This window comes from Brachyistius frenatus, unplaced genomic scaffold, assembly GCF_029030835.1.
Source record: "Brachyistius frenatus isolate BFR_SWC_R1_liver_20210118 unplaced genomic scaffold, ASM2903083v1 Contig_5, whole genome shotgun sequence".
Taxonomy (NCBI): domain Eukaryota; kingdom Metazoa; phylum Chordata; class Actinopteri; family Embiotocidae; genus Brachyistius; species Brachyistius frenatus.
Genome location: NW_027210604.1, coordinates 1,994,062 through 2,117,532, shown reverse-complemented (window position 1 = coordinate 2,117,532; position 123,471 = coordinate 1,994,062). Strand labels below are relative to the sequence as shown.

The following is a 123,471-nucleotide window of genomic DNA, read 5'->3' as shown; positions in this document are numbered from 1 at the left end:
TGGGTGGACTCCAACTGTGGAAACCACGTCAGCTGTACAACCACTTGAGAGGAGTTTCCACTCAGAGCATCTATCCACCTGCTGGGAACTACAAAAAGCTCGGTCCATTTTTAGAGCCCCCGCCAGTCTAAAAATGAACTGTTACTACCTCCTCTCGGCTGGAGGGTAAAACAACTTCCTTGTGTTTGTTGGGGAGGTAAAATCGAGAGTCCAAACACTGCCGTTGTTTGGTTGCCACATCTCTGACTTTGGCAACTGTAGTCATTAACATAATTATACTCGTGATTGTAAAAGACTACAATGACGATGAGAGGAGGAACAGGTTGGAGAGGGAAAGTAAAAAAAAAAAAAAGAGGAATATAAAGGAATAAAAAAACAGATGATTAGAAGATGGTTGAGGGGATAATGTGCTCCTCAATTCTTAGTTAAATATGTTTTCTTGTAAATGAACAAAAGTTGTGTTTACGTTAGCAATGTCACGATACCAGGATTTGGTAGTTGGCCCATTGAAATCCCATGATTCTCCACCAAAAACAGTGAGTCAATATTGGACTCTCTATTTTTGCATCAGGGACTCAATTGTTTATCATTTTACAATGCAACAAAATTTGTTAAATAAATTTTTTTTTACCGCCGCTTCTCCCGATTTTGACACATAAAAATGCTCCATTTTAATTCTGCTTGTTTTTGGATCAGCGTTTGATACTGTTGATCACAAAGTTCTGTTAGATTGTCTTGAAAAGTGGGTTGGACTCAGAGATACTGTCTCAGACCGGTTTAGATCTCACTTGTCAATCAGATCATACACAATATTCGTTGGTGGCGCCTCCTCTTCAGTGACTCATCTCTCCTGTGGTGTTCCCCAAGGCTCCGTCCTCGGTCCCTTGTCGTTGTCCATCTACAGGCTTTCATTGGGACATTTTATCTCCAAAGACAATATTAATTTTCATGCAGATGACATACAGATCTACGTCCCATTAAGTCCTTTTTGACATTTTTCTAATTCATCATTTCACCTCCTTTATCTGAATGTTATTTTAAATTTTTCTATGTGAAGCACTTTGCAACCTTTTTGAAAAGTACCTTATAACTAAAGTTATTAATATTCTTATTTGTAGTAATAATGAGATATTAGTATGTTTTTGTTTTCAAGCGAGACGTTTCTTTATTGCACACTCTCCCCTGGTACCAGCACTAATGACCCGCCGTCCCTTCCTTCCCCAGCAGCTGCTGCAAAGCCTCATGGGAACTGAGAAGGGCCTGTCGGTCGTGATCAAACAGGAGATAAGGGTGACTCATTATTTGTACAGGCTCCATTAATGAAATAATCTCCAGAGAATTCTAATAAAGGGCATTTCCTCACTCTGAATATCCAGTAAGGAAACAGGCACTCATTGACATCCAGTAAATATTTCAAAGCCATGCCTCACGCTCCATTCAGTGGTAATAATGATTATTATACACTGACTTATGACTTAAGTAGTAAGCTTTAATAATACACTGACAAGTCTATTAAGTGCAGCAGCTTCTTCGTGTCTGGAGCCACTTGTCCGACCCATGAGAATTTTTTTTTATAGAAAAACCAAAGGATTTTTCACGTGTTCCCTAACTTACACCGATTTTGTCAAGCAAAAAGCCTCGAAATATGTTGTTGATCAAATTATGACGAAAAGTAGGTCTTTGACAAACACTTGTTTTAATAAATAGCCTACCCAAATCTTTTTCTTGGTCATTAATTTGATAGCTATTATTGAAAAGCCTATAATGGACTTCTTTTGTTTTAGATGGTGCTGGAAATGTCATATTTGGTCCTGATTTTACAAATATCTGTTTTAGGGAAAACCTGAATAACGTAAAAGAGACAAACTGACAGCTTCAGTAAAAAAAAAGGGGCAAACTCTACTCCCTCTTAAAGGGCCAGTACACATAGAGCTTTCTTCTTTTTTTTTTTTATTTTCCTACCGATAACTTGGGGACATCATATTTCTTTAACTCCAAACTGGTTCCTCTATTAGTATTAAACTCCATTTTTAGTTTATTGAATGTATTTATATCAGGGACCATTTAAAAATAATCTCAAAACAAGAAAAGATGCAAAGACTTAGCTACAAATTAACTTCCATACACAGTATTCGGAGACTTTCTATTACTGATCTGTGGAGTTTTCCTTTTAAAGGATACTTATTCATATTTGCCTCAACCTGGTGATTTTCCATAAATGTGTCTCTTCTTAGTTCAGACTTGCCGCTTCCATTTCTGAGACTCGCAAATCAGGTCAAGTGGTGCGAACCTCTTATAAGAGGCATGAATCATTTGAAACGCTTATCTTTGAGGGTCACTGACAGTAAGTGATGTTGCATATTTTTATCTGTGCACGGCAGCTGTATACTTACACTGGGAAACTGAGCGTTTATCGCTGCAACTCATAAGAGAGGCGCAAACTTGTGATGATAATATTCAAGGAGTGTTCTCTTCACAACCTGGACTTAAAGCTCAAATTATTGTCCTCGTTGATCCAAAAAAATGCCCACATGGAGCGTAAAATTCGCAGCTCTGCTTGAAATGTTTTGTTTTCGTCGAGCCCCGTCTCCATGTTCAGACATTCTTTATTTGACTTTTTAGAGTAAATTCAGTCATGTTGAAAAGTAACCTGCATGTTGTTGTTTTTTTCCAAAATGGAAACAAACCATCCTTCAGACAGTAAAACTCCCACCACTGACTCCTCTGAAGCTTTGATATGCCCACTTATTCTTCTATCAAAGGTTGCGAGGAAGGAGAAAAATCCAACTTCTGTTCAAAGAGTTCAAAGGAGAACATGAAGGAGACTTGTGAGTCATCAGCCTCAAATACTTCTGTTTCCCAGCTGTCCTCAATACTGAGCGGTCAGGTTTCCCTGCCGAGGGCTGGAAACAGGAAAGAGACTTGAGGAAACAAGCAATCATCTCTTTGGCATCTCATCGGCATGTTAATGAGCCAGCCTCGTCGCCGAAATGTCAAATTTCAAGAAAAGAAACTGGAATAACTAAGAAAAGGAGGCTGTGAATGTCAAATCAAGAATCGTGTACTTTTACTTTTAGTGTACGTACTACAGCTACCTTTACAAAGCATGTACTATTGCATGTAGTATGTGTACGATTGAGACGTACCGCTTCATTATATAAAAGCATCTTGAACTCGGACCCTCTCGGTCGTATCTGCCGCGATCCGCAGAGCGAAATTTGAAGTAAAAAGAAAATATGGAACGGGTATCCTTCTTTTTAATGGCTATTCTTCTCCTTCCTGTCCCGAGGTTGCAAATAGTCGGAGCGTCAGCGCCACCAAATCTCTGCGACTCGACATCCGGAGCACCATGCTCGGCTTGATGTCGCAGGACATCCCGGTACTTTTGGCATACTGCATTTAACATACTATGTTTTGGGACATGCTGGATCTTTTTCTGGCCCACTAAATAGTCTGCTAGTATTGGATATTGGAACGCACATTACGTAACGTTTTCCGGGCAGCAGCAACAGCGCCCTCTGTGGCCACGAATGGTCATTTTCACAAAAACATAAGGGTGACGCGACGGTGGGTTATGAAAAGGAACATTTCCATATTCTTATGTTTATGCTTTATTCTCATATGTATGCCTTAATAAGTGTGTGTGCTTGTGCTTTGGGAAATAATGTTACCTTCTTAAGATAAACAGCCGCCACAGACACAAGGACACATTCTTGGAGAGACATTTTGTTAAAAAGTTGTTGCATATCTTGTTCATCTGAAGGACAATCGCAGTATTTTCCACAGTTAGTCATTGAGGCCAGCTCGCCTCTGACTTTGCCTGAGCACTGATACTTTAGTAGGAGGGAATCAAATGGGACAGAGAGTTTTTCATTCCCTGTCTGTGACATTTTTGGTCCCACTTGCAAGTGAAATAAAAGACAAGAAAGACAACTTCTCGATTTCCTCAACTGTTGCCTCTCGGCTTACGCCGAGAGCTGTCGCCACGGTGATTCCCTGCCTCATCGCACGGTGGTGCAGTGGTTAGCACTGTCGCCTCACAGCAAAAAGGTTCTGGGTTCGAATCCGGTCCTGGGCCTTTCTGTGCGGAGTTTGCATGTTCTCCCTGTGCTTGCGTGGGTTCTCTCCGGGTTCTCCGGCTTCCTCCCATCATCCAAAAACATGCACTTCAGGTCTAACAAAATCAAATGACAGGTCATCATTGTAAATGAGAATTGGTTCTCAATTGATTCTACCTGGTTAAATAAAGGTCATATATTGTTTTATTGCTGTCGTGTTGCAGGAGGACCCCTGCTGGAACGACGGGCCATCGAACTGCACGCCGTCACTGCTGGGTAGAAAATAAAAAAAACGTATTAAGGTAGTAAGGCCATGAGAGTGGTATCCCTTTTTCAACAACTCAGATAATTTAAACATACTAGGAGACTCATCTGGCTGAGTAGACGTCCTATGGGACCACAAATCTCCTGCCAGGTCTGGGAGGGCCGGGACGAGAAGAGGTAATAATTGGAGGGTGTGTGTGTGTGTGTGTGTGTGTGTGTGTGTGTGTGTGTGTGTGTGTGTGTGTGTGTGTGTGTGTGTGTGTGTGTGTGTGTGTATGTGTGTGTGTGTGTGTGTGTTCAAAGAGACGAACAGACTAATCTTTATGACAGAGGAACTGATGAAGACAACAGACTCAGTGTTCATCTCAACAGACTCTAGAAATGACCAGCTGGAAAAAAGTCACCAATCAAGTATTTGTGTGTGTGTGTGTGTGTGTGTGTGTGTGTGTGTGTGTGTGTGTGTGTGTGTGTGTGTGTGTGTGTGTGTGTGTGTGTGTGTGTCATCACCGTGACCGCAGGTTTTCTCACGTCTGCTGCTCTGATTGGAGGACTCTTGAACTTGATTCTGATTGGCTCTTTCCTAAAACTCCTCACTGAAAACTGAACAACCCGAGCGAGAGGACGGTGTTGACGTCAGAGACTCACCGTGAACATTTATCAGCTCCTCTTGAGCTCCACTTTAAAACCAAGTCGACATCTGCAACTGATTTTGTGTTTTACATCAAAGCAACAGGCTGGAGTAGCAATTTGAAATGAATAATTGAAAAGCTCAACGGGCCTGGCATGCTAAAGGCAAGGATGTCTCCTTTCTTGCTCAACGGGTGGGACATCTAACGCAAACGGCATCATTCACCGGGGACGCAACGTGCACGAGGTGATTTGAATTCAGTCTAATGAGGAAGTTTGGAAGTCAAATCAGCTGCAGCGCGACTGAGGCGAGGTCGTAAAGCCCGCCGACGTCGAGTTTAAACACAGCCGGAAACAAAACAGGACTATGTCGTCACCTCTGGACACTATAACGCCTCACATGTACGTAATGTTGAGCTACTAACGCTTTACTGAAGAAGACTTGTCATTTAGAAAAGATGGTTGTGCGTGTGTGTGTCACATGAGGAGGACATAAATAATGAATCTCAGGTGGTAAACCGTCATCTGATATCAACTCACCAGTTTGTAACTTAATGAGCTGACTAGATATTTCTATTTATAGTGGCATTGGACTTCATTAAGGCAAAATAAATAAATAAATCAATCAAACTCTGACGACACTGGATGCTATATTTCCAATACAACGTTTTTTTTTTTGTTGAAACGGCCATGTCGTCATAAGGGATTTCCGCTGTTAACTCGAAGTCGTGGCGTGATGCCACTTTTCTTCGCAGGAGGCGTGAGATTTATCACCGCGGTCTCATTACGCTACGTTCACGGCAAACACAATCTCACACAGGGGGGGCAAGACGAGAGCCACGAGTCTCCCCCGGCCCTCGTTCCTCCTCCGCTCTTCATTATGTAATACCCAACAGGGTAAATGTTCCTCGGATGAGGGCGGAGAATGAGTCTTTATGAATTTGGTGATCTGCTGGCTTCACATTTCAGTCTATTGGAGGTTGTTGTTGTTGTTTTTTGGAGCCAGCTCCTAGTGGTATTTGCACTTTGAGGCACCTCTCCCTTGGCTTCATTTGTACGCGTAAGTCTATGTGTTGAACAGGTTTTCAGGACTGATCCCTGTGACCATTTTTTTTTTTTTTTTACAAGAAACAGAAGTCTGCAGTAAAACACTCCCGTGAAATGTAAATATGACCCCGACATTTCACACTTTCTCATTCCCTGCCTTTTCACAGCGCTTGTCTTCCTTTTGCCGAGTCGTGCCGTCCTCGGAAACCACCCCTGCTGGCACGGTTGATTTGTATTCCCACCATCCAGAGAGACAGGCAGACGGGGCCGAGTGTCACGAAACGCTCCTTCTGCTGTTCCAGTGATGAGAGGAGGGGAGGGACTGAATGAAGGAGAGCAGAGAGAGAGAGAGAGGGAGAGAGGGAGGAGGAGCCAGGATGTCAAGGTGAACAGATAAACCGCTTTTTTTTTTTTTTTTTTTTTATTACCCTTGAAGTCCAAAACACGACGCGCAGCTCCGGGCAGCGCGGCGCAGGGAGGAGAGAGAGAGAGATCGGGGAGATCTCGCATCCTCAACCGGGAGATAATCTGACTTGGAGCCGGTGGACGGTTCACACGGACGGGCGACAGACGCAGGAAAGTGCTTTTGCGTTGTGATTTTTTTTTTTTTTTTTTTTTTTTACCCACAGATTGTGGGCATAAACTTAAATGGCACGGAGTGAGTTGAGTGCGTCATTTCAGCGGAAACGGCAGAGGAATTAAAGGTGAGTTGTGTTTTATTTATTTTATTTTATTTTTTACCCAAAATATGATCCTCACGCAACCGACCTGTGGAAATAATGTGGAGTTTATTGTCCTTCGGGGGTATTTTTTAATTGCTCAGCTTTCACCTTATCCTGATATCTCCACCACGTACAGAAAGATGATTTATTATTTGATTGTTGCGGGATCTCCAGAGAATCGCTCGTCTTGATCTTCAGGGTCAGGGTGACAAACCTTCCTGCTGTTTCTCTCGCGGAGGAAATTAAAGAAGAGACCTTTTCAAAAGCAGCAGTGCGTCTGAGCGGTTGCGTAAGGTGGAAATTGAGCAGCATGTTTTGGATGACTTGATACATACGATTTTAGTTAAAGATCAGACACGCTTGAGTACACTTCTATTTTTTTTTTTTTTTAATAATAACCAAATATCAGCCATAGATATAGTTTGACGCACTTTTTGGGGACAGCTGCGCAAAGTTGAATTCTCTATTGCAACACGCGGCAATAAATCGCACCTACAGGGGACATACTGGGGCCCCCAAAGACCCCCTCAAGAAGTTCCCATATAGGAGGATTTACAGCTGAAATGGGGTCAGTGAGTTCTTTATAAATGACAAAGGAGTAATTAACTTTCCTTAGAGGACACATCAAATTAATAATAGTCTTAAAATCTTCATCACATCAGTTCAGGAGGTCATTTTCAAGGAAACTGGAGAAAGTGAACTCAAGTTAAATCAACGCTTTAGAGGTTTTATTTATAGTTTTTGGGTGCGACCTAACCGGAATGGACTCCCGATTTTTAAACGTTAGGTATTTCCTCCCTACTTTGAATTTGAGACATTTTACTAAGATTAAGGGCGTTTAAGCAGGCCAGTACTTCATTTAATAGCACTTTATATGTTAGCAGTTGGTTAACATGGGGTGCTGCCTCCTTTCAGTTAACCAGAGAAGTAAGGCTGTGTAAACCTGCCCCCCTTCTGCCAGTAAGAGGAATTACAAAAACACTGTGGACATGTTTACCCTGTTAGCACTTCTGCGGCTGTAAAACGATGGATAAATTGAATCGAATCTACTATAAAGTATAGAAAAGCCGCACAATTAAATGATTTTATCGCAGGCGGCTAATAATGACTTCACTCAGTGGTTCGTGACATCGTTTTGAAGCCACCAGCTGAACATTTCGTCCGCCAACATCTTGTTTTTTTGCTACTATAAGTGCCCGCCCACATATAGGAGAAATCTGACTGCACCCCAGGAATGTCAATTAATTAGACGCCCCCCCCCCAAAACATACCTCTTTTTGAGGCATAATATCTAGTTAATAGCGGAACTAGTGTTGAATGGACCACCAGAACACTGATCAGAAGGAGTGGATTTAGCAAACGACACCATAATGACCTACGGAAAACAATGACTGACTTTGTAATTCATGAGAGTAGTTGATTTGGAGTCTATGGAGTAAGAGTTTTTTTTTTTTTTATTTTTTTTAAGCCTACCCCTAGTGGCCCTCCATGGTACTGCACTTTAAGGCCCTTGTGCATTGGCTTGGTCCGCGGTTCCCACTGAGCATGCTCAGTTTACATTTATCCAGCCATTGCGGGAATGTCACACCGGACAACAGATGTAAAACCATTCAGCACATAATGAGCTGGGTTGAGGTCATGCGACTGAGGTCATATGACTTCTCTGCATGTTGAGCCTGATTTATGAATATTTTCACGTGATACTTCGAGGTGTTTCATTGCTGTTTCATATCCTGGAGTTCACTAGTTGTTAGTAGTGAACTCCAACAAGTTGTCCTGACATTTAGTGACGATGGGGGATCTCCCATGATGCAGTACCTCTAGTCTCTTTCACTCTCCATGCATTTATATGCCACCACCTCTGATTACTGGCCCTACCAACCTGCCACATGTTTAGTGTCTATTGTATTTCTACGCTCTTCTTTTCTCTCTCTGCTCTCCGCTCACCCCAACCATCTGAGTCTGGTCCTGTCGGAGGTTTCCTCCTGTTTAAAGCCAGTTTTTCCTTCCCATTTCTGTCATATGTGTCAAGGACCTTTCTATGTTAAGTGCCCTGAGATGACATTTGTTTTATGATTTGCTGCTCTAATTGTGAAACTGAATTGAATTGAAATCCATGTATAATAGAGGTCAACAGTGTTCGTCCAAAAAGGAAGGGACAAATTTTCAAAATGCTACTAAAGCAGAAGGTCAGAACTTTTAACCTCACAGTCAGTCAGAGCTTCATTTCAGCCCTTTGAAACTCGACAGCACTCGTGTTTCTCAAAGGTCACCGAGCTTACAGAGTATAAAATAACAAAAGGACACCAGCGGTTTAGTTTCTTTTGAAAAATAATTAAAAAAAATAACAAAAATTTAGATTTTAAGATTTGTATCTGACACATGGATCCAGTTATCGTGAGGGATTTAGCTCTGAGTGGAAAGTGACGACAGATCTGCTGCCACGGCCTGCAGAGCGTCCTTGAAGCAAAACCCTGAATCCTCACATGTTCAACAGACCAATTCAACCTGAACCTGGAAAACTTCAGGTCTGAGGAGGACATTTCCATGTTAACAAGTTATCTGTAAAGCTTTTATAAACGTCAAAAATACCTCTGTGCACTTCGAAAAGGTTACAACCAATATAATTTTAATAGAATATGGCCTAATCTGGTTTATATAAGCGCAATAGCTATAGCAGTGACAGAAAAATGACATCATCGGTAGAGACCGTAAACAGTCTAGTAACCAACGACCTGTTTGCTTTTTATGCTGCTGTCATGGCCGTAGATATAAAATTGCTGAAATCGTGTTTTCAGCTTGTTTTCGTTCGTTCCATTCGCCTGAACGCAATATCTCAGGAACGACTCGAGGGAAGCTCTTCAAACTCGGAACAAACGTTCACTTGGTCCGAAGGATGGACTGTGTAGAGTTTAGGAGTCAAAGGTCAAAGGTTAAGGCCAGTGTAACCTCAAATCCGTCCCATGCCTCCGTCCCCTTGTGAATGTGATATCTCGACATCCTCTGGAACGGATTTCTCCAAATTTGGCACAAACACTCTGTCGGACTTAACGATCAACTGAGTAGATTTCAGAAGTCAAAGGTTGCTGCCAACTGAAGTGTGGTGGAAATTCTGTCCTGCCGTTCCCCCGATGAGAATTGAAAGAGCTGTCTTTGTTGATTTTTATTCTTTAAAGAAGGTCTCAGTCATACAGGATACGAGAGCAACCTGCAGAGAATGAGGCCCGGAGTGCTGGATGAAGGACACATTCATAGAGTGTGATATGATGCTGAAGTAGGAAACAGGAAGTTCATGTTGTACTTGTGACATAAAAGTAAAAATTGCCAAACAGGAAGATGCGCACAGCAAACAAGGCCCTGCAAGGTAATGTGAGACACTGTGTGCAGGACATTACCACGTAAGGTCAGAAAGAGAAGTCTGTGTGTTAGACATGACTATATAGGGTAATATGAGAAATTGCTATTACACTAGTCTGTCCCATTCTTGTGAACGCAATGCCACGACTCGGAAACACACGGTTGTACATATATCTTCTGTGCTGTCGGGTTAAAGATGCGCGCGAAGCCGCCGCATGTTCTTTGAAGCGTTGTCTACTGTCATGGCCGCGACATCCATCGGTACACTTCTGTGTTTGTACACACACTTGTGTAGTGCGTGGATTTCAGGAGGTTAGCCTCGTCTCAAGTCGCACGCCGCCGTTGTGCGCAATGCCCGTGACGTTACGATTCAAAAATCGTCTAAATCCTCGCTACATGTCTGGACAGACACGGGTGTCAACTGCAGCTGAAACGGTTGGCGAAGGCGAACAAAAGCAAGACAGTAATTCCGGTTTCTGTCCTTTAAATGTTGCGTCGCAAATTACGTCACACCTTCCACAGATTTAGTATTTTACCCTTTCGCATTATATTCTTCCTCTTCAGTTTTGAGTGCTAATATCCTCCTGTGGTGTTCAATTCTGTCATCAAATCAGAGATCAATTGTGGCTAAAATGAGAGGTATAAGGACATAAATACAGCGAGTGTAAACTGCAGATGCGTGTTGTTGCGCGCGTGGGTGTTTCAGGTTAAGGTCTGAGTGTGTATCGGCGAACGCGCCGGCTTGATGACGGGAGCGTGGGGAGTAAACAAAAGCCCGGTTCCACATCAGCGCTCGCAGATTGAAATATCAGCGGCTGTGCGACCTCACGAAGGCCCCTCTGCCGATGAATCACCTCAGCTGAACAATTTTAAATTACGATAGACACAGGGGTGTGACTCCCAAAGGTGATACGGAGGTAGAAGATGAAAAACCGGACACGGCTCCACTCAACGCTATAAATGTATCTCGAATACAGAGCAAGTGTCCGTCTCAGGGAGGACAAACACTCCTCGAACTGTAGCTCATCGTTTATTCGGTTTTGTTTTATGGAAATGAAGGACAGAAGACAGTTTGGTTGTTTAAAAGTGGCTTAAAATATCATATTTTCAGTCCGATTCCACTCTCGAGATGATAATCGGGACCGAAGGGAAGGAAACGATACACCGATATTCTCATCTCGTATGTCATTTGTTTCTTGTCATCTTTGTCCTGCACTGAGTGTATAAAATTATCTGTCAGCACAAATCTTCATATCGCAGCTCTGAGGAGTCAGATCTCACCAGATGGAGGTCTGCCGTCCAATTAACGTCTATCTGTTTGGGGGTCGTTGACGTGAAACCCGGCACAATCTTCTGTTCTCCCAATTCAACATTTGTAAGGAACAAAATGTCCAGAGGAGTGTCTGCATCATTGTCGGGAACGACATGTTTACATGTTCTTGTCGTTGCAGTGAGTGAAAAATCACAAAATACAGTTTCGCAGTTTTCATCAGCGGCAGAAATCCCACTGAAACAAATTAAATAACAAAACCCAGCTGATGTTTGCGTGCGGTTATTCCGCTGCAGTTTCAGCACGTAATTATTAATGTATTCTTTTTTCTGCCACCTAATATATTTCTATACTATAACTAAAATCGAATATCTGCTCTCGGGCCGATACTGAATGTTAGATGATAAAATGCTGGATTCTGATTGGTCGGAAGGTGGATTTTAGTTTTGGAATCTATAAATAGTAAAGAAATTTAATCTTACACCAATAATGTAGGTGTTTGTTTGCAATTCTAAATGAATGAATTAAACTGCATTTAAAGGCAGCCACAGCCGAGCCTCACCTTAAGAGCTTGGAGCTAGAGTTATTCGTGTAACCACCACAATTATGAATATCTTGGCTGAGCCTTGCAACCCCTTCCTGTTTTGCAAGATGTTGCCGAGCAAAGCATGTCAGAAATTTGCAGGAACTATATTTGATGCTGAAGAAGGGCAAATTGTGTAAAGATAACCCTTCCTGGTACAGGTGGGCGGGCATAGTGTCCTCGGGTTTCTTAATGAGATCCACCCCTCCCCCTTCCCGTATCTCGTCCAAACATGGACACTTCTGCCTCCGAAAAAAACAGGATGGCAAGGGCCAAAATGCCAGATTGGAAACCTGGAAAGTGGCAGTTCACGGGTGGGTTGCTGCTTGGTAACTTCAGAGGAACAAAGTCTGCAGAAGGAGGAGGTTGGGGTAGATGGATGGGTCAGACGAGGCCGCATTAATCTTCCTTTAAACCGGATGGCCTTTATGACTGACCTCGACCATCAAATTACATTATTTTGGTTAATTTGAAGCACGTGTGTCTTTCACTTGACTGTTGTGGATCTTTTTAGTGTTACGGCGTTGTAGAGGCAATAGCTGAAATAATGAATTGCTTTAATCCTGTTTCTTCGCTTGTTTCCTGTAAATCTGTCTCTTTCGCTTCATTATTACCACTGTGAAAATTTCCTGCGTGAGCTGCTCTGTGAAGTGTGAAACCGATACTCACCCCCCAAGGTTGGCATCATAATCCTGCCCGAACAGCTGAGATTTACAACTGCCTCGGCCTCCGCGCTGTTTTTCCTGCTCCGAGTCCTCACTGTGTCGAAAACATTTTCTGAATTTGTCCTGACGATGGTCTCGTCTCCTCCTGTGTCTTTGTAGAGCAGCGTGAGGCCGGGGAGTCACACTGGGATCTGACGGGGAAGAATTCAGCGTCCCGTTGGCGTAGACGGACCCCCGACTCCGGCCCCCCGCCGCCCCGAAGGGACCAGCTGTTTGGCTTCACGTGGACCAACACCTCCACGGTTTTTGCCGCTTCTGACTGGATGTCACCTCAGTTCATCGAGAGGCTTTTATTCCTTCCAGCTCCAACTTCTTTTTCATTTACTTCCTCACATTCCTCTAACCCATGCGTCAAAAATAAGATGATGATGCATTGAGGCTTTATTCTCCTTTAGAAATGAGAGAAAAGCTTTCAGTCACCACAGAAAACTGAGTGGCTGGATTATTGAAAGAAGTCCGGCGGAGCCTTTCGGACAATTTAAATGGATGATTGCCAAAGCCAAAGCACCGGGGAAGATGCCGAGTTCATCTGTAGTCCTGTGGAATAACAGTGTGTGTCTGTCAGTGTGCGACTGTGTGGGATTCACACACATTTCCATCTAAATGAGGTGAATTTCAAGCTGCGGAGGAGCTGGCTTCTAAAACATCTGGACGGACAGAGAAGACCAGCAAACCAAGATAGTTTTTAAGGTTCCTGATTCAATTACGGGATTTTTTTTTTTTTTTTAACATTCAGGAACGTTAAATTATATAATCAGACTATTTTTGTATTTTAAGATGAAATGTTCACATTCAGTGTTTAAAAAAATACAAATATTTCCATTGAATGTTTTAGGGTGTTTGCTGCTGCAGCTTTAGCACCCTAAATTTCCCATTTCCACACACCGACTTTGGACAGAAGCCAAATATTTACGCCAGATTTCTTCTGTCTTGCCTTCATTTATCTCTAAGTGGATCTAATTTAATTAGAACGCTAATGCGTGCAATACGTTTTATTGAGGATACTGTTTGATGACTGCCGGCTCCTCGTAAACACAACATTCAGACATGTGACTGCTGTGTTGCAGAAAAGCTTTCAGTAAATGTTACTGGATTTCTTTTCCTGAGCATTTTTTTTTTCTTCTTTTTACTGAAGTCAAAGTGTTCAACTTCTTCAAACAGCTCTGAGGACCTCGATGCTCTCCGTAATTCAACAAGAAAGCAGGAGCCATTTTAATACCTGTTTGAATTTTGAATTGAAGGAACTTATAATGACAAAAGTTCACCAGTATTGAAGTCATTTTTTTGGTCATTTTGATTTTCATTTTTTTTTTTTATTTTTTTTTTTTTAGCTCTCTCTTTGGATTACATCCCAGACAATTGCATTTTTCTTGTTTTGCTACTCGCCACATTTTGACCACCAAACGAGGTAAATGTTCCACCGTTTGTGAGACAATTCCCTAAAGTCGGCAACGTTCGACCGCAACACACGAGAACCTCACGTTGTCCCATCCTGCCTCTCTGAAATCACCTCTTCCTGCCTCGGTGGGGGGTGGGAGGGAGAGGGTGGGAGGGGGAGGAACTCGCTGCCCACCCCGTCACCCGCCATGGTGATGTCGCAGGGCACCTACACCTTCCTGGCCTGTTTCGCCGGCTTCTGGTTGGTCTGGGCCCTCATCGTCATGCTCTGCTGTTTCTGCAGCTTCTTGCAGCGCCGGCTGAAGCGCCGGCGCGAGGAGAGGCTGAGAGAGCAATGTCTGCGCACCGTGGAGATGGAGCCGCTCGGCTGTCACCCCGCCGGGTACCCGCCTCCCCCTCCGCCGCCTCAGCAGCAGCAGCAGCAGCAGCTGCCCCGGGAGCCGCCGCAGTTCTGCCCTCCTCAGACTCTGTCGCCGTCTCTTCCTCTGCAGGTTCCTCATCCTCTGCCACAAGCAACCTGGATCAGCATGCCAGGTAAGCTTCCGGGAAACTTTTGTTGTTGTTGTTGTTGTTGTTGTTGTTGTTGTTTGTCTATCGTTATGATTCTATTGATTTTTCTTCCTTCAGAGGTCACTCAAGTTTTTCAAGCTTTCTGTAGAACCTCTCGATGTGTTTTTCGTTGTTTGTATTTATGGGTTTCTTGCCTGGCTGTTTCCTTTATATACAGGTGTTGAGTTTCGGTTAATTGGGATGGCAAGCACTGCATTTCCATATTTTTTTGTCTGGATGAACGAACTGAATTTTTTTTTTAACATTTGAACCTGGTTGGGTTGAGGGGTGGACAGTCCTGCGTCCTGAGGTTTGGGAAGGTAGCGAAGAAGGAGGTAAAGAAACTTCTGCATTGAGGAGGAGTTTGAACGTTACACAACGCTGCAAGATTTGAGTCTCATTTTGTTCACGTACCTTTCTGAGCAAAAGAGCACCGGGCCCGCTCGCGAGAGTGATGGTAAGAACACCTAAAGCAATTTATGCTTCATTACCCCCTTCAAAATATGAAGTCACAATCGTTGAGCCTTTCGCTTTCCGCTGTGGCGATTGTGTCGATTCTACTTTTGGTGTTTTGTTTGCCGCATTTGTCATCACGGCAGAAATAAGAAACTAACCGGTTTAAGTGTTCAAATATATGCGGAATTTTTACTGACAATAAGAACTTACACGCGGCCAAAGTATCAAACAAACTGCGGCTCCGAGTCTCTCCAAACAGCAGGACTAAAATAAAATGACGGCTGACGGGATAATTAGCGCTGCGACTGCAAAGTGCCGGGCCCCTAAAACCCGGTACGGGGTCTCCTCAGTCGTACGCGAGCTGCCAGTTAAGCACCTGAGGAAAGTGTCGAGGGCCTCGAACGTGCACAAGGGTTGGCAGGACATCACTCGCCGCTCCGCCGCCGAAGCGTAAAATTCCCGACAAACGTCAAACCCGGCACGTCTCGGTTTCTCTTCATTTACGAGCCGTGTTTCGCAGATGAAGACGCACAATTCAAACTCGGCGTCTGCATTTCGACTGAATAACACAGCAAAGAGGGAGAAAATGGGAGTTCATGAGCCGGTTTGGATGCAGACAGCGACGCGGAGGACACCGGGAGGATAACATTATGCACTGCGGCATATTTAATTTTATTTATTATTTTTTTTTTTAAGCTCTTCAGTTCCCAGCTTCCGCCTCCCCGCCTGCCGGGCGTCGCTCCCCCCGCCGGGCGTCGTAGCGACAGCTGCCGCAGAGGCGTGGGCGGTGGCCGCGGAGGCCGAGCGTCGACGGGGGGGAAGCGTCGACGGGGTCCGGGGCCTCGCTGAGAAAAAAAACAACAGAAAGACGGGAAGACGGAGACAATCGGAGGTTTGAGGGTCGGCACAGCTCGTGTATGGGTGTCAAGCGAGCATTAATGATTCCTGCTGGCCATTAAGCGCTCCCTTCCGCACTCGACCGTCAGGGCTTCATCAACCTCCTCGGGGGGGGGGGGCACCCGAGCAAAGAAATTGTTGTCGGTGCCTAATTAACCGTCAACGCTCATGCCGGTTTCATTATTTCCCAAAATAACCCTGACGACCGAGCGTCGCTCTCAGGGGAGCTCAACTTATTTGTTGATTAGTGTGTTACTCGAGTTTGAACATAATCGTTGCTCGCCGCGCTTACTCCCCCAAAAGTCGGACCGAAAAAAAAGGGAAATTTTAAACCTTTTTCACGGCGGACATTTTGACTTGTCACAGGAGGTAATTAATGTATGTTAATGATGGCTCGGTTCCATTTGGAGTCTCAGCAAACCGTGACACTGAACCAACCAGGCGGCAACCAGCTGTGACGTCACTCATTGGTTTGTGAACTGCCGAGTTCAGCACTTTGGCCGTCGCCGTCATGTTTTTGTGGAGCCGGAAGTGACCATATTTGGACGAGCTGGGGGAGGAGCGAGCGGTGGAGCTGACTCAATCTGATTGGAAATCCTAGGACGCTACGCCCCGCCCACCTATAGTGGAAACCTGACTGCACCACAGGCCTGTCAATCAAACAGACACTTCCCCCCCCCACTCAAATATACCGCTTTTAAAGGCCTGATATTTGATCAATGATGTGATTATTTTCAGATGCCCCGCAAGAAAAATAGTAAAAGGAGTGAGTTTAGCAAATGACACCATTGTGAGTTGTGGGAAAAATATATTGAGTTTAATGAGAGAAGTTGAATGGGAGTCTATGGAGCCAGAGGCTTTTTTTTTTTTGGAGCCAACCCCAGAGTGGCCCTCGCTGGTATTGCAGTCTAAGGCGCTTCTGCAGTGGTATCACTTTTCAAACCCGGAAGCTACGCCCGCATTTATATCCAGTCTATGAAACCAACACACTTAAAACAGGACCTCCTCTCAATGAAATGCAGCCATCATTAACACACCAGCGCTTTCAAAACGCCTGCCGTGAAAAAGGTCGTAAAATGTGCAAGAAAAAGGAAAACAAATGCAAAGAGCAGTTAGATTAAAAGAGTAATTACAAAGCGGTGAGGAGGGAGAAATAGGATAATCAAAACGAAGAGGGGTCAAGGAGAGCGAGGTTATTGGTGGAGCTGAAGGCGAGAACGAGTAAAAGAGCATCAGCTGCTGTCGAAGATGGTTAACGGGCAGAGACGGACAGGACGGGATGAAACAAAAGGTTGCTGGAGTCTCGGTCACGAAGCAGACTGATGGAGAGGTTTAGTATCCAGGCAGCAGCAGAGCGAAAAGAAGAAGCAGGTGCCGACCAGCTGAGCGCAACAACGGAGGACGGACAGAGAAGCTGAGAGCCGTCCCAGTCGTGTATACCAGCAGGCGGGGAGCGACGCTTATAGCAGCTCCACCGTGAGGTTTTAGAGTCGAGTGGGAATCCTGCAGCTCGAAGAAACGTTTTTTTTTTTTTTTTTTTTTTGCCTCTTTAAGCGAGTAATTTTGGCCCATTTACAGCTGTTTATCAGCAAATAAGTAAAACACCACCTGCTCGGCACTAAACAGCAGACAGAGAACGTTCGACACGAGCTGGCAAAGAAAGTGGTGCGTGTAGCAGCCACTGATATTTCAAACCAGAACTGAAGGGAGAGTAAATACTGGACGATAATTTCTGGCGTCGCCTTTATCTGAGAAACTCTCTGCCGACTGTACGTAGATCACCGTCTCCAGGCGGCAGAGCTGCAGCAGGCCAAAGGTCAATAACATCCCTAAGTTTGTGTAAAATATAAACTCGTTATATGATTGTATTTAGCCTTCTTGCTTGGGACACCACAGGCCTGTCACTCAAACAGACCCCCCCCAAAAAAAACAGCTTTGTAAAGCTTATTTTCTAAATTTACGAGGGATTATTTTCAGATGGTCCGCCAGAAAACGAAATGGAGACATTTTATTGACTTCGAATTTGATGGGACGAGTTGAATGGGAGTCTACGGAGCCGACCTCTAGAGGCACTCGGTGGGATTGCAGCTTAAGACACTTCTGCATGAAACTCATTTTTCAGAGCCGGAAGCTAAGAACACTTTTATATACAGTCTGTTGATATTATCAACATTTATTTTTTATTTTTTTTATCTTACAACAGTTAATGCACAACGACACAACGCCATTTTGTTGTTGGTGCGCAGTACGGAACGAAAACTAACCTTGCCAGAGCTGCTTTTGTGTCGTTTGGTCTTACAGTCTATACTTAAAGTGGAAATGTGCACAGTTTTTTATTTATTTATTTATAGAGAATGCTCATTTTGAATCCTAATTTCTATGTTAAATCACACGTAATAAGGCGGTAAAAATACACCGGCAGAGTCTGGCTTCAGAAAGACAGATTTCAGGCATCATTACATTTACATTACATTTCATTTTAGCTGACGCTTTTATCCAAAGCGACTTACAATAAGTGCATTTCAACCAGGAGGGTACAAAACCCAGAGCATCACTCGGCTGTCATCCCACACAGCCAGCGTGAGCTTCACTTGACAGGCTTTTGTACCGAAGTCCTGACCCACACAGGATGTTCACACCGGGAGCAGCGCTGACGAGTCGCTCGGTGCAGATCAGCGCTGGGTGATGATTCCTCCTATGCAGTCATCTGCAGCCACAGAATTTACAACCGGAAAAGGATGTCTTTTTTTTTTGTTGGTGTTTTTTTTTTTTTTGTCCCGCTCCTGGTTTCACCTCGCCTCGCTTCTTAAAGCGTCGAGTAGTTTTTTTTTTCTGGCACAACTTCAGTGTCATTAATAGAAAAATAAAATCACACGTCGACTTGAGACGTCCCGGTCGGCCCGCAAAGAGGGAAACGATCGATGTGATGAGTTGTTAATCGTGTTCATGCTGCGTGACCACGGGGGAGGCGAGATAGCCTTCATATATATTTACAGTGCGTCCCTCTGATGTTTTTCCTTCTCGGAATCGAGGCAAGACACAAAACAGGGAGATGAGAAGACGGTTGAGATGAGAAATTGATGGTGTCGGGAGAAGAAACTAGAAAGGAGATTGAAGTTAAGATGAGGAGGCGGTGAGGTGAGATGACCGGAGAGGATGAGACGTAAGGTGAAATGAGATTAAGATACTGGAGGTGAGAGTTGCGTACGTCGAACATCTTAAGTTTGTGAAAAAAAAATTCTGGGGCAGTCGCTTCGCGAGGAACGTGCGTTTTTCACGGTCATGTTGGAGAACCCCGTTGCCATGGCCGCCACAGGTTGGGTCATTTGCCGATTTCCAGAGTTTGGTACAAAAATCGCGGTCCGCCGCTCGCAAAAACGTGCGTATCTCGGAAACTGATGACGATCAAGCCAAGAAATTTGTACCGGTTCCTCGTTAGGGTTGAATCTTCCTCCTGCTCTGTGCACGAGCAGCTGCAGTCTCGGAATTGATTGCTTTACCCTCGTACGTACCGACATCTCCGTGTGTGGTTCTTCATCCTCGCGTGAGTGGCTGCAGCGTCGAACCGAAACCCTCTCCTGATCGTCCCGGTGGAAACATCAGCCCCGCGTGTTTGTGCCGACGTTGTCTCCGTGTAGTGGATGTTTATTTGAAGCCGTCCCGGCAGCTGCTCGTATTGTTTACAGCCGAAGAGATCGACGCGGGAGTTAGCGAAGAGCTTGATCAACAGTAAGGGTCTGATCCTGTCGGTATCTGTACAGCTTGATGGAGGAGTGATGGATTGTGGCCAAGTACACACACATATACACACATATACACACACACACACACACTCGCACAAAGGCACACATTTGCACCCATAAATACATTCAGCTCCATGGTAACAGTTCAACAAACAGCTGTTGATTTCCAACACTGTGATGTGTGTTGTTGTGGCTGTAAACGGGTTCGATGTGAGGAATGCCAGGTGGGTTGTTTTAGTGGTGTAATCGTCGCAATTAATCCTGAAAGCACGGGTCATCTTTCAAACACGACGACATACCTGGGGTTGCTAGCGACATGCAAATACATATTTGTCTTTTTTTTTTACAAATTTTACAACCATTAATATATGTTAGAAACAAGTTGTTGTTGTTTTTTTCTAACTGGATGAATATTTCTCAGGTCAGACCACAGACTATATAAGAGTGGACGTAGCTTCTGACCAGGCCAATGCGGAAGTCCCTGAAACTGCAATACCACCAAGTGCCGCTAGAGGTTGGCTCCAAAAAGCGCTGGTTTCCATAGACCCCCATTCAACTAGTCACATCAAATTGTCAGTCCAAAAAAAATTTCCACACGTTTTCTGTTTGTCATTCGCTAAATTCACTCTTCCAGATTAGTGTTCTGGAGGTCCATCTGAAAATAATCCCTCATTAATAATAAATCAAGCCTCAAAAAGCATTGACAGGCCTGTGGTGCAGTCAGGTTACAGCTATCGGTGGGCGGGACGTAGTATCGTCTGGCCCTCGGTCCTCCCCCATCTCGCCCAAGTACGGTCACTACCGGCTCCAATGTTATCTGGTTACAGGGCTGCAGGTATTTTTCTAATGACTGCATACTTTTTGAAACTTTGCTTTTTGTTTTAGTATTCAGGCTGATAAAGTTTCAGAAACCCCTGAAGGGATCCAGGTTCTCTGGAAAAACTCTTATCACTTCGAGTTCATTCCCGTTTGTCAATTCAAAAACAGGAAAGTAAACTTATCGTTTCTTGCAAGAAGTTGCAAACCTTCTTTTTTGTTGTTGTTCCGGACAGAGAGCGTGCAGTGAGCTGAGAAGACGTGCTGCTGTTCACAGTCAGGAAGCAGAAGGAGAGCTTGTGCAACATTTCGACAGATATTGATCAGGACTCTGGGCAGATTCATCAGCGTGGAAATAGAAACTAGCTTCAGTTGTTCCAAGAAGATGCTTAAAAATGAATGTTCGTATCCTCAGGTGATTTTTTTTTTTTTTTTTAATCTTACATTATGCTCACGGGCAAGAGGTATTTCAGAAATATTGCTTTATGCTTTTTACCTGAATGGTATTTTTGTGCTTCGTTCCTTTGCAGCGCAACGAAAACATTCGGCTGCTTTTTGGTTTTTAGTGTCACCCAGAAAAATAAAAGTCAAGCTAATTTGAGGTAGCAGATGCCCGAAAAAACAAACACAAAAACAACTTGGCACTTTGTTTTCTGTTGTTTCACGACAGGAAACGTCATCTGCTAAAACAAAAAGAAAACGTCTCTTCTCTCTCGCCGCTCGTTCGGCGGCCTCAGCGGCTTGAAATCCCTCCCAGTGAGTCTGTCGACTGCGGTTCACGTCGCGGCGCCGCTTAAAAGCAGCTGGCGAACCCGCGCAGGTTTATGCTCATGCCGTGTCTAAAATGTCTGCATCAGTCTGAACATTTCACTGCAGACATTTTTCAGTGGCTTGCGAAATATAATCGGACCGGAGCTGCGTAGTCCTTCGGCGTAATTAACAGCAGGTGTGAAAGATCCCGCGGGCAGAAAGCAGGCGAGAAATCCGCTGCTGCTCGTTTTCAAACGTTCAAAAACGGGCAGGGAACAAACAACAAAAAAAAAGATCTCGCGCAACGTGCAGATTTTAGCAACGTTGCGATCGAACTTGCGTCTGTTGTGAGATGCACAAAAAAAACAACAACAAAAAAACACGTCGTGCATGAAAGGAAATCGACAGAAGAAAAATAAGGCGTTTTCACACGAAGTCATCAAACTGCAATCATGTGCAGAGAACCGCAGGAAAAGCTTCACATTCACACTGAGAGCTCTGCAGGCAAAACTGATTGCCAGACATGTTTCTGCTAAAAACCCGAGCAGGGATCTGATTGCTAAAAGTTTGTGTTTCGGATTATATTTGCGCTTCGAGTCGGACCGGGATGATTGCGAGGACTCACACAGGGAGACAAAAACACGTTGAGGCGAGGTGTTTAAGGGGTTTTAATTCTTGGACGCTATAACCAGAGCTGCGCAGTTACTCGCTATTTATTTTTTTTATTCATAATATAACGTTAAAAGCAGTAAATGGACACTCGTCGTTACTTTGCACTACGTCGTGTTGCGTCATTTTGATTCTAACTTTGTTTTTGTTTTTTGTATTGTGGGACTGTTGGCATATTTCCTTTGACTGTGGGACTATTCCAGGGAAGCACATAACAAACAGGGAGTCAGTTCGGATCGCTGTACGACACAGATATTACATGGGAGCACCGAAAAGCACTCAGACCAACTACTCGATGTGACTTCAGAGAAGGCTGACGTGAGGAATGAATCAGTGCACCACAAAGGTTGTTTTTTTTTGTGGGCGGTGTGGGGAAGGTTAGTTTTGAAGTGTAATAGTTTACAGAAATATGGCTACTTTCATTTCATTAATAAAGTCATGTAGAATTTACCTTTAATTGCTTTTTGAACTTTTTTTTTTTTTTTTAAACTGGGTAATAAAGCTGAAAAGTCCTAAAAACTAAATGTAAACTAGGGCGTGTGAACTTCACTACTCAACACTGATTGCTGTTCATTTTTAGTTGAAGGTTCTAATTAATCTGAGTTAAGATGGTAATGTTTTGATTTTTAAAGATAAATCTGTTTTGTTTTTTTCAGTTACTGTAACCGGTCACGATTGCATTTATTTGATCATTTATTTACACGTGACTTATTACATGCCAAAATGAATCCCCGACATCGATCGTGGGTTTGTTGTTTCACACCGTGCCGCAGTGCAGTTTCTCTGCTAGAAATGACTCTCTGAAAAGTCTTCTCTGGGAGGCAGAAAGACGGAAAACAAGTGAACCTGAAATAGGAGTGAGTGATATAAGAGAGAGAGAGAGAGAGAGAGATTTGGTGAAACACAAAGAGGAAGAGAAAGTTCAGGTCAGATGCTCTGTGATGGTTTTTGTTGCTGTGGTTGTCACATGTATCGCAGCAGACAGGTGTCAATTACAGTTGTTTGGGTTGTGACCTGAAAATGAGCTGTGTGTGTGTGTGTGTGTGTGTGTGTGTGTGTGTGTGTGTGTGTGTGTGTGTGTGTGTGTGTGTGTGTGTGTGTGTGTGTGTGTGTGTGTGTGTGTGTGTGTGTGTGTGTGTGTGTGTGTGTGTGTGTGTGTGTGTGTGTGTTTCTCTTCAGCACTCACATATTTTATCGTGGCTGTATTCTAGTGTATCAGGCTGCATCATGCCGGAAGAACGACAAATGAATTCTACCTTCAGAATGCCGTTCCGTTTTTTTGGGCCTCATTTAGAAAACACTCCTCCGGGTTTTGTTTTGAGGCTCGGGGTTAAAGGGCTAACGGGATGTTTCAGTTGCAGTACCGCTGTTGGCCTCTTGGAATAATTTGTTAATTGTTTTGCATTCCCGTGCATGTTGTGATTAATCCCTTCTCTTTCTTTTCAGACACGGATATATTTGGGAAGCCGCCTTGTTACGAGGAGGCGGTCCTGATGGAGGATCCTCCCCCGCCCTACAGCGAGGTCTTGGCCGACCCGCGGGGGGGGACCTACCTGAAGCCCGCCCCGCTCAGAGCCCCTCCGCCGCCTCCGAGGGAAAACCACAATCCCGCTGTGGTGTTCACGTCTGAGACCAGCAAGCCTCCCGCGGTGACTATGTTCCCCGACCGGGGTTACTCCTCCCTCATACGCTTGCCTTCGTCTCAGCGCTGGGACTCCCTGGGCCATCTCCTGTCCAACATGGATCTGAACCACAACAACCTCAGCCCGCCGGGGGACCGCTCCCTTCAGGCTGCTGCCGCGATGGCCACCATGCCCCGCAGGGAGCACAGGACTCATCGGGAAGGACTCGGGCTACGAGGTGGTATGCGAGGACTTCAAGGAGGACTGCAAGGACTTCAAGGGGGCATGCAAGGACTTCAAGGGGGCATGCAAGGACTTCAAGGGGGGATACAGGGGTTCCAAGGAGGGTTGCAGGGGCTTCAGGGGGTCCATGGTCTGAGGGGTATGGAGCCCAGCTGCGGCATGCCAACAGCCTTCCCCTTGTTGGGTCGGAGCACTGCCGTCTAGGCCCGGATCCTTACAGGAGTCCAACCAACCGAAAGGTTGGTCATTCGACGAGCCTTTTTGAAGAGCCGGAGATTTATGAACAGACTTCGTGTCTGTGTGCCTCCACTGTTGCTCGGTTTTTACCGCGGTAACGCCGGTAGAAGTAGAGATTTAATTCCCCAAAAGAGCTAAAGAAGGGTTAAAGTGCTGCAAAGGCATCAGGAGTTCAGTTCCCCCGTGCAGCTCTGTGGGCGAAGGGTGGCTGTGACCCTGCTGGGACTGTGTGTGGGTAAAGGAAGAAATTGCACACTGTTTCCAACCAGTGTTGTTGAGTCACAGAGGTATTCTGGTGTCATATGGAAGCTAATTGAGTCAAAGCTCTTTTGAACAGCAGAGGAGGAGAAAGAAGACGCCGTAACGAGGTGGAGGACGAGCGAGCAGCGAACACAGCTGTTTCTCCGCCTTTCATCCCCACTTCCTCGCCTTTATTTCCATCTCCAACTCCCCCTTTTTTGTGTCGCCCTCTCATTCATCCCCGATCTCCACTTCTCCCCGCGCGCCTGAGCAACCTATTGTACCAGTCTGCTGTTGCCATGGCTCCCGGGTGCTGTCTGTTGCCCACGACGACCTCTCCTCTTTTATCTGCTCAGATTTTTTTTTTTGAAGACTCTGTTCACAGCTTGTCTCCTCTCAAGGACTGTGAGCTTTAACACTTGGGGAAGAACATTCGGTGACCTTCGGTGGGACCGGACCACCGTGTCTGTGACATTAGAGCCGAAGGCCCGTTTTTTTTACAATGACTGCCGAAATGATTCTAAAGGTAGAGCACGAGATAGCCACAGAACCAAGTGAAATTGGATTTTTAACATGCTGCTTTGTTGTTTTCGGTGTCGTCTTCGCTACAAACTGTCGGTCGGGGCCCTTCTGGTGGTCACAGGATGACGTCAGATGGATCTCTGCGTTGTAAAAAGACGTTTTTCATGTACAAAGTTATTATCATTCTTTTAAAGATTTGTGACGAACTCTTGTGAAATAAAAAAAACATCCTCATCTGCAAGGCTTCTTCCATTGATTTACGGAGTGAATGGAGGTAAATTCGAAATCATTGTTTAGCGTAGAACAGGCGGCACCCAGCAGCGACGTCACCCGCCGGTTTTTGAGCGGCCGTCATGAAGTCTCGGTTTCGCCATCTTGCTCATCCCCGGGCGGTTTTTGAGCAGGAAGTGACCATATTTGGATGAGCTGGGGGAGGACCGAGCGGTGATCTGACTCCGGCGATCTGAAATCCGGCAATACTGCGTCCCGCCCACCGATAGCAGTAACCTGACTGCACCACAGGCCTGTCAATCAAACAGACACGACCGCTCCCCCCAAAACACGTCTTTTTGAAGCTTATTTTCTAATTAACGAGGGAATATTTTCAAATGGACGTCCAGAAAACTAATAAGGAGTGACTTTATCTAACGACACCGAGATAACTGGTGAAGACATTTTATCGACTGAGAATATTATGAGACTAGTTGAATGGGAGTCTATGGAGCCGGAGCCCTTTTTGGAGCCCACCTCTAGTGGCACTCGGTGGTATTGCAGCTTAAGACACTTCTGCATAGGCCTCATTTTTCAGAGCCGAAGTTTTTCAGAGTTTTCGGTTAAATTATTCATCCGATTATCTCTGTATGTTTTCTTTTGCTACTGTCAGCGATAAATTGATTCCCGATGTCTGCATCTGCCCATCAGGATGTTTAAAAAAAAAAAGAAGTAAGGTGTGAATCTGACTCCCTCAGTTTCCTCAGAATAATCTTACCGACCTTCACTTTTTTTCTTAGCAGTTCTGTTTAAATCCCTCCTCCGTTTTCCATCTGCACCAGTCCTTCTGTCACGTCCTTGTCTCCTTCTGCCGTGACACCCGGGCCTTTCACATGCTCTTATCCCAACATTGCTATTTCTTTGGTGTCAGACAAGGAGATGAAATCCGCTGCTCCGGCAAAGCCATCATCACTAGCAACAGATTTCATGTCCCCCAAATCACTTCTGTGACTCCCTCTGTGCTCCCAACGAGTCTCTCGTTTCTCCTCATCTCAACCTGTCGTGCCGTAGAGGAGCAGATTTGTTTTCCACGAGACTTCCAAAGAGACAGAAATGAAAAGGTATCGAGCTCACGTGTTTTTCAAGTCTTCTATTATTTTGAGCGTAATATCATTATCAGGCACCAACACAAGCTGCTGCATAACCAAGAAAATGCTGGACGCTTTCAAATGGCTGCAATTTCCAAAGCAATATTTGAAACGAGTGAGATTTTCCTCATTCCCGTCACGTTCGGTGTTACATTAAATTTCACAGCGTGTCACAACGGGAGCTTCTCTTGCAGCAGTGCCTGACAAAGGTGCCGAGCAGTTCATGTTTGATGAAAAATCAAACACTCGACTTTTAAGACTCAACAGTTTCCAGCTGTTTGTAGGCGTGCCGGTAATTTTACTTTTCTATAGCTGAATGTAAAATAAAAGTGCACACCCGCAAACCAAAATTACGCACTGTTTGCAAATTGGCAGTTGATGCACTTAGGAGCATTTTTTTAATGAGTCCACGGCATTTACGCTGCGTCCCATCAATCCCACAAAAATACACTGCGTCACATATAATAGATATAAATATTAGCGGAGCGACTCGACAGCTGGCAGCGATGACGCAGAACGATGAGACGTGTTTAAAAATCACTGTTTGTTTACTGTTTCGGTACAGCCTCAGAAATGAGTCTAAATATCTAAAGGTGCAGAGATTTCAACATGAGTGACCGCTGTTGAGAAGGTTTATTTCTGCATTTGCAAAACGTGGAGTGTTACAAGATTTTTTTTTTTTTTTTTTTTTGCGCTTTGGACGTATGATGGGCCGGGTCACGCCTTCAAACACGACTGTCTGTCGCTGAGCTTAGACCAAAACTAGTTTAGATTATTGGTCGACCAACAGCTGCGATAGTCTTTTAACATTTAACAAGTTCTCCGATCCATACGACTGCACAGGTCGTTTGTTCCTACCCTCAAAAATGACCCACAGGGGTGTGTCCCAAATCGGTACCACCTGTTGGTATCACCACACCCAGCTGGTTGCTGGTTGGTCCGTCCTTTAGAGAGGCGGAGCGAAGCTTCATATGAACTTGTTAGGGTTCGGGAAAGATAACAAGTCCGGCTTAAAATGATGACTGTTCAAGTTACTACTTCCTACCTTCATCATCATGGCAACAGTAAGCGCCGTATTATCAAAAAAACTGTTCCGACTCGCGGTTGGAAACGGGAAGTTATCGACAGTCTCCCGCACCCAACTCGCCTCCTCGAAACGAGGAATATCTCGCGTTGTATTGACATCAATCATCCGAAGTGCGTCACTCGAGGTTGCTGTTGTTTATGCGATACCACAAGAGGTCGCTTAACTTCAAACATAACCGACCCAGTTGTTTGCACAAAAGGCGAAGGGGACGGACTCCTTTATATTAACAGTGTCCGACTTTCACCTTTTTTTTTTTCTGCCGAGTTCAGCCAGACTTAAGGTTTACTTGCGGTCATTAAGACTCGAGAAGCTGGAGGCCGACGGGAGAATCAGCTTCATCACTGCCTTGTTTTGTAGGTGATGATTACAGCAGTGCCTTCAGGCTGATGATTCACAAACATGACATGTTCACACCTTCAGAGAAATATTTCTTGGCCTCGAAGAAACTGAGAAAAATCGATTGCGCAACCGAACACAAGCATCTCAGCGTTCAGACGTGCATTTCACCACGGAGGCAAACACCTTGATGATGAGTATGATTCACCCTGTGAGGTTATATAAAGAGAAATAAAGAAAGAGAGAGAATTAGAGGCCATTCAGTACTGTTTCCACAAGTACGAATGGGCTCTCGAGTATTAAAAGATCTCTGGAGAGAGAACGAGTCAGAACCCTCAACACTTTTCAGTATCCACAGCATGACGTCTTCGCAGCTCATTTTGTTCTCTATTTTTATAACTGACGTCACATTTTGTTCCAATGTCTCCCTGATTTTTTTTTTAAAAAAAAAACATCATCCACCAACCGCTCCACCCGTTGAGCACGTTGTTATCATTTCATCTATTTTTTTTGGGAGAATACGCAGATTCATTTCTCATCAAATTAAAAGGACTTTGACGTCAGTGAAGATGCATTCGTAAAGATACTCAATCAGAAAAAGTCATTGATGTTACTTCTTCTTAAAGGCATTTCTAAAGTCTCCACATCGACGTATGATCAAAAGGCGGAGAATTCACATCTGAATGAACTCTAATGTAATACTGAATTTTTAATCTTTCACTTCGCTGCCTCTTTACTACACGATGTGACGGCCCAGACCGACCAGTCAGGGTTTAAAGTTAGACGTCCTCAATCATTTCACCGAAGTAAAGGACTGTTCTGTACATTTTAACTTTAAACTTGGTCATTATTGGGTCATCGATACCTTTTCTACTTAGTGTGAATGACATAGAGCAAAAAAAAATGTTTTATCGTTTCAAACTTTCTGTTTAAACTTTTCATGCCCGTGGAGGTCAATTGAATTGCAAAGTGTGCGGTGTGAAGCGTTGTCGTTGACGTGGTGCCATTTATTTACTATTTCTATTTATTTACTCAAAAAGGTCACGACAGCGAAATGATGTTTCCTCGGCAAACACAGAACTCCTCCTGCTGCCGCTCGGTGACATTTTTCCACCCCGAGACAGAAGCAGCGGTACAAAAAAAAACAAAAAAAAAAACATTCAAACCTGATTCAACCCTCTGCCATCGAGCCTGGGATGGCATCTGTGAGAGTATGTGTTGCCTGGCAACCTGCTTGGCCTTGTTTACATGTAGTAAAGAGAGAACATCAGCCTGTCGCCACGGCAACGACTGAGCAGTGGCTGCCTCCTCTCTCCCCTGCTGCTCCCCCTCGCCAATTAGACCGACTGCTCGGCGACTGTGGCGCTGCTACGAGGCCCCGCCCACTGTTACATTACCGCTGCACAACAGGAAGTGAATAAAATAAAAAATAAAAAATAAAAAAAAATACATTTTCAACTTGTAAAGGCTTTTTAGTTTCATCACTAATCTTCTGGCAGCGATGACCGGTTGCCAACCGGAAGGATCAAACATCAAGTCTGCAAAAAAGTGATTCCTGATGCTCAAAGACAAAAAGTGGCTTTGCTTTTTCTGATCAAAAAATATAAACAGATGACAGATTCTTTGAATCTATGGATATTTTTGATTTCAACATTTTTTTATCACCAAGAATTTTCTTTTTGCACCAGAGGGTTTTTGTTTTTCACCGTCGCCACTTCACACGGCAACCAAACGCGATGTCCCTCACCCGTTCGTGATCTGCTGTCCTCAAAGCCTCAATTTCGTATTTTTGACTGTCGCCATCTTGCTATTTTGGAGCCCAGAAGTGACCATATTTGGTCACTGGCCCACCCATCTATAGTATAGCGGAAACCTGACTGCAGCACAGGCCTGTCAATCAAACAGACCCACCCCCCCAGACATATCTGTCTTTGTCATCTAATTAATGACGGGATTATTTTCAGAAGGACTAATAAGAACCAGTGACTTTAGCTAATGACACCATAATGACTTTATTAAACAAAAGGTGTTGACTTTGTATTTCACGAGAAAAGTTGAATGGGCGGCCCCTAGTGGCCATCAGTGGTATTGCAGTTTAGGGCACTTCCTAAATTCCTAAAATGACCTGAAGCTCCTGACTTGTGTCTGCAGGACTTTATGTTGCACCGCTGCCTTTTAACTTCTTTCTACCGGTAAACCTAAAAACTGAGACGTCTTCAGATCAGCATGGCCGCTGCCTCGTTTCGTCTCGTTATGAGCCGACACCGCTGTGATAATAAACTTAGTATTATGGATTTTTTTATTTTATTTTTTTTGGGGGGGGGGACCAGTATTTGGACAGAAAAACAAGCTTTTTCAAAGGCAGCGCTGCGGGAGAAGAAGATTGACGATGGAAATAAATTGCCGCAGCCTTAATTATCATCACAAAACAGTTTACCGCAGCAGGCAGGCAAACGTTGCTCATGTGGAGCATTTAATAACAAAAGAGCTCCGCAGAAAGAAGAGACAATAAGAGAGAAGACAATATATGAAAACAAGCAGGAAGTGAGAAACCTGTCATAAAAACAAAGGAAACGTTTTGGGTTTTTTTGGAACGATTTTAATGCAAATGTTCAAATCTTTAATCCTTAAAAAAAAAAAAAAAAAAAAAGACCTCTGGAGAGAGAAACCATCTCCTCCAGATGTAGCTGCTGAGTTTTTTTTAAGTGTCCAAATGTTTCACATTCCTGAATCGATTGTCGTGAAGTCAGTGGAGCTGCTGCTGTTTTACCCGAAAGCTCTGAGAAAAACTGTGACAACCGGAGAAAGCAGTTCTGCAGCAGGGTGAAGGGCAGCTGGCTTGTTTTCACATTTAACGCGTGAAATAGGTTTGTTTTTTTTTCGTTTTAAAGGCGACATCCAACTAATTCAGGTGTTGATCAGAGGATAAGTTCTTCTTTTAGCATTTAATAATCGTGACCAAATGTTAAATACATAAATGTGGATTTGCTAAAAAAAAAAAAAAAAAAAAAAAAAAAAAAAAAATCCTCCACAGTGTGGAAAGCACTTAAAAATGAACTCTGACTCCGCAGCAAATGTAGAAGAAAAGTTCAGCAAACCCTGAAAATGATTTAATTGAACCTCTTTGTTTGTACTCTTTAGCTGTTGTTGTTGTTGTTTTTTTTAATTTAAACTTTGGTTTGGTATATATTGACATCCATTTGTGAAATATATATATCCTATTGCATTTTAGGAGGTGTGACCCTGATGCAGCTGAGACTGCCATCTTTCTGTACTGTTTTTTTGTTGTTGTCTGTTTGAAATAAATAAATACAGACTATTTTACTTGTTTAAGGTTTAGGATTAACAACCGTAGCTGGAAAGGGTTTGAGGGAGAGGCTGCACTTATTTAAGTTGGTTCTTGTTTCAGGGCGGTGATGTAGAAAACACTCCTTCATGTTTGTGTGACCAAGGAAAGATTTTTTTTACATTTATTTGGAGGTTTTCATGGAGTGTTACAATAACCCCCTCCGTCCCCCTGCTGGTCATGATGTGAACTTCATCCTCGACTCATGAAGTCTTAAAACCAAAATCCTCTGAGCCTTTGTGGGTCTGAGTGGCTTCCTTTCTATTTGTTGATTTAAACCAGCTCATTAAGCTTCTCTGTTTGTCGATTACGTTTTTGTTGTTGTTGTTGTTGTTGTTGTTGTTGTTTTGTAATGAACGGAATGTTTTTGCTGCAACTACTTAACTCTGAATTTGTTGGGACCTCATATGAGGCCTTTTTTTTTTTTTTGAAGTAGAAAGGTGGAAAGCTTGTGATGTACTTTTTGACCGAGAGTGACCTCTAGAGGTTTAAATCAGGAGCTGCAGGTGTTGACTGTGTGTTTCTGTGTGTTTCAGCATTTGATGTTTGTTACTGTATGATTTTTCCTCAACAGATGTTATCACTAATGACGCGCTAATTTCTCGCCTATTATTGTGACATACTTGATACGTTCTTATAGATTAAAAAAAAAACATCGTATTTTCTCTATTTCCATGTTGATTTGGTGCCTATTTGTGTTTATGTCAGTTTATGTATATCTTGTTTGTATATTTATTTATTAAACCGTTTAGACTTTGTACATTTTGAAAGAATAAGAGGATTTATTTATTTATTTATTTTAATTAGTAAAAAAAAAAAGTGGAATCAGAAAGGAGGGGGGGGGGGAAGGAGGTGGCTTCTAGTCACATGACCGGAAACGAAACACCCACGTGCTTCCTGTTTCTGGTCGGCACGTTGCGTCTCTCCTCTTCCTTCTTTTTTTTTTTGAGCTCTCCATCAAAAACGCACAAAAAAACCCCGAATACAGAGAAAAATCCGCAAACATGCCGAAAGCCAAGAAGTCGAGCAAGAGGCAGAAGTTCGATTACAACAAAGACCGGAAGAAGCTGAAGAAGCAGTTCCTGAAGAAGTGCAAGCCGCGGATTGAGAAGTGAGTCCGGGCCGTCGAGCGCGTTTGCTGTAACGTTAGCTGTCAGTGTACGTGGTGACGTCATGTTTGTTTCAGAAACACGCGTCCTGCACGCGCGGAAGTATTTTCAACTCTTTGCAAAAAAAAAAAGACATAATGTGTATAATTTTTTTGTAGATCTCGTATGTTCTCGCATCTTTGTTCTTCACTGTCAAAATAATACACGATGTGTCTTTTTACTGCGTGCTGGCAAACGTGTTCTTTTATATATATATAAAAAAAATAATAATTAAAATCAAAATAGTTGATACTTCTTATCTAAAAGGAAGTTTTTAAGTTAAGTTCAATAGGAGTCGAGGTGGTGACCAAACCACACTTTCAGTGTCTTGTTTATTTATGTTATTTTAATGACGTCATCTTCTCAGTGAACAGATTCGAAACGCGTGGGACGAGAGGAAGTCCATGGCCAGGAACCTGCAGGAGATGGGTTTGGCTCTGGACCCCAACCGCACGCTGCCCATAAAGAAGCACAAGGTAAGTAAGTGGCTGCTCCGGGTTTAATTTTGCCCAAACACACACACACACACACACACTTCACACATTTAGACGAAGGCAGCGTCCTAAATTCACAGCAGCGTCTTAATCCTGAAACGATTCAGATTCAATTTTATTTCAGTTTCCAATTTTTTTTTTTTTTTTGTTGCATCTCGCTTCGACGAGCTGTAATCAGATTTGACTTTTACCGCCGATTCATCGGAATCAACAGGACTGAGCGGTTGTTGTAATTTGTTGTTTTAATTTATTTTTTAAGTTCAAAAGTAAGAAAGAATAGTTTTCACTCTCGGAAACACGCCGCAGAATTTTTTTTTATTCTATTGACTTACGTGGCTGGACACAGACAAAGACGTTTAAGGGTGGGGAGGGGGGGGAAAGAAAAACACGTTACACCTCGGGTGTTTCCACTTGCCCGGTGTAAACAGTCCAGACGACACTGACGTTAAGATGGAGACCAACTTGTGGAAAAACCTCGACAAGTGTAGAAATAGAAAAACAGTTTAAGAAGCAGGGAAAACCTGCCGTTTGGAGGGATTTAGTGGCTGTTTATATGCAAGATGGGTCACGGGTTTTCTAATACACGTCAAGTTCTATATAATAGATGTTTATAGGACTATTGTGTTATTAATAACGGTGCTATAATTGCTTTATTATCAATAAAGGTTACAAAACAAATGCAGCTCTTGGAGAAACCTGATCACATCCTGCAGTTTTTGGTTTGTGCCAGGAGGGGGCGACAGAGAGTCGAGACGGATGCTCGAAACCGCTTCGTCTCGCGTCAAACTGGTTTCCTTTCCCCCCGGGTTGACTTGTCTTGACGTCAGAGAAGCAACTAAAAGTTGTTTTTCATTTTCTGCTTTTCAACCTACCCGTGTTTAACCACTCTCTGCAGCTGTAAGTCTCTTCTTCACCCCGAGGGGTAATCGGCGATCGTCCTGTCCTCCGCGGCTGCGGCTTGTTTTCCAGGAGCCCCTGACAGCGTTTCATTTCATTAACTTGTGACAGAGCGCGCCACATAAATGATTCATTTCTTCTGGGCTCCGGAGGGAGGACACTGAAACTCTCTCATCTCCCGAAACGACCGATGAACCCTCGCCTCCCCCTCCCTCGCCTCCCCGGCACTTCGTTTTACACCCGTCATGCCACATTAAAGGAGAAGACGGACGATCTGTTGATCCTCCTCAGACCCGATCGATTAACCACGAATCCCCCGCGAACGACCGCGTTTGTTCCTCACTCCCTTTTTTTTTGTTGTTTTTGTTTTTTGACATTTTTATTCACAGCTCCTCGGTAAAGACAGAGAGGCCAAAGCTCCCGTCGCCATCGTCACCAAACCCTACGTCCTCGACCGTAAGTCATCCTGTAAATTCTTGTTTGCTTTCCTCTTCTTTCTTTTTTTTTTTTTTTATTCCTCGGGATGTTCGCAAAAGTGGTAGAAAACAGCCGCGAGCTGAAACGGCGCACGGGCTCGATCATTTCTGTGTTCGCTGTCAGACCGAAAACAAATATGTAAAATTATTCATGGAGGGAGCCGCTGCATTAATGTCTGTTTGTGCTCGTCTAGATATTTGTGTCACCTCAATACTTTCTGACTTCCCCTACTCTCTCTTTTGGCTTTAAGCAAACTGGTCCCTCCCGGAGGTCTTTTAAAGCGCCTTCAATAAAATACAAACAAAAGGTTCTGAGATTGTTGCACACAACTGGATTGAAAACGAGTTCGTTTCAGGTTAAATGTCTGAAGTGAAGCTTTTTCTCTCTGTGTGTGTGTGTGTGTGTGTGTTTCACACCACTGAATTAGACCTTCTTTTGTGTTGTTGGGCGAAGAAACTACAGAATACGAGAATTCAAATGGAAAATTAGAAGTGTGTTGTTGTTTTTGTTGTTGTTGGTTTTAAACAGAGATGGAGGAGGAAGCCAGCCTCCCGGAGAAAGACTGCAAGACGTTATCATCCGACTTGATCGAGTACGTTCAGTACATGATCCGGGAACACAAAGACGACTGCAAGGTGAGATTTTAAAAAAACCGCGGCGGCTCGAAACGGACCCCGGGGGTCCTTGAAACGATTCGCTGATAAAACGCCGAAACTCGTCGCACTTCCTCACGAAAGGGGGATCGCTTCCCTCGGTTCTGCACACGTCGCGGTGCTTCCGACGGTTCACGCGCAACAGGGACCGCCGGGGAACTTTCGACGGACCCCGCGTCACCTGTTAAACATTCTCCGGCTCCCCGATGGCGCATTCAGGGACATCCGCGATGCGAGGGAGGGAGGGACGGACGCGTTCTCGGCGTCCCCTGCTGAACGCGTCCCGCCGCCGCGGAGGAAACTGCAATCGTCTCCCGAGTGTTTTTACCCTGAACGAAAACTCGGCCCTCTGTCGGGTTTCTTTTGAAGAGTTTGGAACAAAGGTTTGACTCCAGATTGAAGGGACACGCGTAACTGTTTTATCAAAAAATTTTTTTTTATTGCTCAGCGCGACGAGTGGCAGAAATTTAAATTGGCTTTTTATTAGAAAAGAGCCTCGTTCAAATGGATTTTCAACAGTTGCCTTGAATGGGACCGTGAGCTCTGCCCAAGTCTGAATCCGTCAATAAGAGAGGACGTTGCGTGAGTGCGGGTACATTTTTTATTATTTTTTTTAATACAATGACAAAAGCCTTCAACAGAAAAAGAAAACATCCTTGACTTTAACCGCCTGGAAAATTTCATTTCATATCGTTTGGTGATCCGACACGGTGCGAATAAGCAGGTGTTCTAAAACTCGAGGATTTTCACGGCGGTTCAGACCTGAAGGAGTTGAGATTTAGCATTTTTTTTTTTTTTAGCTTCCTGTCGGGCTGCTTACGGCGAACCGGAATCGGTCGCTCTCTTTTGCTTTCGACCGACCCTGAGCAAGACCTGTTCGTGTCTGTCCCCCCCCCTCTTCCTCCTCCCTGCAGGCGATGGCCAGAGACGAGAAGAACTACTACCAGGACACGCCCAAGCAGATCAGGAGGAAAATCAACGAGTACAAGCGCTGCCACCGGCAGCACTACGACGCCTTCATGGGCTCGCTCGCCGCTCCGCAGCCGGCGGTCCAGTAGGAGGATCGTCGGCCCGGTTAAAAAAAAAAAAAAAAAAAAAAGTGACTCTCGGACGTTAAGACTGTTGACAGAAGTCCAAGTGTTCGGACAGCAGACGATAATAAGAGCCGTCCGGGAGCACCGAGGGGGACCGGCACCGTCTGCGTGTCGCGTTTGGGGACGTTTTATCCTCTTTTCTTTCTAAACCATTTTGTTACAGGAATATTTGTTCTGAAAGTCGGAACGTGACCCAGACGTGGTTTTAAAAGCGTCGTTTCAGCCCCTCGGAGCTCATTTGGCAGCCGTCTTGTTGTTGTTGTTGTTGTTTTTCTTTTTCTTTCCCCCTCTCCAGGATGAAAAGTATTTCCACATTTCCTGCATCATCACCACACGGTTACACTGTTTGAACCCCCCCCCCCCCCCCAAAAAAAAAAAAAAAAAACAGATTTGTTCTGGAATAAAACAGGAAATAAATAAGATGTATAGATCAACTAATCAGCGATCGCCCTCCAGGCGTCTTTTGGGTTTTTAAAGCCTCTGGAATTTGTGTGTTTTAGGAGCATGTGAGACAGACCGCCGCAAAAGAACACCCGCTTCATATCCAGAAATTAAACCAAAAAAAGTTATTAATGATCGATTTAGTACCCGAATCCGACACAGAACGATGGAACTCAACATGAACTGATTGGGCTGGTTGTTTTTTTCTGGACGTGAATTGGGTGTAAAATAAAATAATGTTCAGGTAGAGAAATAATAACAGCCCAGTGCTGATCTCGATCCAGAGCCTCGAAGACGCCGAACACCATCACGACTTAATTATTGCCTTAAATCGTGACATTATCCAGCTTTGTGAGCTTTGTTTTGAAAACATGTTTGAATTTGTAGGGAAAAAAAACCCTGTTAATAACCCGGTTTGTCCCAATAAATTCTGACCTACGGGATGAGAATAACATCTTCAAGATGTTTGTTTTTTACTCCTTCATTAAGATAACAGAATGAAAATGTTGTACTTTTAAGTTTTTAAGACGGGAAGATGGTCGCGGTCTCGCATAACCTTTCAGAAGTTGAACCGGGCCGAGATGTATATTTTTTTTCCATCAGTAAAAATGTGCTTTAGTGCGATGACGTTTATCATGCTGAAGTTTTCCCCCCCAAAAAAAGAAAATGCTTCAGCGTCTGTGAACGACGTGAAGGAGGGCAATCCAATCCGTGCCGAGACAAACCGAGGGGACGGTGAAGACGATTGACCGCGAAGACGAACGGCGAAGTTCTCCGAAAATAACAGATTAGCACCGTGGCGCCTTTTTTTTTCTTCTTCTTTTTTTTCCCCCGAAGTAAACAAATGCGAGCGCGAGATCATGGAGGAGAGAGAAAATGAAGGTTTGAATGATCTTGTCTGTGCCCGTCAAGTGTTTTCCTGTTATCGTCGGCGAGTCCCGTAAAGAGACCGCCACGTACGCTTTTGTGCTTTCAGAGCAGTTTTAAATCGGGACGCTCCGCTACCGTTGGGTCCAAACGGGGACAACGTTGGCAGCGGTTGCTTTTAAGGCCTCCGGGAGATGCTGCGTTAAATAAAGACGCGCGTCGCTCGAGGAGGAGGATTTCTAATTGAATCTACAACAGTAAAGATGGTAGAAGCGGCTTAAACGATAGAAAACACTCCACAGTTAGACGCTTCGTTATTGTTACGTACGATCTGTTTACTAAAAAAAAAAAAAAAAAAAAAAAAAAAAAAATGCGTTCGTCACCGCCGTCTGTACAACATGTTTGAACACCGAGTGACTTTTTTGTTTTTCCTCGTGTCAGCTGAACCGAGTTCGTTCTCGTGGCTGCAGGGTAACAAAAACAAGAAGCAGCAGCCGTGACTGAAATGTTTTTTTCACACCTCTGTTCTGCTGCGTAACGTTTTATTTTCGGTTAGTTATTCAGAAAGAAAGAAAGAAAAAAAAAACCCCGCTCTAAAACCACAGCTGGGACCGAAACATTGATTAGTCCCGGTCAGGAGACTGATTGGATTTGTTAAAGAACCAACAACCAAGGAAGTCAGTAGGATTCATCCTCAGGGAACGATCGACGTTTATAGAAACGGAGCAAAGTGTTTCCTGGGATGTCGTCATGTCATGCCGCTTACCGTCTTATAACTCCTGAATGTTTGGTACCAAATGTTTATCCACGACGTAACTGAAAACTTCGACCCTTTGTAGTTTGAGTCATCCTCTGCAGATGTTAAATATCTGTTCCAGATTTGGTGGAAATCTCGTCTGAGACTTGTTAAGATATTTTAATCGTAACCAAAACTTTTCGTTGGTTAAAACCAAATGAAAAGTCAGTGGATCCTCGACGTCCGTACAGATTCTGGTGGTTGACCGTCGCTTTAACTGGGCTTCAACTAAAAGGCTTGTTAAAAGCACGGCCGGGAATCGGTCTTTCTCCAGGTGACCTCCCGAGTCTCTGTAATCCCCCGACCCAAATACATAAATCAAGTTTCTAATTTAAGAATCCTGCTTATTGGAGACAGCCGAGTGTGTTAATCCACGTAATCACACTAAATGTACCAAAATTTAGTGGAAATCCAGTCGACAGCTGGACCGTTTCATTCACGGCTCCTCGTCTGGGAACCATGGAACTGAAAAGAGAACAACTTTGAGGCTTTGATTTGGTTCATCCTCTGGAGACGTTGAATATCCGTGCCAGGTTTCATGGTAGTAAATCCAAAGGTTGTCAAGATACTTCAGTCAGAACCACGACTGTCACGGGCCGGAGCCAAACGAAAAGTCGAGAGGATCATCAAAGTGGTCGGGATGCGTCCTCTGGGGACCGCGAACGTCACTGCAAATTTATCAGCTCAGATGCTTTTAAAAGGTGAGATGATTGTTTATGACAGTCTCAGAAGTTTTGTCATGTAATATCACATTTTCTTTCTTTCTTTCTTTGTTGTTGTTGTTTCAGATCATCAGCTGCACAACCGTTTGACCTACAATCTGCCGTGTTGACCTTGTCCGCTCCCGTCAATCGTTCACAGCCTCGTTCCGCTCAACAACTCGAAGTTCCTGTCGAGTCACGTGTTCGAGTTCGAATATCGAGAATTGCCCTTCGTCACGTTTAGGAGGAAACTCTTGATCAGCTGAGATCACCGACTACAGGTGTGTGATGTCAAATCGCTTGAAATCTTACGCCACAAAAACACGAATGAGCTTCCCATGAAGCGTGCAAATCTACAAACTTAGTATAAAAGAGTCTGGACAAAGACAATATTACTGTTTGCTTTTAATTGTGAAAAATCTTTTGGTTAACTATTGAATAAACCTATTAAATTTGGTTTCAGACATGTACAGTGATCAGGTTTTTTTGTGTTTTTTCAAGGATCCCGGTACTCAATCTACTCTTTCAGGTCAAAATTCAACCCTACCTACAATATTGATGACATTTGTACGATAAGTGAACCTGTTGTACAATTAACAACTGTAAAACCCCCAAAATGTAATATCTATATTTTGTCATAGTTTTTTTTTTTTTTTTTTTTCCTCAATTAAAGTTAAATGTCATCGAGCTGATTTGGAAATTAGCCTACTTGTTCGGACAGTCGATGAAACGCCGTCCCAGATCTCCAACCTTGGCCGTTAGGACCCTTCAAGCCTTGCAATTTAATCTCGTAATACTCCCTTGTTGTGGCTTTAACGTCTCGTATTTCCAAAATATTAACGTCAGGTGAGAGAATTTTTCTTCACCCACGAGGGACCCTGAAATGTAATCCGCCAACGTGTGAAAATGGGAGTTGGATGGGTTTCACTTAACATCATGAAACTCCCGGCATCGTGACTCATTCATTCGTCTGCTGCGATATCATCCAGCTTTACGAGCTGACCGGCTTTCATTCGGGGCGGTTTGCCCGTCAGTTTTTATGCCAACTGAGTCATAAGTCAAGCCAGAGTGACGCCTCAGCTTAGAAAAAACAAAAACAAGAAGAAGAGACAACTTCCTGTTCTACCAGTTGGGGAACTTTGCCCGACAAAACAAGGTCAGGCAGCTATGGAGGCACGTACCGTAGGTCTCATCTGTCAGTGTTTGCGCCGACTTGTTTGGTCAGCAGACATAAGAGGACAATTTGTTCTTCTCTGCAATGCAGACAGGCTGTTTGTTAGGTCACACAGGTCCATCCGCAGGTAGAGTATGTCTCTACGGGAAGCCGTTTTCATATTCAATACTCAAGCTCAGCAGAATATTTTATTTAAGATTATCTATAATGTCGTTCTGACCAGTCACAACGACAGTCTGAGATATCTCTTAATTCATTTTCTGCTCGTCAAACCGAACAATTCAGACTTCCACAACGCCGTTCTTCTTTCTTTTTTTTTTTTACGATTGCGCGCAGAAGGCTACAACTTCATTTTGCCTCGTCAAAACCGGAAGTGAAGGTGATCTGTAACGACCTTTTGACAAGTTGAAATACCGGTTTCAGAAATCTAGGAATAAAGTGTGAATGGTGATCGGTCTACCAGCTATCTGAAGCCATCGCTGAGTAAATATACAGCCAGGAAATGAGGTAATTGTGAAACAGGAGACTTTGTTTTTATTATTTTAAGAAAAAAAACAAAAACATTCAGACTCATTAACCCAATTTGCCATTTAAGAAAATTGCAGCTTCAGTTTTTTAAAAGAGAGCTACAAAAACATGAAGACATGCATGAATTTATATTTTGACAGTACACAAACGGAAAAGCAGTTCACTGGTTATTAAGACTTACAACGATCCACTGAAATCTTGCCAAAAGAGAAAGCAACTTTTCTGCAGAACATCAAAACGAACACGACTTCAAATTGTTAAAAAAAAAAAAAAGAAAAGAGAATTGTGCGTCGTAAACAAACATCGCTGCACACACACAGCAACGAAAACAATCAGGATCGAGCTATTTCCAGTTTACCTGTACATGTAGCTTTAAAAAGTCAAAGACTTAAGTGCATTTATACATTCAAGGACGAATACTTTCACACTCAGCAGTAAATCTGACTGCTGAACTAAAAATTACACCTTATATCCTACTTGTCTGATTCTAGGAGTTGAACTTTAAAGAAACCTCGCTAAGACTTCGCGCAGTAGGTTTTTTTCCTTTTTTTTTTTTTTTTCAAATTGGACTTTATGATGAAATCATTTTTATTTTATTGTGTTCTTTTGCCGTGGTATCAAATTTTGTGTCAAGAATATCCGCATTTGAGTTGGACTTTACAGATTACCGACATTCTTGGTATCGTGACATCCCAATTGCTGAAATGAACTTCCGATATTTGAGGTTTGAGAATTGAATACGAACACCGTTCAGCATTCAATTCTAACAATATCTTCGTATGAATTCATATGGAGAGTTCTCCTTTTCGTATACAGTAGTCGAGTGCACTCCAACAAAAACTATACATTTGTGCTTTTTAAATATCTAAGTCTCCGGTAGAAAAAAAATGAGAGGGGAGCCGGTATTAAGAAATAGAACAATATCACAGCTTTTGTTTTATATATATATATATTAAACAGATTTATTGACTATAAGAAAATTTCATTTACGCTAGCCTTATTCTTTAAGTACTGAATTATTCTTGATGAATTAAGCAACATTTTGATATTGTGGCCGCCTGCAGTACGACTAATTTGACAAATTTGATATACTCTTGGGTGATTTAATTTGACTGTAAAGGCCTAACCATGCCTGGTATTTTACATGCTATCCTACGAGAGGCTGTTTTACCTGCAAGTACAGCTGGCAGATAAATGCAGTGGAGTAATAGTATGAAATAACATCAATATTTGCGTACGCCCTCGAATTTATTCTTAAATACAGCAGTTTTAGATTAAAGTTTAAGTTGAGTTGATTAAATGAACATTCTACCACCGTTAAAATTGAAGGTTTCTTCACTGTAAGAACATTTTGACCTTGCGTGACTTCGATTAGTTCTGTTCGTGTCGATGTTATCCCGGGACGAAGTTTGAGAACGTGTATCGTGGTGACTCAAAACATAACCAAACAGGAAGTGTTTTCACCCCCAAAAGAAAAGAAAAAAAAAAAAACTAAAAATAACACACTGCTTTTTAAAATGTCGCCAGGCTCCCTTTAAAACCTGTCTGTGCATCTACAAACCTGACATGTTACAGTGCACATTTTATGTACAGTATAAACTACATGCTTAAATTAACCTGTAACAGGCTTGACATTTAAACAAAGGTCTGAGTCACTGGCAGGAGGTATCACTGAGTCACAGACTCCGTGAACGAGCCCTCATGCTGCTGTCCCGCCTTCCGTCCTGCTCGTCCTCCTCGCTCTGCGCCTCCTCGTCTCCGGTGAGTAAGACGAGACGAGACGGATGAAAAACAGTTAAAAAAAAAAAAAAAAAAACAAATTGCGATGAGCTTGAAGAGGCCGCCTTCAAAAGTGGCTATTTCTAAAACAAACGGACGTACTTTGAAAAGGATGATGAAGAAGAGGAGGTACTAAAACAAAACACGGTGCACTCCATTTTGGCTATTTTTTTTTTTTTTTTTTTTTTTGTCGTCTCCTCTGCCCTCGTTCCCGCTGTCTTCGTCATCTCCTCCTCCTCTGCCTCAAATAAGCCAGAGCCTGGATGAGATGAAGAGGAGGATGTAGTTAAGCCATCCCTTTGCTTCCATCCCTCCTCCTCCTCCTCACCTGCTCTGTAGCGGACTCGAGATCAGACGAGCTGGAGCAGGAGGTCCTGGACGGTGTCCAGACCCTGGCAGGACTCCCTCAGCGCTCCATCAGAGTCCAGCTGAGCAGCCAAGAGGAACAGCTTCCTATCCTCAGTCAAAGAGCCCAGAGACAAAGCCTCACGGAGATCCGACACGCTCACAGCGTTGGGCTTATCCTGTGGAGAGCATGAAACTGGTCAAGACAGCAAGAAATGGGTTTTTTAATTTTTAAAACGTACTGTTTTGCCAAAATATGGCCGTCCGTGCAAGTTTCGACCGAGACTGCACAAACGGTTTAAACTCCAGCTTTAGCACTGATTTGATCATTTGCTTATCCCACAAATTTGGTTAAGGAGCGAATTTTTCGTTTTCGGCGTCACAGCGACCACGTTTGAATTCCAAGCGCGTCCCAACTGCGAAAATACGAATTTGACGCTTACTTTTGTCGTACGTGACGTGACAGAAATACGGATTCCCGTACAACTTTCCCATCAATAGGTAAAAAAAAAAAAAAAAAAAAAAAAGGTTTGAAAGGGCCGCGGTAGATATTCCATTTGATGATCCAACGTTCCTTATTTATTCTGCAGATGAAAGTGGAGTGCGTTAATTTGACACCTGTAGAGCCCCCCTTGATGTTTTAAAGCGTGACGTTCCGCACGAGCCCCGCCGGACCCGCCGCCGCCGCCGCCGCCCCCGCAGCGTTGCAAAAAGACGTTTGTGCGCTTCGCCTGAACTGAAGCGATACTTTCTCGCTGAATGTCGCCGAGTAACCCGCAGTACCGAGAGGATGAAAGCTGCAGCGCTCCGACATGAGCTGTGACAAAAAAATTCTTCACTTCCCTCGAAGGGGTCATGCATAATTCCACGAGTGCCGCTCGGTGGGAAGAAATATGAGGCGGTGGAGGAGGGAGGATGGAGGATGGAGGGCGGGGGGGGGGGTAGAAATGTTTATTTCATCAGGGTCTGATGAATCATCTCTCCTGGGTAAATGAAAGGGGTACGACGTGTACCTGCCGGCTTGTGCTCTCGTTCTTGAAAGTGTTAACCCCGGCGTGGTTGGCTTTTAGGTGTGTATTTAGTCATGAGGATAAAAGAACTAATTAGGAATATATATATATATATATATTTTTTTTTTTCCCTCTTATTCCTCCTGTTTCCACTTTCACTAATATTATGTTCTAATACGCTCACAGGAAGCGCTTTAAGGTCGAACTTCACCTTGACCGTGTTGCTTTACGTGTTTGCTGTACATTTTTAAACGCGCGCGGCGTTTTCCTGCTGTTCGGGACAGCCGCCGGCTTTACATTCGTTTCCTTCGATTTTATATAAACTCGATTTGGTTGTGAAAACCGTCCGGTAGTTGTTTTGTGTGTTTTCCTACCGAACGGAAATGAATGGAAATGAATTTGTTGCCGAGAGTGGTGAGGAAACAATAGTCCAAATATCTTGCACAACAGCAACGTTTGCAAAATGCTGTTGTGTTAAGTACTTTTGAATTTTTTTTTTTCAAATTGCTATTTTGGGCTTTATAGAAGTACTTTACATGTTTGTTGTACATTATTAAATGCAGGTTGTTCAGTCTTGGCCTTTTAGATTATTTTTTTTTTTTTACTGTTCCAGGCAGTCATAGATGTCCATTGATTTCCATGTAATGTATAATTCAAATATGAAAACTCGATCACGATGCGTAATCCATCAACATGAACACGAAGCGTACTTTTCACGTAGTGCGGAAATTAATGGGAGTCAACGGTTGCCTGGAGTCACGGAAAACGTTGGTTCAAAAATGTAAAGCAAAAGCAAGGTTTGCAAAATGACTTGAAAATGATTTGTTTTTCGGCTTCATTTGAATTAACTGGGTTAATTAACATGTCGTTCACCTGCTTGTTTCCCAGGACGACCACGGGGAGCTGGGGCTCCACCCTCAGGAGGCGGTGCAGTTCAGCCTTGGCCAATGGGAGGCGGCTCCTGTCAGAGGAGTCCACCACGTACACCAGAACGTGAGTCCGCCTCATGTATTCCAACCAGTACCGCCGCAGGTCCTCGCCGCCGCCGACTGCAGCAAAGAAAGGAGCTTAATGAGAAAGGTAAGAAACCCGGCAGGACTTCTGGAGGTTTTCGAAGATGTACGCCGTTACCAAACAGACTATCCTGACGTGGCTTCTGCTGACGGCACTCGCTCGGCTCGACTCGCTTTTGGTGCCAGCTACTTTTCTGGATTTCGATTTCCACTGCAGGTAGCGCCCCCCCCCCCCCTCCATTTTATTTCGGAGGACGTTGGGGGGCAGCGAGACAAAAGACTGTTTTGACCTCAGAGTGGTTTTGTGGCGCGCCGTTAATCAAGCAGCGCGGTGGAAACGGTTGAAATCGTAGCTTGGCCGGCCGTATCTGACACGTTTCCTTGGAAAATCGACGGCGGTGCTGCCAAGAGTTACCCACAACTTCTGCGCGATCGGAAAACACAAAAAAAAGTAAAGTAAGAGTCGCGGAAAACGGGCTCAAGAACAGCTCGTCTTCAGATATGATACGAAACTAGTTTGTTCGAAGCAGCACCCGACCTTAAGGTTTCGTCTGCAGAGGCTACGGCTCCTGTTGGTGAAACAGACATCGTCCTCAGCGGGAGTTTCTATAATCTATATAAACGGGTCTATTTAACTAAAACAGCCCAAGGCTCTATTTGCCCAAAATATCAGTTTTATTCTAGAGGTGTGAACCGGCAGAAAGAACGCTGCATGCAGAGATAAAAAAAATAAAAATAAAAAAAAAGGGATGTTCTTCTATTGATGCAAACAAAGAAACTGTCGCTGCAAGGTCAGCGCCACAAAAAACAGCCAGGCATCCCTTAGTGACCGCCTTGCTCAAGGGCATTTCAGCGTGGCGGATGTTTCCTGTTCGTATCGTTTGTGCGGCAGCGATGGAAGAAAAAAAAAGCTTTTCGGTTAAACAATTACACGGACAGATCGATGGGCGTAATTAAATAAGATGTTGACGGTCCTGCTTTAAACGAACGGGCGGTAGATTCATTTCATTTCAGCGCCCGCACCGAGTGGAATCACTTATCTGCTTTTCACTGAGGGATGAAACCGCCTAAGACGGCACTTGGGCATTATTTATATCCACATTTCCCTCCTGGGCAAATTGGTCGAATTAATTTTGTACCGTCTTGTTGCCTCCAGACATGATATGTCAGCGAGGCTCAGAGCAAAATATAACTCTGCAGCTCCTCTCTTGTTTTCTTTTTGTTACAATTTCTTCTGTGAAGTTTTTTCTGTTTCAGGTTCTTTTGCGGAGCTCAGAGGCTCATTATCCTTCCGTTTCAGGAAAAAAATCCATTAGTATATGGAGGTGCTTTAGACTTACTTTGTTTTTCTTCGCTTCTTAAAAAGTGCTTTTCCTTTTTCCTTTCATGTCCCCCGGCATTATTCCTTCGGAGGAACCGTGAGAGTGTAAATGAGGACGAATCTCATCTTGGCTTTCAGAGAAAAAAAAAAAAAAAAAAACCTGTCTCCGTGTGAAGGGTTCTTGAATTTGTTGGGCTACGAAAAACTCCGGCAACTACTCAATCACGATGTTTTAAACATGAAGGCGCGAGGGACGAGAGGCGGTGGATCGACTGTCGTACAAAATGCTTTGATGAGTTAAAGTCTAGCCTCTAAGAGAAACGTTTATCAAAGGATTCTGCAGCACCCTGAGTGCCAACGCTGCAACATTTGGTTGGGAAATCCGTTCCCCGCTTCGGCGGAGGGAGGAGGTTTCGCGGTAGGTGGAGGGCGTCGACTCCCCCGCAATCCGGCCGCGAACCCGCACGCCGGCGTTGCGTGACTCGGGTTGGGTGGGTGGGTGGGGTGGGGGGGTCCTTCGCCGCCTCAGAAGTCAGCGCGGCAAGAAGAGAATTCATCAGTGCTCCGCTTAATGGAGAATGTTGCTAGGAAACTGGGTCGTGATGGACCTTAAGCTGATGTGATGTGGCAGCAGTAAATACCTGCGTACCCGACGCGGGCGCCCGAGGGCGGACCGTCGGCGCTCGCTGGTGTGTGCGGCTTTCGTGTTTTACAGTTGGAGGGATCTCGGCGGCACACTCGTCCTGCTGCTCCACGGGCCGCCTCGTTAGACACCCCCCCCCCCCCCCCCCCCACACACACACCCTCCACACACACACACGTGTACACGCACGACACACTCAGATGAGTCATAGGGGTGTGGATGATGTGGGTGTGTGTATATATATAAGCTGTCTCCTTGCAGCAGCTAGAGTGTGTGTGTGCGTGTGTGTGTGTGTGTGTGTGTGTGTGTGTGTGTGTGTGTGTGTGTGTGTGTGGGGTTATACCAGCTTTTACAGCCGCAGTTCAAACTTTGACCCTGTCAGATTTGTCTTTCATAACACAACCCTACTCGTAGGTAGCGGTTTGCATCTTAAACGGTAGTTGCGTGATCTCACATGTTTACTGTCGATCAAGAAAGGGGGGTGGGAGGGAGGTGTGTGTGTGTGTGGGGGGGGGAGGAGGGGTGATTTAGTGCAACCTACCTGAACTGTGGCGCCATGGCAACGCGCCTACTCAAGCTCCTCACCTGCCAAACAGCCCCGCGCGCTGCGTTTGGCTCCCTGCGACTTTCCTCTCGTTTCTCCCAAAATTCAACGTGTATCAGCAGTCACAAAATGCGAGTCAGCTCAGGCGTTGACGTCGGTCGAGCGACGTAACTTTGAGCGCTCCCTGGCGGAGGCGGCTTCCTCCGGCTCTCTGCGACATCGCCGCGTTGCACGACGGGAACCGGTCCCCGGACTTTTTGATTCGCGAGACGCGAGCACGGACGCGACGGTGAAAAGTACACTTGAAAATTGTCAAGCCCGCCTGAGGACAAGAAAATGCTCTGATATTTAAGTGTGGTGTTGATGGACTGGCGTCCCCCACTGCGACGCCCGCAAGCAGCTGCACACAGCTGGGGACAAAGGAGGAGGTGTTGACGCTGCTGTGACAGCTCCACAAAGATGTAATGAATCTTTTGAACACGATTTTTCGGACTGTCGGTTCTAAAATGTGTTTCACGTTTAATAACTGCTTGTTTTGTGTTTTTTTTATGGGTGGGCTGCGGTGTACAATCAGCAGCTTATTTTCTATTTGTCTGTCTGATTTTCTTTGCTTCCTAAGCTGGTAAACATCGAGTGGATCTGGAAACAACCTATTTGTTCAGAGAAACATCAAATCGGGGAAATTCAGACGAAAGTGAGCTGCTCCTTTGTAAAACACGGGGAAACTGCAAATAATGAAGTACTGAGTATGTTGTCAGCGTTAGTGTGCGCCGTAGTCTGGACAAAGAGACACAGACAGGTCTGTTTCTTTGTTTCTCAAGTCGAGTGGAGAGCAGACTGGACCAGACTACCCAAGAGGAAAGCTTGAGAATTGTAAAGCCCAGCCACGCTCTCGGTTCCCGTTCAATCCAAATCGAATGTGTTTCAAGAACCCCAAAACTACTTTTTCTGTCTGATCTAATCTGAACCCTTTCATGTGGAGCCTGAAAGCTTTTCGCTGGCTTCTCCCGGTGGACTTCATAAAGAGAACTCGCTCGGCCCGTGTGCGCCGCTCAGCTCCCGACCCGTCAACGTGCCCCCGCGTCAACGTCGCCGAGACAAAGACTCCGACATCCACCGCGCCGTCCTCCTATTCTGACCGAGCGGGTGGCGACGGCCGCTCCTCCGGCTTTCGGAGATGAGAAAAGGATTAGCTGGCGCCCACCGATCTCCGCGGTCGGATCATGAATAAATCTGCCGCCGAGCGCGACGCGTTCCTCTGAAGAACAGAAAGTAATTCTGAGGCCGACTGCAGCCGAGCGTTTCACCGAGAGAAGTCGGTTGTGTTGTTTTCAGTCGGGCGACGTGGCCTTTTCGGCGGAACCCCTGCATTTTGCGGGATCCGCGAGTCTGTCTGTAAATACGACGCCGTCGAACCGGACACATCCCCTTCATCCTCCCTTTTTGAGCACTTCCCGTTTCCGTTCGTGTGAAATTGTAATTGAGTTTCGAGCTTCTCGGGTTGGAGAGTCGCCGTCCGTGACACCTCGACAGCGAACGGAAGCTGCGAGACGGGTCATTCGGCCGCTGAACTGATCAGAACAATACAGCAAGAGCCAGAGATTGCCTTGCGATTGCATCTGTGCTGGCAGTGATGGATGCTGCAAGCTTTCAGGGAAGAGATGCGAGGAAAAGCACGCGGGCTGCGAACAGCCAGGCTACGAACGGGATCGAATCTCCCCTCGCGTACAAGTCGAGCTTTACTTACTCGCCGACACGTACGTAAAGTAGCAATCGTCAATACGTCGGTAGTAACGGCGTGTCAAATCAGAAAGTCAAATACGTTTTGAATTTGGTGCGTTTCCCATCAACCAGTTTTTATGCAAATTTCAAATTTTCTCATAAAAACGTTCAAAATTTGGAAGACGGTTTCGACTTTTGTCGCATTAAACAAACACATTTGAATCAGCTGACCTGCATTTTCTTTCTCATTCTTTGCATTTCTTTCTCTTTGAAATCCAGTCAAATTTGCGCCACATTCGGGTTGAAACAACAGAGAGTAAACAGCTGAACCTGCAGCTTCGTGGGCTTTTATCGGAAGTTATTTCAGCTAATTGTTTAACTGTCGGGATCTGCAATCTTTACGGTTATGGTTCAGTCTCAAAACTCTCGTAACAGTCAGCAGCTGATTTCAGTTTTTCCAGAGTTTAAAGCGCCAGACGGAGACCTTCCGCTGTTCACAGTACAAGCTTAATGCGCGACAACCGTTGGCCAATGAAACGTGTTGCCGTTTAATGTTGCGCTGCAACAAAAGGTGATGCAGATTCAACTTTTTTTTTTTAGCTTTTGTGACCTAATGCTATGACGCTAATGCCAGTTTGCTGACATTGACAATTAAATAGATTATATCATAGCGACACAAAGAAATGGCAGATTTTGAGGCCATTTCATCCACTAACGTCCCAAAATCTTCAATTTAGTCTTTCAGTGATATTTCATAAGAAAAACTCGATTTTTCAAAAAGTTCTGCATCTCTGCGGAGATCGACGAACCACGCTGAACAGAGGGTTTTAAAAACTCTCCCCAATTTCCCCGTTTCCTGACGTTTGATGAAACGTAAACGCCCGCTCGACTCCACGCCGAGCCTCCAGGGTTTGATGACGAGGGATAAAAAGGAGTCTTACTCTCCAGAAAGTCGAGCTGACAGGCGGGGGCGTTCAGGCTCATGAAGTTGAAGCCGCGGGTGGGCCGGCACCGGCTCCGGCTCCTCTTGGCCGCTGGCTCCCCGGGGTTCAAACCCTGCAGCATGCTGCTCTTTCCCGCTCCGTCCAGGCCGAGAACCAGGACCTGACGCTTCCCACGCTCCTCCTCCTCCTGCGGGCGGAGCACAGGCACTTTCAGAAATGGAGACTTGAGGCAAAAAAACAAAACAAAACAGAAAAAGAGTTAGTCAACACGGTGTGAAGGGTATTTGCTGAGTTTTGAGGATTAGTGAGGGTTTTGAAAGAGCAGCCGGTTTGTCTTTGGTTTTACGGATACTTAATAGCTTACGCTGAGACGCGATGTGGGCTGAACAAACACCAGCTGAGTCCGAGCACATTGGTAACCGCCACGCACAGTAGATGGCTTACCGGGACGCCTACTGGAAGCCGTGCAGGGCGTCTTTAGGTCCAGTAGTGGTACTGAAATGAGCTACATTTATACGCAGTCAAGATTTTACTGTTGACTTTTAAGACACTTTGTAGAGACTCTCTTCCTCCTACCTAGCTGACCTGATTGCTCCTTACAAGCCTGCCCGTGACGAAAGCATTTTTCCGTCTATACTATACCATGCTATACAAATAAAGTTTATTATTATTATTATTATACCACATCATGTTTTCATGTATACGGGCATCAAAACATGAAGCAACCGTTCTACAGCAAACAGGGAAAATCATTTCTTTGCAGAGGGACATCGTAGCGTTGACCTATTTGAGTTTAGCATGACCTTTCATCTGGGGACGCCGTAATTTCACTTTGTCCAAATTGGATTCTCAAGAAAACAGCAGGGCCTGAAGCAAGAACCGTGACATCATCAGTGGGCGTGTCTTATTCAGAGCGACATCCACGGCAGACTCGTGTAACTCTGCTGATCTGAAGTAAATATTTACCGCGGCGTTGTATAAGTTTGCAGGTGAACAACACCATGACCTATATTCAGCGTAACAAAAAAAGAAGAAAAAAAAATAATCCCTCTGTTGTCATGGTGATACAGCAGTTCTGCAACAGTAAAAACTGAGAAATACAAGCAGGTTCATTGGCCGGTTTCCATGGATGCACCGTGGATCTTCAACCAGAACTTTTCTTTTGGGAAATCAGTTATCAGAGACGATAATTTTTAGGACCGGCAAACATCCAACACGAGACAAATAATCAATTACTCGATTATTCGATCATGAGCAAAATTAATCCACAGGCTTTTTGCTAATTGTTGACCAAATAAAACTGTTGAACGTTTTCTTTTTAGAGAAGATCTGCTGCTTTTCTTCTTTACATATATATATCACTGTAAATTCAATATATCTTTGAATTTTTTAGAAACTAACCTTGGCTTCAGGGATTCTGTAGCTCCACTATTTTCTAATATATTATAGATTAAACCATAAATTAATCAATCGAAATCAATGCCGTTGCAGCATGCATCTGAACTCGATATACGTCTCAAAATACCGCATCAGACATTTTAATGTTTGATCTCGTGGCTGTGCAAAAGACACTTAATAATGTTCAGGAATATGAATCAGCATCGGCAAACCTCTAGAGGTGAAACTCGTGATATTACACTTTAATAATAGACGTCCGCTGGCGACGACCCTGCTCTTTACTACCGAGCCTCCTGCATCTGGAAGGAAGACAAGCGGCTGACTTTTAGAAAAGGTCAGCAGCCGGATTCAAACCTCGGTGCTCTCGGAGAACGCCGAGGCGCCACAATCCCTCCGAGATCCCGCACACGTCAGTCTTCTCCTTTTTAAAAGTCACACAAGGTTAGTCTTTATTCATGCCGTGTGCTGGAGTGCGGCTTCTGCGGAGGTTAATTACCAATTCGGATCAGCCCTTTCAGAGCCGAGATACATCAGCTTCCATATTAAAAAAAAAAAAAAAAAAAACGTCACCTCACTTTGTTGATGGATGATCAAGTCTTAATAGCCTCAGACTTTTACATTATTTTCAATATTGCTCCTCCAGAAGCTGATTCCTTGGCAGATAACGCTCGACCGCGAGTCCCCTGTAAACAGCCGCGGAAAGAGATCAGACGAAAGGCTTTAAGGATATTTTTGATGATTTGCATTTCTTCTCCCACGTTTCTGGCAGTAATCAGCGCCTGGTGCTACTGGGTGAACACATCAGAGAAGATAAACATGGCTGCTTTGACAGTTCAGAAGCTCCACGCCGTGTGTTTCTGGCTTACTTGTTACCCGCTCGGGAGGCGAACCTCAAACCCTGACAGTGCAGAAGCCTCGCCGTAGCTGCTGAGACTGCAGAGCCGCTTTCCCTATCTGCGTGGACTTTGCGCACAGCGATCAATTCTTGCACACTTACCAGCCGTCTGATTGAATGCCTCAGGATTACACAGCACAAGTTTATCTCAGGCTTTTTCACCGAACAGAACGTCCCACACCGATTGTTACTTCTTATCTCGTGCTCCCTTTGTCACCTTTCTGTTTTCTGTTGAACTCCCTCCTGCGGGGTCAGACAATATTCAGTATTGATACAACATTGATTTCAAAAGCTTTATCTTCTCAACAAAGAGAAGAAAGAAAGAAAGAAAGAAAGAAAGAAAGAAAGAAAGAAAGACAAAAAAAAAAAAAGAGCAGCTGAGCTACAGAGCTGCGCTGCTGGATCTGACGGGGATTTAACAACTTGCTCAAGGACACTCCAGCGAAGCAGATGCCGGCTCACCTGCATCCCCGGATAGAGAGAAACTCTGATCCTCTAACACCGTCACACCTCATCAGCCGTTCGCGAGATATTTTGTGATTAAATTCGAATTTTCTCTGTACGAACTTCCTCTCTCCGCCTGGTCTGCCTCGACTTCAGGCTGTGATTTACTGCAGCCGGGCTTACAGCCGCCAGGGCGACAACAGCGACAGAATAGCTGCGATCAAGTGTCAACTGAGCGATCAAACAGGCGGCGAATTCGTCCCTCTTCCTTCTTTTCGAGAGTAAGGTGAGAAGGTGAGATATCTTATCTGAAGCACGGCGCTAAAATCAAGATGTGATTGGCCTCGCTTCGCATTAAACTCTCCAAAACTGCTCCCGAGTGCCCCTATGACCTCCTCTGAAGCCCACTAATTAAGTCACTGAACAATTTCCAGACATACAGCGGCGTCTACATCAGCGCTTCTGGTTTTTTTGTCCCCGTCTCTGTACGAAGAAACTGGTACCGACGTCCTCCGAGAGGCTGCAACACCATCGTGGAACCTGTTCAACTGGAAATAGTTCTGACACAAAACTGCCTCTAAAAAAACCCAACAACAAACTCTCATTTGTACGATAGGAATTAAAACACATCGGAGCTTTAGAGGCGTTTGGTGATGTCAGCGACGCCATCAGGGTTATCTCGGCTCCGAGAAAAACCGTCGTCGCTGAAGTGTCGGTTATGATTCGATAGAATGTCGAAGAGGTCTTTGTTTCAGGCGAGGCGGCCCGCCACTTTATTGGGAAAGCCCGCTTATTATTCACGAGGTCAGCACGATCAACCGACCAACGTGTCTGCCGAGATGGATCAGGAGCTTTTAGTTCATGTTCAAATCGAACACCGGGATGGTGGGAAACACGACTCGGGTAGCTAAACACTCGCAGCCACCCAGAGGCGGATGGACGGCAGGAGGCCGCCTCGGACAGAAGCCCGAGGCCGCAGTGGACGCGGTTTCACCGAAACTGGACAGCTTGAAGATGGAAAAAAGACGTCTGGTCGGTTGATTTTCATTTCTACCGAGGCTGCGGATCGGCGGATCGGAATCGGCGTCCTCGGTCCACGGAGACAACCCGCCTGCCGTCGACAGTCCGAGCTGCCGCCGCTGCTGCTGCTTGTGATAGTTTGAGGATCGTTTTCTTGGACCCGTTGACACCAGCAATCGCGTCGTGAATGCCACGGCCGGTCTGAGTGTTGACGTGCAGCCCTTTACGGCCCGAGGTTTACCATTTTCTAAAGGCCCCTCGCAGCGGCATTAAGAACCGTGTCACAAGGCAAACACGAGCCATGCCAGTGAGTTCAGAGGACGTCAGCGGGCCTCCCGCATCAGCAGGTTCTGAGTCCAGTCCGACGCCTCCGGGATGCGGTCGAAGAAGAGAGTTGGAGACGTGACGTGGTGAATCGTGTCGACGCGAAGCAGAATTTCAGGTTTCATCTGAACGAGGCCCGGCCCACGTTGTCAGTGTGCTGTTCCTAATAAAGCGCTCGCTGAACGCACGCGAAGAGGAATCCTTAAAAAAAAAAAATACAGCGAACATACGAACAGTATAAAAACTGTTTGCTGTAATGCAAAAAGAGGATTCTGACTTTTATCTACACGGATATGATCCTCTGCAGTCGTGCGGCAGGAATAACAAAAATCACAATCGAGCCGGGAGATGTGATCGCTGCGTTCTGGCTCTGGCAGCCAAAAACATTCACATCCAGTCTGCGGCGAGCCGCCGGCAGATACTGGCAACGTTATCTTGGGAAGACGGGGCTGAGCCAGATGAAGCAGGCTCAAGCCTTTTATAGACTGCTGCTGTTTGTGTCGAGGAAACAAGATTAGAGCCACGCAAACAGATTTCGTGAAGAGATTCGGGCTGCGGCTGCAGTGCTCATTCATTAACACCCTCGGTCGCCCGGCTGCTTCGTTTCTGCCCCTTTCTGTCCGTCTGCAGGAAAATGAGACGGAAATCCTCCCCGAGCAGAAGGTCAGAAACACAGTCTGTGCATGTTCTGTCTTTCAGCAACCAGACCTTAAATATTCCGTCAATCAATGGATCGGGGTCAACAAAAACACGACTCCGGAGATATTTTCGTGATTAATGAATCACTTTAGTCCTCTATTTACACGTTTCCAACTTCTCACACGAGGGTTTGATGCGAGTCACGCTTTGCTGCGACTAGCCCTTTTTGTTTTTTTCTTTTTTCTTTCATCGATTTGAGCAAAAGATGAATCATTCCACTCAGAAAGCATTCAGCAAATTCATCATCCCTGACATTTGTTTTGGAAAAAAAAAACAAAACTGAATTTCACTCAGTTCCAGCTTCAATGTGCGATTTGCTGCTTGTTTTTGACTTCTGCTTACATGAAAAAACGAGATGTTAAGCTCGACAGTGCACACAGTTGAGCTTCTGACTGTCTAAACTCTCCTTCTTCTTCTTCTTCATCTAATAAGTAGAAACGAAAAACAAGCGACCGCTCTGTTTAGGATCATCAAAACCTGACTTTGAGTTCGTAACTCAAGCTGATGGAGTGACTGCGTCCTGTGTCTGTGGGAGAACTCCAGCTGCCGTTTCCAGATGTGCGAACTGCTGTTTTTAAACCTCCAGTCGGATATTTTAACCGTCGCTATCTTCTTTTTTTTTTTTTTTTTTTTAAGTGACCATATTTGGACGAGCTGGCGGAGGAGCAACGGGTGACTCTGACTGAGAGCACGAGGACACTACGCCCCGCCCACCTATACCGGAAACCTGACCGCACCCCAGGCGTGACAATCAAACCAGGAATGCCCCTAAAACATAGCGCTCTTTGAGACCTAATATCTGATTAATTTTGGAATTATTTTCAGAAGGTCCACCAGAAAACTGATCAGAAGGACTGAATTTAGCAAATGACACCAAAACGACTTTACTGACTTCGTATTTCATGGGAGAATTTGACACTTTTTGAATGGGAGTCTGTTGGAGCCAACCCCCAGTGGCTGTCAGTGGTACTGCACTTTAAGGCACTTCAGCCTCCGCTTTACTTTTCATACCCGGGTGACTACACCCCTTTTCATACACAGTCTACGGCATCAAGAAGTCCGTTGAGACTTGGTGAGTCATTTACGGATATATTTTGTGTTTGAGCCGACGATCAAGGACAATTTATGGACGACCAAAAGCCAGAATACAAACAGAGTCGGGGAGCATTTGGAACAAAGGAAAAAAAAACCCCAGCTCAAACTTATCTGAGCAGCTCAAGGACAAGCTTTCAGATCTATACACAGAATTCAAGGTGAGAGTTTCTGTTGTTCAATTTGTATTAACTGACTTCCTGAACAGAGGTCTGCAGCTGTCTCCACGGCGACTTTATTCAGAACAGCTAGCAACCATGACAACGTACACACCCTTTATATGGCGACACATAATCAGGCAATAACAAATCGACAGTAGTCTGTAGTAATAGTAGCATTATTTTGGTATCAAACACGTTGCATTGTCTCCTTTTTACCATTTAAGTCTTTATCAAGTCACCATCGTCATCATCGGTGACATCATCACAATAACCACCATCATCATCATCATCATCATCACACCATTTCCCCCCCCCCAAATCTTCATATTCTTCTCGCCCAATGTAATCGATTTTCTTCGTCATCAATGATGACATCGTCACCGCCGTCATCTTTACGGTCACCGTTATCACTGTAAAAACTATCTTCATCAATTGTGACATCTCCGTCATCATCATCATCTTAATCATCATCACCGTTACAGTCCTCATCAGTGACATCATCATCATAAAGACCATCTTCTCCTCATCTTCATCTCTACAGTATATTTCATCATCGCCCCCAAAAGCATGATTTTCTTCATCACATCATCCCCATCACCAAAGACATGAGGATCTTCATCACCGCTGATATCTCCACTATCACCGTTGTCATCATTAATATGAATAATGCATTTTCATGTATTCTCATCCTCTTCTTCACCACTTGCATCCAAACTGTCTTCCTCATCACCAAGAATACAATAATGTATTCATCCTCTTCATCATCCTTACTATTCACACCTTTTTGACCAGTGTCACCATCATCTTCATCATCATCACCATTATGACAGTCAGCAGCAGTGGCATCCTCCTCCTCCTCTTCTTCATCATCATCATTCTCACATTCACATCCTCTTGGTTTCAAATATCTCCTTTAAAAGCATCACAGTCATCTTCATCACGACCACTTCTGCCACTGACATGCATTCACCAGACATCATCATCATCATCATCATCATCATAGTCTCAATTACATTCATCAGAATTCTGCAGTGTTTCCTTCCCTCAGTCTGTCAGATGTGGTAACAGTCTCTTCATAACCGGCTTCCCGGTAAGTTAAGCAGTTGAGTAGAAAATAAAATAAAATAAAATAAATAATAAAAAAGAGAGGGGTTTAAAATAGAAACAAGCTCACCTCCTTGATCGTGCAGTATTCCGTTTGCGGAGACCATATTCGCCTCTTGTAGAAGTAGTTCAAGGCGATGAAGAGCGCGGAGCCCAGGGCAGCCACGGCGGCGGACAGGGCGATGGAGATGTGCCGGAGGAGAACCATATGTGGAGCGCACCGGTTCGGCGACTGGAACCGGGAGGGAACGTGAGCGGGAGTCGCTGCTTCCTGGACACCGACAGCGCTCAGACTGGCTGCCGCTCGCTTCCTGCCTCTTGCTGCTCTGGAGGTGCTGCTACATGTGACCGAGCACTCAGCTTGTTTTTGTTTCGGGACGCAAAAGAATGAAAAAAAAAAAAAAAAATGCTGCGTTCACGGACGGCTTGTAAACTTTGCTCCTTCCTCTGGAGAAACTACTTTTCGCGCAGTCAGGCACGTCAAAACGGTCAAGATACAGCGATTCGATTAAACGAGCAATTCTTTTGAGAACCGATTAATCGTTTCAGTCATTTTTTTTTTTAAGCTGAAGTAAAACATTTGTCTGGTCCTTTCCACTAAAATGGAATAATTTGACGTTTTCTTTGCCTTTTTTTTTTTTTCATTTAATTTTTCACGTTTTTTAGGTTTTAGAAAAACTGAATCACCTTGATGTGGAAAATGTACTCAGACAATTCATAAAATCTATGTATTGTAATCAATAAAATAATCAGCAGATTCACTAAAAGTGCATTTTAATGATCTAGAATTTTGTTAATAAAATCTGTATATATGTATATATATATATTCTGCAGATTACTAGCTAATTAAATGACATTTTTTAATGAAATCTTCAACTGCAGCAAAATGTACTTAAGTTTTGGTTGTTAATGCCCCCTACTTAGTAGGCTATAATCTACAAAACTGCACATGGTAAATTATGGTAAATTTAAGCAGATTATTTTTGTATGCAGTCTTGTTTTGCAAAGTGATTATATGAAATAATTTATAGTAAGATGATTGAAAACCTAATGTCCCTAAAATCTGACCTTCAACAAAAAGATCAATCGAGAAATCAAGTAATAGTACATTGTTATTATTGTCCTTTTTACAACAGTCGTGGATATTTTTGATGCAATGAAATTTGCAATTAAAACATTCAACTACTACCAGCAAAGTCAATTTTTACAGTCTTTTTTTTTACTATATACTATAATCTACAAAAATGCACAATGTTTGGTTTAAGAACTTCATGGAAAGAATCTTACAGAGGAAAGTTTTGTTATACAAATATTTGTGTTGGTGAGTAAAAGTATAATTTCCTAATGAAAGTAAGGTAAAATACATATAAAAAAAAATGGTACTTTACCAAAATGATTAATAGACTAAATAATTCTTAGATAGACACGATGTTTGCTCATTGTCTTATGCCTTTAAAAGACTGTTTTAAATTCTCCTATTTTCCTCAGATCTCAGTGTAACTCTCCTGAGGCGTCGGTGGATTGGCTCACTGAGCAGCATGGGATCCCCTGACACTCCAGTCCTCCCAGTCTCTCCAGAGGGCTTTGACTGTTGCTGTAAAAGTACCACATTGAGCAGAGACAGCATCTTCCACGGCATGTTGCACAAAAAGTGAAGCCTCTAAAGAGATAATGAGGGAGAAGCAGTGCAAGCTGTCACTCGGTGACGTCAAGAAAACCTAATTAGTTCTTGTTCTTCTCCCCCCAACTCCAATCGCCAGTTTAACTGGCATTCGGAGATTTGGACATTAATGTGACACAGGAAGGTTCCAGTTTTATTAAATGATGCAAGCAGAACATTATTTAAATACAAATACTGCTGTTGACTTCTCGGTGCAGAATTCAGGCTCCTAATAAAGTTGAATAAGAAAAGAGTGAAGCATCATAGATGTTCTATTGTAGAAAATAAATGACAGCGGCGTGCAATATTCTCCACAAAAAAAAAAGAGCCTAATCTATGGCTATCAACGATTCAGTATTTTGTAATAACTAATAACATGCCCTAATCTATTAAATCTGTTATGTCATCATGTTCCTAGGTCTGTGTCTGCTCACTCTCCCACTTTTAGGGCTCAGGCGATGTGATCACGAATTTCCGACAGGACTTGAAAGCATCAGAGGTATGCACATCGCCCAGACGTCACAGACACAAGAATGTATGAATATGAGCAGAAACACAAAAGGTGTGTGTATTTGTTTGAGGTAAAATATGGGTCCAATTCAGGGTGTTGTTGACCGCACAGTTTTATTTGATGACGGAAACATGATGATTTATGCAGACCGAGATCAGGTGCTCCATCTAGACTCAAGTGTTACACAGTTCCTCTGGCTTCACAGCTCAGCAAAACTCCACAAAATGTTGTCTTAAAAGGGAAATTGTAAAAATGTTATCAGTTGTCCCTAATTATTGCATTTGACCACAAATCAATACGGAGAGCACTGTTTTTATTTGTTTTTATTTCAACCACTTCAAGCACTCGAAGAAATACATATTTACTTTGTTGGCATTTATTTATAAGGAAAACAAACATAGATCTGTTGGGACTCACCCCTCCAAGTTTCAACAAAACCCAACCGGTGGCAAGTGAGAATAAATTCTGTAAAACTGACCTTAAATCAGTAAAAAAAAAGAAAAAAGAAAAGAGAATCCATTCAGCAGTTCAGGACTTTGACCTCCAGAGGGGGCTGCGGTTTTACAAATTTGTTTACGGGCCAGTGAATACAAAACTGGAAAGCACTACCGATTGTTTATGAGAAATCAAACAAAGTGAATTAAATAGAAACCAGAACAGTAAAACTTTCAAAACTCCCCACTTATCACAAAATAAAGGTTGCAATAACAATAAAAAATAACCAATAAAAGATGAATGACTAAGCACAAGTAGGCTACAAAACTGTGACTTTATTTTATTATTGTCATCAATAGGCAGAGTAACTACAGCCAATTAAAAGAGCCAAACACAATTCTAACCATTAATATACAAAACATAGCACTTATAAGATTTTATTTGATTCCTTTTTTTTTTTTAAATCATAAAAAACAACTATCTATAAAAATATATATATATTTTTACATCATTTAAATATGTACAAAGCATTATATTTAACGGTATAGCTGCAGCGATGAGTTGATTTATTGCAGCCTAATCATTTTAAGGCATTTCCCAAACAAAATGTCAAATATTTGATGGATTTTAGATTTGAAAACCTGAAAGGTCTGACTTTTACATCACAGAGGGAAAAAAAAAAAAAAAAAAATCACTCTGATGTGTTTTTTTAGTTCCTTTTTTTAATTTTTTTAGAGCAAACAGCTAATTGATTGAACAATTAATCAGAAGATACATTTGTGATGATTGTCTTTGTTAAAAAAGATCATATCATATCATAGAAGAAATCATTCAACACCACGTTTCTCATAATAGGCTAATTAACTTAAAAAAGTAAGTTCATTACATTTTGAAACCTATTTAATGACTTTCAATTCGATCAAAATCACACAGGCTATACAGATATATATATAAAAAAAAAATCAAATATGTTTGATAAGAGTCTCTCAGTTAGATGCACTGAATGTTCTTGTTCATATGTCACAGTTTACGAAAAGGCTCGTCGTGAATTCGCGTTTGACCGGAAGTCTTATTTTGTCGGCTGAATTTGTCAATAACTGTTTTATTTTGAAACCGGAAGCGGTGTCGGCGACCGTTATTAACCGTACGTGACTTGACAAGCGGTCGACAGAAGTCACCGGGACTGAGAGACTTTGCCGCCGCCGCCGCCGCTCCTCCTCTCCGGTCCGCGTTTGAACGGAGACTCGAAGAAGCCAACGGCTGAAGTTTAGTCGCGGATTTACCGGATGTTCACGGATTCGCTCGTTACTTTCTTCCCTTCGGCGGCGTTTCACGGTGTTCGTCCGCCTCCCTCCCCTCCTCCACCACCACCGCCACCCTCCCCTCCTCCACCACCACCGCCACCACCACCACCACCTCCTCCTCCAACCCTCTCCTCCCACCAACCCCCGCGGCCGGCGGCTAGCATCGGTTACCGCTGCTAAACATGGTGGCCTGTAGGCAAAAGGAGAAGAGTCGAGCCGAGTCTGGGGGGTTTTAGAGCTTCTTTTTTTTATTTATTTATTTATTTTTTTACACACGGACACATTGAAGTCTTCGTTTCAGATTTTATTTGGGAGGTTTGTGGACGAGGACGCGAGGAAGAGGACCACCACCACCACCACCACCAGCACCACCACCACCACCAGCAGCAGCATCGGATCCGTGGACTGTGGATAACCGTAGTTTCACCTCAGAAAGTTGTCACCAGCCCGCCTCAAAGTTTTTTTTATTTTTAATTTTTTAATTTTTGGGAGGGGGGTGGGGGGGGGAAAGGAAAGTTGCAAAACATGCTGGAAAAACACGTCGAAATTGCACGTGCACGTTTAGTTTGACCACCTGCTGTGTCGATATCACGGATGGCGTGACGCTCACGTAGAGATGAATCGGTGCACAAGTGCAGCCTGCTGGAGCTACTTTATCCTCTGAGGTAGTTTCTTTTTACACCCCCTCCACCCTCCTTCCTCCCCCTCCTCCTCCTCCTCCTGCCCTCCCACTTTGAGGTTTGATTCATCGCTAATCTGTGGATTATTATGGATTACTATTATGGCCTAATCCAAAACGCGCCCGACCGGGAATTTTAGGAATAACTTCTGCTTTTGGTTGCTGGTGCTGCTCCTGCTGCTCCTGCTGCTCCTGCTGCTGATGATGATGCTGATGATGATGATGATGACAGAGAAAAGCGATGGTTTCCCTTCGTTATGATTTTGAGTAGAGAGGAGTTAATTACATGGAGACTCGCCTGACATGCCAAGGAAGGAGTTGCCACTACCTGAAGGTTGGGAGGAAGCCACAGACTTTGATGGCAAAGTTTACTACATCGACCACGTCAACCAGTGCACCAGCTGGATCGACCCCAGAGACAGGTAGGACACGTGGGGAGACAGGTGTTTGTTGACCTTTTTTGACCTTTTGGCAGGTTGTCCATCCACAGTCAAACCACATATCGAATACGGCGTGTGCATATCGGTGTAACGACTTGAATTCATGTCAGGTTATTTACAACATAATATGACAAATAATAATAATAATAATAATAATAATTTAAAAAATGTGTTACAGCATTTCTTTTTACTGACATCGGGCATAATATTCTCAATTTCGAGCGAATTTGTGTGCCGTTTACATCTTTACTCGCCTCATTTTTCACTGCGCGCCCTGAGCGGTGCATTATTTTGAACCTACCCGGAGATGTTGTCCCGTGTTGATGTTGCAAGTCAAGTCGCTCCTTTGTGATCAGCTGCCGGTCCGTAAATCCCAGTTAGATCGCGTCAAAAGAAGACGGAGAAGGAATAAATCAGCGCCTCCAAAGTGTGCGACCAAAAGGTCGTCAGTAAAAAACAAAAAAAACCGAGCAAATAAAAATAGAACAAAATGTACATACATGAAGTAACATGTGCCAAAATATAACAGTCAAGTGTTCGTAATGGCACAAGGTGACTCGGACACCATAGTGAAATAGAAACCTGCATGTGCAATGGGATGTCAACAATTTGTTGTTTTGGTCCAAATTCTTGGGAAAAAAACCCTTTTTTTTTGTCTTAAAGTAGTCATTGGAGTTAAATCTGCAGAATGCCTGGAAAGGAAAAAGGAAAGGAAACCAATGGCTGCCCTGAAGTGTCACACACACACACACACACACACACACACCACGGTCAAATGAATGGAAGTCAATACCTGGACAGTTCAACCTCATCGCAAAGAAATGATGGCAGCCAATGGCGACCTGACTCCTGAATGGAAGTCAATCGCTGCCTGGAAGTTTCAACATCCCAGTCATCAATTTTCTACATTTTTCATGCTTTCTCTCGACTTTCCCCGGTACTTTTGAGGTGGAGAAGGAAAAACGATCTGCCGAAAGTCCACTTAGCTCGTCTGGAGCTTTCAATCATTCTTTAATTTTTACTTCAAGAACCCAATTTAAGGAAATTATTTTTGTTTTTTGCTGTTCGGATGCTTTCGCTTAAAAGCGCTGTGCTCTGAGAGAGTTTGAGCTGGCAGAATATCTGTCATTTAAATACCTTCCCGGTTGGTCGGGCGGCGCGTTGTATATTTTGTGGGAAAAGGCGATATCTCGGTCACTAGGAAGGAGGTGTAACGCATTTTTTTAAAAAAACATTTTTAGAAAGCAGAAGGCTTCATTTTGATTTGAGTTATTTCCTTTCTTTGCTCCGTTGCACCCATCCTGCTCATTTACATTCCTGTAATTAGAAATCAGGTCTGGAGATGTGAGTTACCTTTTTTTTTTTTTTTCTTTCCTCTTTCCTCTCTTACAGAAATCCATCAGTGTAATAGGCTTAACGTGCCGAGCATGACACAGCCCCGCTTGTACAGAACAACACGGTGCAGAGGGGAGGGCAGATTTTCATGGCGACTCGTTTTTCATCTTTACCGGTTACTTAAGACCCCTCGGACTTTGACACCAAATCCCTTTAATGGCTTATGTCTGGAATTCTTAAATCTTACAGTTTTTTTTTTTTTTTCCTTCTCTCCCGTTTGATGGTTTATTGTGAGAGAGGGCGAAAAAAAAACCACACAGATTCTTTTCTTATTGCGTTAGGCTGAATTTGTCTGCAGCATTTTTTTAAACGCGTTTTAACTTGTGGTCGATGATGTCGTCCAGCTAACACGACACACAGACAGTAGTTAAATGGCATTATTATCAACAGTAGCGCTTTCATAGGAAGTGGACTTGGACATGTTCTTTACTGACTTTACTTTTACTTTTTGAAAAAAAATAGATTCATCCCTGCACCAATTTTTTTTGAAGGGGGTTAATAACTTTGGGAAAACGGTTTTGGTAAAGAACAGCTGATTTAAAAAAATATTTTTTTTGTGTGTGTGTGTGTGTTTTTATTTATTTGTGTAATTGCCCAGATTTGTGCACATGATAAAGAAACCTATTTACAATTTTATTTTTCAAACCCTCCGGCAGGTTGTGGGGCTCAGAGGGGTTCATCCAATATTTGCGGGAAAATTCCCATGATTCCTCTGCAATAAAGTCACTCAACAGAAGCTCGGCTGAAGGCATTACGTAAAGGAAACGTTCTTTTGTCAACAACAATAACTCCTCATTTACAGTCACCACCAAGACCCTTCAACCTCTCCTCATCATCAGACATGCCGGTAGACTGGGGGGGGGGGGACACAAACTAAACCGACGGGGGTTTGTGGGAAATGTGGTCTTATGAAGAGCGTGAAGCGACCAAATTTAATGAAATTTTAAATAAGTTTTAGACAAGAATTTTGAGTTTGATGTGGATAAATGTGGATAAATGTGGAATTTATCCTGCAAACAAACACGTCTTGTTCAATACAGTTCAAGATTTGGTTGCAGCCTTCCGGTTATTTGGGCTGTTGGGGAGACCACGCACACGCACACACACACGCACACACACACACACACACACACACACACACACACACACACACACACACACACACACACACACACACACACACACGTCGTTGGTGTAGTTCCAGTCTAAAAGATGGCAGGTGGATTGTAGACTTGCTCCTCTGAGCGAAGCCCCTCCGGTCGCTTTGCACTTCAGACTTCTCGAAAGGCGCAGGGGAGGGAAGGGGGGAAAAAAAACCTTCGCAAACAAAGTCCCGAACAAAACAACACACACGCACACATTCCTGAAACACACGACGTGAAGGACCGAGCAGACTCGCCAACCAAAGGCCCGATTCATCTGAAATCCCTTTCACTGCCTGCCAAGGTGCACCGGGTCAAAGTGCAGCGTGAGGCCCTGCAAACTGTTAACTGGGATGTGAACAGAGGCTGCTGCCGCCGCATCGCTGTTTTTAATACATAACCGAACCTTTACTCATCCGCAGCAGCTCACCAAGCAGCATTAAGTTCTTGTTCATGCAGTGAAATAGATTCGTTCACATTACGTCTGCTCTGATTCCTATTCGTAACCTTTAACCCCCTACTCCTCCCCCCCCATAACTCCATATCGCAGTCTTTCTTCTTTAGCTGCAGGTGAGCGTTTTTCAGGACTGTTATTAGGACCTTTTTTAAAAAAAAAAAAAAAAAAAAACGTTTTATTATTATTTCATCCATTCATACGACTTTGCTTTTTAAGTCATTTTGGTTTTATTGCGTTTTTCCCTCTAAAGCGCTGTTGCTCATTTTGTTTGATTGCGTGAGCAGGAGACGAACGAAGTATCTATCCATCTATGATGTGTTTCTGATCAGGTTTTTCCACCAAAAAAAAAAAAAAGTTAATTTATCTAATTAAAATGACATCTTGCTCCCTTATTGTGAATTACAGACTATTATGTTGTTGTTTTTTTTCCCACAAATCTCAGTGAAACCTGTTGCTGCACCTGCTCGTGTTGTGGTGCAGCATCTCTAGCACCATCAGTGAAATCCCTGGAAGGCACAGTGTTTCTTAGTTTATGAATTATAGATGCTCAAGAACATTACGGGGCCGTCCTGAAATTTTGGGGGTATAAACCACCAAAATGACCTCTTTTTCCTTCGCCCTCAAACTTCACGGCGGATCGAAATAAAACCAGTGAGAATTTCAGGAATTCATTAATCAGATTAAGAGATTTCTCAAGAATTTTGTTTAATTTTTTTTTTATTATGGCTGCAGCCTTCTTTCTGTCGCATCACGAAGTAACTTTCTGTTCAGTTACTTTACTGCTTTTAAACGAGCGAAGCACCCGGAGCGATGACACTACGCTCTGATCGGCTGGTCGATCACAGTCGCAAACATTCGTTGGCATTTCCGGTGACTTCTCTGGCCGGGCAAGAACGGGAAGTACAGATGGTTCAGATTGCTGAAATATTTCCTGCCGTCAAACTGTACTTAGTGGAACAATGAGCGCTGTTGACGAGGCAAACGTGTTCGACCGGTTATTAGTCACAGGTGGAGGGAAAGCACACAGGAATGTCGGGACTTCACCGTCACCGCATGTGTTTTTGGGTTCTTCGGGGATCATCGTTCGCGGTTTAATGACTACCCAGATGACACGTCAGCTGATCGCTTAAGCCGTTCGCTTTAGATTCAAGTTAGAGATCAACCTCTCCCGCGGGAGGGAGAAGAAAAAAAAAACCACCAAAAAATGTGTGAGGAAACGTAAAAGAAATTCAAGGGACGAGACGGTTTTGAAATTCACTCGCTGCGGTCATGTGAACACCCGTCCATTAGAGTCCGGCGTTTCAGGAATGAAGACGGACCGCTAACCTCGATCCGAACACCGGCGGCTCTGCGTGCGTGTTTTGTCTTTTAAACTCGGCATTTGGAGGAAGTGCGACCGCTAATATCTAATTTACCTGCGGGATTTCTTTTATGAAGACCCGCTTTTTGCCCATAAAAAAAAAAAAAAAAAAGAAATCTTCAGAACAAAATATCTGCTCTGCGCTATAAAAAAAAAAAAAAAGAAAAGACAGAAAGAAAAGGAGCTCCTTTTTAATTCACGATTGCGAAGTTAAAGGACTAAAATGACAAAAAACTAAAAAAAAAAATGGGACAAAACAAGGATAAAAAGTCAAATCTGAGGATGTTTCCTAGGGAAAAGAAAAAGAAAAAGAAAACGCGCCTATAAAGCGCTTATAAATTCTCCCAGGTGCGATCTCACCCGTCCGACCTCGCGGCGGCGCATCGAACGCGTGACGTCGGGTGAAAGGAATGTTATCTGCCAGATAACACGCTGCCGTCGGGTACGAGGAGGGTAATGTGCAGAAAAGGCTGAGGCAGGTTGTCTTTTTATTCAAAGTTTATGATAAATTCCTCTTTCTTTTTTTTTTTTTTTTTTAAATTCGGAGGCCTTGTCAGTTTCAGCCTTTCCGGACGACGGCGGCGGCGAGAGGGCAGCGGGGTGGGGTGGGGGGGGCTGGGGGGCTTTTTGCGTACGTGCGATTGTTTTTTTTTTTTACCGTTTGGACCTTGAGCGGGCACGGACGTTCATTTTTCCAAGCCTCGTAACTCCGCCCGAGGAATTTATACGCTCTGAATGAACGTTCCCCCGCGTCGCCGTCTGACTCACCGTTCAGCTATGCAGCTCGCCTCCCTGGGTGTTTGCACTCGGCCGCACGCTTTGTCAGTTTGCATCAGAGCGCCGGGGCTGTTTACCTCGGTATGTGAAACCTTGGAAGGGGGTGGGGGGGTTGTTGAGACTCCACTTGGACTGGTATCAGCTTTTCAAAAGGCCGATAATGACACCGCTCTTCATATCTGGGATACAAATTAAAGACGCCAAAAACAACAACAACAACAACAACAACAGCATCACATCAAATTCTGTTTTGTTTTCCTGCTCGGCCACAAGCGGCTTTTCGCGTGGCGCTGAAACTCTCCGTCCAATCGCGTGCTTATTCCATCGGCGGGTCGAGCAGATATTTGTTTTTTTTTTGCGGGGTTAAGCGGTTCCACCAGGCCGCGTTCATCCACAGCGGGACGAGACGAATCCTCGCCGCGTCCTTTTTCATTTTAAAATCCACAACCGCCTCATAAATGTGGCTCCGGATAAGATAGGAAACTAAATGAAAAACACTGTTGAGCCAAAACAACAACAACAACAACAACAACGCGTTCTACACGAGCGGTAAATTACTGCTCGTGGAAAAAGTCATTGGGTTTGAACGCTGGAAGAGAAGTCGACCACCTGATGACAGTTTTAACTCCCGAGCGCTGCTGAGGTGGATCTTTTCACCGGTAACAGTCGACTAACCCGCAGACAAATTAACCCGAAACCTAAAGACAAGCGTATTTGTAGTTAGTAACACTGACTGATGTCATTGTACATAAATGCAGCGCGATCATGTTTTTAAATTTTTAAAAATTTTTTTTTTAAATCAGGCAGCAAGAGGCTCATTTTGTGGTCCGTGACTTCCGATTAGTACATAAACATCCTGATTTTGGATATTTAACGCCACAGCCGATAAACTGTCTCCTCTTCTTCTTCCTCTAAGGGTGTCGATGTGTGATTCAACTATGATTAGGCTTAAACCGTAGTAGCATATTAATTCATTTAAAATTGATATTTTCAGTTCTTATCAGTTAGTAGTCTTGTAAAAATACAATTGCCTTTGCCGGATTTAGCAAAACAATAAATCGCCAACAATTCTTTACCTTTTTTTTTTTTTTTTTTTAATTTTTTTTTTTTATAGTTTCTCGTTTATCAAGCAAACAGTGTGTTTCATGAGTGTAAACTGAATATCTCCGTTTGTTGACAGATTCAGTGACTAAAAGATGTCGCAACGGGCAATTACGATGGAAGTTTAAAACTTGAATCGCATCGATAAAGAGATTGATCAACAAGAGATTAAAAGAAGTGCCAAAACCAAAAATAAATAATAATGTAGGATGTCCGGTTTACGGCTGATGTATTTGTTTACTGTTACTGGTGGTGTTTTTTTTGTTTTTTTTTGTCCCACATTATCTGCTCCCGCAGCCGCCGCAGGCACTTTGAGCACTAACGCGGTGAAGCATGTGAGAAGCACTACAAGTGGCTATTGAATGACGGCCGGTGAAATGGAGGCCGGGCCGCCGCTGCCAGCTGGTCCTTCGCCCCGAGGGGGTGAAACTGTGACGGGGTTTAGGTCAGCGACTCCCCTCGGCCCGGCGATCAGAGGACAGGATTTAGAGGGAGAGGGCGAGAGAGAGAGAGAGGGAGTGAGAGAGAGTGAGAGTGTGAGTGAGAGTGAGAGAGAGATAATGGGATGTGAAACACCCAGCCGGCCAACCGGGCGGCCTTTTTCTGGTCTAGGCGGTTGGCAGCAGCCTCCCTGTCTTCCCGAGCTAAATTTAGAGCAGGGGAGCTGAGGGAGGGGCGGGGGGGAAGGATGGGTCTTATCCAGGACCCCCCCCCCCCTTTTTTTTGTTGTTGTTGTCATCATTCATCTGCTGAAAAAGGATTCAGTTTCTCCCTTCAGCAGTCCAGTCGCTGCTGTTTGTCTGCAGTCGCGAAACACGAGCGGAGAAGAAAAAGCCAGAGATGAGTTTCGATTTTTTTCCTCCTCGTCGTCGCTCACGAGGGAATCGGCCGAGAGGTCGATGGGGATGTTGAACAGAGCTCAGCAGGATCTGTCCATCTGATCGTGTTTGTTATCTGTTTGTCGATTGGTACTGATTGCCGGTGACAACCGGGTATTGTTGTAAAAACATTTTACTCGTAGCAAAACAACGCTTGTGTAATTGTCCTCTATAAAAATGAAGGGCAGGACCGGAGCTGCTCGTGTTCAGCTTCTCACTCATAGTTTGTATAAGCTGTGACACGTGGTTCAGCTTAGCTATGAAACAATAGGTAATGCTGAGTCCAGCCAAAGATGTTTGATTGGAGACAAATGCCATCCTGTAACACGTCGATATCTAAATAGGACGTATGCAGATTTCCAGGTCTGCATTTTTGTTTTCTGGCACTGCTGGTGTACCGCAAGGCTGATTTATAGTTGTTTAAAAAAAAAATCCTTATTGGTTATATGCAGTTCAGCGTTTATCTGAAAGGAGCTTCCGTCTCTTTAAATCCAACCCCTGTTCTGAATGGAGGCTACGAAAACAAAATAAACAAACAAACAACAGATTTTTTTTTTCTCTCAACCTTAGCAACAACTTTAGGAGTTTGTGTAAATGCTCGACATTGACAGGCGTTGGTGAAGTAGACAATAACATTTGCATTGGCATCTGATTGCCGCGACTTCCTGTATCCATTTCAAACTAAAAAGCTGACCGTACAAATTAAAAGCCCTCTTGCCTTTTTTTTATACATTTGACCGGGTCTTGTTCTTACAGTGCAACATGTTGTTTCATGACTTTTTTGAAGATGGGTTAATGAATATTAGGTCCAATGTAATCACTTCCAATGAAAGCCAAAGGTTTTAGCTCTCAAATGCTTTTTATTTCAAGTTTTTCAAAGGCTTAGAAATTACGATTTCAGTAAACGTTTGTGGAAACATTTGTTATGGCAATACAGTTTTACAAATATCAGGGCTGGTCAAATAATCAAATGAAATTTCTCACTGACAAATACCACTTTAAAATTGGCCCGGTTTTTAACCGCCGTCCTGTCGTTTCATTTAAAAAAATATATATATCTATATATATATATTTCAGTAAATGCATTACAGGAGTCTGAGCCAGAGAATATGACCTAAAAATGCCATTCAGAGAGGTGGCTATCGGTCCGGGGTGGGAAGAAAGCTCTGGTTCATTTCGGCGTGGCGGCTGCAGTGCGGTCGGTGTCCGGTCGCCGTGAGTCTGAGGGTTGCCCCGGAAACCTCTAGGCGATACGTCAGCGCTGCCTGAGGAATGCCACGGGCCGGTTTCCTCCTATTGTAGGCAGCTAGAGCCGCATCCCCCCCTCCCCCACACACACACACGAGCACACACACACACACACACACACACACACACACACACACACACACACACACACACACACACACACACACACACACACACACACACACACACACACCCCTTTCTCCTGTTCCCCCCTCGGAGGTGAATAAAGGACTCAATGAAACAGCAGACTCTCCTCCTCCACTCTCTCTCACACACACACACACACACACACACACACACACACACACACACACACACACACACACACACACACACACACACACACACACACACACACACACACACACACACACACTCTCAGCAGACCTCCTCCTAAAAATGCTTTCAGAAAGCGAGCCGCGATCAACCTGATAAAAAAAATATTGCAATTCTTTGGTTGTTCAGACCTGCGTGGGTCCGAGGTTTTAATGTGGGCCGGACAGAGTTCGGCTTCGATAAAGATTGTGAAATGAACCATTTTACAACTTTTAGCTTTGTATGAAGCTGCATCCAACTATTATTTTCATGATTTATTGCTCTGTTAAACAACAACAACAACAACAACAACAACAAAAGGCCATCACGGTTTCCTGAAGCCCAAAGTTGACATATTCAACAGTCCAAAGATAATTTTCACATGAAGCAATTATTTTTGCATAAATAAACAAAGGAAACAAGCAGGAATTGGTCGATTTCTGGGATTTGCCACACAAAGGGGAAGGAATGTCTTTCCAAAATGTCTCCGATCAGCATCTGTCTTCTGATGACTTTTGTTTTTTTTTTCTGTTTGAGGATTCAGCTCCAAACTCCACACCGTATTTACAGACCGGATATTCTTCCAAGTCGAGCAGCCGTTTAAAGATTTGTGAAGGTTTTGAGTGACCGACCCGGACGATCGACCCGATCTAACGGAACCTGACTGTGTGTGTTGTGTTTGAAAGACACAACACACACAGCATCCTTCATCAGCATCCTCACGTCTCCGTGACGGAGATGATGTTTGTTTGTTTGTTTGTTTGTTGATCTGTTTTTCTGACCCCGTCTCCTTCAGGCAGACGAAGCCTCTGACGTTCGCTGACTGTATCGGAGATGAGCTGCCGGTCGGCTGGGAGGAGGCGTACGACCCCGTGGTCGGATCGTACTATGTCGACCACAACACCAGTGAGTTTCGCCTCCGGCTGCTGCTCTCCTCGTCTTTCACTCCCTTCGACCGTCCTGTTCGTTAACGCCGGACGTGTTTCTCGATCCTCTCTCCTCTTCCTCCTCCTCTCTCCTCCTCTTCCTCCTCCTCCAGAGAGCACCCAGCTGGAGGACCCGCGGGCCCAGTGGCAGCGGGAGCAGGAGGCCATGCTGCGGGACTACCTGGCCGTGGCCCGCGACGCCCTCAGCGCCCAGAAGGAGATCTACCAGGTGAAGGAGCAGCGTCTCCGCCTGGCGCAGCAGGAGTACCGGCAGCTCAACGACGCGTGGCGGGACAAGTCCACGTCGCAGACCAGCTGTGAGTGCCGAGGAAGATGCCCGAGGAAAAGCTTTTTAGGCGTTGTTTTGGAAGTAAAAGGCGTTTCGGTCATTTTGTGTGTGAACAGAGACGAGCGTCTCTTTCATTTCTCGGATATTTGTTCTTCCAATAAATCAGTTTGTTTTCAGAAAGACGCACACGAGGGGATAAAAAAAAAAAAAAAAAAAAGGGGACGGTGATAGTTTCTCTCATGATGCTTTACTTTTTCTTTGAAGTCCCACCTGATAAAACAACAAGTGAACGTTTCTCCCGACATTTCTTTTATTTAACAGCTTCACACACATTTCAGTCTGATCTCTCGGGTGTAATGCAAAAAAACAAAAAAAAACAGGAGAGAGCTGTGAGGGCCAGTTCTTTAACACGTCTCTTTTTTTGTTCTTTTTCTTTTGTCTTATTTTCCCTGCAGTGAATTCCAGATCGTCCTCGTCCAGCAAATACGACCCAGAAATCCTCAAAGCAGAAATAGCCACAGCGAAAAGTCGGGTAAGACAACGTCCCTCCTGATTTGAAACTCCAGAACAAAAATCCTCAGTTAGTAAAAAGTCCACTCGATGAATCCTTTATTTCTGATAATATGTCCCGATTTTTTTCACATAAACTCCTCGAATGCTAGAAAGTGTGTGTTCAAAATAGTCCAAACAGAACTGTAGATGTTATTTTTCTTGAAATTATTTCCAGCCCTAACGGTTGTGTCTCTTGGTCTCAGGTGAACAAGCTGAAGCGCGACCTGGCCTGTATGAAGCAGGAGCTGCAGTACAAAGAACAAGGCTTCGAGACACTCAAAGAGTGAGTGACTACCTGACGTCTTCACGCACACGCCTCCTGCTTCTACCTCGTCTTTAGAGGAGTGTGCGTGAGTGAGTGAGTGAGTGTGTGTGTGTGTGTGTGTGTGTGTGTGTGTGTGTGGTCCGCTTGTGTCCTCTCTCAAGGGCACACGGTGTGACAGGTGTGGATGTTGACAGCTGAGTTGATTTGGGACTCGATCCTGACGTTCGAGGCTACCACCACCACCACCACCACCACCACCACCAGCCTGCCTCATTTGATTTGATGAGCCGAGCGAGGCAGTCAGATCCTGACCTAAATAGCAAGTGTGTGTGAGAGAGAGAGAGAGAGAGAGAGAGAGAGAGACACCTTCCTTCGGTCTTTGCCGTGTCATATTCTGACTGTAACACACCTCTTGACTGAAGCCGACTGCCGAGACTCCGTTAGAGTTTACGTTGCTTGACGGGTAGAAGACCGCTCTGATTATTTGTCTCAGCTCTGAGGTGGAGACAAACAGTCCGCGTCAAACCTTTTGGATTCATCTTGACAGCAGCTGCCTCAACAGAAGCCGGGCAGGATATACGCTACCCCCCTCCCCCCACCCACCCATCGTACATAAGCTTTTACTCTCGTTACATCCAATAATAGGGCGCCACTGTGCAGAGGAAGGAAAGGAGGGATTTTAAACATAAAATAAATATGACTAAATACGTTTTCAACTTCGACCCACAGCCACAGCTTAATTGTCAGAAAGCGAAATAATACACCTTCACCTGGTTAACAAGTCGCATCTTTAGAATAGAATCACCGCCGAATGCGGAAAATGAGCTGAAAAACTCCCGACTTGGTTCAGCCTGAAGCCCTCTTACTTCACATGCCGTGTTGCTTGTTAAAAATGTCTGCGCACCGAAACCTGTTCTCCGGTTGGTCCCCGTGTTGGTTTATTTTCGGACACTCGGGCACTTTCACAATTCCCAACAGCCCGAACGCGCGATTAAGACCCAGTGAAGACGAGGGGACTGAACGGGGGACACGGATGTCCCCCTCCGATCGTCACTTTCGTTGCTCGCTGGCAGGAAAAAGGGAGTAAAAGAGGAGATTCAGTCACACGAGAAGCCAAACTTTCTTCTCCGCTCACACATTTAAAGGAGGGAATCTTCAGGCCGTCTCCCGTCATTCGTTTGTCACGCTCTTATCTTTTATCAGCCACCTGCTGCAGAAGAGATAAAGCAGCTGAGACTTTGTGTTGTTTGAATTTGCCCCCCTCCCACCCCTCCCAGCATGTGTTTAAAAAAAAAAAAAAGCAGGTGAAACAGCTGCTTATCACCTTCAGCATTATCACACCTCATTAATCGCTGCGTAAACGTAGAGCAGACAGGAAACGGCACTTCTGCCCGGCCCACTTCTGCACCTCCGAAATAAGGAGCGAGCGCCTTCGAATGTCAGAAAACGCAGCGGCGAGAGCCGTCGGTTCGGGAACGTCGGCGGACGGACGCTGGATCGAACAGGAATGTCCGGGTCTGGGTTCTCGTGCCTCTCGCGGGAGGATTAAAGAGTAGCCGAAGGCAGAGCGGTCGGACGGCATTCCTCCGCGGCTCTTGCTCTCTCCTGTTTCAGTCGTTGGACGGCGTTCGAAAACAGCCGATCGACTGTTTGCAGAAACAGGAATAGGAACAGGCCCACAATAAGAATGTCCCCCCCTTGGTTTGGATGCATACAGCATAAAGTGCTCAATGTAGAAGGCCGGGAGTGAAATCCGAGTGATCACAAGATGATTAAATATACAGGAATTCAGGAAGAAGAAAAAAGTCCCCCTCCACCCCCAAAAACCCATAAATTGAATAAAAATAATGAAAGCAGTGATGAAAGCCTGCGAGTAGAAACGGATGTATATTTGGATTTATGAATTAAAAAGCGTGGAGGTTTTAAAGGTGCGGACATTTGAGAGGCGGGGAACTGTAGGATCAAGCGGTTGTGGAAGCTCGAACTTCTGGCCCACCGGTTCTTTACGATAGACTAAGTTGGGATCAAAAAAAAGTTCACTAACTCGCAGAGAATCGAGTTTTCTCTTCAGGTCTCCCATCACCCGCGGATGTTTTTTTTTTCTTCGTCCTGCTAAAAGCCCAGCTGGTCCTGACAGTAAAAGAAAGACTCCTTCGTTTTAAAATGTCAAATAAACCGTGTAACGGCAGTCTGTTCAACGTTTTTTTAAATTTTTTTTTTTTTTTTTAGCTTTGGTCAGCTTTCTGTCGCCTCTCTTGTGCTCGTTGGGATTTTTTTAATTTATTTTTTGATCATGGAAAGGCTTTCGCTCGGCGTGAGTCCATGTTCCAGAGGGACTTTGAGAGGATTACTTGTTCCCTCTGCCTGTTACAGACAAGTGGCTCCCCCCCCCCACCTCCCTCCTCCCTCTCCCCACCTTCCCTCCCTCACTTCCTCATTCTCTCTCTCTGTACCTTGTTGTCTCTCTCAGTCTCGGCCCTCCCCTGGTCCCTCTCTGAGGAATGTGGAAGGACCAGTTGTTGGGATGCATGCATGACTTGCTGATGACAGGGTTTTACACAAGCTGGATGTTTTTTTTTTGGTTTTTTTCCTGCAGCTGGATCTGCCCACAAGTTTGAGAAATGTCCCACGTGTCAGCTGGAAGCAGACATTCAATGGCGTATGGAGCAGTACGCCCACACTGAGATTTCGTAATGTGTGAAAGAAAAACAAAAAAAAGCCCGCGTTACCTGCATTTTACTGCTTTTTTTTGTTTTTTTTTTGTTACGTCGTTTTTCAAACGGAGCAATTATTACTGACAATTATTTACTCTTTCTCGATGAATCGATTCATCATTGAAGCGCCACGTAGAAACGGGACGGGCAGCCCCCCGGTTTCATGAACACCTACGCTGTTTACTATACGTACCTATATAACAACAGATGTTTTTGCACCAAATTTTGATTTGCGTTGCTTTTAGTTCCCGTTTTCCTTTTTCTGTGAAAATAAGAGAAGCAGTTGCTTGTTTTTTTTTGGTTGGGCTTATTAACTCCTTATCATTTAAATGTTATTTAGCTTTTAGTTTAAAAAAAAGACTTTTTTTTTTTGTAATTATAAAGTGTATTGGGAACCGACTGTTTGGTGATTTTACACTTGAAATAAACTCATTGATTATTTTGATTTGTTGACTAAAGCCAAGCAGAAACTAAACAGATTTAACTCCATTTTAGAGCAGCATCAGTCGACTGATTTATTTTTTTTTCTTTCATTTTTCAGAGTCAATTTCTGACAGATTGGACCTTCCTTCATGTCCAGTTTGAGTTTCTGATTCATTCCCAAACCAATATATCGTTGAGAATCTTTAAGACTACCGTTTGAGAACTACCAGTTCACATGAACATCTTTTTTTCAGTTAACGGCTCGATACAAAACCTGAGCTTCTGTGTCAGAAGCCCGATTAGGAAAACAAGAGTCAAACTATTAATGACCCGAACACCGACTCTTAGTGTTTGAGAGTTTTGTGTTTGTATTGTATTTGTAACTCAAAAAGAGGTTCAGTGCTCGGCCTTTTCACACAGAGCAGTTTAATGGAAGTCAATGAGTGACGCTGCTGTTAATATCTTTGCCCTTCTTTCTTATAATGCCGTTGAAGCCTGTTGATTGACGGCCAGTCAAAGGCTGCGGTTACACTGTTACACTGACCTCCCATCTCCTGTCTCCCTCTCTCTGCGCCTCCCCCACCCCCACCCCCTCTCCTCCCAACCTCCAGGATCGACCAGAAGGTCTCCAACAGCCCGTACGGCTTCAAGCTGCAGGAGGCGCAGGCCATCCTCAACGAGGTCCGCTCCATCCGGGACGCCATCAGCTCCGGGGAGAAGGAGAAACAGGAACTCATGCAGGTAACGCTGAATTCATCGGGAAGTAGCGAGGTGTGATGCCACCGATTCATTTGCATCAGAGCCGGTTTAAAGCGTGTTGAGTTTGAAGCTTCCTTTTAACATTAATCATGACGTAAATGAAATGGGAAACCACTTCACAGCTCCGTTGAAGCGGTTCCGGTAATCGAACAAACACTTCTAATTCCTCACCTCATTTATCTTAAATCCGCAACATGAGATTAGTCAAAATTTTGTTACGCGTGTAGAAGTTGAGCTTTGTCTAAAGGCCGCTGGAGGCCGGATGTTCGATCATCTCGAGTGTCCGCTCCTCCACCAAACAAAAGGAGCAGGAAAAAGGAGACGGATTATCCAGATACCGACATCCGATCTGCAGAGCCACGTGGAATATGTCAGAAATCGCAGCTCGGCTGCAAACAAAAAACAAAACAAGAACAGTTTTATCCTCTGATCAAAGATGGAGTTTGTAGCTCTTGTCCTTTAGTTGAAGGAGAGATTCAACAGCTCCTCCCTCTGCTGCTTTATTTTGAAAGGTCAGATTGTTGTGGACGTAAACAGAGGATCACAACATCGATCCTGGAAAGGACATGTCTGGTCCTGAACCCCTTTTTAAAAGAATATATTTCCCTCTACGTGGGTCCACCTTATATCCCAGGAATAAAACCGTCTCTAAAATAGAGGGACTGAAAACTGTGAGACGGAAGGATTTCTGAAGAGCCGGAGGAGTGTTAGCAGGTAGATGAAGACTCGGGGGAGTCGGTACCGCTGTTTTAACACTTTTACATTCTAATTGCTGCCGTGTGGAAAAAAAGAAAAAGAGAGCAAGAGATATTAAAAGAGATTCATTGACTGAGCTGCAGGGAAGCAGGTGGTGTTTTTAGTGATGAGTTCAGGCCGGAGGAGCTGCGACGATCACTTTGAGACAGGAACGTGGAAACTATTTGGCAGCTGCGTATGTTAATACGGTGGAGTTTCATTTCTTTTGTAACTCGTGCGGTTTAACTTTTCAATACGTATTTTTCAGTAAGTGTTTTCGATCGACTGGTTGGAGCGCTTGTTTCGACGCAGCTGACGTCTCGAATGGAAGTACAGCAGAATTGTTGTCATTCAGAAGTGAGATCGGAAAGGTCTGCTTTCAGATGACGTCTTTTAGTGAGATTAATCGTGCTGAGCAGCTCGTGAGGTGGTGCTGATGTTTATGATGATATCTCATCTCAATCACAAATGAATTTCACGCTTCGGAGACACGAGCTCCGTCAAGAATACAGCCAGAGTTTAAAGATGGCAGAGAAGTTTTTTTGTTTTTTTTAACAAATGGAGGCTGGGATGTCGGTTGCAGATTAATAATCCAGTCTTTTCTTCTTTTTTTTTTATCTCATAGTTTATCTTTGTTTTTGCATAAATGGCACGCTCTCTTCCTCTCCTCCTAAGATTCGGTCTATATCTCCCCCCGCTCTCCTTTATTCTCCCACCATCCTTTATCACACGTGTCAGCATTGCAGTGCAAACTCACCCTTGTTTCCATGAGGGCTGCAGAGTGTATTAAAGTTGCATGATGGGAGTTCGAGTCTGCTCACAGGTGTATGTGAGGTGAGTGAAGATGAACTGGAAATCTTTCATATCTATATATATATACATCTATATGTATAGATATCTTTATATCTATACATATAGATGTATATCTATATAGATGTATATCTATATATATATATATATCTATATATATATATATATATATGCAGGCAACAATTTTTTTTAGAACATCTTTCAATAACGCTCCCCCACATGTGTATAGATCTGAAATATGAGGTCAGATCTGGCTGCAGATTTGGAGGTGGAGGGAGGAAAGTGTGTTCAATAAAACATAATCTGCACCGTGGACTCGTCGCTCCCACCTTCCCCCCCTTCCTCACCCGTCCTCCCCCTCACCATCTGCAGCTGACAGCTCAGTCTGCAAGTCTACGAGGCTGTCTGTTTTCGCGTGTGTGTGTGTGCGTGTGTGTGTGTGTGTGTGTGTGTTCATGTGGATATGCATACGTACGTATCTGCATGTTAAACAAGCCGTTTGCACCTTTTGAAAAGCATCAACGCTTTAAAGTCGCCGACAGCTGCAGAAACAGAGAGAGAGAGAGAGAGGTGAAGCGAAGCGACACGACTGACAGCCGCAGTTCGAAAAAGAGTTCAAACATTCCGGTTTAGCTTTGTCTTGTATAGTCATAACATAAATATCTTTATTGGTATGTTTTGGTAAACAAAGCACCTGTCGACCTTAGTCAGCAGTTTTTAATGCAGTAAAAATCACAAATCTGCAGACATCATGTGATGAATCATGTCAACATGGAGCTGCATCTCCAGGTTCTTTTTGTTTTAGCGGATTAAGACTTAAGTGAAACAAAACTACACTGAGGCTGGTAGAGTTCGATGTATCGTGAGAATTATTGCTTATCAAGTGACAACACGGAAAATCTGGGAGTTGGTTTCCATGGAAACACCTTTATATAACAGAATTAACCACACCTGTGGTGGTCTGATCTGTTGGGCTTCAAAACCACTTTATTTTTGATTTCATTTATCCAGACACAACAGTTGACCTCTCATTTGACCCTCTTCCACAGAGTAGAGATACAAAATTAAAAAAAAACCTTTTATAAATGCTTTCATCCCCAATACAGACACTTTATTATTTATTACCATTATTTCCAGAACTTAGAGATGCAAGATAAACAATAAAGTGTTTATGTTTCCTTATAAGTTTATTCAAACCTTAATTACACCTTGATCGCACTGTTGTAGGATTATGTAGGGAGGCCCCACCCAGAGTTAGAGACTTCAAAGGGAATGTTTTTTTTTAACTAATGTGTGTATTTGATGTAAAAAGAAAGAAAAAAAATAAATAATGGTTATCTGTAGCTGCCATGTGTTGCTTTACGCTAAAATGAAGCTAAATCAGAGTCCACGCAGGCAGGACGGCGCATCATCGGCGTCCTGTAACGCTGCCGTCATTCGACAGGCGGTGTGTTATTTATTTATTTATTATTAATTTTTTTTACGCCTCATCTGAAAAGCCGAGATAAGAGCGCATTCCAGCGGCGGCTTCAAAAAGCGCCGCGTCCGTAAAGATGAAAGGAGGATCGCTGTAACTTCAGGGGACAAAACACGCACAGGAAGTCGTCTTTGGCATTTTACACTTTAGTTTCTACACACGCCCGCGGCAACTTTTCTCTGAATGACTGCGCGCGGTCGTCGGAGCTCAGCCGCACTTTACGGGTGATTCCCGACAGCTTCAGCTGATCAAATACAAGGCCGGAGTGCAAAGGTCAACGGTGCAACTGTAAAAAGTCATTTAAGGCCTGTTGTGATTTCCGAGTTCATTCTTTTGTCTCTGTTTGATTTGGAGGATAATTGTGCTCTAAATTTAGTTTGTGAGCTTCGCTCTATTTTCAGACAGTATTTGTTCACATTTTTGCCAAATCGGCTCCATTTGAAACGATGCTGAATCGGCTCCTGCTGGCAGAACTTGAATGGAAGTTCAGACAAGCCTCACTGGGAAAACTTGCAACGGGGGATCGTTTTTATCACACAGCACTAATTTCGGATTTTTGGATGTTTATTGATCATCCGATCACCGATCGGCCAGTTTACATCTTATTTATCCGTGTAACTTTTTTTTTTTTTTTACATTCGTTTTGTACTCTTGTTGTGTTGCTCGACGTATGTCGTTGCCCTCGCTGCTGCTGTAACTTAGGATTCACCCTCCTACCTGGCTCCGCCACCGTCTCGCACTCGATTCCCTTCTGCGCGACTTTCTTTGTGCGGTTTCCTGCCGCGGTGTGTCCCAGTTTTCGTTGTCTTTTTTTTTTTTCTTCCTCCGCTGCAGATCTTTTCATGTCGCGACTCCTGTAAATCTGCAGCAGCTCCTTGTGTCTGCGTGTCTCCTCCGTTCGTACAGAAACTGGCGGTGTTGAAGGACGGCTTCCGGCTGGACTCGGGCTCCCAGCAGGAGCTGTGGGGCAGCAGCCCCTCGCTCGCCAACTCCGAGCTGTCCATCCCGCGGCTCTACTCCGACGCCGGCTCCCAGACCGACATCCCCGCCGAGGTGAGTCCTGCTCGGGTTCCGGTAGCGCTAAATTCAGCTTAGTCAAACAGGTGTAAAAAAAAAAAAAAGAATTACAAAACAGCGAGAGCATTAAATAGTTTAACCACGTCTGAGCTGACGAAGACAGAGAGAACCGGTCGACCTTTTAAAAGGACGAGTACAAAGCAGAACTGTTGAAACTGCTGAGCCTTGAACTCCATCTATTGTTTAATCAGATATCATCTGATTTAAGTCCTAATTTTGCCAACTCTGCACTTATGTTGGAAAAATCTTTAAACTGCTGAAAGTTTTTGGAGAAAAGCCATTAAGTCTTTTTACGAGTCATTTATTGTCATTTATTTTCAGATTAATGTCAGAAAATGTGACAAAGAAGCTTCCGGAGCTCAGGATCACATCTTCATATTACCTTTATGCAATATATACAATGATAAAATCAGGAAAAACAGCAGATATTCACTCGGTGAATCCAAACGGCTTCTATTTCAGTCCATTACGCAACAAACGGGTCGTTTAACCAAATACTTCAGAGAGCAGAGTTTTCAGTGGGTTTTGTCAATGAATGATGAGTTGTTGTTTTCTTTTGATCTGATCAGTTCATGACGAGCACCAACAAACTGGCAGAGAAGGTTCGTCTGAGCCTGAAGTACGAGGAGGCCAAGAGAAGGTAGGCGGCACTTTGCGTGTTTTACTTTTTCGCGTTTGCTGTCGTTTATTGGAATGTTTATTTTTTTTCATCATTTGAAGATGTGCAAAAATGTGATTGGATGGTGTCAGCAACCAAGTCTGAAACGAAGGCATCCAGAAGTAGAAAAACTACTGAAGACATTTTGGCGAGTGTAGGATGTTCGCATCCGAGTGGCCTTTCGTGATGATTCACGTCCTGAATTCTTCTCGCAGGATCGCCACCATCGAGGTGCAGATCGCCAAACTGGACAGCGAGGCGTGGCCGGGGCTGCTGGACCCGGAGCGAGACCGCCTCATCCTCATCAACGAGAAGGAGGAGCTGCTGAAGGAGCTGCAGTACGTCAGCCCCCGCAAGCGCCTGGAGCCCAACGACGCCGAGAAGCTGGAGACCGAGAAGAAACGTCTGGAGAGAGACCTGCAGGCCGCCAGGGACAACCAGAGCAAGGCCCTGACCGAGAGGTGAGCGGGGGACTCCGGAGGGCCCGGAACGACCTGGCCATCGCCACCCATATGAACCGGGTTGACAAAATGTTAGGAACGTCCTCTCGTACCAACCCAGAGCAGTTCAACAGCAACACAAATTGAGCGTCCAAATGGACCATTTAAAGGGATCAACGTCTCTCGGTCAGTCTAAATAACAGCTGGAACAATTAGCGTCCCGACGAAGCGACGATTTAAAGCTCTTGTTTTATACTTGATGCTTCACTTTCCAGTGGTTTTAGTGATGTGGCTGATTGGTGGATTTCAAAGGCAACAGCTCTTTAAACAGCAGTTTGAGCGTAATATTGTAATACCGTCTTCGTACCGAACATCGCGGGGTGATACGACCCGCTGGCGACACTTAAATACTCGCAAAACCCTTTTTTTTTCCTGTGTGCGTTCGCAGCACCAATACGAACGCTTGCGTGACGTGAGCCATCCGGGGGGGGCGTATAACGATAACGGCCCACTTTTCCCGGTGTTGTTGAATTCTTTCGCGCGAACAATAACGGGATAGTTTGAATAGCTCAAAGTGGGGTTGTAGGCGGTACCGGGCCTCACAGAGAGGGACGTAACGGCCCGTCAGAAAGAGCTGTCTGATGGCATCACGGTCACGATGGGGCCTCTTGTACTCGGAAGGTATATACTGTACCTCGAAGCAGGAGCTAGAAGACAAAGTTCTAGTTCTCACTTCTTGTGGCGTGGACACACGAAAGATATGACGCGCTTCATCTCACAGTTCTTGGAACTGTGAAAAAGTTCCCGCAGTGCGAAAGCGCCAATTCTACACCGATCAGCTGCTTAAAAGCAGCTCGTTCGCTCGGCTCGCGTCGGGACTGAAATAAAAGTGTCAGAAAAGCATCGCTGACGTGAGCCGACATCCAATAAGCGGTTCCACCTGGACCTGCAGCTCTCAGTCTAATGTTGGACCGATCGTCACGGAGAAGGTCGCGGCAGGCGATGATACGTCTGACCTTTCACGGACGTCAACCCTCCAGGATGATTATTAAGACCTAAAGATGGACGAGTCGCTCTTCATCTCTTCTTATCCTCTTTTTTTTTTCTTTTTTTTTCTTTCCCGTTTCCAGCCTTTTACAAGCCTCCATGTTCTGTTTGTTAAATCTCTCCAGTTTACGACCATTTTCCCATTTCCTGAATACCAGCTGGCAAAAATGCAGAACCACCGACATCCTGCATTCCCCCCCCCCTCCCCAACACACCTCCTCCTCCTCCTCCTCCTCTTCCTCCTCCACTCTCTCTAACAGGACTGCCGTTGTTCCCCCGTTCAGGTCAGACTACCTGAGCTCAGTCTCTCTTTGTGTCTCGTCTCCTGTTCCTGTAACCCAAGAGGGCTGCAGAGCCAGATCACAAAAAGAACCTCTTGTAGTCCACCTACACACACACACACACACACACACACACACACACACACACACACACACACACACACACACACACACACACACACACACACTGTATATTCCGCAGGTTCTGAAAATGTCAGATTCTTTTATTGACTTAAAATGAAACTGAAACCAGAACCGGTCGGACTAGTGTGGACCGGGTTCGTCGTAGGTGGATTCTTATCCGTCGCGGAGGCAGCTGATCGTCCCAAATTCATTCCGCATCAAAACAACGAGCTCGAACGTGAAAGAATTATATTTATCTACGAGGAGGAACCAGAAGGAGATGGTGTAAGATAGGGGTGTCACAATATACTGGTGTAGAAAACAACCAGGATATATATATATACATATATATATAAAAAAAAGTTATTATTGAAATTATGTTAATAATACACATAATCTAGTACCAGTAACTGTCAGATTTATACTCCAACATGGTAGTTGGAGCGCGCAGGAACTGCAGTATCCAGCAGCTGCTACCACAGCGCGTCCTGTGTGGCCACTAAGACACTCGACCCACGCCCGAAAAGAGTTCGCTCATCAGCGTGGGAGTTTTCCTCCTCGTGATAATCGTGTGACTCGTCAGTGCTCGTCTGACCTCCACAGACATCGTGGAGTCAAGTCTGGTTTACAGGAAGAGACAAAAAAAAAATCCACTGGAGAAGAACTGCTGCTGTTTTAAAGACACCAAGTATTATGAATAAATAATATTTTTTATTTTTCTTTGAAGTAAATTCATTAACTACTCTTGGCATTATTTTCTGAAAGCATCATCACTTTAGTGCCTCAATGCCACATCTTGATATTAGCTGTTGGCACAGTTTTAGCTGCTTCAGCAATAATAATAATAATAATAATAATAATAATAATAATAATACATTTTATTTGTAAAGTGCTTTTTTTACAGGATAAAATGATCAAGACAACATAATAAAAATATAAATCACACAACAATCACATTAAAATCCGCTGATAACAGTAAAAAAAACAAAACATTAAAAGCAGCTTTAAAAAAAGGTGTTTTTTCAAAGTATTGACATTTGATCCACTCTGGGAAAATACAGACACATATACAATATAGAGGAAACACACACACACACACACACACACACACACACACACACACACACACACACACACACACACACACACACACACACACACACACACACACACACACACACACACACACACACACACACACACACACACAACAGCAGCAGCAGCAGTGTGTAACCTGATCAAAGGCTTCCCCTCTTTGGCCTGTTTCCACTCAAACCATAGATCATATTAGCAGCTGTTAATGGACCGGTTTCCTCCAAACAAAGCTCAAACAAACAAGATGACACCTCCGTCACCTGAACACAAAGCGGCATCACAACACGCCAACACATCGCCGCTGTCCTGGCAGAGTTGTTAACTTCACCTGCAACTTTAGCAGAGGATTATGTTCAGTGTCTTTCTTTCTTCCAGAAGCAGCCGTTTGGCGTTTCTTTTCTTCTTCTTTTTTTTGAAAAAAAAAAAAAAAAAAAAACCTTTAAAATTGAACCTTTTTTTCATATCTCTTCAGGCTTCGACTCCACTGCAAGAGGAACAAGCTGGTCAGAGAGCTGGAGGAGATGGTTCGACTCGCCACGTCGCTGCACTCTCAGCTCAAAAGGTTCGTTCGGCTGATTTCTGTATCAAATCAAAGGATGAATAAGGTCTCATTATTTTATGATTTTTTTTTAAATTTTTTTATCAGTGATAATGATTTTCTCAATGCTTTCGTTTCCTGACATGTCAAACTTTTTTTTTTTTTTTTAAATAATGAGGACAATTTTACTGTAACTGATAGAAACGATGGATAAATCTACAAAAAAAAGATTCAAGTCATAATAAATCTGAGGACATTATTAGTTTCCCAGGTTAGTCTTTACCATCAACAATTGCAGTTAGGATTTATTTTACCCTGAAGATACTGTTGCTTTCTTTAACAAAAAAAAAAAAATTAAATTAAATAAAATTTTAAAAAAAGCCTTGCTGGGAATGAAGGTTGTGTTGGAGAAACTGCGCCACATTCGGGGTAGTTTGCACCGAATGTTTTCCCTCGGCGTCGACAGTCTGACACCTGGAGGACGAATGTTACGGTCCGACAGCCCCCCACGAATGTCAAAGAAGAAGAAAAAAAACAAAAAACAAAACACTTGGTCGAGCTCCTGCCCCGACGTCTGGTCTCAAACCACCTCCCCCGGCTCATTACTGCATCACTGCTGTAGACTTCCTGAAGCATTTTGAAGGGTCTTTTTTTTTGTTGTTGTTTTTTTTGGCAGATTTCCTGAGTTTGATACCAAATTTGAAGAGCGCATCCCGCTCCAAGTTTCAGGTCGAAGGTGAAATCACAAATGTGGTCAGAAAAACGTGTATCTCAGGCGCTGATGTTGACGAAGTCGAGGTACCGTTGAACACTTATTCACGGAGGTGCTTTGAATGCGTCGTGCGCATCGCTGTGCTGCACCCCTTTATTGCGCGACAATCTGAACTTTGGATCACGCCGTGCAGACATAATAAGAAGGTAAAACGACGATGTTCAAATAGTTCACAGAGGCAAAGCACAAGTTTCATTTTTTAGTTGTGAAGAAAATAAAATGTGGGAGTGACAGTTTCAACTGGTCCTAATTAACTAATTTAATGAAGCCAGCGTTTAGGTATTTTTATACAGCCGTTTATTTCATTTATCATTTATTTGGTTCAACAGATCTCTCCGAAGGTCGCTGAGCATCAGATCATTTTTGCTTCAAAGCGAACAAAGCGGAGCTTTGAAGTGAAGGCGGAGGTCGAGAAAATTTGGCACCATCGCAATATTTAACCTTTAATGATCAAACGTTTGCCAGAGATGAAAGCCGGTTCGCTCTCCTCGCCTTTTTTTTTTTTTTTTTTTCATATCAGCTACCATCTCCGCGCAAATCGAATTTTCCGCACGCATTTACCAACATCCTCGAGAATTAGGTTTTTCATAGATGCTGCTGGAGGATTTTTAATTTTTTTTTTTTAAAGCTGGCGATCCGAAAGGCCGACAACGAACGGCGCCCGTCTCTCTCCGTCTCTCTCCGTCTCCTGAGTTTCGTCTGTGTTCTCGTCTCGCGGCTCCGACGGACGTCAAACGACTTCCCGCAGGACAGGAAGTGTTCGCCTCCGCGCTAACGAGCCGTCACACTTTTAATTAGTCCGGTCGTCAGGAGGGTGTGAGGAGGACAGACAGAAGAAAATGACTCGGCTATTCTCCTCAGTACCAGAACTGGACCCACAAATCCAATATTTAATGTCTGTATTTAAATAGTGATGAATTTGATTTGATCTTCAGTCACTTCAGAAAGTATTTAGTCTTTTTTTTTTTTTTACTGTTTTAATGCTGTAAACTTTTGCAATTTTTGTTTATTTTTTTCAAGTTTATGAAATTTTTTAAAGCTGAAATCTCTCATTTACAGAAAAAAATAATAATATAGCCAGTGAATAAAAAAAAATTAAAAAAAATTAAAAGTATTTTTATTTTATTGTTCACTGGATTATTATCATTGCAGAAATTATTTGGGAAGAAATCGGAGCCTTTGTAGTGTTGCATTTTGACAACATTGTGCTTCATTAATAAACAATGGCCCACCATATATTTTAAATAATAAATTACCACATCATTTGTACATAAAAAGTACCAGAATCAGAAATATTTGACAGAATCACAGAGGATGAACAGGCGAATATGATTTTCTTGTTTTTTTTTAACCAATATTTTGAGTCGGTGAAATATTGACAAATGATCAGAGGGTGAGAAAAGATGAGAGGAAAGAAAACCGGGAACGCGCGTTTGTTCACGTTTCCCTGCAGTGACGCCAACGACATCTCGTCCGACGCAGCAGCCGTCTTCTCCCAAACCTCCGCTGTCCTCTTTTCTTTCCCTTCCCTCATTTCTCTTTTAATAGAATATTCTTTTGATAAAATGTATGAGATTTTAAAATGGGATTTATGCAAAGCGACTCGCAGCGGAAACAAACCGGTTACAAATCATGTTTGAACACTCGCGGGGAATCTTCAGAGACAGAAAGGAGGCGAAGGGTTCGTCTTTCAAGAAAGTACATCTGAAGTCTTGTTTAAAGATGTTCCAGCTCTCGTAAGGAAGGAATCAACACGGGCTCTGAGAGGTCGCGGTTTACAAGCAACCAGCTGTCAATACGTGTCCCGTCTTTCTTGATCTTCTAGTTTTGTAGCTCAAGCAGAATTTACTTCATACTTTTACAATGTTGTTTTCTTTTTATGTTGACTTTTAAAAGTGTTTTTTTTTTCGCTCCCTGCACGGAGATCCGTGTTGGATTTGATAAACTCCGAGATCAGTGTGCATCTATCTTGTCAGATCCTTCTGGTTTATGTGTAACTGTCTGACTCAACTCCCTTCGGTGTTTAGCCTTAATTAACATGTTCGTGTGGTGGTTTTTATATGCTGGAAATGATCACAAGCGACGCGAGCAGTCAACACCGTGGATGAATATTTCCACTTTAGCACTGCAGTGACAGTCTTGACGGTCTGGAGGGGTGGGTGGAGATAGAGGCGGAGATAGGGGCGGGAACTGCTTGTATGCATAAATCGACACGTACTAATCATAGTGCATGAAATTGGACGTGTAGTCTCTGCGTCTGAAAAGTGAAGCTGAAGTGGAATTGCCTTAAAGTGCAATTTCAACGAGGTCCACAAGAGGCTGGCTCCAAAAAAAAACCTCTCGCTTCAATAGAGTCCCATTGGAAAAGTCATTTTCTCTCATAAAATGTAAATGTGGTCCCTTTGAAATTAAGTAAGATATTAGGCCGTAAAGAGAGGTGTCTTTAGTGGTTTGGGGGCGTGTCTGGTTTGATTGACAGCCCTGGGGTTCACTAAGTGTTTTGAAGCTTATTTTCTAATAATAAAGGGATTCTTTTCAGATGGACCGCCAGAAAACCAATCAGCAGTTGTTTAGCCAACAACACTGAAAAAAATGTATTGACTTAGAATTTTAGTGAGAGAAGTTGAATGGGAGTCTATGGAGCCCGGCGCTTTTTGGAGCCGACCTCTAGTGGCATTCGGTAGTATTGCACCTTAAGGCACTTCTGCATCGGCCTCATTTTTCAGACCCGGAATTTACTACCAATTTTATATAAAGTCAGTGGATCCACCACTCGCTCCTCCCCAACTCATCCGCACATGGTCACATCTGGCTGAAATGCCAGCATCGAGGATGGTTGATGTCACAGCGGGTTGCCGCGGGTTACCGAATGAAGGCAAAGGTGTAAAGTTACATCTAAGTCACCTCAAAGTCACGAGGAGATTATTTCTTGGAAAATGTTGCAATTTTGATGAACAGAGATGACTTTTTAGAGGTTTAACGAACGCCAGTGGAGGAACTTTAAATAGCACCTGGTGACACCAGATAATTAAAGCCCCCCTCCGTTTTTGTGTCCCTCTCTCCTCCAGCCTGTCGGCCAGCACCCTGTCCTGCTCGTCCGGCAGCAGTCGAGGCTCCCTGACGTCCAGCCGCGGCTCGCTGGCCACCACCTCCAGCCTGGGCTCCACCTCATCCCTCAGCTTCACCGACATCTACCTGGAGCAGCCCGAACTGGCCGACCCGGACTTCCAGAACAAGCTGGACAGCCTGCTGCAGGAGGGCGGCCAGGGAGGCTACCGCCCCTCCAGCTCCATCACCACCATCCACGAACACGAAGTGGTGACGGGCTGCGGCGGGACGGACGCCGGGAGGCCGCAGGACAAAGCGGGAGGGGAGGGAGGAGATGTCGGGTGCTCGGCCGGAGGAGGCGCCGGCGGCGGCGTTGGAGTGGAGTCGGGGTCGTCCAGGATCCAGGCCCTCAGACTGTCAGAGACCCCCCGCTCTATGAGCTCTTTGTCTCCGCGCTCGTCTCTGTCCTCGCTGTCTCCGCCGTGCTCGCCGCTGGTCACAGACACTAGTTTCCTGTCCGGGGAGACGTTCGCGGGCCAGACGGGGCCCGGCGGCTTGGGCCTGGACCTGGAGCTCCACAGCAGGCTGGCAGAGCTGGAGCTCAGCCTGGACTCCGAGGAGCAGCGGCAGGAGGAGCACGGGGGTCCCGGCGGGCTGGAGCAGAAGGAGAACCACGGCAGCACGCTGGGCGAGGAGGTCAAAGGTAAACCCGAACCTGCGTGCTGTCTTTTCCTTCGAATATATTTCAACCTTGTGTCATTTGGCTGAAAGTCTGACTCGGATCTTCGGCAGGAGCGTCCCCACTGAAGTCAAATCTATGAAACGATGCACTGAATTCAAAGGCTGCACGGTAGAAATAAACTTTAAAATGAAAACAAATCACCAAAGAAGTTCATTAAGTAAAGAAAATACATCCGCGTGCAGGTAAAATACCAGAATAGATCCAATCAAACGTACATCCAGCGACTTTCAGCGAACAAATACATTTTTTTTAATTGACATTAAACCTGCCAGAACCTCTGAGTCTCTTATCCTCGCAGCGATCGTGTCGCATCTCGACGGCAGTGAAAACAGTTTTAACGACTCGGGAGAAAACGATGATCCCAGTTAATAACGCTGGAACGATAAACGTGATGAACTACATGCAATTAAACGAGCCGCGGTGGAAGAGAGCGAGCGAGCAGACGGGACAGAAAACACTCCGGCGTTATTGGAAAGAGGGACGCCAGGAATCCTCCGGGCTCACTCAGCATGTGTGATGAGAAATTTAACACGGCGAGTGAAACCTGACTGCTGGTGGAGGCAACGGGGAGGGAGGGGCGGCGGGGAGGGAGGGTGGGTGGGTGGGGGGGGGGTAGGGTTGCAGTCGCTAGCTCAGCTGTGTGTGTGTTTGCTGTGTGATGCTGTGTTTAGGTTGTATTTCTGGGTGATTCGACGGGTTTTAATTTTACCCATCCCGTCCCGTGAAAGAATTTTCTCTCTTTTTTTTTTTTTTTTATGTCACAGTCAACAGATTAATCTTGAGATTTTTTTTTTTTTTTCCAACTGTTGCTTCGACAAAGAGACGCATTAAAAGCAGCCGAATCGGCCGTCACAAGTTCCTCTCCGCAATGTACCTCTGGACTTACAGATACAAATATCACCGGATTAGTTTGATACTGAAGAAAACCTAAAAAAAAAAAAAAAAAAAAAAATATTCCCAGGCAGTCGTACGGTTGCATATTTGATGCAGCGAGTTATTCGTTTTGCCCTCGGTAGGAACTAAACCCGAGTTGTAGTGAGAGTCAGCTGGAGTTTGAACCTGGCTCTGAGACCTCTGCAGGTGAACGTGACTCCTCGTGGAGCCGTAGGTGAAAGGTGGAGGCGGTGTTTGGTTTCCTGTTTGCTCTCCATCTCTGCTGCCAGGGCTCGAACCGTGCACACCCGTTGACCTGTTTGTCGGGTCCAGATGGACTCGGTTGGGGGGAGGGGGGGGGGGCAGCGGACAGCGCGTAGTAGTTATAGGCTGATGTTAGTGTCAGTGAATCCCAGGAAAAGATAAAAGATAACAGTTTGTCGATCGGTACGTTTGGGCTTCCCTCTCCGGTCTGCGGCTCTTCGGCTTTTAAAAAGTAATGAAGGAACGCGCCATCCAGTTGTATTAGTTTCTGGACAAACGGTGGATTGTTCAGTGGCTGTGAAGAAAACGCAGTACCTATTGTTTTTGTGGGGTTTGTGGACAATAAGAAAAACATCGAATATGACCAGACTTATCAATAAATCAAAAGACGACCCGAGGGGAAAAAAAATTACGAATGGAATGAAATTAATTTCGTCACATCCTCACCTTGCGTTTTTGTCTTCAGACTCGGCTCCCCAGCTGCGAGGGACGGGGGCGGGGCCAAAGAAGATGGGCGTGACCTCGGCGGTGTCTGACGAGTCGGTGGCCGGCGATAGCGGAGTATACGAACCGTCAGAGCGCAGGTACGATTCATTTATTCATAACATCCAGGACGGTGAAGTCTGCCCTGTACATCATTGACCTTTTCTAGGTTTGTTTATTTTGTATTTTTTACTTCTGATATATTTTACATTTTATTGATTTTGCAGTTTTTACCCAGAATTTGTATCTTTTTTTTTTTTTTTTATCAACACCATTTTAAGAGCATGCCACATATTGCTTAAAAAAAAGAATTCTATTTTCAGGAAACAAAAACTTCCTGTCATTTAAAACCAAAAAAACACCAATATTTGCATGCTTAAACGCTCTGCTTTGATCATCGTACTTGAATTATGCAGTGAATGTCAACTGTAAGGTCTCTTCTTTTGTTAAAATATAGCAACTTTGTAAAAGTCAGAACCCACCCGCTAATTATCATATATCAAATATTGCAGTTTAAAATGGAAATGAAAACTTTTAGAAACATTTAAATTCTCAGATCAGCCTGTGTGTGTGTGTGTGTGTGTGTGTGTGTGTGTGTGTGTGTGTGTGCGTGTGCGTGTGCGTGCGTGTGCGTGTGCGTGTATATGTGTGTGTTTCTCCCCCAGGCCGGGCCTCCCTGCCGACCTCCTCCTCGGGTCGTACGAGGAGAAGTTGGCGCCGGGCTGCTCTCAGGTGCAGCTCGGCTTCCGCTACGAGGCCAGAGACCAGCGCTTCACCGTCTACGTCATGCAGCTGTCCAACTGCAGCGCCCTCTGTCTGCCGGCTGACCAGAAAATGTACGCGGTCTTACTCGTGTGGGCAAAATGTGCCTGTGAGAAATAGTCCGCCCGCGTTTGTGCGTGCGACGGAAGGAGGTGAAGAGTTCACAGCGTTTTGCTCTTCCCGCAGGTACGTGCGCGTGGTGGCGCTGCCCTGCGTGGAGGCGACGCGCTGCCTCTTCCGGACGCGCGGCTCGCTGCCTCAGGACGTCGTGGAGTTCAACGAGGTGTTCGGCATGCAGATATCCCAGGGTGCACTGCGGCAGAAGACGCTGAGGGTCGACGTCTGCAACACCAGCAAGTCGGGCCACGAGGAGTGTCTGGTTCGTAGACGTTTGTGGTTACCTCGTGGGACCTTTTTAAAGATACAAAGGAAACGAATCTCCTCTCAGAATGGGTCTTTTGCAGAAACTGATGCTCAACAATGTTTAAAATCGTGTACGGTCGAGGGTTTAAAAGGTTTTTGAGGAATCCCCTTAAAATTTAAAAGGGCTTCACACACACACACAAAAAAAAAGAAGACAAAAGACATCTCTCTTTTGTTTCCACTACTTGAATGTGTTTTCATTGATGGAACGGATCCCAGTTTTGTGCGTTTTTCTTCTGTATCACAGCACATTAACAGTCTCGGGTGCGTTAATTATCCATCGCGACAAAAATGATAAACAGTGGACGAGCCTTCGAACTGTTTTTGTCTCCTGAGGTATTCTTTTAACACCCCTCTCCTACCCTTCATCATCCTCCTCCTCCTCCTCTCCCTCCAGGCGGGAGCCCAGATCAGCTTGGCCGACGTCAGCTGTTCGGAGGAGAGACGCACCAAGTGGTACAACCTGCTGAGCCGCGCCTACATGCCCGAGATCAACAACAAGGACAAAGAGAGCAGAACAGTGGGCGTCTCTGACGGGGTATATTCATAATGATAACAACAATAATAATAATAATAATAACAATAATAATAATAATAATAATAGTCCGACCGGCAGTCACATACTTGCTGTGGCATCTTTAACACAGTATCACACGCCATTTAACAAAAAGCGTTGGCACAAGAAGCACAGACGACCACACTGTTGATTTACATGATAGATAGTCGCTGATAAAATAATTGGTTTGTTCCTCTTTTCTTTTTCTTTTTCTTTTTTTTGGTGTTGTGTGTTTCAGACTCGTGTTTCCAGCGGCGACAGAGGCGGAGCTCCCGAAGACGATGAGTGGTGAGCGTCGGCATCTCTCAGCCTTCATTTGTTCTCCTTCATTTGCTCCTTCTTTCTTACGGAGTGGAGCATTAATTATTTACTTTATTTCTCGATATGAGCATTTGAATACACGAGCGACAATGCATCAAAATGAACAGTGGAATAATGTCATATATGGTGATATATCAGTCCTTTTACTTTTGATACAACAGGTAAATGCGTCTGATGATACGTCTGCGCTTTCACTGGATAAATGTATTTTTATGTGTAACAGAATCTTTTTAAATTGCTGTTTTGACATTTTTCCTTCAGGATGAGTGTTTGCTCCTTCTTTCATGTTATTTTTGTACTACAGAGGACGTGTACTGTTAAAAAAAACACCTCATATTTGTTCAGTTAAAGATGTTAATAAGGGCAGTCAGTCAACACTTGAGTGTTTGCGCGGCTACAAACACAGAAAGAAGGCGACCCGGCCGTTTCGCTGTGTAAATAACCCCGCCTGAATTTAAGAAGGCACTTGCACGATGAGCTTCAGACCGTTAATTTAGATTGTTCAAATGTAGTCTTCAAAACTTTCAGTTTAGAAATAGAAGCCAAAACTTATCGAGTGTTTAAGCACAAGCAGTCGTAGTGAGGAAGAGCAGGAACCAGCGCAGTTCACACGCTTTGGATACGAACACGCAAAGATCCCTGTGAAACGGGTCGATACTCAGCCACACGTCGTCTTGGCAACGGTAGAGGAGGGGAAGTAAGTAATACGTGTTTCCCGTGTTGATTGTCAGGCGTGGCGACCCTCTAGAGGCAGACATATTTGATGACGAAGAAGGAAATGACGTGGAGGGGGCGGGGCCTCTGGAGGAAGAGGACGAGTTTTATCCTGACAGCAGCCAGTGGGAAGCAGAAGAAGAGGAGGAGGAGGAGGAGGAGGAGGATGAAGAGAAGGTGACCAAACCCCCTCCGACAGCAGCAGTCATCACAGAGAAGGTAATTTCTGTTTATTTACAGCGTGTAGTTCCTTTTTGTTGTGTTTAGGACCTCCACTCTCACATTTCTTAAAGGGTTCAAGTTTATCTCATTTGTTTGGTTTTTGCCACTAAAACACATTTCAAAGCCGAAAGCTGCTGAAACTTCTGTTGTGCGTCTCCGCCGTCGTCGCGTTTCCAGGTGAACAAGGAGACGAGCACGGACGGCCGGTCGTCGTCCCATCACTGCTCGGTGGTTCGGCCCAAAGAGCGCCGGCCGGACGTCCACCAGCAGAACCCCTTCATGAGGGGCAACACCATCATCCGCTCCAAGACCTTCTCCCCGGGACCTCAGAGCCAGTACATCTGCCGGGTAACGGAAAACCTCACCGAACGGCGGGACGGGGGTGTAAAGCGCGCGGCGGGCTTTCATTCAACTAACGAAATGTCGTCTCTCCAGATTAACCGCAGCGACAGCGACAGCTCCACCCTCTCCAAGAAGTCTCCGTTCGTCAGGAACGCCTCGGAGAGACGCAGCGTGCGCATGAAGAAGGTACCGACGACCTCGTCGCTCCCGTTGACGCGCCGGACCGCCGAGTGTTTCTGTCTGTAGGAAGAATTTCCCTCGTCGACATTCCGCGGTTACTTTCTGAACACGGCAAAGTTAGGAAAATGAAAACACGCAGATCAGTTACCAAAGTCCGTCTGTTATCATTTATATGATCGAACCACACGCTTCACACACGGGCCTTTTTTTTTTTTTTTTTTTTTCTTTTCTTCTTCTTAGTCTTATACTTGTTTCAGAACAGCTTTTTATTTTTATAGTTTAAGTCGGAGGTTTTCCAAACTTTTCACACCGTGCACCACTTTGTCCCTCCGTCGACACCCACAGCGTTCTTCGTTAGAATAAAATTCGCTGATTTAACCGTTGAAAGGCTAAAAAAAACACCGGCAACATAAGGCGACCGTTTTCAAATCAAATAGTTTGTTTACATCTGTTGCTCAACTGTCGACTCTTCTTCATCACTCAAAGATCCGTCGGGTGCGTCCAATCCAGTCCAGTCCAGTCCAGTCCAGCGCCGTCCCTTTTCTCCAGACTGTTTTTTAAAATTTTTATTATCCGTAATGAACCTAGTGGTTTGTGGCAGCGTCTGACCCCCCCCACCCCTCCCTGTCCTCCCCTTCAGCCCCCGGGGCAGGCGAAAGGTCTGGACGGTCTGCTGCGGACCTCCCTGGACCTGGAGCTGGACCTGCAGGTGTCCCGGACGCGGCAGTCCCGGCTGGCGCAGGAGCTGCGGGTGCTGCGGGAGCTCAAGGCGCAGCTGGAGAAGGCGAGGCAGCAGGGCCAGAGAGAGCTGCCCGCCTGGGTCCAAGAGGACGAACGCTTCCGCCTGCTCCTCAGGCAGGCCGAGAAACAGGTGAACGGAAACCCGGTCCGCTCTCGACCATCCAAACATTCCACTTTCGGGGTTCCCCGGGTTGTCGTTTTTTGTGGCGAAACACGGCAGCGGCATGAAAATGGCTAAAATCCTTCGTCTCCGTGCTCTCGGTCCCGTTCAGACCCGCGAGGAGCAGCTGCAGGAGAAGCGGGTGGAGAAGATGATGCGCGCCGCAGCCAAGGACGTCCACAAGATCAGAGGACAGAGCCGCAAAGAGGTCCCCGAGGTCCAGACCTTCAGGTGGGACGTCGGGTTTCAGTCAGAGGACATGTTGTCGGAAAAGTTCTTGTTGCTGTTGTCTGTGCGAGACGTCGGTTGATATTTCTCGACACGTCTGTCCGTTAAACATGAAGCTGCAGCCAGCAGTTGGTTATTTAGACTGAAAACACCCCGAATCCATCCAAAAGGAAAACAGACTCCACCTGTTTCTTGCCTTTGAGCAGCCCGACGGCCAGCGGAGACCCCAGGACATCCCTGGTCCCGGCCAAGAAATAGTCAGGCCCCAAAACCCTTTGGTCACTTTTATGCTTCAGTTTTTTTGTGCGGATTAAATAAACGACACATAATCGTGTCAATTGGAGTTTTAAAAGTGCTTCAAGAGCAGGTTTTCTTTCCTTAAGACATAAACAGCCGAGTTTGTTTCCCCCCTACTTTTCGTGTTAAGCTAAGCTGACTAGCACTTTTCCAGAAAGCAAATTATGTCCCAACTATTCAATTAATGAATGTAACGTCATTAATTAATGTATTACGACTGTTTGCTGTGTGATTTCAGGGAAAAGATGGCGTTCTTCACACGAGCGAAGACCTGCATCCCCGACCTGCCGGCCGACGACGTGTAGAGAAGCATTTCAAAGTATTTTCCCTCCCGAGTCTTAACCTGCTGTTTCCACACGAATGAAGCGAACGTTTGGCGGTGTTATGAAGAATTTATAAAAAAAAAAAACCACAAAAAAAACCACGTAGGAAAAAAAAAAAAAAAAAACATTCAGCAAAGTGAAGAAACACATTTTTAAGAAGCTCAGCATTTCTAATGTGGATAGTCTTTGTAAATTAGTGGTAGCACTGCTAGAGCTTGTTTTTTTTTTATTATTTCACTCTCTTGTGTTTTTGTTTCTGTTACTAACTGGCTGTTTTTAGGCTCTTAGGTATTTAAAATCATTCCAGCACAAAATCATACAGTCACACATGTGCGTACAAAGACTTTTGTACTAAAATGACACAGAATATGTTTATTGAAAGCACAAAGTAAAATAAATAAAAAAATGGTACTAAAAGACAAATCAAAGCTGAAGCAAAATGAATATGTACACGTAATAGATATTTAATACTGACCTTTAAGTAATGTTTTTTTTTTTTTTAGCAAATTTTATACGCAGACAAACATTCGAGCACAAACAGTTTTTATTTTAATTTTAAATTGTATTTGTTTTTAAATATAATTTTCTCTACAGACATCTTTTAAAACACTTTTCATATATGTAAATATGATCTGTGACCAGCAGACAATTTGTTATAATCCTTAAGATTTTTGTACTTCAAACCTCCTCCGTTTTGGAGGAGGAGAAATTTCAAAGTAAAATTCAGGTTTAACTCTTTCATAAAATAATCAGAACAGCTGAGCCTGAGCTGCAGAGGAGACGGTAACTACAACACTGAAGCTAAAAATCTGTAGTTTTCAGTCATTTAGTTTCAGTTCACTTTTAGATTCTGGGTCAGGATTAATTCAGCAGCTCTTAATTTGAAGGTTTCCACTCTGGCAGGACTTCTGTTGGTATTCTTTTGGTATCTGGTAAACGATCAGCTTTCGAAAGATACACTTTTTTTTCTTAACTTTTCACTTCTCCTGCAGTTACCGCTCTCTGCCTTTGTGGGGGCTGTATTGCGAAATGATCCTGGAGATTGGTTTGTTTCTGTATTGGGAAACATCACTGACATCAGAAAAATAAATCTTGAAAACCTAAGAGGGGGGGAATTGGTAATAAATTCATAATTAATCCTCTCAGCTCACAGTTGATTCAGGCTGTGGGAGTAAAACGCACCTGCTGTTACTGCCACTGCCCACAGGTGTCGCCAAATCAACCCGGACGGAAATCTTAAGGATTATAGCTTTCACATCTTCATATTAAACACCAACAGGAGCCGTATTTTTTTTTTAAATGTAAAATAAGCGGGGTGATCCCGACTGAGGCTCGTCTGATGAGTGTGTAATACCGACAGCACAGGTGTTGGTACATCAGCATGGAAAACTGGAGAGTGTCTTTGCTTTACAAACATTAAGATGAAAATGAGCTTCTTTTCTTTTTTTTTTTTTTTTTTTAAGCAGCTAGGTCTAAAGTTAAAAAGTCATCATAATTGTCTCTCACCCGTTAAACACACATTCAGCAAGGCGTAGAAACGGCACTAACTCACTAACACTCAGGTAGTTGATCGGATAGTCTGCACTTTAAGAAACTCGAGGTTTTTGAAAAACACACCCGAAAGAAAAAAGAAACTTGATGTGGGTTTTTGGAAAGGAAAAAAAAAAGTAAATACCCAGAAACCTTTGCCTCACGCTGGAACAATTGTTGATTGTTGAAACACACGATGATTGTCGAAACACACACAGGAAGTGAAGATCAAATGTATTTTTGACGACTGTGAATTTCGTACTGATTGTAGACTGGAAGTGACTTTAAAAAAAAAAAAACACACAAAAGAAACTGACCAGTCAGCCAATAGTCAGCACTTCTCTCTGGTTTCTGCCCTGATAAAAAGTACATTTGGTCAGTTTTTACATCTTCACTCTGTAACTGGATATTTTGAACACATCTCCGAGTCGCTCTCATGTCTCTCATAACTGGACGTTCGCCTGTTAAATCTGCTTTAAGTTAAATCACGTTAGCTTGGTGTCCCAGCAAAACTCAACATGTCACCTTTTAATTGCTCTTCGACCGCTCACAGTTTTACATTCACTGTTGTTTCAGTGTTTGCGCGTCACAGCTCTGCCGAGAGCTTCGGTTTTGGTTTTATATATAGGCCTCCAAAAACCTGGCAGACAGACACAATCATTTACCAGCTGGTGAAAATAGTGGACAAATTTGCCAGCTAAAGAGCCGTATTGAAGTTGGTGAAGACCCAAAAACGGCGCTAAAAACAAGTGAATATCGGACCAATACCGCTATAAATTAAAAAAAAAAAAAAATGTTGTATCTCTAACAGCTGGATGTAAAAAAAAAACACGATAATATGTTCATTTGGTGTTTATTGCCCCCAAGAGGCCAAAATAATCAGTTATTGTAGGTGAAATCCTTCCATTAGTACCATCACTGCTGGTTTTCTGAGCAGAAAAGAGGTTCAAGAAATAAAAAAATGTCCCTCTGAGGGATTAATAAAATAAACATCTATCTATCTATCTATCTATCTATCTATCTATCTATCTATCTATCTATCTATCTATCTATCTATCTATCTATCTATCTATCTATCTATCTATCTATCTATCTATCTAATTTAAGTAAGTTTAGAGAATCAGTGTAACGGAAATAAATGATTTGTGAATTCACAAATACCTTTTGGTAATAGCAAACAATTACTTATCATAGCTCAGTAAGGAAGGAAACATTTCTTAGTATATGTTATCGATTTATATTCTAAAATAAGGCTGCCCTGTAAATGATATTTTTATGACCAGAGAGCATTTTTGCGGCAGAATGAGACAAAATATTTTCCTCAGGAGATGGTGGAGACCAAAAACAGAGCAAAAAAAGGGTGAAAATTGGATTCATTTAGATTCACGTCAAATAATTCCAATATATTAGGTCAAAGAAATAAAGGGTTGCAAAAATATGGATTTCTTTACATTTTTATATACATATATATATATACTACCTTGTACACATACTGATGAATAATTGTGGTGCTGCTTCATCTGACTTCCCTTTTTGCTCGGTCACCAAGCTCAACGTGAATATTCTTGGTACGTTTTATGTTTTTCATTCCCGGTGTCAACAAAGAACGCAGCTGATGAAAACCCGGCTGCTGCTGTCATTCCACATGTTTCTCATCTTTTTACTGTTTGTTAAAAAAAAAAAAAAATCAGCAGCTCATAAAAAAAGTCCTGAGCTATTTTTGTTGTTGTTGTTGTTGTTGTGGTTGATTTTCACCCGTTTTCCTTGTCAGCTGTCTCCACTTCCTGTTCTTTTTTTTTTTTTTTTTCCCCCCCACGTCAGTCACCAATCATTTACTGATCTCCAAAATTCTAATCAGTCTTATTTTCTGATAAATAAATTCTGTGATTGTTTTTAATACATATAGAAATAAATAAAAAATATTCGCACTACATGCAGGTATAGCGGTAGGAATATTTTTGCACAAGTGTCCATAAGAATAGTAAATATCGCACAAATATGTAATCAGACGCTAACGGCTCGTTATCCCTCAAAAGACTTGATGGTAACTGAATCAGATGCTGTGAGGCTGCGTTCACACTGCAGGAACCAAATGTTTGTCAGTCAGTCTGTCTGATGTCGGTCTGAACGGTCGGGGACCCGAACAAAAGACCAAAGATTTACCGCCCGACGCTCACGCTGAAACAAGAGCCCTGGTCGCCGAGTGGTCTGGAAAAAACAAAAACAAAAAAAAACTCAAACTGTCCGCTCGAGTGTTTTGTTTTCTTAAGGTTTTTAATTGAGGTTTTTCTGAGCTAATTTTGAACATTGTAGTTGACTGACCCGAACACCAGGGGCCAGCCTTTCGACGCTCACGTTTAAAATGTTTTCACGGCTTTTGTCTTCTATAATTAAGAAGTCGTCGTACCGTGACAAAGAGAACATGAACGGGCCTGAACACGTCGCTTTTTCCTCCACTTTCAGCTGCTCCATCGTTACAGCAAACCAGATGGATGTAAAAAAAAAAAAAAAAAGTTTAGTGAATCCTGAATCCGACTGTTCAGACTGAGGTCAGATAAACACAAACAAACAAACAAACAAACAGACGTAAGATCAACACATGTTGGAGTCCTGCAGTGTGACAACCGCAGCAGGAACACTGTGAAATGAATGAAAGCCTTTGGAGCTACGTGAGAGAGAGAGTGTGCCTTTTGGAGAGCAACATGTAAACTACTCTTTTTTGTTGTTGTTGTTGTTGTTGTTTATTATTATTATTATTATTATATATTTTTTTTGTCTTAAATGTCCGAACTCGGCCGCCATCGCCTGATGTGAGAAAAGCTGTAGAGAAACATTCATTTTCTGAATGTGAGCAGTTTTTGTTTTCCTCCACTATAGAGCGAGTAGATTAATGAAATAGGACTCCGTCTGATTAACCTCTAAAAATCAAAACGACTCATTTACATATAACAAGATCTGGATGAAAGAAAGTAGGTTTTTGCTACGTTAAATCATTCAGAGAGAAAAAAACAACTGATTATTGTTCATCACGTAGGTTGTGAAATAATTATTGTTTTTTTTTTAAGTTAAGTGCATTTCCTTTTTTCCTCGTTTGATTATTATTATTTTATTTTTTCTAATGAATCTGTTTGTATTACGACTGGTGATGAACCTGGTGATGTGTATGCAGGCGGCTATGAGAAACATACAGCATGTATTTATTGCACTTTTTGTGATTTGGGTGTGCTTTTTCCTGTTTTCTTTTTTTTTTTTTTTTCCCCCTTTTTATCGCGAGAGTCCCGAAAAGCTGTGAATTTTATTCTCAGACACTGTACTGTCGACCAGAGTTGTAAATATTTCACCAGCACACATACACACAAAAAAAAAGCAAACAAACAATATGTTTTGTAGTTTCACAACAAATAAAAAAAAAAAAAAAAGTTCTTCTCTCCTACTTGTGTTTCGCGTGTTTGTTTTTCGGCTTCGTTATCGCACTGAAATCTCTCGACGTTCATTTCCGACTGTGGCGGAGAGTTGGTAAAAATGTTGATAACCTCAACGTCGGTCACCTTCAGGGAGTACGTTTGCCCCGGGTTTTACCTCTCGGGTGACAAACACTGAGCTCTTGGTTGTCGGTGAAGTTTAAAGGTCTTGTGTCAAAGTCCTTTTTCCATTTCAGATACTGTTTCCTCCCACGGTCTCAGTGCTTGGGGTCCATTAATTAATAATTGCTTTTGTCTCGACTTCTGCCCTCTCAGAAATGGATTTTTTTTTCCCAGCAGTTGCTGGTTATTTTGGCCATATGTGAGATTGTTAGAGAAAAGTAGTCAACGTTTTTCATTTTGTCGTGGAAGTTTTTGATGACACAATGTAGTGAATAGATTTACCGTTTAAATGGTACACTGTAAATGTAGTGCCTAATAGAGTTAATAGCAAATGAGTTCAGACGCAGCATGTGCATTTCTGAAGGAAGGCAATACCTGTAGACAAGGTTGAGGGCAGAAAACGCCTTTTTGCGTATTTCTCAGATAAGAAAAGTATATATTTTCACGTTTTTCAGATAAGAAAAGTATATATTCTATTTAGGTACAGCTAATATTCTTATTATATTGCAGAAGCAGCGACAACATATAGGTTCTACATCAAAATAAAATATACCTATTCCGATTATAACACCTGCAGATCAAGCTGGAGAATTTTCAAAATAAGGTACAAGAGCACATTTTCAAAATAACAGAAACATTTGTATTTTTTTTATTTAGCAAATGTTTAACTGGTAAAGTAGCTCAAAAATGGACATAAGTACCTCAACATCCTGCGGTAAAATTAGTACTTTTGGAATCCATCCTATTAAAGTTATTCGTGATTCATATCCCGATGCAGTAGGTGGCGCTCTGCACCTTTTTTTTTTTAACAACCCGACGAAGAAGTCGGTTATGACGTTTGTCAGCACCGGAAATAGAAAGTTGTGAAGTTCTTGCTCCTCTCGCAGTTTTGTTTCATCAGCCACGAGATTTCGTTTTCTCCGGCTGACAGAAGAGTTTCTCTTCAGCGTTTAGAAAGATGGGAGACCCGGTAAACGAGTACACAGCCCGGCTACAGCAGCAGGTCAGCCGCCGATGCGTTGGGGAGGAGAAGGTGTGGGGGGGGTAAATGAGCTAACCTGAGCTAAGAGGCTACATGCGTGTCAGCACCGGCGACGCTGCGCCGTACTCAGTGCAACCAACTGCCAATTTAACGCTGTTTCACTTGTAATTAATAAGAGCTTTATGGCCAAACAAAACAAATGATTTATGTCGAATAGTCTGGTCCCGCCGTCCAATTCGGCTCCTGTTTTACACACTAAACACGCTTGTGTTACTGGTAAATTGAGCTGTCAGGAGGGCGCAGTGCTTTTTTTTTTGGGGGGGGGGGGGGGGATGTGATCTGAAGAGCACGGTGCTGTTTGTATATTTAGTCTCGTTATTTTGTGCCGAACTTACCAGAACTACTCGTTTTATTGTTCCGTATCGGTCCCGTAGAAGATGCGTGATTGGCAGACTACCTGAGTGTTAAATGGGACGATTTTTGAATGGAGTTTTGCACGAGGGGAATTTTCTCCACAGAAAAAAAAAAAAACCTTTGTGGTGACGTTAAAGCACCGGGACAAAAACAAGTGGAATATAAATGAAAGGTATCGGGGGTGATATTAAAGTTGTCTTGAGTGGTCAGTGGTTAATAAAATGCTCTTTGGAGACCTCTACTGGTCTTAAAAGGGATCCTACATATGTAAAATAAAAACTAGACCACTTAAAGTCCAGTTTGATTGTAACGGGTGTAAATTTCAGAAATCTGTGGTTATTTTATTATCATGTTGTTGAAATGTGATTGACAAATAAACTTATTGAAACGATTAATAGCTACACTTTCATTATTTGCTATAGGCAGGTGATTTTTTTTTTTTTTATTACGTATGGGTGGAGCTGATAAGTTATATAAGTAAGAGAACGAGCATTGGTGTTGTTTCATTTTCACTTAATGTGGAAAGTTGTCAAGGTTTCATGCCAAAGAGCCGACCTACTGTCATTTAGAGTTATCGTTTGTAAGTGTTCTTCGATTTTGGATCATTGCTGGAAAACAATCCTGTGAAGTAAATATTCAATACGCATCTGAGATCCTGTGAGTATGTGGAATCATTCATTGTATGTTGGATGTTGAGGTTATGATTTAAGCCTGTAAGCCTCAGACTAATCCCAACAACCTAAGTGAAAGTTTTTTTTTAGTTTTTTTTTTTTTAGCTCGAAATCAGTTGAAAAAGTTGCTGCTCCAAGCTGTTTCGGTAGGACTCTTAAGCTGCAACAAAATGCTATATGTATGTTGTTTTTTTAATGTCCTTAAAACATTGAATATTCTTCTCCCATAAAATGTTAAGAGTCCAAAGTGTGATACTCAGTTTGCTCGTTTTGTTTGACAAATTTTGCCCCAAAAAATGTCCAAAATGTTGAATCAGCTGTTTTTGTTTTTTGTTTTTTTTGTGTCAAACTACAAAATATATAAATTGAAATTCTAATTGACCTGAAAGTCATTAAAGTAACAAAATCTAATAACGTTATTGGAAAGTTGAAAGTGCATTTAAATATTTGCTGGTGACCTTGAGGAAAACGCTTTCAGTTTTGTTCTCATTTACAGAGTCCTATAAACATTTAATTTATTATCAGATTTCCTCTTTGCAACCTCCCTTTGCAGTTCGGTTTTAGAAAATAGCAGTGCAATTTCCGCTGGTGTAAAAGTGATGATTTACTTTTAAGTGTTTTGATAAGAATCAATAAACAGTTATGGAATGTTAGTCATTAAATTAAGCAAGACATTTAATATTCCTCTGAATGGTACCTATGAAATGGCTTCATTATGCATGAAATGTACCACAAGGCTCTATACTTGGTCCTCTTGTATTTTGTTTATTTATATTTTTAAAAAGTGACGGTGGATGGGCCAAAGTTGATTCGTACATTTTCCGCTGCTCCAGCCTGAACCTTTTTTGAGCCTTTTTTTTTTTTTTTTTTTTCTTTTCCAGGAACGGGAAATTCGAAGTCTGTCGGCAGAGATCGAGAGTCTGAAAAACCCACAGAACCTGAGTCCATCTCCACATCTGGACGAGCTGCGGGAGGAGAACGCCAAGCTTAAGTACCGCCTCAACATCCTCAAGAGGGTGAGTGACAGCAGGGGGCGCTCTCTCTGCTGCGCCGATTTGACTCGGTAAAATTAGGTTGCTTAAAAGAGATCGAATTTATTGATGTAAAGCTGTTCAGGCAGGTCGCAGATTGAAGAAGGTGGATGGCAAAAGGTTTTATTGACGTTCTCTTGAGCCTGTTTAAGTAATAGTTGTGCTCGTATATTATTTAGTTGTACTAAGATAACTCCTCCTCCACGACTGGAACCGGGTATTATGTGAAAAATACGAAAAACAGTGAAGGAAGACTCTAAGTGCAACTTCAATACGAATGTGTCTTTACGTCAAAAAGACAAAACCTCCAAAAGCAGCATACAAGTTCTAGTAAATTTAAGTTCAAACCAGAAAAACGCAAGAACAAATAAGTAGAGGAGAGTAAAGGAGTATAAAAAAAAAGCAACCAAACTTTTTCTTGTACAATCAAATGTCATGAGATTTATTGTCTTGCGTGTCCCTTAGAGTTTGCAGGAGGAGAGAATTCCCTGCAGCAAAGCCATGACGAACATCAACCAGCAGCTCCAGGAGATCTTCGGCGAGGCCATCCGGGCTTCCTGCCCCGAGCTGGACAACCCTCCGCAGGCCGTCACGCCCAACCAGCAGGCCAAGTTTGGAGACTATCAGTGCAACAGCGCCATGGGCATGGCCCAGGTTAGACCGTCTGTCTGTGGCTCCCAGAAAATCAATACAACTGCGGTCATTTTAACTTTGTCAATCACAAACATACTGATTAGAAGAATCTATTTTTGTTGTCGTTTTATATTCGACGCGTCTAGATTTTAGGTCAGTACGACGCTGTAACGAGGATTGTTACGAGGAAACTGTGCAGAACTCAGAAAAGTCAACGTTGAGAGTTTCTTTTTTGTGTCCCGCCAGACGGGCACTCGCCGCGTCGGCTTTTCCGCGTCACCGTTGGCTTCGCCCGTCAGCCACAAATCTGCACGTCTGCATTTTAAACGAGAAGTGGAGGCGCCGGCTCGGCGGCCGCGGTACGATACCGCCGCCGTGAAACTGCGATTACGGCCGCGGGCTCGGGGACGACGCAGCTGTCACTGTGGCTGCGCTTCGGCCGTTGGGATCGTGGCTCGGACACATTTGTTTTTGTGGCGGTTTTGGCGCCGCGGCCGCAGCTCACCGTCGCCGGCCGGATCCTGTCGGTCCAATCGGCCTTTTGAAATGAGTAACGGGCGCCGGAAGCGTAAAGTGCCGCATCGTTTCTCCGTTCTGTCGCGTTCTGCATCTTTTACCGGCAGCGTGTTGGAACGAGACCGGACCGACACGCTCAGCCGTTCACGTGTGATGTAACGGAAAACAAATTATTAGTGTGAGCCTTTGGGGGCTCTGTAGAAAACTGCAAAAAAAAGATCTGTAAAATATGCCAAATAAAAATATATAATACATTAAAAAAAATTATTGAAAAAAAATGAAATCAAAAATATATAATAGACACATAGCAAAATGTAAGTGTAAAATTCTCTTCTATCTTTTGTTTATTTTTCTTATTTTATCTGCACGTATCTTTCTAATTGCGATTCCTTAATTATTTGTTCTTTCTCTATATTGTTCCCAAAAAATTATCCAATTTTTACTTTTCACTGCAGACTCAGAAGATAATCTGTTATTTGTTTGCACAAGTTATGACAAACAGGGTTATAAAACTACATATAAATATCTGTAACCCGGCTAAAAACGGCTTTATGGGGTTACATGTCTGGAACGTCGGGACATTTCATTATTTGTATTGAAAACTGTCGATGTCATAAAACAAAGAAAAAGGAAAAGTCGGGTTTTGGGATTCTAGTCGTAAAAGCTTTTCATCTTCATTCCTTAATGTGGTTTAATATCTCATTTTAACAACATTTTTACAGTTTGCTGAGTTGATTCAGAGGATTTTCCGTGCTGCATTTTGCGATGTTTAATCTAATCTGTCGTGTTACATTTAAAAAGTAGCCCGCAGCAATGTGCTGATGTGAGACACCCGGCGCGGCAGATGGAAAAAAAAAAAAAAAGTTCGGTTCATTGTTCAATATTTTAAACCGAAACTGTCTCTTGCCGTCGCGCTGCAGATGCTGAAGGCAAAGGGGATGAAAGTGAACCCGAGAGAAATCGCCGAGAAGATCATCCAAAACCTTCCCGACAACGAACTCATCCAGAAAACTGAAATCGCGGGACCAGGTAGAAACCCAACTTATCTGACACCGACTGAGTTTGATTAGCTTTTTATTCATGTAATAATAATAATAATTTTGAGTTTTGGTCACCTTAGAAATATTTGTCTTTTTATTTGGGTAATTAAACCCACCGTACAGATCCAGCACAGGAAATACCAAAATTAAAACGTCACCGAATAAAAAGTTGACCGACTAAATCGACGTGGTTTTGTGGTTTGATGTGATTGATTGACACCCGTCACTCCCTGCGACGTCTGTCCTGTCGTCAGGGTTCATCAACATCCACCTGAAGAGGCCGTTCGTATCCAAACTGTTGAGCAACCTGTTGATCAACGGAGTGCAACCAACGCCGCTGGCGTCCAGGAAGAAGGTTTGTCCACACGGTGTACCCCCCTCCTTTCCCCTCCCCTCGTTACTATGACAACAAGCTTGTTTTATAGGCTTCTTCAGCATTGTATCTGGATTTATTTATAGTAACAGCAGAGTTGAAACCTGTGATTTTTTTTTTTTTTTTTTTTGCCGATATTTGACATTTCCCCAAATTCAAAAGTAAAGTTTTTCACTTCCTATTTAATTCTCTTTAAAGGAGAAAAAAGCTGCACAGTAATAAGCAATAAACCTTTGGTAAATACAATAGAAATAACAAAGCATATATATATATATATATATATATATTTTAAAAAAGGTTGTTAATCTCCTGGTTTCATTTGATTTTAGAATAAGTTTAGTTTGTTTTTTCTTTATTATTTCGTGTTTACTACTGATTAGTTGTATTTTTGTGTTGGTCTGTTTGCTCAGGTGGTGGTGGACTTCTCCTCTCCCAACATCGCCAAAGAGATGCACGTCGGTCACCTTCGCTCCACCATCATCGGGGAAAGCATGTGTCGGCTGTTCGAGTTTCTCGGCTACGACGTTCTCAGGTGAGCTCGGTCGCTGCTCTCCCAACGCGGCGCCAGAGGCCTCGTTTGTGCTATTTATTTATTTATTTATTTTTTATGGTTACGATGCTGCTTTTCACCACTCGCAGGCTGAACCACGTGGGAGACTGGGGGACCCAGTTCGGGATGCTGATCGCCCACCTGCAGGACAGGTTTCCGAACTACCTGACCGTCTCCCCTCCCATCGGTGACCTGCAGGCCTTCTACAAGGTCAGCTGACGCTCCGTGAGACTCGTTACGAAAGACTTGAACTAAAGTTTAGGGGTAAAAGGAAAAGTCACAGCAGCTTCAGAACCAATCGGCTCACGCGTGTCAGCTTTTGGAGACGTCCCGGATGGATGGATGGATGGATGACTGGATGGATGACTGGATGACTTACTTACTTACTTTATTAATCCCACAAGGGGACATTTTGTCGCTATAGCAGCATTATAGGTACAATCAAAGCGAAGAGGTGTTGCGGGATGTTGGAGAAATTCAATGAACAACGAGGAACAGTGGCTGTGAATAAAAACTCCCCCGTGTTTATACATAGAATAAAGGAAAGTGGAAATGCTCCACAAGTTGACAAACTTATAAAACAGACATGGTCTTTCATTGTTTTAATAGAAGTTTTGATTTTTCGACATTCCTGAAGCTTCTCAATGAGGGAACTGAAGTCACGTTCAAGAAGCTACAGCGTGTCTGGTTTTTGTTGTTGTTGTTTATTTTAAAGGTCAAAGGTTACAGACGTGGACGTGAGATACTTGTATTAATGTGCTATGAGGTGTTTCCTCCATGTATTGTCTGTTTTACGGGGAGGTTACATTTACAGTTGCCTGCAGTAGTCGTAGCTGAGAGGCAAAACAGTCCATAAATAATGAAATAAGAGGGAGCAGCTGGGCTCTATTGGTCGACCGTGATATCAATATTTATATATCGTATAAACTCACAGAACATTATCTGCTGTTGTCTTCCTCCCTTTTCTCTCCACACATTACTTTTATTGTCTCTGGTCTTCTAACCTGTCGTCTCTTTTCCTCCTCCTCCCTCTCCTCTCCTCTCCTCCTCTTCCTCCTCCTCCTCTCCCTCCAACAGGAGTCGAAGAAGCGTTTTGACGAGGATGAGAGTTTTAAGAAGCGGGGGTACCAGTGTGTCATCCGGCTGCAGAGCAAAGAGCCGGAGTTCATCAAAGCCTGGAACCTGATCTGTGACGTCTCCAGAAGAGGTAGACGATAACATTAAAGGCGTGATTCGCCCTAAAAACACACAAAAGGCGTTCTGCCCTACAAAAAAAAAAAAAAAAAAAAAACGTCCGACGGCAGCAGTTGAAGATCCTGGTTTTAAAACTACGAAGCTGATCGGATTTAGATTATTGATTGAAAAGTTAACGGTGGCGAATGTGACTCCTGAGATTCAGCGGACGCAAACCTTTCCCTCAGAAACACTCGTGACTGCGCAGCAGTGTTCAGGCGAGGCCTCTTTTACCTCCTAAACAATCTTTGAAGAGCACGGAGCGGCTGCACAGGGCGGCTGCACAGGGCAACGAGAGGGAGTTTAATTTGGGACGGTGTTAATTAGCAACAGCTGATGTGACGTGTTTATTATTTTAAGCGGTGAAAGTGACCGTTTGATTTCCACTGAAAAGGCTAAAAATAGAAGAGTGTTGAGTTGAATCAAAAGTCGCCTGGTGGTTTATTGTTTTATTTTGTTTGTTTGTGTGTTTTCAGAGTTTCAGAAGATTTACGACTGCCTGGACATCCAAATCATCGAGAGGGGGGAGTCGTACTACCAGGACTTGATGACGAAGTTGGTGAAGGAGCTCGAGGAGAAAGGTGAGATATCAAAGGGGGACTCCCCGGACATTTCTCAGAGAGCGAGTGTCTTTAATTCAAGACTCTAGACTCTAGACACTAAAAACTAAAACTGAAACTAACTGAAGTCTGCAGTTGCCTGATGCTCCCACCAGGAGGCGATATTGTCTCATAAATGTTTTCTTTTAAATGGTGCCCTCCTGTTTTCTCCCCCTTTGATTTTTTTTTTCGTTGTTGTGGAATTTCATTGCTCCAATTTCTCTTCTCCAATCATATCCTTATCATTCTTCTCTTTGTCTTTTAACATGTTCCTTTTCTCTCTCCATTCTTCTTCTTCTGTCCGTCCTCCTCCTCCTCCTCCTCCTCTTGCAGGTGTGGTGGAGATGGACGAGGGTCGTAAGATCATCTTCGCCCCGGGTCAGTCCATCCCGCTCACCATCGTCAAGTCGGACGGCGGCTACACCTACGACACGTCGGACCTCGCCGCTCTGCATCAGCGACTCTTCGAGGAGAAAGCCGACATGATCATCTACGTGACGGACAGCGGACAGGTGGGTGGAGGGGAGGAGGGAGGTGTGGGGGGGGACTGGGAGGTTTGGGTGAAGAAAGAGTTACGTGATTACGAAAAGAAAGCAGGAAAAGAGGGACAGAACGAGAATAAACAGGACAGTTTATGAACCACTTGGCACAATGTTGAAATAGTTTAATCACGTTTATTTTCTCAGAAAAAACCTTGACAGAGAATCTCCTGGTCCTGTAAAGTCATTTTCTTCCCAAAAAGAAAAAAATAGAACTAAAGAGGCGTTAAAAGTCTAAAATATTGTTTCTCACCTGCTGTTTTTTTTTCCAAATTTTTTTCCGTGCTTATGGACGGCACTTGAAGATATTTCATTACCTATCACGTGACAACCATCTTTACATTTTATTTCACCAAACATTTGGCAGGTTGGCTTTAAAAATGGCTGAAATACTGAACCGGGTCTCAAAATTGTCGCCAATTAGTTTTATTTCGACTTCAGATTAATCAAGGAATTGGTACTTTTAATTGATTAATCCATTCAACCATTTTCTGCTCCTCATCCGGGTCCAGATGGCATTATTTTAGTGATTGATATCATGAGGACGTAATTTGCTATACAGCTGGAAATAACAAACAACTCTAGTTCATATCATCCGCACAGATTTTCCATCGTACCTTCGTATCTTATCTGAACATAGATGACTTCAAATGTGATATTAAAAAGGACTCAACAAGTCTCCAATGGCTTCACCTGATCGATGAAACGTCCTTTTTATGTAAATATTTGTGAGAAGAAAAAATAATAACCAACATTCACACATGTTGGAGTCTAAAAACTTGAAGAAGTCTTCGTCGGTGTCTTTAAAATGTTACGTGGGTTGTTATGAAGACCATCATCATCATCATCAGCAAAGGCACGCAGCGACGAGCCGTCTGTCTGCAGTCGGACTCAAACTAAAGCCGTCGTCTGAGGAAAAACGGCAGCAGCTATCGATTATTTTCATTATTTAAGGTCTTTTTTTTGTTGATGTTTGTTTTGTCCAAAACTCAAAGGAGACTGTCGTGTTAGACAAGAAGTTTCAAAGTCTAATATTTGAGAAGCGGGATCAAAAAAAAAAAAAAAAAAAAAGGTTTAAACTTTTTCGGGATTAAATATAGCCCCCTAAATAGTTGATGATTTTAACTTTCTGTCAGTGGAGCAGTCGTTGCAGCTCTAATAACCGGTCAGTGAACGTAAACCGAAGATGGCCGACGTTAACGGTCCCGTCCCGTCCCGTCCGGAGCATCGAAGTTCCCCCTCCAGCGGCGACCCTCTGGTGGTACCGTCTACTCGCTTTCGGTATCGGGTACTTTTTCTAGATTTCGTTTTTTTCTGAGGTAGTACCTCGCTGTTACTATAGCAACTCTGCAGGAAACCGCCGGGGGATGGGGGATGGGGGATGGGGGGGGGGCGCACCGGCTTCGTTAAACACTCGCTGGGGTGCAAATCTAGAAAACATGGACCTACCTCCAGTAAACACACTCATCCCCGTCAGCTTGGTTTAATATAATGCACACACTGTTCTTTGTGTCTCGTCTGTGTGTGTGTGTGGAGTGGGTGGAGGGGAGGGGGGGGGGGGTTAGCTTTTGTTTCAGGCAGCAGCGACATTCAGAAAAGCCTCCAGTATAACGTGACGGGTGGATATTATGTGACTGGACGTGCGGGTGTGTGTTATTTTTTTTTTCCTCCCTCAGAGCACACACTTACAGCTGGTGTTCGCCGCGGCTCAGATGTTCGGCTGGTACAACCCCCAGGTGACCCGGGTGGAGCACGCGGGCTTCGGAGTGGTGCTGGGGGAGGACAAGTGAGTTTAAAAACACACACACACACACACACACACACACACACACACACACACACACACACACACACACACACACACACACACACACACACACACACGGGACAAGAGTTCTGGAGGCCGTCGGGGTCCCGCGTCACATTGTGTTTCACCCGATTATCGAGTCTGCAGAGATGCATCGTCTCGGCGTCGAAACCCGGCTCTCCAACGTAGATGCGTATCTGCGCACGGAGTTGGATTTAGTGAGGTCGGCTCGAATCGGAGGCGATTTGAAACTCCCCCGCTCCCTCGTGGGGATCACTGCCGGCGAGCTCGGCGAACTTGCTTTTTTAACTTTTCTGGAGGAGGTTAGTTTACCGAGCTCGTCGGGGCGTCACGGCGAAGCGTGTAATAGACACGCCCGGCCGCGAGAGCGTTTAAAAAAAAAAAAAAAAATTTAATGCGTGTTTTTTTTTTAGCGGAGGGGCGTGTCCGTTACACAAAAAGCACCATGTGTCAGCATTTATGTAGGATCACCGAGACGACGGCACTCAGTCCGCCGTTGCCACGGGAAACAAATACCCGGAGACCAACAAGTGTGTTTTAAAAACAACAAAAACAGAACACAGCTGCAGTGTCTTCATCATTTTCGATATCAGCTGGTCCCAAATGAGGGCGGCTGTCGAGGGGTTAACGGCGGATGTCCGGTGCGGCAGCGAGACGCCGAGCCCGACCCCGAGCGCCGCCGAGCACAAACTAATAACGGTTTACTCCAAATCCCCGTCATCAACCGGGCCGAGCGGAGACTTCTCCAGCGCCGAACGTCCTTCGCGGCGTCTTTATCACCTCCGCTTCGTGTTTTTATTGCGTTTACCGTCACGCGTAAAAAAAAAACCAAACAAAAAAAACACAACTTTACTGCGTTGACAAATAAAAATATACAGCTGCTGCTGCGCAGACGGTGGAGTCGGTGTTTTGGAGGCTCGCAGAGTCGTTACTCCTCGCCGTTGGGAGGAGGAGGAGGAGGCGGCGGAGGAGGAGGAGGAGGAGGCGGAGGAGTTCCGCCGGAGGTGAATCGGCACCGATTCAAAGTTAACCAGCAGCGTCAGGTCGAAGTCGGACTCTCTTCATCTTCCTCCTCAGATCCCTCCTCCTCCTCCTCCTCCTCTTTTTCAGCCCTCTCTCCTCCTCCGTCGTCTTCTTGTTCTCTTTGTCTCCCATCTTCTCCTCTCCTTCCCTCTAAAGCTCCTTCTTCCTCTCCTCCTCCTCCTCCTCCTCCTCCTCCTCAGATTCCTCATCTTTCTTCTCCTCCACCATCTCCTCTTCTTCCCCTTTTCATCCCTGCGCTCCTCTCTATCCTCCTTTCCTCCTCGTCCTACTTATCATCTACACCGTCTTCTCTACTTCATTCTTTTTTTCCCCCCATCTTCCTCCTCTTCCTCCTCTTCCTCCTCCTCCTCCTCCTCGCCCTCGGATTCCTCGTCTTTCTTCCTCCACATCGTCGTCGTCTTCTCTCCATCTCGTATTTAATCCAAACTAAAAGCAGCCGCGTCACTTGTTTGTTTTCGTTTCTTTGAAACCTTTCCGCCGCCGTGATCCCGGTTTTGTCTCCCTCTGGTCGTGCGTTCGTGCTCGACTTCGCACCGAGATGCGTCCCCCCCCCCCCCCCCAGTGTTTCGCCCCCCCCCCCGTGTTTCGCCGTCTCCCGTTTCAGTAAGCAGAGATTCCCGCCGACGGGTCGGCAAAGGCTCCATTATTTGAAACACTCCCTGTCAAGCCGTCGTGTTTGACTAATCAATCGTCCAGAGAAGAAGAGCGGCGGCGGTTGACGGTTGACGTTACGCTTCGCAGAGGCCATAACTAAGTGCTGCTAAACGCCCCACGGTAACCTGAGGGGGCGTAAATTGGCCCCACGATGTCGGCGCTACACCAAAACTCCATTAGAAATTTATCATGCTGTTTTCATAATCCCTCATCCAGACAATAAGAGCTTAACGCAGCCACGGGGGGGAGCTGTTATAGCTGCGAGTACACAGTACGAGAACGGGGGTGGGGATGGGGGGAGGAGGGGTGTATTAAATTTTTGACTGGTGTTTTGCTTGTAATGCTCGGCTGATTTGTCTTGATTGTACCAAATGTATTGCCCCCCCCTCCCTCCACCCTCTCCACCCGCCAAGGCGTCGGCAGGCAGAAGTCATCTAACAGTTTGTCGTCGTGGTAATTGGCGCCGACAGAAAGCGCAGCTTCGCGCGTGGAAAGTTGCGTTCGAGTTCACCACCGCCACCGAACGTTTCCCCTTCCCCCGCACTGAACCGCCGCCTCCCGTCCCTTCTGCCTCCCCAGGAAGAAGTTCAAGACCCGGTCCGGGGACACGGTGAGGCTGATGGACCTGCTGGAGGAGGGACTGAAGAGGTCCATGGACAAACTGAAAGACAAGGAGAGAGACAAGGTGAGGACACAAGGGGATTTATTTCAAACACACGAGGGGCTAAAATGACCAAAAACATACAAAAATAATCAAATAATAATACTTTTTCCTGTTTTTGAACATTCAAAGTTGTCATCTAACGTGTAAGAGATATTTAAGCGACATGTTTTTATTTTTATTTTTTTTTATTTCAAGCCTTTTATTCCAAAGGTTTTCACAGACAACATGAAACATGAAAAAGCATGAAATATTAACACATCTTTTCGTAAATTTGAACTCATTACCTCGTTCAGCAAATCCATCTTTAATTAAATGCGTTTTGAACGAGGCTTTAATCTCCGCTGAACCGCATGAATTTTTCCGAGATCCGCCGGTGAGGCTGGTTAGCGTGATTAGTGCGCCTCCTTCATCTCCTTCCCCGACTTTTTTGTTGTTTTCTTTTTCGTTTCCTCCTTCGGCGTCTTCTCATCCTCGTTTAATTTAATCCAAACAAAACAAAACAAAACAAAAAGCAGCCACATATGTAACACACATCATTTGTTGTAACTTTTTTTTTTTTTTTTAACATTACCGACATAAAAAAGAAGTGGGGCATTTCGAGTATTTGTTTTCCTGCCATCGTCCCCGTTTTCCCTCCTACTTGATGAATTTGTTAAACAAGCTGCTAAAACAAGTGATTGAACTTTTTTTTAGACGTCGCGTTGCTCTTAACTTCGGCAATCCTCTCATTTCCCTTCACGCGCTGCCAACGATGACGCCAAAAAAGTTTTTCAAATTGGGGGGGGAAAAAAATGAACTTGTTTTTGGAAAAGAAGAGAAAGTTAAGAGGACAAAACAGCAGAGAAATCAGGAGGAGGAACACGACTGCAGCACCTCGAGGTTTTTTTAATTTATTTTTAATTTATTTATTTATTTAATCCTCGTGTTTCACGCACGACGAGCGGGCGTTTAGGAAAAGGCCGGGACCGGCCCATTGTTCCTGCCCGGCCTTCGATTCTCCCTGACGAGGCCGATTCCTACGGTAATGACCGCTTCGCTCTCCGCCGGCCGGCGATTCTTCTCGCCGTCCCGTCCCGTCCCGGGCCGAACTCCGGCGCCTCCCCCCCGGACGCCGGCGGACATTCTCTCTCTCGTCTGCTGAGATTTACCACCTTTTCACAAATGCTCGTTTTGTGCGAGCTCGAACCGACCTCGCTTTTTCCCGACTGCTGTTTTTGGGTCGGTGCTCAAAAACAAGAGCCGAACTATTTGTAATTAAATATTACTTTTCTGACCGCTCGGGGGGAATAAAAAGCGAAGGGCGGCGGGATAACGGGAGACCCGCTTAAGCGTTATCTGGGGACACGAGGTGCGGTTCGTAAACGGCCGCTGACTTCCAGTTGAACTGCGGTGATTTTTTTTTTTTTTTTTTTTTGAATGCTGAGGAGTTTTTGTTTGTTTGGTTTTTTTTTTCCCCCGTTGGTGAAACACCGGTGCCAGCGCAGTTTCCCCCTGCAGGTCCTTCTGGCCCGGCGCTCTGTTCTCCGTCTGGGTCGGTGCCCACGTCTACCATCTGCTAACCCAGCCTCATTAAAACACACCCCGTTCCCGGCCTCCGTGAACCTCCGCCTGCACGGATAACGCTGCTTTTTTTTTTATATATATATTTTTTTTAAAACGTCGATTTCCTCCAGTTGAGTTGTTTCTCACTTTGCTCTGCTCTTCTTTACTCAAGACCTCCTTTTTTTAATTTATTTTTTTATATCTGGTGTTCAATATTTTTGACATCCACACACACCACACACACACACACACACACGCACACACACACTGTTTTTGCAAAGTCGTGATGAGCAGCGACTTCCTTCCTAAGTAATTGAACGATTTGACCAATGACCGCACGTTCTATCATTTTCTTTACATTAATAAACACTTAAGAAGTGTTTCAACCGTTTTTTGTTGTTTTTTTTGCCGATAAGAATGAGATAAATGTTTTCCCGTCGCGTTCCGGCCTAATCTTCCCGTATTATTTATTCCAGGTCTTCGACGCGACGCGTGGCGTCGTGACCCCGTCTCTTTCTTGCCGTCCTGTCGTCTTTTGTGCGGCGCCGTCGGTTCTCGTCCCGTCGGGTCACGCGGCACGCCGAGTCTGTCGTTGTTCTGCTCGGCTGCAGGATTTTGTTTTCCAATCGAATCGATATCATAAAATAAAATCTCCCGCATAATCCCCTCCCTCCCTTCCTCCCCCCCCCTCCCCTTCCCCTTCACCCCCCCCGCGCTATTAAACACATCACGTATAGATTCAAGGGAAGGCTTATTAAGTCGGTTTTAATCTCTGCCGGAGGTCGGTAAATTAGATTCATTATTTGGATTAAATTCAACTCGCCGGTTTAACAGAAGGTGAATTATGGCCCTCGGTAATTACAAGCTGATGTAAAAAATAAAAAAAACACCTACAATTATCAACATTTTTAATGCCGTCAGGAGTGTCGGGGGACGTTTGTGCCCGCTTCGTTAACTGATATTCGCCCCCCCCCCCCCCCCTCCCCCGCAGGTCCTGACTCCGGAGGAGCTCACCAAAGCACAGAGGGCCGTCGCTTTCGGCTGCATCAAGTACGCCGACCTCTCCCACAACCGCATCAACGACTACGTCTTCTCCTTCGACAAGATGTTGGACGACCGGGGCAACACGGCGGCGTACCTCCTCTACGCCTTCACCCGCATCAGGTGATCCGAGAACACGCCGGTCGAAGACGGCGCGCGTTTCGGATTTAACCGCGGTTTAATTGACCGGAAACTCGAGCGCTCGTCGGGAGTTTTGTGTCAAACTCGGGAAATCGGCCGACGGAGACCCTCGAAACGTTGTCGAAAAATCGACAGCGGGGAGGCGGGTCTTAGCGGCTCGAGTGGCGGTCGCATTGTTGTTCGGCCGCAATAACAAGCATTAGGAAAAACAATAAAACGACGAGCGTAAGTACGATATAAAAAAAATGACGCCGAGCATCCAAATGTTTGGAAATGTTGAAGTGCAGCGTTGCCGTTACTTTTGGTCCGAACTCAACTTTAAACTCCGTCGGGAAGCTTCAAACTCCGCCGTCGCCTCCACCTGCTTGCCGTCAAATTTTTTAAAAAAGGACGTCGCTACGTCATGAAAATCCCACGGCGTCTCGCAGAAGGAGCGAGTGGCGAAGGAGGAAGCGCGGCTGCTCTCGGTCTGACGATCTACCAGATCAGCAAATACGAAACTCGCTCCGTTTCCGGCTCCCGGTCGGACGACGACACCGGAGGCATCTTGAAAGTTAAATGGAGTTCCTCGTATTTGCTGCACTCGGTCCTGTTGGAGAGCCTCCCGCCAGGGCCGGCACACTTTCATTACCCGTATCAGATCAGCCTCGGCTGGCCCTTGTTGGGGGGGGGGCTTGTGGCGAGGGATTATTCTTCTGGGGGGTATTTCCACTCAGCGAGACCCAATTTCTCCTCACACCTTATCCCCTGTATCGAGTGAGCGTCTGCTGGCTGCACAGAGTCGCGCTGATCCCCTTCCTCTCCGGCTTCCCGGGAGGTGTTCGACTCGGGGTGGCAGAGTGCCCGGCAGGGATTGATCTCTTCTTTTTATATATATATATATATTTTTTTTTCTTCCAGTCTGTAGGAGTGAGCAGTCTCGCCTGAGAGGATTCAATGTTCCTGAATTCAGTCAATAGAGCACTCACTGGTGGCAGCTGCTCCTCCCTCCTCCTCCTCCTCCTCCCACCTGCTGTGGGTGTTCAAGAGTCGGAGACACACAGACAGAAATACTTAAGAGGAGCGATCGGAGAACCCGCGCGGGGCGGTTCCTTTCGGCCGCCACGTGATCAATTATTGAATTCACCCGACGAGTATTTCCCGCGAAGTGTTGCGTAATTCGGCGCGCGAGCCCAGTTCGGTGTTTCGCAGCAGCTGGAAGACGAAGCTTCGGAGTTACCGGTCGATCTAACCCTATTATCGAAAAGATCCCCGACCCTCCCGCCCCCGCTCACCTCACCGGGGCGACATTTTTTTACCGTCGGACTTCCCCCCCGCAGGTCCATCGCTCGTCTGGCCAACGTCGACGAGGCGACGCTGAGGGTAGCGGCGGAGACCACCGAGGTGCTCCTGGACCACGAGAAGGAGTGGAAGCTGGGGAAGTGCATCCTGCGCTTCCCGGAGATCCTGCAGAAGATCCTGGACGACCTGCTGCTGCACACGCTGTGCGACTACCTGTACGAGCTCGCCACCACCTTCACCGAGTTCTACGACAGCTGCTACTGCGTGGAGAAGGACAGAAACACCGGTGAGACACATTTCCATCGCGCTCCCTGGATTGTCGGATGGTTTTTTTGTTTGTTTTTTTTCCTCCCGTCGTCTCGTTGCGTACTCTCCCTCCGCCGTGTTCGGCACCGGCTCAGTTAAACCCGGCTCACAAACACTCGCGCAAACGGTTGCGGGTGGAAAGACTTTGTCTTCGTTCTCTTGTCGGCGGGCTTCGCGCACAAAACCGGACGAGTCCTGAAGCTGCTTGAGATCTCGAAATGTAAGAAATAAGAAAATAAGAAGCACGGTTTTGTTTTTAACACAATTTATTTACTTCACGGCTTCAATGCCTACCGCTGTAGAAAACAGTAAAAAAAAATTTTTTTTAAAAAAGAAGTCAAGGAAAACCCCCGAAATAAGTCGGCGTTGTCGTCCGACCTTGAGCTCCTCTCTGACTTCGGGGCTGTTAGAAGCTCCTTCGAGCCCCCGTGAACATATCTAACGTAAGAGAAGCAACTATTCGGACTCTGCAGTCAATTGCAGGTAAAAAAAATAATAATAAAAAAAAAAAAATTATTTCCAACTTTCCCTGCAGTTGATTAAAACCTAAAACGTCGGCCTCTCTTTCTCACCCCTCCCGACCCGTCCGGCGCCACCATTAAAATGTTTTTTATTTTTTTTATTTTTTAAATTCGATTCAATTTTATTTATTATAGTGCCAAATTGCATCACGGGTTATTTCAGGGCATTTCAAAGTCCTTTGCAGCGGAACTTTACAGCGTCGTACGGAGAAACCCGACAATGCAAATTTTTTATTTTCATGTGGCGATATCGTTATGAAAAATTAATATTTTCTATCGCTGTAAATTTGTAACATTATCTAAGCGGAGGCTTCCCACCGCGGTTTTTGGCCTCTCCCCTGAAATGTTGGCGCAGAAGTTGATGTTTTTAAAATGTCATTTTTTTCCCCCAAAATATACTTTTTTTTTTCTTTTAAATTTATTTTTTTACTTTGCCGAAAATGAAAAGCCGGCGAACATTCACTGATTTGTGCTTTTGATTTGTTCTTCGCCAATAAGCTCGATTATGGAGAAATAAAAAAAACAAAAACAAAAAAAAAACATTTGACCCCCCCCTCTCCCCCTGGTCGCCGTGGAACAAAGGAACAAAAATAATTCCTACGTTCTTCTCTGTTCGTGTTCAGGCGAGGTGATCAAGGTCAACATGTGCAGGATGCTGCTCTGTGAAGCCACAGCGGCCATCATGGCCAAAGGCTTCGACATCCTGGGCCTCAACCCCGTCCAGAGGATGTGATGTCACGGGATGCGACGTCGCGGCGACCCGCTCCGACCGTCCGTCTCTCTCGCGCCCCCGGCTCGGCAGACTCCGGAGCGCCAACGGGAGGAGGGCCGAGGGTGAAAATCGTGAGTCTCCGACTCGCGGCCAAAACTCACTGGAGCTTAAGAGTTATTAAATCCAACCCGGGAGGAAAGAAGTCTTCACGGTTCGGTTCATTAATCAACATCTCATGTGAAGGATCTTTTTTTTTATTATTATTATTATTAAAAAGACCCACGATGAAACCAAAATGTCACCCTGTCTGTGGTCAATCATTTTTTTATATAAATGGTTTCTCTTAAAGGTTAATTTGCCTCCAAAAGAAGAACAACTCGCAGCTTTTTGATAAATGAATCTATCGCCTCCTCCTCCTCAGCTGGACTAAATAACTCAGCTGGACGGCGACTAATGGTGAGGAAATTATACCTTTTAGTTTAGTGAAATCTGTTTTACACACCGGCTGTCCCTCTTCCTCCGTCCACTTCTCTCTCTTTCCCCAGGTGGGAAGACGAAACTGCGGTGAAGCCGTCTGGAGTCGGAGGATTCGGTAAGTCGGTGAAAGCGTTTAAAGTCTGAAACCTGACGGGAGAAAAAAAAACGGGTTATTTTTTGATGCGGGTGGAGTGTCAGCTGTGAGGTGGTGGTGGTGGCGGAGGTGGTGGTGGTCCAGTCAGTTTTCCGCTACAGGTGGGAAAGCACCGCGTCCTCGGGGTCCCGGTCAGATTCGCTCTACTGTGTTTCCAGTTTTCGCCGAGATCGTCAGATTTAGCCTTTTGCGATGAGTTTTAATACGTTTTAATCGCGTTAGAAGCTCACGCGTGAGGACTTGAAGCTTTGCGGCGCGAGAATTAAAAGTTTTTCATGCATTTCGGCATGAAACGCACGTCCCGGGCTCTCTGACGTTACAGGAACCCGCTCCTTCGGTGCAACAATCGCAGTCTTCGCCTTCCCCGACTCGTGTGACTTAAGCGGCCTTTGTTTGCAGAAACTCAAAGAAAGCCCATTTGATGAAGTTAATTATACATCACACACACACTCCGAGGCAGCCTGGGAGCCTGTAATTGTTAAGTCTGCCTTCACCCACCAGACGGCTGTGCACTTCCACGGATATAAAACTTGCATGACTCGAAGGAATCGCCAGAAGTCGCACGATAGTTGTCGGGAAGAGTTCTGAAGACGCGCGTCTTTGCGAGCCGTCTTCGAAGACTCATGAAAATATCCGCGCTCCCTCTTCTCATCGTCTCGTACGTCCCGAGGACCTCGTTGTCGTTCCCGGGAGATAATTTCTCCAGCAGCGTCGTGAAAGATTCATCGAGCTTTTTCGCGGAGCCGGTCCGGCTGTTTTTTTTGGTTTTTTTAGCCGCTGCCGTTGAAGGTGTTTTGACAGCCGCTCCGGGAGGAGGGAGGCCGCCGCAAAATGTCACAGTAGCATGTCATACTAGTAAGACAATGTCTAAAATATGAAGAAAACATAGTACTATGTCATAAAAAATAAACCAGTGGTACTGTGCCCTAACCACAGTGGTACAGTGTACAGCCATTTTATTCGTCCAAAAAAAAAAAATTCACAAAAAGTCATGCTATAGTATGATGTTTTTATTCGGCCCAAAATTTTTAAAATGCTTAATACTAAAATGGTCTAAAATATGAAGAGAAAGTCATACTATAGTATGTCGTTCAAAACTTCATGCTATAGTATGCCATTTTTTTTTCATAGTATGCTGGAATTGAACCCGTGACCTTCTTAATGGGAGGCTGAATCATTAACCACTCGACCTGCGACCGCATACAATAGTTTTTTGTTTTTGTTTTATTTGGCGATATGCCTTAGCATGACTATAAATTCATGGGAATGAAAAAATGTCAGACTATAGTATGACTTTTTTGGGATTTTTTTGGACGAAAAAAAGTCATACTATAGCATGACATTTTGAATGACATGCAGTACAGTGGTTAGTGCTGCTGCCTCCCAGTCAGAAGGTCATGGGTTCAACTCCAATTAGAAGCAGTGTATCAATTCTTCTAAAAGTCATGCATGACAAAAAAAAATTTGGACAAAATTTTTTTAAATGCTTAAGACTACAGTATGTCGTCTAAAATATGAAGAGAAAGTTAGAAAATTAATAGTTTTTTTTATTGTTTTATTTAACGACATGCCATAGTACAAGTTTTTTTGTTTTTTTATATTTTGGGTGAAAAAATAGTCACGCTCTAGTATGACATTTTCTTCATATTTTCGACAACATATTATCCACTTATGTAATTTTAGGATGAACACATACCTCCAGCTGGAATTGAACCTGTGACCTTCTTAACGGGATGCTGCATCATTAACCACTGTGCCTGTGAGAGTATGCAACAGGCTTTTTTTTTCAGTATTATTTGACGGTATGCCTTAGCATGACTATAAATTCATGGGAATGAAAAAATGTTTCGGGATTTTTTTGGACGAAAAAAAGTCATACTATAGCATGACGTTTTGAACGATATACTATGGTTTAACTTTCTCTTCATATTTTAGACTTAAGCATTTAAAACAAATTTTGCCGAAAAAAAACCATACTATAGTATGACTTTCTCTTCATATTTTAGACGCCATACTTCGCATGACATTTTTATGACATTTTGGAGAACATACTATATATACATATATATATACTATATATACATATATAGATATATATCTATATATGTATATATAGTATATATATATGTATATATAGTATGTTCTCCAAAATGTCATAAAAATGTCATGCGAAGTATGTCGTCTAAAATATGAAGAGAAAGTCATACTATAGTATGTCGTTCAAAACTTCATACTATAGTATGCCATTTTTTTTCATAGTATGCTGGAATTGAACCCGTGACCTTCTTAATGGGAGGCTGAATCATTAACCACTCGACCTGCGACCGCATACAATAGTTTTTTGTTTTTGTTTTATTTGGCGATATGCCTTAGCATGACTATAAATTCATGGGAATGAAAAAATGTCAGACTATAGTATGACTTTTTCGGGATTTTTTTGGACGACAGAAATGACATACTATAGCATGACATTTTGAATGACATACTATGGTATGACTTTCTCTTCATATTTTAGACGACATACTGTAGTCTTAAGCATTTAAAAAAATTTTGGCCAAAAAAAAAATTGTCATGTATGCCTTTTTTTGAAGAATTGATACACTGCTCCTAATTGGAGTTGAACCCATGACCTTCTGACTGGGAAGCTGCATCATTAACCACTGTACAGCTGTGCCTGTGACATTATACAACAGGCTTTTTTTTCAGTATTATTTGACTATAAATTCATGGGAATGAAAAAATGTCAGACTATAGTATGACTTTTCGGGATTTTTTTGGACGAAAAAAAGTCATACTATAGCGTGACGTTTTGAACGATATACTATGATTTAACTTTCTCTTCATATTTTAGACTTAAGCATTTAAAAAAAATTTGGCCGAAAAAAACCCATACTATAGTATGACTTTCTCTTCATATTTTAGACGACATACTTCGCATGACATTTTGGAGAACATACTATATATATATATTTATATATATGTATATGTTTATATATATATGTATATATATAGTATGTTCTCCAAAATGTCATAAAAATGTCATGCGAAGTATGTCGTCTAAAATATGAAGAGAAAGTCATACTATAGTATGCCATTTTTTTTCATAGTATGCTGGAATTGAACCCGTGACCTTCTTAATGGGAGGCTGAATCATTAACCACTCGACCTGCGACAGCATACAATAGTTTTTTGTTTTTGTTTTATTTGACGATATGCCTTAGCATGACTATAAATTCATGGGAATGAAAAAATGTCAGACTATAGTATGACTTTTCGGGATTTTTTTGGACGAAAAAAAGTCATACTATAGTATACCATTTTTTTTTCATAGTATGCTGGAATTGAACCCGTGACCTTCTTAATGGGAGGCTGAATCATTAACCACTCTACCTGCGACCG

The 123,471-nt window shown here is 44.0% G+C and overlaps 5 protein-coding genes and 1 long non-coding RNA gene across 11 annotated transcripts; 5 read left to right on the top strand and 1 right to left on the bottom strand.

Annotated features, from left to right (window-relative positions):
• Positions 1–6,420: 6,420 nt before the first annotated feature.
• LOC138631727 (proline-rich protein 7) lies at positions 6,421–25,032 on the top strand. Of its 3 annotated transcripts, none has more exons than XM_069716893.1 (4): positions 6,421–6,700; positions 12,758–14,061; positions 14,335–14,585; positions 23,378–25,032. In XM_069716893.1, exons 3-4 carry the CDS (start codon positions 14,405–14,407, stop codon positions 23,998–24,000), a joined length of 804 nt encoding a protein of 267 aa, XP_069572994.1. In that variant the 5' UTR covers positions 6,421–6,700; positions 12,758–14,061; positions 14,335–14,404; the 3' UTR covers positions 24,001–25,032. The 3 variants fall into 3 exon arrangements, with proteins under 3 accessions (XP_069572994.1, XP_069572984.1, XP_069572974.1); XM_069716883.1 differs by having other exon boundaries at positions 12,753–14,061; XM_069716873.1 differs by lacking the exons at positions 6,421–6,700; positions 12,758–14,061 and having other exon boundaries at positions 14,227–14,585.
• A 6,833-nt stretch (positions 25,033–31,865) lies between these two features.
• On the top strand, positions 31,866–36,119 carry nop16 (NOP16 nucleolar protein homolog (yeast)). The gene is made up of 5 exons (XM_069716470.1): positions 31,866–32,033; positions 32,438–32,546; positions 33,851–33,917; positions 34,467–34,573; positions 35,506–36,119. Exons 1-5 carry the CDS (start codon positions 31,927–31,929, stop codon positions 35,647–35,649), a joined length of 534 nt encoding a protein of 177 aa, XP_069572571.1. The 5' UTR covers positions 31,866–31,926; the 3' UTR covers positions 35,650–36,119.
• Positions 36,120–38,039: 1,920 nt separating this feature from the next.
• On the top strand, positions 38,040–39,177 carry LOC138631485 (uncharacterized). Its single transcript, XR_011311723.1, has 2 exons — positions 38,040–38,771; positions 38,992–39,177. It is a non-coding gene; the product is annotated as an uncharacterized lncRNA (long non-coding RNA).
• A 1,004-nt stretch (positions 39,178–40,181) lies between these two features.
• On the bottom strand, positions 40,182–57,087 carry arl10 (ADP-ribosylation factor-like 10). 2 transcript variants are annotated; one of them, XM_069716985.1, is made up of 4 exons: positions 56,721–57,087; positions 49,511–49,736; positions 44,200–44,375; positions 40,182–42,495 (listed from the first exon to the last, which is right to left on the bottom strand). In XM_069716985.1, exons 1-4 carry the CDS (start codon positions 56,856–56,858, stop codon positions 42,322–42,324), a joined length of 714 nt encoding a protein of 237 aa, XP_069573086.1. In that variant the 5' UTR covers positions 56,859–57,087; the 3' UTR covers positions 40,182–42,321. The 2 variants fall into 2 exon arrangements, with proteins under 2 accessions (XP_069573086.1, XP_069573096.1); XM_069716995.1 differs by having other exon boundaries at positions 49,511–49,700; positions 56,721–57,079.
• Positions 57,088–61,033: 3,946 nt separating this feature from the next.
• Positions 61,034–97,684, top strand: wwc1 (WW and C2 domain containing 1). Of its 3 annotated transcripts, none has more exons than XM_069716536.1 (23): positions 61,034–61,225; positions 61,511–61,661; positions 71,149–71,258; positions 71,392–71,595; positions 72,023–72,099; positions 72,323–72,402; positions 76,133–76,262; positions 80,209–80,355; positions 80,949–81,019; positions 81,253–81,498; positions 84,496–84,585; positions 88,402–89,084; positions 90,727–90,844; positions 91,409–91,579; positions 91,692–91,884; positions 92,326–92,466; positions 92,723–92,772; positions 93,537–93,738; positions 93,919–94,089; positions 94,177–94,269; positions 94,904–95,134; positions 95,277–95,395; positions 95,928–97,684. In XM_069716536.1, exons 2-23 carry the CDS (start codon positions 61,543–61,545, stop codon positions 95,992–95,994), a joined length of 3,513 nt encoding a protein of 1,170 aa, XP_069572637.1. In that variant the 5' UTR covers positions 61,034–61,225; positions 61,511–61,542; the 3' UTR covers positions 95,995–97,684. The 3 variants fall into 3 exon arrangements, with proteins under 3 accessions (XP_069572637.1, XP_069572628.1, XP_069572620.1); XM_069716527.1 differs by having other exon boundaries at positions 61,472–61,661; XM_069716519.1 differs by lacking the exon at positions 61,034–61,225 and having other exon boundaries at positions 61,271–61,661.
• Positions 97,685–101,979: 4,295 nt separating this feature from the next.
• On the top strand, positions 101,980–119,742 carry rars1 (arginyl-tRNA synthetase 1). Its single transcript, XM_069716449.1, has 15 exons — positions 101,980–102,129; positions 104,075–104,209; positions 104,690–104,878; positions 106,294–106,402; positions 106,668–106,768; positions 107,197–107,318; positions 107,426–107,546; positions 108,414–108,543; positions 109,046–109,150; positions 109,502–109,680; positions 111,384–111,493; positions 113,813–113,918; positions 116,431–116,603; positions 117,941–118,188; positions 119,353–119,742. The coding sequence occupies exons 1-15, from the start codon at positions 102,085–102,087 to the stop codon at positions 119,460–119,462; spliced, it is 1,983 nt and encodes a 660-aa protein (XP_069572550.1). The 5' UTR covers positions 101,980–102,084; the 3' UTR covers positions 119,463–119,742.
• The last annotated feature ends 3,729 nt before the right edge of the window (positions 119,743–123,471 follow it).

Coding starts and splice junctions, on each gene's coding strand:
- LOC138631727 (XM_069716873.1), top strand. CDS start 14,240: ATGGTGATGTCGCAGGGCACCTACACCTTCCTGGCCTGTTTCGCCGGC. Junction 14,586..23,377: donor AACCTGGATCAGCATGCCAG/GTAAGCTTCCGG, acceptor CTTTCTTTTCAG/ACACGGATATATTTGGGAAG.
- nop16 (XM_069716470.1), top strand. CDS start 31,927: ATGCCGAAAGCCAAGAAGTCGAGCAAGAGGCAGAAGTTCGATTACAAC. Junction 32,034..32,437: donor TGCAAGCCGCGGATTGAGAA/GTGAGTCCGGGC, acceptor TCATCTTCTCAG/TGAACAGATTCGAAACGCGT. Junction 33,918..34,466: donor CAAACCCTACGTCCTCGACC/GTAAGTCATCCT, acceptor GGTTTTAAACAG/AGATGGAGGAGGAAGCCAGC.
- arl10 (XM_069716985.1), bottom strand. CDS start 56,858: ATGGTTCTCCTCCGGCACATCTCCATCGCCCTGTCCGCCGCCGTGGCT. Junction 49,737..56,720: donor AATACTGCACGATCAAGGAG/GTGAGCTTGTTT, acceptor TTTTGCCTCAAG/TCTCCATTTCTGAAAGTGCC. Junction 44,376..49,510: donor TCAGCTCGACTTTCTGGAGA/GTAAGACTCCTT, acceptor TCTTTGCTGCAG/TCGGCGGCGGCGAGGACCTG.
- wwc1 (XM_069716536.1), top strand. CDS start 61,543: ATGCCAAGGAAGGAGTTGCCACTACCTGAAGGTTGGGAGGAAGCCACA. Junction 72,403..76,132: donor GGCTTCGAGACACTCAAAGA/GTGAGTGACTAC, acceptor CCCAACCTCCAG/GATCGACCAGAAGGTCTCCA. Junction 81,499..84,495: donor AGCAAGGCCCTGACCGAGAG/GTGAGCGGGGGA, acceptor ATATCTCTTCAG/GCTTCGACTCCACTGCAAGA.
- rars1 (XM_069716449.1), top strand. CDS start 102,085: ATGGGAGACCCGGTAAACGAGTACACAGCCCGGCTACAGCAGCAG. Junction 104,210..104,689: donor GCCTCAACATCCTCAAGAGG/GTGAGTGACAGC, acceptor CGTGTCCCTTAG/AGTTTGCAGGAGGAGAGAAT. Junction 118,189..119,352: donor GGAGAAGGACAGAAACACCG/GTGAGACACATT, acceptor GTTCGTGTTCAG/GCGAGGTGATCAAGGTCAAC.